This window comes from Chamaea fasciata, unplaced genomic scaffold (assembly GCF_029207755.1).
Source record: "Chamaea fasciata isolate MVZ Bird 193981 ecotype frontalis unplaced genomic scaffold, bChaFas1.0.hap1 SCAF_26, whole genome shotgun sequence".
In the NCBI taxonomy this organism is placed as follows: Eukaryota; Metazoa; Chordata; class Aves; order Passeriformes; family Sylviidae; genus Chamaea; species Chamaea fasciata.
In genome coordinates, this window is record NW_027094111.1 from 4615590 (window position 1) to 4756738 (window position 141149).

The following is a 141149-nucleotide window of genomic DNA, read 5'->3' on the forward strand; positions in this document are numbered from 1 at the left end:
AGGTTTCCTTGCCAGCTTAGCTTCACCTCTCTAGGAGTCCATCCAGGAACCCCCCAGGGCATTCCTCCTCTCTCAGGGCTTTGTGTCAACCTGCATTTCCTTCATCCTCTCTCTGGAGCCTTTGTGTCTTTCCTCCTCTCACCCAGCTTGCCAGGAAGAGACTCACAGGAGTGACACTGAGACACCTCATCTTTCTCAGCCAGCAATGCTGGCCTGGAAACTCTTCTGCCTGCAGATTTGCTCCATACTTCTCCAACCCTCTGCTCATGCTGCTTTCCTCACACCAGTTCCTCTGTTTGCTTAGCACTTTGTCAGTGGGGCTCCTTCTGCCTGTGCTGAGCTGTGCTTTGCTGCTCTCAGGCCAAGGCCAGGTCCCACGGCTCCCACACATCACTGTCCTGGTGGCACACCCTCTCCTGCTGGTGATCACATATGTTCTGCTCCTAAAATGGAAGGATCCCACCTTTTTTACAGCCCAAAATAAACCTGAGGGAAAGGGACACTTGGATGAGAGTCTGTGTCAGCTGCTCTGTGCATGAGAGCGATCTCATCAGATCTGTGTTGTGGAGTGAAACATGGAGATCTGTTCTCACCACTTGACTCTGTCAGAAATCCTATGGGACCTCCAGCAAAACACTGAGTGCCTTCATCCCTAGATCACAGAATTCTGTAATCTCTGGATTACAGAACCATGGAAGAGTTTGGATAGAAAGGGGCCTTAAAGCTCATCCTGCTCCTCCCTCCGCCATGGGCAGGGACACCTTCCACTGTCCCAGGTTGCTCCAAGCCCCATCCAGCCTGGCCTTGGACACTTCTAGAGATGGGGCAGTCACAGCTTCTCTAGGCAACCTGTGCCAGGGCCTCTCCACTCTCACAGGGAAGAATTTATTCCTGATCTCTCATCTAACCCTTCCGTCTGTCAATTTAAAACCATTTCCCCTTTTCCTGTCACTACCTGGCTGTATAAAAAGTCCTCCTCCCTCTTTTTTTCAAAGAGGCATCTGCAAACTTATGGGAGAACCCAACATTTCCCCAGAGCTTCCTGGCTGATCCTAGTCCCTAAAATGTACTTCTTGCACCCTGGTACCTGTTTGCAGCTCCAAACCTTCCTGTGTAGTATTGGGAAAAAAGCAGCTCCCTTATGCCTTGAGCAGAGCTGAGTCCCACACTGAGACTATTCCCAGAGGTATGGGGAGACTCAGATGTTCTCTGGAAATCAGAAAACATATGATATGCAGAAATCACCTTTGCTAGCAGGCAAATGTTGAGGTGAAAGCAGAGTTCAATCATTGCAATGCAAATATTGTCACTACAGGTTTAAAGACAGAGAAATGAAGCATTTGAGCAGAGCTTTAAATGAACTCCAGTTGTTTTGTGTGGTCAGTGAGCTGATGGGACACTCAGAGTCATGGCAGAGAAAGAGCATTTTTTAAAAATTCCAGTCTTTGACATGTCCATAAAAGCACCCTGGCTTAGGGACAGGTATAATTTCACATCCCCAAAGCTCCTCTGGGATTCTGGTGCTCCCTCATAGTGGTTTGCTGTGACACACAGATCTCCTCCCATGGGTGGTCCCACCTGATTTTTTTGCCGTGGTGGCCTCTGTGTGCGATAACCTGGACTTGACCAGTTAGTTCCAGTCCCTGTGTGGGGAGAGGGCTCAGCTCTGTCCTGGACTTTGTCATACAGTACCTGAAAATGTCCCTCTTGGATCAAGGCTGAGATGTGCTGAGAGCCAAAAAGGTGCTGGGGGAAACATTTACCCTGGTTTGTATTTTAATTCAAGAAAAAAAAATGTTGCAGAGAATCACATTTCTTCTTTTCCCTGACTTTTCTGTTGAGGATAAAAATGGTCTGGGAGAGATGAGACCATTCCCTGTGTGTCTGTGCAGTGCCTCACCTCCTGCCCTGGGCCTGGCACACCCGGCTGGCGTTAAAGTAAACCTTGGCCACCCTCTGTTTATGTATTGTACGTGGCATATAGTGAGGGCAAAACCTGTTTTGCCTCTTGGCACCTCAGTGCTTTGCTGAGTGTTCCTGCCCTGCAGAGCTCTTCAGGTTTGCTGACCTGACCCTCCCTGGGTGACTGCATTACTTTTCTAAGCCCTGAGACCCCGTTCTGTGCCTGGCAGTGACATTCTTGCCCTCATGCAGTTCCCACCACAGCAGTTCTGCCCATTTACCAAATGCCCAGACAGGCAGCCTGTCCTGCACTGCATCACAACAGCAAAACACTTACGACTGACAAGGTCACAAGTAGCAGGAATGGCTTGGGTCTGTAGAACCTACAGGCACACCCTGAGAGAAGTCATCTCAACAAATGTTCCTGCAGATCTCCCACCTTGTCCTTTCAGCTCTCTGGACCAAGCCTTTTCTTGAACACTTGGTTCATTACTACAACCATGACCGAAGAGCAGCTCTGTGAGATAATTTTAATGGCTCCTTGTTGCTGCTAGAAAGAAATGGAACAATTAGTCTCCTTGGCCAATAAGAACAGAAGGTGTTACTTGACAGCAGATAAAATTTTAAGACTTGAAAATACAAACACGACAGTCAGTGAATGAAGATTTGGGCACCAGAGAAATCCTGCCGACGGTCAAGAAGCTCACAGCATCAAAGAGGCAGGTGAAAAGGGACCTATGGAAATATGACAGGCTAAAAACATTAAAGGCAGATGATTGAATGGAAAACACAAACAGCATGCTTCCTGTGGGTAACAGGTCTCTTTTCCCTACACCTTTCTTATTCTTAGATGACTCACTACAAAGTCCTTGTCCCAGTTTCCCTTGGTCTCTACTAGAGGCACTTTAGAGGCTGGAGGGCTCACAGACCTGTCACAGCACTGCAAGTCATTAGAAAACCTAAATCTCATGGTTCATGTACAAGGGCCAGGCAGCTCTCCTGGGAGCAGAGGTAATTAAATTTTGCTCAGTCATGCAGGCAGAGAAGCAGCTCTTGAAAATCCTGCCTCTTGTCCTTGCATGTCTTCATAACACACTCTGTGGCAGCTGGCTTGGCCTCTCCAGAATGCACGAGTTGGAAATGCACTCCTACAGAGTACTGGAGCAGCTGAGGACACTCCTTAGGCTTCAGATGGTCTGTGTGGTTTCTCTCCTCAGAAAAAAAGTGTCACAGAATCACAGGATGGTTTGGGTTGGAAGGAACTTTAAAGGTCATCTTGTTCCAGCCCTTCTGGGCAGAGACACTTCCCCCTAGGCCAGGTTATCTCCTGGTAAAACCACCACCAGCACAGTCCCCTCAGAGAAGGAAACTTCATTTGTTAAAGAAAAACATCTCATTCTGTTTCTACAGCTTCTCCACTCATCAAATCTGCATGAGTCTTTCTGCAGACATGAAGGCCTGCAGCCTACCCCCTCACTAGGCTGGCCAAAGAGTGACAGCAGCACAAGGGGCACCCGTCGCCCCTTCAGCAGCAGCTGGCTGTGACAGATCTCCCTTGGCTGTGTGCAGGACATGCAGCTCTAACTGAAATGAGGGAACCAGGACAGTGCAAGCTCAGCCCCCTCCTCTGGACAGTGTCATGAGTGAAGCTAAAGCCTCACCTCCCTGTGACTCCAGGTACAGAGGACACAATCCCACAAGTCACCAGCAGAGTCAGTAATGAAAACAGAGAGCTCTGACACCCAGTTCATTGTAGATAACAAAAGACTGTCCCCCAGAGGTTGGACTCCTTGACTCCATCTTACACAGGAGAAACTGAGGCACAGAACTGTGACATGACCTCTCAGGGCTGAGGACCGAGAGCTGGTCTCAGTTCAGTAGTCTGTCCAAGGCCAGCACTGGCTCCATCACACAGACTTGAGAGCTTCAATCCCCATAACACACATCTTCTACACCTGCAGAACTTTTCCTTCCTCCCCCTCTGCCTTTGGTGACATGCTGTCCCTTTCTCATTCACAGTCCTCCAGCCAAAACGTTCCCTTCCTAGCATGGATGAGCTCACCAGTGGGTTCACTCCTTGCTTCCTAGGAAAAAGGCAGCTCTTTTCCATGGACAAAAGGAAGTAGAGAGGAAGAGGCCTGAGGGTGAAACCCCCCTGCCTGAAAGGATCGAGACCTGTGGAAGGATCACAATCCTTCAGTCCCAGTGGGTTTGGGATGGGAGCAGAGACTGATGCAGACGGGTACTGCCGAACATGCAGGGCACGTGTGGTGCTCCAGGATCTTGTCCTGAGAGCGGCTCTGAGATCCCCACGGGTGCCACCACAGCCTGCTCGCCTCCCTTTGTTACTGCACGAACTCTTTTACTGGTCCATTCCACCATCTAGTGGAGATCTCTGAGAGGACAAAGCGCAGCGAGGCGAGAAGGCAAGAGCTGCCGCAGGACACGAAACCACGGCACAACTAAAAACGGAAATGTCCTCCAAGATCATCAAGTGCAACCTCTGCCCGAATCCCACCATGTTCACAAACCTTTTCATGAAGTGGCACAGTTACTCATTTTTTGAACGCTTCCAGGGACGGCGTCTCCACCACTGCCCTGAGCATCCTGTGCCAGTGCCTGACCACTCTTTCAGTGAAGAAATTTTCTCTGATAGCCAACCTGAACCTCCTGTGGCACAAATTGAGGCCATTTCCCCTTGTGCTGTCACTCATCCCCTCAGCTGCTCCTCATCAGATTTGTGCTCCAGAGCAGGGTACATGTAGTAACTGCTCTCGTTCCTCTGTTATTTTGTATCTTATTCAGGATCTGCCCAGATCCTTTGTTTGCTCCGGGTAACAGATGTGTTTACTTTGCGCTTAGATGAAAACTTGATCACGTTCAGAGCTCAAGTGTAGGCTTGTAAAAGGGTTTGAACATTTTACACAAACGCTGATTAATCCTGCAAATGGAGACCTCAAGGAGCCATACAGAAGGCTCACAGGGAGCATCCTGCTGTGTGGAAGTGGGACTGGACAGTGCTTGACACTTTCCAGTGACTCCACATCACCCCTGTGAAGTTTATATTAACCACGAGGTGAAACCCAGTGATCAGCACACAGTGGAAACCAAACGTAGAACAGTTTCCCCCGTGTGCCTGGCTGGCACTGGATCCTGGCTTTGATCCACAAACTGATGTGAGTTAGTTAGGAAAACCAAAAAACGGGGATTTTTACAGTCACCTCTATAAAGGGAAGTCCAGCATCCTACATCAGATAGTGCACACCTGCATTACTAAGAAGGAACTTCCATCCCAACCACTGAAGAAGCCTTTCAGAAGAAATTTGCATCACAGCAGGAACTATTTCATCACTACTTCAGCAGTCACAGAGTAAGAATTGAAGGTGAATCTGGAGTAGGGCAGATGGCAATCACCCTCATGCCTCGATTTTTAGTTGTCTGCAAGTTGCGAATGTCCTGACTTGAATAACTGCATGTATATATCATACATATTATATAATTTATTATCAGTGTCATTAATAATGTATACATGTAACATCATAATAACCCTTTTCCTGTACAAACAGTTCCCCTAAACTTCAAGGAAGTTCAAGTGAGTGTTTGAGAATTCCAGTCTATTCATTCCTTGCATAATCCCAGTAACACATTAACATTCCCCAGAGCTATGCCAGTCCTCCCAACAATGTTTTCCAGTTAATTTGTTTTGTTGTGAATCAAATTGTGTTAAATAAACAGAGCAGATCCATTTCATCTCATTTCACATTTCTGAAAGGAAAATATTCAGTCTGTATTTTACTGAGAGCTGAGAACAAGGCACTGCGAGGGCAAAACTTACTGAGGGCAAAATTAAGGGTGAAACACACGGCACCCACGCACACCTTCACCCACTTCTGCAAAAAGCTGATGTAATTTTGCATAACTTGAGATATTTGTGATCTGACTTTTCTGGGTCACTGTTATTCCACACCATTTCATGTTCACAATAGCTCCCACTGAGTGCAGTTCTCTCCTGAGCACCACGGGATGTCCAACCTCTGAGGCCTTTAATGAGGCGCTGAGAAAAGGATTTGTGCGTCCTGAAGTTAATGCTCACATCGAGGTTACACACATCTCCACAAGAATGGGGTGACCTTCAGCTACAAGACACGTGTTTTGTGCCCCACTCATGAAATGGGAAAAGCTGGGATGTCTAAACAGTCCTGGGAGAGCTCAGCGTCCCTGTGCCTTATCAGGGTGTGCCCCAGGCAGGGATAGTGACAGCCCTAGCCTGCTGTCACCCATCTCACTGCCACCAGACCCACCACCACCATTCTGCAGAAAAGGTGCTGCAAATAGGGTTGGGGTTGTTTTTTTTCCCGCTTAGGAGCTACTCATAGGACAGCAAAAAACAAGAAAAGTCCTTCGTGTAGGAACAAATCAGCATGGCCAGGTGATTGTGAAAGCAGATGATTCCTGCAAGAGGGCAGCAGGCACTGCACTCCTGTGTGCTCCTGTGCAGGGTCACCGTGTGCCAGCAGCGAGGGGACAGCCCCAGCGCACGGCAAGGCAAAGACAAGTCTGCCCACAGAGCTGTCAACACCCAGGGGAACATGTCCATGGGGAAATGTGCTGGCAGGACACACGGACATCGGAAAAGGAGACCAGCAGTGACGGATTCCACCCCAGGCGCAGCTGAGGGAGCTCGGAAAGGGGCTGAGCCTGGAGAAAAGGAGCTCAGGGGGGACCTTATGGCTCTGCACAACTCCCTGCCAGGAGGGGACAGCCGGGGGGGTCGGGAACAGGGACAGGAGGAGAGGGAACGGCCTCAGGCTGGGCCAGGGGAGGCTCAGGTTCGATTTTGGGAAATTTCTTCACTGAAAGATTGTCCCTGCCTAGACTGCTCAGGGCAGTGGTGGAGCCCCCAACCCTGGAAGTGTTCAAGAACGGTGTGGATGTGGCACTTGGGACATGATGAGGAGGTGTTAGGTCACAGGTTGGACTAGATGATCTTAAAGGTCTCTTCCACCCCAGCTCATTCCGCGATTACACGACCGTTCCCGCTCTCCGTGAGGCACTGAGGGGGCCGGGGCGGCGCCGGGGGCGGGGCTACCCCAGCTCCGGCCACGCCCCCGCCCCGGCTCTCGCCCCGCCCCACCCCGCGCAGGCGCAGAGGCGGCGCTGGGCCTCATGCGGTTCCCCGCCGAGCCGGCCGCGAGCGGCGCCGCGCGCGCTCCGCACCTCCCGCCCGCTCCCCCCGCGCGCGCGCTGTCCGCGCGCCCGGCGGCCCCAGGTGAGAGCGGCGGGCGGGACCATCCGGGCGGCCCCGGGGGGGGGGCGGGGGCGGCCGAGCGGGACCCCGCGGGCCCGGTGGGGCCGCACGAGCGGCGCGCGGCGGAGGCTCCGCGCGGCCGTGGCGGGAATTTCTGGCGGGAGGAGGAGCGGGCGGGGCGCCGGCCCTCAGCGGCGGGCGGGGGAACGTCCCGGGGGTCGCTGTCAGGAATGTCAGCGCCGGGCAGCGTCCCCCTGGCAGAGCCCGCGGTGAGGCGGCGCCGGTGTCTGTCGCGTCCAGGCGCGGGACAGATGAAGTACATCCTGGTCACGGGCGGGGTCATCTCGGGCATCGGCAAGGGGATCATCGCCAGCAGCATCGGCACCATCCTCAAGTCCTGCGGGCTGCATGTCACCTCCATCAAGATCGACCCCTACATCAACATCGACGCCGGCACCTTCTCCCCGTACGAGCACGGTGAGTGCTCCCCGTGCCCGGTGTCGGGGTCCCGGGGCTGGCTTGGCTTGCCGGGGGTCATCTTCATACGAGCCTTTGTGCCTGGTCCTGCTGCTGGCTGAGCCTGCCAGCACTGCGGGCCGGCTGGTGAGGCTGCTCTGTGCCCAGCCCACAGCACAGATGTGCTCTGGCCTGTTCTGCCTGCCGCCTTAGGGGGCCAGTCCCCACAGTGCTGGTCCTCTCCGTTATAGAAGAGTTTTAGTTCTGTTCGCCACTCTTAAAGTTGCTGTGGCAATCGGGGAAGGGGTTTCCTTATATTGAATTCTTCCACGTGGCTGACGTGCGCTTGTGCGTGTTTCTGTGCCTGCAGGGGAGGTGTTTGTGCTGGATGATGGAGGGGAAGTGGACCTGGACCTTGGGAACTACGAGCGCTTCCTCGATATCCGGCTCACCAAAGACAACAACCTGACCACTGGGAAGATCTACCAGTATGTCATTAACAAGGAGAGGAAGGGAGATTATCTTGGCAAAACGGTCCAAGGTGATGCAAAACTTCTCTCATGTATTTCACTCCTGGCTGGATGCTTTTTGCCCTTCATCTTCCCTTGAGGCTCTGCACCATCCTGCTTGTGTTTGGACTGTGCTGGACTTGAGTCCAGCTGTCTAATGTACCCAATGATAAATGTGAACAGACTTCAGACCGATACATTTTGGGGTTGTTTGTTGGCTGGTTCAAATGGTTAATGCTATTGTTAACTCATGTCATTAGTAAACCCAGAGGGTTTGTGAGTATCAGATCAATCCCTTTCCTTTTTAACCACTCTCCACAGCTGGTTGACATCAGGACTTTTACAGACAGTTAGAAACAGAGTCACTTTCTCTGCTTAGGGCAAAGAACAGTTTGTGCTTGAATCTTTCAGCCTAAAGGAAACGTTGCTTACATGTGTTTAAATTAAGGCAGGGTTCCATTTCCTGCCAAGGCACTCAAAATCTCAGCCAAGAATAATCACTTCAAAAATGCATAGCTCTTTAAAGACACAAATTCCTGCTCAAGCCCTGTGGGAAGCACTGGCTAGTGATTGTCAGTAATTTGCTCTCTAATGAGTTAAGAGGGAGAAACGAGTGTGGGGTCTTTAACCCTTGCCTGGGTTTCTTTTCCAGTTGTTCCCCACATCACAGATGCCATACAGGAATGGGTAATGAGGCAGGCACGGATTCCTGTGGATGAAGATGGCATTGAGCCCCAAGTTTGTGTGATTGAGGTTTGTAACTTTTTAAAAAAGCAGGTAGTTTTGTTTCTTGTGTGCAGTAAACTGATCTATATGCGTACTTTGCATATTTCTTTGCAGAAATGTTCAACTTTTATTGTTATTGAATGGGTTAAAAATTCTCCTTGTTAACTTCACTTACTCTAACATCTTAAATTGCAACCTGCAGCTGCCTCATGAGGAGCAGCCCCACAGGACCCCAGGGAACAGCTGGAGCTGTGTCAGGAGGAGATTTAGGCTGGAGATCAGGGAAAGACACTTCCCCCAGAGGGGGCTGGGCACTGCCCAGGCTCCCCTGGGAATGGGCACGGCCCCGAGGCTGCCAGGGATGCCCAGGCCGGGATTGTTGGGGGGTCTGGGCAGGCCTGGGGGTGGAATCGGTGGCTGTCTTCCAGCTCAGGATATTCTATGAATTAACAAACAGAATGAATTTTTTAGCTCTTCTAACTTAATATGCCGGTGGAAACAGTTGTCTTTCCTCTTCAAAGTGACCAGTTCAAGCACAGACATGGGGCAGGGAATGGCACCAGTTAGTGGTGGCAGTTCCCAGTGTGTTTATGGAACATTCTGCTGCCAAAAGGAGATGGAGCAGGCGAAGGCTCTGACGCTGCTGAGCTGGCTGCTGGCATTTGCTAATGCTTGTCACAGAGCCCAGGTCATGGTGACTTGGACTCTGCCTGCAGCTTGGGTGCCAATTTCTGTGCCAGGATCACAAGCCCAGATCTGTAGTGCCAAGGAGGTGCTGTCTGACAGGGCCCGGGAGGCTCCAGGGATAGTCTTGTACCTGTTCCTGCGTGTGTCCACTCTGTATAGTTCCTAAAACTTAATAGAAAATTTGCTTCTCAGTGCCACCTAATGTTCGTGAATCATAATTCTCACATCCAAGTCTTTTCTCTGTACAGAAAATAGAGGTCAGGCTCATGTCTCTGGAGAGGTCCTGCCCATAGAGGAAGCTGATTTTCTTGTGGCTTTTTGATTTGTGGGGAAATTATGAAGGTAGAATAGTGCCTGGAGTAGATTGCAGACTCTGAAAGTACTGCATGTAGCTGTTAAATCCTGGTGCTTTGAGTGGAATAGAGTCACAGAAGATCCTGAATTGGAAGTGACCCACAGGGAACATCCAGCCCAGCCCCTGTCCCTGCCCAGAGCCCCCAACAATCCCAGCCTGGGCACCCCTGGAGCGCTGTCCAAAGGCTCCTGGAGCTCTGGCAGCCTCGGGGCCGTGCCCATTCCCTGGGGAGCCTGGGCAGTGCCCAGCCCCCTCTGGGGGAAGAACCTTTCCCTGCTCTGCAGCCTGAGCCTGCCCTGGCCCAGCTCCAGCCGTGCCCTGGGTGCTGCCCCTGGCCCAGAGCAGGGATTGGAGCTGCCTCTCGGGAGGAGCTCTGTTGGTGTTGATGCTCCTTTAGGCAATCAGAGGGATGTGCTGGGGAGGTGTTTGTGTGTTGTTGTGTGTATTTTCTTGTCTTTAGTGTACACCTTCACCAGGTGCTGCTTTGGCAGCAGCTTTAATTCTCTCTGTCTGTGTGTTCTCAGCTCGGGGGCACCGTGGGTGACATTGAGAGCATGCCCTTCATCGAGGCCTTCCGCCAGTTCCAGTTCAAAGCCAAGAGGGAGAATTTCTGTAACATTCACGTCAGTCTCGTTCCCCAGGTGAGGATATAGGTGGTCAGAGGCTTCATCAGTCCACAATTTCCTAAACAGGTGTTTCTGAAATGCTGCATCTCTAAGTGCTGTTACTTTTGTATTTCTGTGTATACATAAACTTCTGGCAGAAATGCAGAGATTACATGCTTGTGTGTTTAAAAAGTCTTACAGGAATTGAACAGGAGCTTTTCAAAGGGTGTAAGCGTGTAATAAAGGCTTGGGGGTTGCAGAAATGCAGCATGAGCATTTCTTGTGTCAGACTGAACTGGGCTTGACAGAGCAAATTGATAATTATGGAGTGCAGATCAGTCTTTGTTCTCATCTCCCTTCTTCCCCTTCTGTGCAGGCCAGGTGATATACAAAGAAAAATCAGAAATACAAAACATTAGGTATTTGGAGGGAGCAGTGCATAAGCCTTGGGCTCTCCGTTCATCTCCTTCCTGCACTGGGCAGATTGGAACTTGCTGTTGCTTTCAGTCCTCGGGATTAAAATGGGCTACATGAGGTTCATGTGGATTGTCCAAGAACTGAGTCAAAGTTTTTATGAAATGGCTCAGAGTTTAACCTGCTGAATTGTTGCTGCTTGTCACAATCTGACACCCCAACTGCTCTTCTCTGCCCAGCCAAGCTCGACAGGGGAGCAGAAGACCAAACCCACCCAGAACAGTGTTCGTGAGCTCAGGGGTCTCGGGCTCTCACCAGATCTGGTAAGGTTTGTGTTGCACGGCTTTGAATGTAAAAATCTGGCATGTTGCAGCAGGAGGCTTGTCTAAGTAATGCTTAAATTGAGAGCTTTGTATGGTGGTGATAAATAAGGAATAGAAATGGAGTTGTGGGGTTTTTTTTTCTCAAATCACAGAGACTGCACAAAGACAGCTCTTTTTAGAGGTTTGTTTTATGAATGCCTGAGTATTTCTGTTTTGCGTCACCACCCTGATGTTGCCCTGCTCTGTCAGATTGTTTGCAGGTGCTCCACTCCACTGGATACCTCAGTAAAAGAAAAGATTTCCATGTTCTGTCATGTTGAACCAGAACAGGTAAGCATTGCTGTCTGTGCCTCCCTGCAGTAAATACTGGAGCTGTTTGTCAGGCGCTGAGGGGAGTTTTGTCTGAGTGCAGCAGTTCTAGCTCTGTGCGTTGGTAGCTGCATAATTCATTTGCTGCTTTGTCTTACCTCCCTTCCTGACACATGGACCTGTTGCTAAACCACTTCTTTTTGTGCCAGCACCTAGGTTTTCTTGTAAGGTGATTGGTGTAAGGTTAGAGAATTTTATGGAATCCGAGGTGATTTCTGAATCGCTGTTTTGACCTTAATTATACTTCTACATTCCTTCTGTGAACATAAAACTCTGAGATTTTCCAGTATTTAGAGGTGAAAAGATTGCCCAAAATTAAAGGATAGATGGCTGTACTTCATACACTGCTCTTTTCACAATATTATTCTTCTGCCCAAGAATTCTTGAGGAGAGATTTCGCAGAGGTTGAAATGGTGTTCGGGGGAAGCATTGCTTCACTTGGATGTTGTGATATGCACAGATTCCATGTTTGCACCATTCTTTCTGTACTGAGACTCATAACACATTCTAAGGTGGACCTTGGAAAATAGTCAAAAGTATTTAGTTCTGAGTATTAGCACTTTTCAGTCCAGCAGGAGCTTCAAAATGTTGTCTTTTTGTGAAAGACTGAGTATAACTTCACAATCCCAGGTTCTGCCGGGTAATTTTTATTAATCTGCTCTACAGCAAGACCAAACTTGAGTCCTGCAATTTCAAGCATTTCACTGCTGTGCTTATATGCAATAATGGCAATAATGTTGACGTGTCATCAGTAAAATAGCTACCTCCTGTTTGCCAGGAATTCAGAATAAGTTGGCTCTTGTCCCTTTCCAGGCAGTTTAGTGCAGTTGTATGTAGTTGCTGCTCTGGCTGCTGTTGCACTTGGATTGAGAAAGAAACAGCACTGAGGGTAAAAGAGGAAAGTGTACAGCCAGGATGGTTTGAGTGGTGGAATGTAGAACTAGAGCTCTACTTTCATTTGAGTCAGTAGAAATAGGGATTTAAATAAGTTTTGCCAGTGTATTTTGGATCCTTAAAGTACAGGTTCGTTATTAATGGACAGGTGACAGTTGTCCTGAGCCATCATTTCCCATTTCAGTGAACTAGAACTGTTGATGCCGATTTTCCTCATTGACCTAAGAATTCTTTGGTCATAGCTGTGGAATCCTAAATTTGATGAGGGGCACCCTGTAAAGTGTATTGCAGCATTGGGGTCCCAGATTTCCCTGGGTTTCAGTCAGACTGGGAGCCCTGGTTAGGAGGGACGGTGGTGGGAAGGGGGAAGCTGTGCCTGGGGCAGTTTGGCTGCAGCTTCACTTGGGATTCTGTATCACAGGAGTCTCTCTGGAGTGTTCTTTGAACTTTGCTGTGTGCTGCTCACATAATGTGCTGGGCAGCTGACTCCTGCTGCTGGGTTACTGTGTCATAGCCCTTCCCAAGGGGCTCCAGGGAGCAGGAATGCCTTGCAAGTGCTGAAGAATGGCTTTTTCAAGCTGAAGGAAACCAGTATTAAGCTATTGCTGTGTTATTCAGCATGTTATTGGAAGTTTAGGTGGTTGTATGGTTTTCTGCTAGAGACAGGAACGCTGAATATCTGAGTGAAAATGAGTGTATGGCACCGGATGGCTGTGTTTTAATGTCACCCTTATTTTATTGAACAGGTCATTTGTGTTCATGATGTCTCCTCTATCTACCGGGTTCCTCTGTTGTTGGAGGAGCAGGGAGTTGTGGATTACTTCAGGCACAGGCTGGACCTTCCCATCGAGAGGCAGCCCAGGAGGATGCTCATGAAGTGGAAGGAGATGGCTGACAGGTGAGCTGGGCACACTGCAGCACACTTCAGGATTGGTTTCTGTTCTTGCCTGTTGGTTGTGTGAGGTGGTGAGTGTTACTTCCTGTTCCTCGAGGGTTCTTACATGCTCACATGGTTTTTTTCCTTTTGCTCAGAGCCCCAGAAAGTTTTCCCAAACCCATCCAAACTTTGAGTCTTTCCGAGGTGGGGAGCCCACAGCTGCTGTAGGCAGCCTGTGCCAGTGCCTCACCGCTCTCATTGTACAACATTTCATCCTTGTGTCTAAATCTCCCCTCTTTTAGATTAAAACCATCACCGCTTGTCCTGACACAACAGACCCTACTAAAAGTCTGTCCCCATGTTTCTCATCAATCCTCTAACTGGAAGGTTGCCATAAAGTCTCCCTGGAGCTTTTTCTTCTTGAGGCTGAGTCACCCCAATTCCCTCAGCCTTTTTCCATAAAATCCTGTGAGATAAACTTGGTGAGATCCTTATCTTATGTTAGAACTCTACTGTCTGAGTCAAACCCAGCTTGAAGTAATTAAAAGCTGCACAGCTCTGCCCTCCCTTTTCATAAAAAAACCTCTCAGTGACATTACAAAGTGTTGAAATCTTTTTGCAGCTATATGAAGATGTCAGGAGTGTCAATAAAGAATATTTCTGAGTGTGCTTTCAGGCAAGTGAGACAGGTGTTTGGTACCTGTTCTGAGACTCCTTGGACACTGGGGTTTTTTTCTTGTGAGGAATAGACTCAGTGTTCATGAGGAAATAGTGAATGGAGTCTTTTCAGAAAGGGCTTGAATGTCAACTGAAGCCTTAAATGTGTTTGTTTTTATAAGGAATTAATTTTCAAGATCCAGATGCTTTTCTTTATTTCTGTGCCAGCCCTGTCAATAACATTTCCTTTTGATGGGGAAAGCCCTTGGTCAGCAGCTGGGCTGAAGGTATTTAGCAATTCTGAGAGAAACTTCTAACAAACTCTTGGCTGTAGGCAGGAGTGCTGTGTGAATCCCATGCTGCCAGGTGCTGGGGATTGAAAGTGTGGGCAGCAGCAGCCTTAGGAGTCCAGAAATGCTTTCTGTGTTTGTAGCTGCTGATATGAATCCATCAGCAGCGTGGGAAGATGCTGTGCGGTACAAACATGTGCCAAGCTGTGCTTTGATCCTCTCCTAGGACTTCACTGCAGCCTTTGAATCTAACACAGCTTCCTGAAAAGGCAGTTTGGATCTGCTCAGAGTGGCTTTTCATCATCAGGGGAGATGAGTTAATTTATATGTGGCTTTCTGCAACTGTTTTCCTCAGTCAGTGTTTTGGTTTTGATCTCGCTTTGATGTTTCTGAATCGTAATTTTTATAAAAGGTCACTCTCCCAGACGTCAGCTCTGTTGGACAGACAGGAGAGCACACAGCTGGTTGTTCCTTGGAAAGCTGAAGAGAATGGGAGTGATTCCCATCCCTCTCCTGTTCCTGCTGGAATAATAACCTGCGTGTCGTGGTGTTCTGTAGGTACGACCGTCTACTTGAGACGTGCTCCATTGCACTGGTGGGCAAATACACCAAGTTTTCTGACTCCTACGCCTCTGTCATCAAAGCCCTGGAGCACTCTGCCCTGGCCATCAACCACAAACTTGACATTAAGGTAGGGATGGGTCTGTGTGTGGGGAAAAAACTCCCCCTGTCCTACTGCCACCTCCAGAGCTGCCCATCCCAATGCGGATTTTCACAAACCCACAGACAGAGAGGGAGAAGTGATTCAGCCAGTGAACATCCCAATTGTCCTGGCGTCAAAGCAGCTGTTTTGATGATAGCAGCATTAAAACAGCTGTTATCAGAGCCTAAAGCAGCTTGAGAGCAAACCAGCCTCTCCTGTGAGCTGTATGAGGTGTCTGGAGTGGGTGGAAACTCCTCAGTGCTGAGCTGTGGCAGTGGCAGATGGGTTGGAGGAAGGGCACTCTCTGCTTTAATTTCTCTGACACTTGTTGCAAGTGATCCTCTTTGGGGGTTGTTGCTGTTAACCTTGTGGCACTCAGGTTTTATGATGCTCCTGCCTCAGGCTTCATTAAGGTTTTCGTGCTGGTTTGGCTGCAATGATGCTTTTAGGGGTCTTGGTCATAGCTGGATGCTCTGAAGAGGTGAAATATGTACCCACTGCCAGAAATTTTGTTTTTATTTCAGTGGATTTCTAAATGTCCAGCAGTTTCATGATGTCAGTGAGTCATGGAAATAGGTGGTTGCTTTTTAACAGTACTGATCTAGGTCGGGGTTTCCTTTCAACTTCCAAAATCAGTTGAGGTGAAAATCAGCAAAACAAGTGAGACTGGTGAAGTGCAAACCCTGTGGGTATTGCCTGGTGTGTGAGGGGCTCAGGAGTGAAGTGAGCTCTGTGAGCCTTGTGCACTCAGTAGCTGTAGTTAAAGAACTGATTGCTAGTTCTGCAACTTCCAAAAAAAGAAACAAAAAAATAGAAGGACAAAACAGTTCTTTTAAAGGGTTAGCAGCCTGCCAGAATGTCCAAAGTTCAGAGGTACTGGAATACTGGAGATGAGAAAATGGAAGAATTGCAGGGTTTGTTTCCATTGTCATAACGCCCTTTAATTACAGCAGCCTGTGTTTCACCATATCCTGTTTGTCCTTCAGTGCCTCTTGAAGAAGATGTTTGTTTGATGAGAGAGGGATAGTTCTTTTCCCTCTCTGTGTGGCGGTTTGTGTCTGCACAGCCGCATATTCCCACCTTGCTGTGCTGCATTAACACCTCACATTTAACAGCTCAAGCTCAGGGGCTTGGTGTAAGTCACAGCAGAGCTGCAGGGAGGGGAGGACAGAGAAATCGTGGGTTCTGTTTGTGCACCAAGAGCAGGGTGGTGAGGGAAAGTAGTTTTGTTGGCTAACAGAGGGGAAATCAGCCCAGAAAAAACCTGAAATATCCGCTAGGAAACAAATCCAGAGCCGTCCAGGAGGAATGATGCTGTCTTCATTTAATGAGAATTCAGGAGGTCCTGTACACTCTTGAGGCAATATCTCATCATCCTTTTTTGGGGGGGATTTTTTTTTTCCCAGTACATTGACTCTGCTGACTTGGAGCCAGACACTCTGCAGGAGGAGCCTGTGAGGTACCACGAGGCCTGGCAGAAGCTCTGTGGTGCTGAGTAAGTTCTGCTGTGGCCTTTTCCTTGGAGAATGTGTGATAAACCTGCTGCTGCTGCTGACAGCTTTGGAGTCAGGGGCCTCACTGGAGACTTGTCAGCACACTCTGACAAGGCCCCAAACACCTCTAGGGATAAGATGTTAAAAGGAGAATTGTTAAATAATTGAGGGAGGTGGTGAAAGGCAGCAGGGGGGGAAATGATCGTGCTGGTGAGGAATGCACACCTGCATGATCAGGTGGAAAGGGTGAGAGAAAATCAGGAGGAAGGAGAGGGTCTGGTGAAGGCTGTTAAAGCCAGGGTGGGAATGGAAGGTGGAAATGGGGTGACAAGTTCTTCAGAAATAAAGTGTGGGAGGGGGGAAAAGCCTTAGTATCAAAGGAATGCCAAGAGTTAGCACAAAAACAAGAGCAAGTGGGGCCTGTTACCCCTCAGGGTGGCAGGATTTGAGTGAGATCAGAAGAAGGAACCTCCTGCAGAGTTTGGTGTTAGCACAAGCTGACATTGTAGCCAGAGGCTTCTTCAGCATGGGCCTGGCTGGGTGATGAGTTTGCAAACAGTTTGGTGCAGGGTGTGTGAGTCCCACAGCATGAAGTGTTTCAGCGTGGTAACCTGCAAAATATCTGGGATCTCTCTTTGGGGCGGTAAAATTGGCATTTATAAAACATTTATAAAATCTTCCCCTGTAAATTCTGCTTTATGTGAGAGCTCATGTGAAGTCATGTGGAAGCTGCTGCTGCCAGGCCTTGCCACGTGGCTGCTCCAGAGCCCTTTTCAGGGGGGAGGTCTTGTAAAAACATGATTTTAGGGGAGGGAGGTGATGCTTGTGGTTTGGGTGTGTGGTTTTGGGGCAGCCATGCTGAATGGAATCTTTTCACCCTCATGCAGTGGAGTTCTGGTTCCTGGTGGATTTGGTGTTCGAGGGACAGAAGGCAAAATTCAAGCTATTTCCTGGGCAAGAAAACAGAAAAAACCCTTCTTAGGTGAGAAACGTGTTTCATCCATAAGAAGAAATGAAGCAAAGGGGAAAGGAGGTTGAACAACAGGCTGACTGGTCTGCAGCAGGAGCTCCCCTGATTGTCTCTGGTGTGTGGGATGAGCAGTTTTTGCAGGCAGTGGTCTGAGGAAGGCAGTGATCTGTGCTCAGCTGAGCTGGGAGTGCAGCCTCATCCCTGCCTAGCTCTGAAGTGGTCAGAGTTGGCTGGGGTGTGCTGGCAGGGAGTCTGTAGTGAGGGGAGAGCAGTCTGGGGATGTTTCAGATCCGGCTGTGCTGATCTCGGCACCAAGAAATACGTGACTGCATTTCAGTGAAGGGTCTGTGGTGAGAGACTGAGCTGGTGTGTGAGCAGAGGGGATGGGAAAGGGAGGGAAGTAAAGCTTGGCAGGACTGCAGACCCCTAAATCCCCCAAGATCTGCCTCATCCAGGTTTTCCTGTGACTCAGGATACTCTGTGAAGGTGTGTGTGGGCTCAGAGCTCCTTGTCCTGACCTGATCCATGTCCTGCCTTTCCTTCCCCAGGAGTCTGTTTGGGAATGCAGTTGGCTGTGGTGGAGTTTGCTCGCAGTGTCCTTGGTTGGCAAGGTAATGGCACAAAACCCTTCCTGCCTTTGGTCGTTTCTTGGGTTGCTTGAATGATACCTGTCATTTTTTTTTAGATACCTGTGATTTTTAGATTTTTCATAGGTAGGTTTAATTTTTTACCTAAGCCTGTAAAAATCCCTCTCTTTTGCTAATTCAAAGTAAAAAGAGCATTTTCCTTACCCTATTTAAATAAAAATCAATGAAATAAGCCATGCTTATAATGACAGAAAGCTTCCTATTGCTTAACATGAGGTTCAGCTCCTGAATGAAACACCTTGGTGGCCTCTGTGTGCTGGGCATCCCAAATTCCCACTGCAGTCAGTGGGAACGAAGCCCACAAAGCAGTTCAGCCAAGCCAGCAGTTGCAGCTCCTTCAGTGAGTGGAGTTTCCTTGTGAGCCCCACTGCTGGAATTGAGCAGGTCCCTGTTAACAGAACCACCTAAATGGAGTTCTCAGCCTGGCTCTTGATTCTCTGCAGTAGTGAGGGTGGGGAAAAAGGAGTTTCTCAGACCACTCTGCTCCTTTCCCCCTCCCTGCCGTCATTTCTGTATTTGAGGCTGTTGAACATGTGTTTTTCCGGAATGAGGGTGGGTTATCCTAAGGCTGCAGCCTTTGAAATTGATACCACACAGTGCTGACAGCCCTGTTCCTGCTGCCTGGGGCGTTGTGTGCCTCAGGGGGAGCTCAGCACAGCTGAGGATGAGGAGCAGCTGTCCCTGGGGCAGGTCCTGTAGGTGATGTCGTGGTGTGAAGCCACTGGGTGTTTCTGATTGCTGAACCTTACGTTGCAGATGCCAACTCGACAGAGTTTGACCCCAAAACTTCTCATCCAGTGGTGAGTTTATGGTGATTTACTTGTGATATCCTTACTAGACTTGCCTGCACGTCCCTGGGCGTGATTCCCAGAGCAGCTGTGGCTGCCCCTGGATCCCTGGCAGTGTCCAAGGCCAGGTTGGATGAGGCCTGGAGCAGCCTGGGACAGTGGGAGGTGACCCTGCCCATGGCTGGGGTGGCACTGGGTGGGATTTAAGGTCCGTTTCAACTCAAACTGTTCTATGACAGCTACAAACAGTCCTGAATTCCTGGGAACATTTGAGGAAGGATCTGTGTTTCTGGTCCAGGGTCCACCATAATGATTGGTTTCTGCCATAAATTAAAATGCTACTCAAAGCTAGGAAGTTATCAAAAAACAGCTTATGGTATTAATTATCAAAGAGTAAGCAATTCTGACCTGGGGGTTTTGTTTCCATAAATTTGCCTGTTTGTTTAACGTGCAGTTCAGTAAACTGCACAGTATTGGTGTGTGCAATGTGTGTAAACTCTGACTGAGGCCATTCCCTATGTGAAAGTTTCCTGAATATCCACAGATCTCCCATGTGTACTGGACAACTTGGCCAGCCAACCTAGTTCTGCTGGCCTGCCTTGTCAGGACAGTGCTCCTTGAGCTGCTTTCCTTGGGTATTTTGCATTAATGTCGGTGGGATTTTTTTTTCCTTTAATGTGTCAGAGTCTGCCTGTTATTGTTATTCCTCCCTGATTCTCACCTCCCTCTGAATTCTTTCCACAGGTCATAGACATGCCAGAACATAATCCTGGGCAAATGGGTGGGACAATGAGGCTTGGCAAGAGAAGGACACTCTTCCAAACCAAGAATTCAATCATGAGTAAGGCCCTTTCTCCCATTTTTGGAAATGTTCCCTGGTGATGGCTTGCATGGATGGTGGGATGGGGAAGGGACACCTGGGGATGTTGAAGCATCCTTGAATAGCAGCTGTTCACAGACTGCTCTGATGGGGAATGGGGATCAGGGAATTTGGTCCCCTCTAGAAGTGGCAGGTCCTGAAGGATGCTGATCAGATGGATGTGTTAAAAGCCGTGATCACTGCTCTAAGGAACATCTTCCTTCTGCTGCAGGGAAGCTGTATGGAGACCACGATTTCTTGGAAGAGAGACACAGACACAGATTTGAGGTAAAAACGCTCATGTAGGTATTGAGCTTTCCTGTGTAATCCAGACACAAGAGATCATGGCTTGTTCTTGCTTCTGGTTTTCTAGGTCAATCCAGAACTGAAAAAGTGTTTTGAAGAGCAAGGTCTGAAGTTTGTGGGGCAGGATGAGGAGGGAGAGCGGATGGAAGTGGTTGAGCTGGAAGGTGAGTCCTTAAGCACTTGGTTTGTGGGTGTGGGATGGACAAGGGAAAATGTGTGGAGGGTAATGGAGCAGATTTCCATGTGGGACCCATTCAGACTCTGTTGGAATGATTCCATCCATAAAATGATGGTAAAAATAAAATCCCATGTCTCTCTCCATTTATGGACAAAAGTCATGGAAATAAATGATCAAGGCTTCCCCATCATCAGGGCTCCAGCATAGTCAGGGTTTCACCTGCAGCTCAGGCACCAGCTTGAGAGACTTGATGTGAATGTTCTGTTTGTTCCTCCCAGAGCATCCTTTCTTCGTTGGAGTTCAGTATCACCCCGAGTTCCTCTCCAGGCCCATCAAGCCGTCACCCCCATACTTCGGGCTCCTCCTGGCATCTGCAGGGAGACTCACCCACTACCTGCAGAAGGGCTGCAGGCTCTCCCCCAGGTGGGTTTCAGACAGACCCCAGTCAGAGCTGTCACAGGGCAGTGCTGCTTCCTGCAGGATAACCCTGAGCATCCTCTGGGCACAGAGCTCCTGGGGATCACCTGGTGTTGCACCACCCCTTCTTTCCACTCTTCTTTTGAAGGTTCATGTCTGGTGTGTTGGGGCTGGTTGTGGGGCCACGGAGCTGCCCTGCAGAGAGGCCCTGGCTTCAGGGAGAGGACATCTGCAGCCTTGTGCTGTCAGCCAGGGGCTTTGGGGAAGCTGAGGCTGGGCCTGCTCTTTTACATGACTGGAGACCTCAAGGGCTTTTCCCTCCATTCCTCAGACAAGTCCCACCTCGTGGCTGGTCCACAGGAAACTTGTTCCTGTTGCTGGTTTAAAGAACAGGCCCTGGTGGTTGCAGTCTCATATTTTTTTTCTGCTGCCTTCAGCTTTCTTTGGTTCAGTTTGGAAAGCAAGTGATGTTTTGGGTGGATTTAATGGTGCAGTTACTGGGTGCTGCTGTTCCCCAGTGCCTGAAATTCTGTTTGGCACTCAGGACTGTGCAACAGATTACAACCATTTGGTACTGACCTGTTCGCCTCACAGAGAACACCGAGGGGTTGCTGAGTGCTGACAGGCACTAAACAAAGACCAAATGCAGAGGAGAATGAGCAGTGCCTGTGTCAAACCCAGGGAAATGCAATGCCAGAAGGAAAGTGTTGGCTTTGTGGGCTGAGCTGCAGTGCAGCTGCACCACGGGATTCCTGTGTTGGGGTTGACATCATCAGAAGAGTTTCATGTGTGAGGGACTCTCATTTCAGCGCCTCCAAGGGTTGAGGGATATTTTAATTCTCTGCTTTTGCACATTTGAGTTTGCAATGGCTCATTGCAGCAGAGGAGCCAAACTTCTCCCTGTGCTGCAGCATCCCACATTAATTATCAGTCCTTAAAGCACTTTGTGCTCCCTAACCCCAAATCTTTGTACTCCTGCAGGGACACCTACAGCGACCGGAGTGGCAGCAGCTCTCCTGACCTGGAGATAACAGAGCTGAAGTTCCCTTCAGCAAATCATGACTGATTCTGGTAATGTCTCATGATCTCAACCTCTTCCTTTTGGAAGAGAATTCTTGCCCAGTGTTTGCTCCTGGCATCTGCCTTCCACATTATTTCTCACACCCTGAGATGTGCTGGTGCCCACACGTGTTCCAACCCTGCTGAGGGCTGGGTGGTGCCTCTGTCTGTGTAACAGCTGGGGATAAGTGTTCCTTAGCAAAGTGCCACACAATAAAATACAAATACACACAGAGGAATTCGGGGTTAGATTCAGATAAAAGCACCAGTGGAGCACACATTCCTGAAAATGGGGGCAGAGCTCTGCAGGGGGTTCCTGGTTTAGGAGATTGAGTATTTTGCAGTCCCTCACCATTGTGAAAGAACACCTTGGAAGTATCCGTTGTGTCCATCTCCTGGGACAGCAGTTCCTGTCAGACCTAGGGCTCAAGCTCTGGTCTGTAAGGGCTGCAGGTGTCACAGGGATGTGGAAACTGGATGTACACAATCCTGGGAAGGAGAGGACACTAAAACCTGGCTGCACTCAGACTGCACCACTAAAACAGGCAGACTGCAAATTTGCATTGTCCCTCTGTGCAGTGGGTAATGATGGGTGTGACACCTGCCCCTGCTCTGGCTGGTTTGTGTGGGGGCTTTGCAGGAGTTGAGCAGCATCTGCACACACCTCCGGGGCACTGAAGGGGTCCAGCCCTTCCCTCCTCCCCCTTCCCTGTGTGTGACACTCGCAGAGTGCCCTGCAGAGGGAAAGCCGGCTCAGCCCCAGTCTGTCACAGGACACTCCCCATCCCGGGGTGCAGGATTGGGGCCAGATGTGATTGCTGGGCATTGGGCTGTTCCTCAGCTGGGTCAACACCAAGAATTGAAGAATTCTTCTGAGTTTTTATCTAAAGATACTCTGACCCTTGGTCTCCCTGGCAGTATCCCTTGTGTTCCCTCATGTGGCAGGGCTGGTGGCCTGGAGGCTGTCCCCACGTGGGGAAGCTGTGGGGAGGGTGGCACTGTCCCTGGGACTTGTCTCAGCCCGCCTCCCTTGGGGCTGCAGCACGATGAAAACGTTGATTTGATGCTGGCCAAAGGGGTTCAGTCCTGGCTGAGCAGGGCTCACTCTGTGCTCTGTGGGGGTGTGGGAGGAGCCCGTGTCCAGGGGAGCAGGTGACAGCCTTTGGTGGTGCCACAGTGCCCCTGGAAAGGTGACAGACTCCCCGGAGCTGGGCACACGGCCCTCCTGTCAGATTCTGCCTCCAGTGCTGGGCAGTTCCGGCCTGCGGCTCTTCCCTGTCAGTAATTCCTGCTCCTTTTCTCTTTTCCTCTCCAGGTGTGTCCTTGCTGCAGAGAGGAGTCTCCATTAGGTTTTCCTGGTGTTCTTACAGCAGTAGCTTCCACACCCTCAGCTTTGGGCTTTCCTAACTTATGGGTTTTTAATTTTCATTCTGAGATCCTGTCCCTTATTTCCTCAGCTTTCCTGTCCTTCACTTATTTTCTAAATAGATCTTGGGTTATTTGTGAAGGAGAGTTCACACAGGCCCCTCCAGACTTCCTTCAGCTGCTCCAGCTTGGAGGTCAAAGCAAACTGGGGTGTGGGATTTGCTGTGTTGAGGGGAATCCCATGGCACACATCCCTCCCAGTGCAGGGAGTGTTTGGCATCAGGGTGCCCTGGACACTCACAGTGGAGTTGCTTTCTCCAGTCTTTCTGCTCCCTCCTCAGTCTTCACTTCCTGGTGAAATTATGGATGGCACAAGATTTTGGGGGCTTGGCTTAGTGTCTGAGCTGGGCTGTGTTAGAAGAGAGGACTCAGTTTCATGCAGCCTTTTTGGTTTGGGGTTTTTTTGTTTTGTTTTCAGGGAACGGGGGAAGGGGGTGATTTTTATTTTATTTTTTTTTTCAGTAGCATTTGCAAACGTTTGGCACTGGTGCTCTTGGTGCATTCATTGTCACTATGAATTTGTAACCAGGAAGATCTTCCTGGAATAGTGTTACTCTGGAACACGCTCAGCTCTGGCTGACGTGTCACTGCAGGGATGTGATTAACTGGGATCAGGTTGTGGGCAGCAGGAGAACAAAGCTGCCAGGGAAGCCCTGACCCCAGGGGTCCGTGTGAGCCCTCCCTGCAGCTGCTCCTGGGGCTGGGAAACTCCGACCCCTTGCATCAAGGGGGAGGTGAGAACAGAGCGAACCACTGAACCACTTCCACTGCTGCCTTGAACTGTGTCCCTGGCCTGGGGCACAGCAGCTCCTGGTGCTTTTTCATGGATTCGAAGCGGAGCCTTTTGTTGCCTTTTTGTCCACGTCGGAGTCGCGTGTCCTGTGCTCCCGCAGTTCCCAAGGGCTGTTCCTGAGGGAGGGGCTCACCCTGCCCTCGGTGTTGCCTGTGTTGGGTGTTGCTGTCCAGCTGTGCAGTGCTGACGGGGCTGAACTGCCTTGGTTCCCTGCCTGCTGCTGCCCCGGAACAGCCCGTGTGGCCTTGGGTGATGGAGGGGAAAGGAAGGAAGGAGAAGTGTCTCCGTTGTCTGGTGTGGCACAGTCAGACTCCAGCAGCTCTGGAGTTGGGGAAGAGCTGCACGGTCAGACCTGGCTGAGCCATGAAACCAAACCCTGTCCTGTCCCTCCTCAGTGATCTCCCCAGCCCCCCTTGCTTTAGTCCTCAGTTGTTTTAAAAATTCCCTGTGAAGCTGCTGTGAGCCTGGAGAGCTTCGAGCATTCCTCGTGTGCCGAGTGCAGCTGTTGTGCAGGAATTACCGAGCTGCAGTGCTCTGCTCCTGCCCAGTCCTGCCCTGCCCTGGCTGCTCCTGGGGCACGGTGAGATCCTCCCTCAGCTGCAGCACAACTGTGGGGTTGTTTTTTTTTTTCTCCTGAAATGTTTTAGCCAAAACCTTGCAACTGACTTGGTCATTAAATGCTCATTTGTAACAAACTGAGTAAGGAGCCCCGAGCTTGTTTTGTTCCTGCCTGCTCCGGAGGGAAGGACTGAAGCACAAAATGCCCAATCTTGAATCAATCCCCTTTAAGCTAGCAAGAACTTGTGAGCTGTATTCACAGTGGGTTTAGACATGGAGCTCCGACGTCTGAAGTTACAGAGCTTCCTTCCAGCAGTGGAGAAACCTGGGGAACCTGGGCTGAGCCTGCAGGCTTTGCAGGGCTGATGGTTTCCAATGGCTTTGAGCTGCCCCAGGAGGGTTTGTCTCGCCCCCCTCCACAGCTTGGGATAGTTTCAACAGCAGTGAGCAGTTAAAGAAGATGCAGTGAAAATTTACAAATAACCTGGGCGTCCCTGGGGCTTGTCACCGAGGTTTGGGAGCTGGGTGGCTTTAGGGCCTCACCCAAGCACTGCTGTGCCCCAACTGCAGTGTCCCAGCCCAAAACATGGATGGATCCAGGTGTCCCCAGGCTGTGCTGCCAGGGGAGGGCACAGACATTTGTGCTGCAGTCCCTGAGGGGCTGCTGCTGTGGGGGAGAGGTGCTGGCACAGGTGAGCCCCAGGACCTCATGAGCCTGGGTGGGGTCCCCGTGCTGTGACAGGTGGCCCAGGAGGAGTCACCTGGACAGGAGCCCTGGTGTCCTCAGCCCAGGGGCAGCGGCGCTGAGCCTGCAAGGAGAGACCTGGGGCCCTCTGCCCCCTCACCTGCTGCTGGACCTTGACCAGGCAGGACTCTCCAGCACCCACCTCACTGCCCTCCCTGAGGTGCCCCTCACCTGCCTTCTGCCACCAGGCTGTCACCAGGTGGGCGCTCCAGGTCAAGCTGGGACACAACCCCCGGCTCTGAGCACACGGTGAGACCCGTCCCCCCCGGCTCCATCACTCACCACGCTCGTCCTGGGCCAGCCCTGCTGAGCCCCGGGCGGGGCCCGGCCAGGCCCCCTCGGCCTCCGGCGCCTCCGCGCCGCCCTGGGGGAGGGAGCAGCCCTCGGGAGCTGGTGTGGCTCTGTGCTCATGGCAGTGGGCTGCTGGGGGGCAGCGTGAGGGACTCGGGCTCAGCCCTCACCCCTGTCCGGCTGCAGGGGCTCTGCCCACCTCCCTCACCGGCCCCAGGGCCCCAGGCAGGGCTCGGAGGGGTGTGGGCAGCGGTGGGTTCCGGGCTCAGCCGGGGGCTGCCCCTGCCCCGACATCCCGCCCGAACTCCGGCCTGGAAGAAGGAATTGCCAAAGCCTCTGTCAGCACCAGGCGGGACAGGCGGGGGTGTCGGCCTGGGGCTGCCTCAGGGGCTGGGGGACACAGCGAGGACACGATGTGCCGCCCCGGCACCACCAATGACCGCCGGGCCCTTCCGTCCTGTCACCCTTGGAGTGTCGCTTCCCTCAGCCCCACCCTGGCCCTGCTCTCCCTCGCCGCCCGCAGGAGCGGCCGGGGGCCAGTCCCGGGGTCAGTCCCGGGGTCAGTCCCGGGATCAGTCCCGGGGTCAGTCCCGGGGTCAGTCCCAGGGGTCAGTCCCGGGGTCAGTCCTGGGGTCAGTCCCGGGGTCAGTCCCGGGGTCAGTCCCGGGGCCAGTCCCGGGCTCAGTCCCGGGCTCAGTCCCGGGGTCAGTCCCGGGGTCAGTCCCAGGGGTCAGTCCCGGGGTCAGTCCTGGGGTCAGTCCCGGGGTCAGTCCCGGGGTCAGTCCCGGGGTCAGTCCTGGGGTCAGTCCCGGGGTCAGTCCCGGGGCCAGTCCCGGGGTCAGTCCCGGGGTCAGTCCCGGGGTCAGTCCCGGGGTCAGTCCCAGAGTCAGTCCCGGGGTCAGTCCCGGGGTCAGTCCCGGGGTCAGTCCCGGGGCCAGTCCCGGGGTCAGTCCCGGGCTCAGTCCCGGGCTCAGTCCCGGGGTCAGTCCCGGGGTCAGTCCCGGGGTCAGTCCTGGGTTCAGTCCCGGGGTCAGTCCTGGGGTCAGTCCCGGGGTCAGTCCTGGGGTCAGTCCCGGGGTCAGTCCCGGGGTCAGTCCCGGGATCAGTCCCGGGGTCAGTCCTGGGGTCAGTCCCGGGATCAGTCCTGGGTTCAGTCCCGGGGTCAGTCCCGGGGTCAGTCCCGGGGTCAGTCCCGGGATCAGTCCCGGGGTCAGTCCTGGGGTCAGTCCTGGGGTCAGTCCCGGGGTCAGTCCCGGGGTCAGTCCCGGGATCAGTCCCGGGGGTCAGTCCCGGGGTCAGTCCCGGGGTCAGTCCCGGGGTCAGTCCTGGGGTCAGTCCCGGGGTCAGTCCCGGGATCAGTCCTGGGGTCAGTCCCGGGGTCAGTCCCGGGGTCAGTCCCGGGATCAGTCCCGGGGTCAGTCCTGGGGTCAGTCCTGGGGTCAGTCCCGGGGTCAGTCCCGGGATCAGTCCCGGGGGTCAGTCCCGGGGTCAGTCCCGGGGTCAGTCCCGGGGTCAGTCCTGGGGTCAGTCCCGGGGTCAGTCCCGGGATCAGTCCTGGGGTCAGTCCTGGGGTCAGTCCCGGGGTCAGTCCCGGGGTCAGTCCCGGGGTCAGTCCCGGGATCAGTCCCGGGGGTCAGTCCCGGGGTCAGTCCCGGGGTCAGTCCCGGGGTCAGTCCTGGGGTCAGTCCCGGGGTCAGTCCCGGGATCAGTCCTGGGGTCAGTCCTGGGGTCAGTCCTGGGGTCAGTCCCGGGGTCAGTCCCGGGGTCAGTCCCAGGGTCAGTCCCGGGGTCAGTCCCGGGGTCAGTCCCGGGGTCAGTCCCGGGATCAGTCCCGGGGGTCAGTCCCGGGGTCAGTCCCGGGGTCAGTCCCGGGGTCAGTCCTGGGGTCAGTCCCGGGGTCAGTCCCGGGATCAGTCCTGGGGTCAGTCCTGGGGTCAGTCCTGGGGTCAGTCCCGGGGTCAGTCCCGGGGTCAGTCCCAGGGTCAGTCCCGGGGTCAGTCCCGGGGTCAGTCCCGGGGCAGCACTCACTGCCCGTCCGTCCCTGTGCTCCCGTCACGGCCGGGGCTCAGCCCAGCGCTGCTGTCAGTGCACAAACAGCGGGGAGGAACTTGGTATCCTTTTATTTATAAACAAATCAACGTAAAATAAGTGCAGAGGGAAGCCCTGGCTGCCCCCCCCGGGGCCTGGCACCGGTCACACCGAGGGGTCCCGGGCCGTGCTGTGAGCGAGGGGCTCCGTGAGCGGCCCCCAGCCCCGGGCCGGCAGCACGGGCTGCGCTATAGGACAAAAAGCCATTTTGCCTTTTTATTACTTTGGGGTTTGGGGTGGCTTTTGTTTTGTTTTTTTTTTTTGCAACTTTGCCCCTTAGGGGTAAACCTGACTCAGTGCAAGAGCCTGGAGGGTTGGTCACCACAGGGGCCCGTCCTGCTGCTGGCCAGGCCCTGGAGGCTGCAGGGGAGGGCGTGAGCTGTGGCTCTGGACGCAGAGGGTGAGCTGAGGACAGGAGAAGGAAGTGCTTGGAGTGGAGATTCCATCCCAGCCCTTTGGTCACTGCAGAGGAAGCGTGTGTTTGTGTGTGTGTGTGTGTGTGTGTGTGTGTGTGCTGAGGTGCGTGTGTGGGCACACACTGGCCCCACCAGCCCAGTCCTGTCAGCTGTGTCCTGTCGGCCCTGCCCCAGCTCAGGCCAGGCTGGTGCCGGTGATGCTCTGGGGGTCCAGGCAGCCCCTGCCCCACAGGCAGCCCCCAGCTGGCAGCTGCTGTCCAGGGGACACCGAGGTGGCACAGCTGGTGGCTCCACTCCAACAGTCCTTGTGCAGCTGCAGAAACATCTCTGGGACCACGGGAACCACTCAAGTGCCATCAAAAATAAATACATTAAACTGCCTGAGACCAACAGGTGCCTCGGGATGGGCAGAGCCCGCACAGGAAGAGCGATGCCGGGACAGGTCACCACCCCGGGATGCTCTGGCCAGACCCAAAACTCTCTTGCACACGTTGAGCTGGGACAGACCAAAACTCTAGAGGAGCAGGAGGGCCCCTGGGAAGACAAACCTCAACAGCTCTGGCATAAAATCACCAAGAGTTGCGAGTTCAACACAGGTAGAAAAATCATCTCATCATTTGAAACAGACAACTCCTTAGTAAAAAAAAAAATTCCAAAATGAAAAAAAAAAACAAAGGAAAAAAGGCGAGAAGGATCAGCCGAGTCCTGCAGCATCCAGGCAGCCTCCAACACCAGCCCAGGCCCAGCTGTGCCAGGGGCACGCCAGGCCAGCCCCGCTCCTCAGCTCTCCCAGCTGGCTCCATGCTCCCACACGGCCTCCCCAGTCTGGAAGAAATATGAAGCCCTCCACCCCTGGCTCGGTGTGCCCAGCTGGAGCCAGGGCAGGAGCTGGGGGCAGGCAGAGCCGGGTGGATGGGCTCTCCCGGTGGGGAAGATGGAGCTGGGTGGTCAACGCTCCGAGCTCGCTGCGGTGCCACAGGGCTGAGGGTGGACTGGGGCACCGAGCCCCGTGAGGCTGGGCAGGCTCGGTGCCCAGGGGCTGCCCCGGGAGCGCTGAGCCGCAGCGGGAGGAGCTGAGGCAAACACCCAGTCCCCTCCCCATGGGCACTGCCTGGAGCGCTGCTCCATGCCAGGGAAGCAGGAGCTCACGGAGAAGTGCTGGCTGGGCAGCAGGGAAGAGACCCTCCGCTTCCAACGCCCACAGCTCGAGTCTGGTGCAAAGCCCAGCTGTGCCGGGCTCCTCCTGAGCTCTGTCGGGGCCTGGGCGGGCCCGGCCGGGCGGCGGGAGGGGGAGTGTGCATGCGAACCTCTCGGCAGGTGAGCGCGGGCGGGGACGGCCGGGAGCGGAGCTTCCAGGGTCCATCCTGCCGGGAGTCCTCTCAGAACTTGCCTTGCTTTAGCTTGTCGATGTGGTAAGTGAGCTTCAGGGCTGGCCCCAGCTTCAGACCCATGTACTTCATCATCATGTCGCTCCGCAGCAAGAGCAGGGCTTTCCCGTCGATCTCCTGCAAGGATGAACGACAAAGCTTGTGATGGCACCCGGGAGCCCCAGCCCTGCCCCAGCCACGTCAGGCCCTAAATGCAACGGCAGGCCTGGTGTGAGAGCCCTGCTCAGCAGCACCCCAGTATGGACCCCAGTATGGACATCCCAGTATGGACATCCCAGTAGGGACACCCCAGTATGGACCCCAGTACGGACATCCCAGTATGGACCCCAGTGTGGACACCCCAGTACGGACACCCCAGTATGGACATCCCAGTAGGGACATCCCAGTAGGGACACCCCAGTATGGACATCCCAGTATGGACATCCCAATATGCAGACCCCAGCAGGGACATCCCAGTATGGAGACCCCAGTAGGGACATCCCAGTAGGGACATTCCAATATGGAGACCCCAGTATGGAGAGCACAGGCAGCCCTACACCCACCCTGGTGCAGCCCCAGCCCCATGTGTGTGACGGGAATTCTGCCGGGTGACCAACATCCAGGAACCATTTTCAGAGGGCCAGCACATCCTGAAGGGAGGTGGGCAGGAAGAAGGGAGGTTTCACTGACAGGAATCACAGAGGCAGTGGCAGTGCAAGGGAGCAATTGCTCACTCCAGGGCACTGCCATCCCAGGGCAGGAGGAATCTGGCAGGGGATGTGTCAATGGTGACAGCCCTGCTGTGACACACAGCTCTGAGTCACAGCTGAAATGGAGGTGAGGGAACAGATCCTAAAACCCAAAGAGCCTGAGCTCTGTGACTGCTTGTTATGAAAAATTTCTTCCCTGAAAGGGTGGTTAGGCACCGGCACGGGCTGAAATCACCATCCCTGAAGTGTTCAAAAAACGTGGATGTGGCACTTGGGAAATTGGTTTAGTGGTGGCCTTGGCAGTGCTGGGGGAATGTTTGACTGTATGACCTCAGAGGGCTTTTCCAGCCTGAATGATCCTGTGGTTCTGTTTCTGGAGCTTCGCAGCACAGTCCCAGCCACTGGCAGAGAGTGGTGGAGCTCCGCATCCCCACCGGGGCTGATTCCAACACAGCAGCTTTCAAAGCATCTGAGGCTTTACAGCAGAGCCAGATGTGTCCCTCCTGAGACTAAGGAGGGGATGGATCATGAAGCTTAGAATAACCAGAAAACAGCTTTGTACTTGGCATTTGTAAGGGGAAGTCTCCCAGTCCCTGGCAGCACTCGTGTCCTTGACCCAGTCCAGGCTGGATCCAGAGCTTTGCACTGGACAGTTTTCCACGAAAAAAATGTTAATTTGCTTGTAAGTGAGAAATAAAAGTCACAACGTTGGACAACAGAAGATCCTGTCCTATGTCAATGCTCAGCTGCTGTCAGGTTGGTGAGATCTCCAGGGATCTCCAGTACCAGGTTTGATCTGTTTTTCCTTTCCATAGACAAAAGCAAGGCTCTCCTTGGATTGACAACCCAGGGCACTTCCATCCCTTGGCAGCTTTTCATAATTAAAACAAACGTGTCTCAATTATTGGTGTTTCTAAAATAGAACCAATTAAAAAAAGAAGTGTTGGGTCAGCCTAGCCCAGGGCAGGACACAGTGCTGGGTGTTTGCTCCCACTGCTCCTCATGAGCAGCACCAGAACATGGACTTGAACACAAGGCAGAGGGAACACAGCTCTTGCAGGGCTCAGGACACGCAGCTGACTCCTGTAGCAGTCATGGTACAAACTCCATGCTGTGCCTGCAGCTGTTTTACACTTACAGATGTGCACAAGGACCAGAGCCTGAGGAGACTGCCTGTTACAGGAGCTGAGCAGCAATGCACTCTGTGAATCCCACTTGGAATGTGCTTCTTGCCAGGAGAAATTTGTCACGAGGTGAGTATTAGACTCCAAGAGGAGCAGAGTTCATGTTTTCAGCACTGGAATTCACTGCAGAGGCTCCGTATGCACCCGGGCTGCCCTCGAGGGGTTCTAATGGGGATCCAAGCCCAGACAGGGCACAAGCAGGATTTATGAAGACCTTTTTATTAAGCACAAAACTCCATCCGGTGTGAAGTGCTGCCGTGTTCTGACTCTCCTGGATCTTGTTTGTGTGATTTGCCCCCTCCCGGATGTAACACATCCCCACACCCACATCATACATGACCCATGGCACTCACGTGTTTTCTGAAGAGGTCAGCGTGGGGGCCCAGCTGTGGGTCTGACTCACGGATGAACTGCATCACCTCCTCCACCGTCCAGGACGAGGGGTCACGGCTGCTGAGCCGGGAGCCGTCCCGGGAGCCCAGGTACCTGTCTGACCCTGGGGATGCCAGACAGAGCTGTTATTGGGGGTCCCAGGCACCGCCCCACGGCCATTCCCCCTCAATCCACCACTCAGCTCCTCTCCCACAGCAGGGCAGAGACACAGCAAGGGGCACGTCCCGGGTGTGCCCCAGGCCTGGCACCGAAGCCTTATTCCCTCTCCTTAGGCCTGACTTTTCAGGGCAGCCTTCTACACTGAGCCCTTGTCTCCTCTCGCAAGCCCCACTGCCCTTGTTTGACTCCAGCTCCCACTGCTCCTTGTCCATGGCTGACACTTCCCACCTCAGCAGAACACCCCCCTGCCATTCCCACGTCTCTCCCTATGCACGGTTCCTCCTCCCCTCCCAACACCTTTAGCACACCTAACATGGCAAAACTGGTTTATGTTTTCACTGGCTGCATTTCTGACGGACTGAACCCAGAGGTGACCTCCCGTTGTCCAAAAGCACAGCTTGAGCTGGCACAGGTCCTGCTCCCAGTGTGCACAGCCCCTTGTCTCAGCTCTGCCTGAAAACCTGAGGGGGAGGCACCACCAGCCTGAGCTTTTCAGAGGCTTTTACTGATGCCATGCAGCTAAAATGATGCTATTTGCAACCCCACATGCTGCAATGAGCAGTTCAGCTCTCCTGCCCCTCTTCCTCTGTACAGACAAGTGCCACTCATGCATCTGCCCATCCTCCCAGCCCCACCAGGCAACTTTCGACTCCCCAGCCATTCCCAATCCATCCTTATGGACTCAGACACCTATTTATCACTTGGACACAGTTCAGCTCCTTCTTGTTCCTCTCTCCCCACTGACCTCCAGGTCCACCCAGTCACCAGCCAAAGGAGAAATATCACCTGTCCAAACTGCCACCTGCCAGGTGCATCACACCTAACAGACGTGGCTGGCTGTGCAGAGCCCAGCCTCTGGTACTTGCTGAAGTTAGAAAGGTGTAACTGGAGTTAGAATAGCCCTTTATTGCCCAATTTACAGCTGCAGGGCTGTTCTGAGCTCTTACCCCCAGAGCTAAGCCTGCGCAGGGCAGAGGTGCTGCCCTGGCTGAGGCTAGAGGGCTGGTGCAGGTGCCTGTATCCTGGCAGGCGATAGTCTCTGGAGCTCCTGCTGTGGCTGGATGAATTGACAGAGTTCAAGGCAGAGTCCATGGGGTCCAGGCGAGGCTCTAAGGGCCCTGGGAGGCCATCTCCCAGGACAAAGGTTTCACCTGGAACGCACCAAGCTGCAGTTAGTGCACCCGAACGCCACGGCCCCATGCTCTCGTGTGGGGCAGAGCCACAGCAACAGCAGGGCTCGCTGGGTCCCACCCCTGGCTGCTCTCTCCCCAGCACAGGGATCAAACCAGGCACTGCCAGAGCATTCACCAGCTGCCAATCTGCAAATGGTGTCACCATCTGCCAGTGCCAGTCCAGCCAGCGTAGTGACCACGGTCCCAGACAGGAGCAGCAGCTCCTTTGTTCAGCTACTCTGTTCATGCCACCAGGAGCTGTGGCCCAGCCCTGTGGCCTGACTGCCCTGGGCCCCTCTGTGTGGGGCAGGGCAGGGCTGTCCCATCTGGATGCCAATGGACACAGGACTCACAGCCAGTCCTGAACAGGAAGGGGAGGGGATGTTCCCCGAGGGGTCACACACTGAACGTCCTCAGCAGCAGCGTGCAAGGGAACTGCCCCGGTGTTTGGCACTGGGGTGTCAGGGATGGGCAGAGCAGGAGGGAGCTGTGCCATAAGGGCCAGGCAATGCTCCCATACTGCACTGGCCCTCCGGCCCCAAAAGCAACATGCTGGTGATGAGCTGCTCATCCCTCCTGGCCTCCTGCTGGGCCCTTTTCCAGCCTAACCACATCAGAGGCAAACTCCCTGTACTGGAACACGCACAGAGGGCCTGGGCTGAGGCTCTCCCCAGGCAGGGTGTTAGAGCAATACTGGCTTCCTCACCTTCTCCAGAAATGCACTGGATTTGCAGTTGTGGCACTATTGGGATGGAGGGGCTGAGGAGACTGTCCAGGGTGACAGGTTGCACTGGCTGAGCTAGCAAGATCTGCCTCTGCTGTTGCCCTGTGACAGCTCCATTGCAGGGCCACCTTTGCAGGTTTTACTGTGGCACAGCTGAGCCTCAGCCCAGGTGGTCCTTGTGCCTCATGAGTCACCCTCAAATACTTGTGTTCTTTATGATGGAACACCTGCCAAGGAGGGAAGCGGCTCCACAGTGAGGGGCATTGCCTGTGCACTGCAGACCTGCCAGCACACGTGGCTGGGAGCTGCAGCTCCTCCACCAGCATCTGCAGGGACCCTGAGGGCAGCTCACAGCCCTGAGCTGCTGCCATTCAAACACCAGGGCTGGTGACAAGGCTGAAGAAACCTGAGCACTGGCCAGGCCCTGGGTTTCTCCCCTTGCACTTTCCAGACTACAGGAGCAGCAGGTGAGAAGCCAGCACAGCACTGCTGTGCTGAACTGGGATCGTGGTGAGGGTGCAGGATCTGCCGCCTGTGAGACCCAGAAGCTGTTGAGATTTTCCCAAATCCTCTGCTGAGCTGATGCTGCCATGCTCCAGTGAAGGGAAGTGCAGCTTGCCAGAGCCTGAAGTGGTTCCCAAGTGCTGCAGATGTTGGGTACCATCGACTGGGGCAGCCTCTCCTGGCTACACCTTATTTGCTGTGATTTCTATGAACTGTGGCACTATTGTGACAGCTGGGATCTTCTGGTCTCACGTCCTGCTGCCTGAGCAGAGATCCAGAGGCCAGTTCAGCTGGTCCAGCCCTGACCTTCCAAGGCTTCACACTGTAAGGATATGAAATGGGAACACTTGTCTGGCTGTTGGCCAGCCTGCTGTGGGGTCATCACTGGGTAATTGCTGTTCCCACCTCAGGGCTTTGCCACTGCACTTGCTGCCTTTCTTTGCTTTTAGGTCTCTGGGATGTGCCCAGAAACAGCAGCACAGCCTTAAAATCTCAGGTACCAACTGCTGGTGCGCAGACTGCTACCCCTGGTGACCTGTCCTGTGCTGACACACTTGTCACTCGCTTCCTGCATGGACAAGTGTCATCTCACCTGCTCTGGATGCATAAAAAATGGTTTGCTGACTCATGGCTATCCCTGAAAAACTTCAAACCCCTCCTGCACTCCCACCATTGCATTTCCATCCCAGACTGGACACAAACCAGAGCCAGCTGCTCTGGAAACCTGCTGGAAATCCCTTGCCCAGCCAGACCAACCGGGGATGTCACTTACACGAATGGGTTTCCACTGTAGCTGCTTCCAAGCAACTAAATTTGGTCTCCTGTTAACAGGATAGTTCTGTTTGACCCCAAAACACTTCCCATTAAACATCTGGGGAAGGGTGCTGACTGCCAGGGAAGGACAGAGGCAGGAGAGGGGGCAGTGGGCACAGCCCTCTTTGAGCTGTCACAGGACTGTGGCTGTGGGCATGGGAACAGGTCCAAGCTGTGCATCTCAACCCTTCTGAGGTGACAGAGAGCTTCAGCTTGCCAGGAAGTCCTGGGACACTCACCCAGATGTGCTGGGTCACACAAACACACATGTCTGAGTGCTCCCAAAAACCCCAGAGCTCTCATAGCGGGGGTTGGCATCAGCAGAAGGAATTTCAGGGCCCACTCTGGGAGGTGGGAAGAGCACATGCACAGGTTCCTGTTGGTGCAAGGCTGAGGATCCAAAACTCACCCTCAGAATTGCCTTCACTCAACAATTAACAGGAATTAATTCGTGACAGGAATGTGCTGTGATGCATTCTGCAAATATGGGATCCTGTTCTCACATGCTGGTGATCACACACCCAAGGACCACGGATAAAGCCCTGGGAGCATGACGGTTTTTTTGCCCGGGAGGTAAAACTGAGGCCCACAGTGATCCTCAGGTTCCCTATCCCTGCACAGGTGAGTGCCTGGTTGGGCTGTAACACTACAGCAGAGCTGGGGGGGTTTGTTTTCTAGGAAAACCCTCAAAAAATTGAGGGTTTTCCTAGAAATACAAGCACACAGGGAACTGCTCAATGAATGGTATTTCCAGGGAAGGGAGAAGGAGATGAGGCAAGAGGGGAATGATTCCTGCCCCAGGGAATCATCTGTAGACAAGATGCTCCTGCAAGTGGCAAGGCACGACTGTACTCAGGCAAGCTCCAGAATCCTTCACCCTTGATAACCAGAGTCAAAGGAGGAGGTGGCTGATCCTTAGGCAGATTTCCTTACACAAACTGTTGGATTTAACTAAAAGCTGGCAGTTGGCACATTGTAGGGAAATACGCCACAATTAGTGGCTGAGAAGCAGGGAGCAGATAATTAAAGTTTAATTAAACAAATAGTGCTATAGACTCAACAGTGTCATTTTACTGCTAAAACACGGGAGTTTGGCCACAAGCACAAATGTGATTTGCACTACTCCTGAACACCCACTGCTTCCAGCAAGTGATGGGCTGTGAAGGCAGGTCCCCACTGTGCTGGGACTGCAGTGTTTCACTAAAAAGCCACACAAACACCACTGGATGCAAGAGGAAAAACAATGTAAGATGTGAGATCCTCTCTCCACGTCTCTGCTTCTTGCCAAATGCACAGTGAATGGAGATGTCCCACTGCTGCTCACAGCCTTCCATACGGCAAACTGGGGTGTGTTCAGGAGCTGCTGCCTGAGACAGAGTTCATTCCCATGCGAAGATGTACCTTGCTGAAGAAATACTCAATATCTGAGTATTTCAGGTGCATATTCTTAAAATACATCCTCTGAAATGCAATTATTCCTGCCTGAACCTCAATTTCATGGTGGAGGAGGATGTATTCATTACAGCTTTTAGCTGTGGGATAAGAAAGAATTTCTAGATGGAGTTTGAAACTGCACCTCATTGCTCCCTGCTCGGATGAGGGACAGAACCAGACCAAGGTGCTGCAGGAAGAATCATCCCCCTCACATGCAGACACACTTCCTGCCCACTTGTTTTTTCTGGAAGAGGCTGGAGAATTCTGGCATCCAGATGGCACAACCCATTTGAAGGTCAAGGGATAACTTCATAGACTTTGAAGCTGACTAAGAATCCATCTTGTAGAAACCTATGGAAGGCTCCTCCTTGGAATTACCCATTATGGAAACCTTCTCTCTTCACTGACAATACAGAGTGTGCAATATTCACCACCCAAACAAGGCATGTGAACCTTCGGTGCAATCCAGTGCTTCAAGAACAGGCTGAACACTGCACGTCCCACCTGCTGGAGGAGGAGGAGGAGGGGCTGGGCTGTCCCAAAGGTTACCCAAATGCAGTGGCTGATGCATCACAAAGGAATGAAGGAAACCAGCACCCATTTGGAGGCGAGAAACAGAAGGGGCCTCAGGGAACAGTTTTTGACTTGTCAGTATGCTGGAATAGATGAGGCACTGCCACACGCCACCTCTGGCTTCACTTCAGCTCTGTGACAGACCCGCAGTTTTAATCACTGCAGATAATGAGGCCACTAGAAGCTGTCCATCATAGAATGATGAAATGGTTTGGGTTGGGAGGGACCTTAAAGCCCATCCAGTCCCCCCCCTGCCATGGGCAGCAGCACCTTCCACTACCCCAGGTTGCTCCAAGCCCATCCACCTGGCCTTGGAGACTTCCAGAGATGAGCAGCCACAGCTGCTCTGGCCAAGTTCAGCCCAGCTGTGCTCAGAGACAGGGTCAGTGACTCTGCAGAGCACAGGACACAGGGATGGACACAGACCGAAATTACCCACAGTGGTGCCAGGCTGGGCACTCACACCTGGGATCAGCAAAACCAGGGAAATGGGGATTCTAAAGGGACAGCAACAGAGCATGAAGCCACTGAACTGTGAGCCCACCCAGGAGTCTCCAGCGATTTTTCAGGGATTTCAGTCACAAAGAATTGTGACTAACACCTTGGCAGATTTCACCATCCATTAATTAAAAGCCTTAGCAAGATTAAATCTTCAGTCTGCATTACGAAGGGTTTGCAGCTCAGAACAAAAGTGGGAGTGCATTTATTGAAGATGACTCAGTTCAGGGAGTCCTCCAGCTACCTGGACTTTCTGGAAATCTCCCACATGTGCATGCAAGGGACACCTGTGGATCCCACACCAAGGAGGACACTCCTGCAGCTGCTGTTGGGACCATGGCCCAGCACATCTGCACCAATGGTGTCCTGAGGGACTCTGGGAAGGAGCAGCAGTGGGACGGGAATGGTGTGGCTGAGCTGGTGGAGCCAGTGACACCCCTTGGCTGTTTTAGGGAGGCCTGTGAGGAACAAAATGAGATCCTGGGAAAGGGCAGCAAGGTCCTGGCTGTACAGCTGCACATCAGCATCTGTACAACAGGCTGCAGCAAACCCTCAGGGAAAAATCCGGGGGCAGATTGACTGAGGCAGCTGGGCAGGTCGAGCACTGTTAATCCCATGCACAGTGAGGGAAACTAAAGCAGATTATGTGGTGTGAGGTGATGACTGTCAGGGTGAGAAGGAATTCCCGCTGCATTCCACATGCCTGACACATCTGTGTGGGGAACCTGCCTCACCACAGAGCAGCTCATCCACTCCCCTCTGGAATACCAAGCACAACCCATGCCAGGGACACGCAAAGCAGCTCCCTGAAGCCACGGCTGGGTTTGGCAGGGCAGGTGTGACCCTGCTGCGGCCGGGACAGGGCGCTGGGAACAGCCAGCTTTGGGAAGAGACACGCTGTGCTCACCTTCCAAAGGGTGACGGTCATTCTTTGGTAACTTGGGGGAGAGAGGAGCACTGTATGGAGGGGAATCTTGGGAATAGCGCTTTGTACCCCGGCCTGGTCCCTGCAGAGAGCCGTCTAACGAACTGCTTCTGTCTAGGAAAAGAGAACAAGCCCTCTTTAGGAGTGGAGACCTCCTGGGAAATGCAGTCTTGACAGAGTCCCCTGAGCCTTGCGTGCATCGCCAGCCTGGGCACCCAGCACCTGTTCAAGCTGCAACCCAGCAGCTGGCAGGGCTCAACAGAGCAGAGTTTGCAGGTTTTCTCAGAGAAAAAGGGTGGTAAGAAAACTAACAAAGAGTCTTAGCCATGTTTTGCCGTATTTCACCCAAATATCACCTCTGATTGACTTAATTCCATTTCTCCTCATTCTACACCTTGGCTCATCCCACACAATTCCTGCTCATCCCACTGGCACCATTCAGAAACGCGTAACCCTTGGACAACTGGCAAACAAGCCTTGGATGATTTGCAACCCCTCTATGCCATACACAGTGCTGGATTAAACCCTACTGCAACTTTCAATCTCCCCCCTCCACGGACCCCTCAGGTGCTGTCACTGCTGCTCCTCTCCAGACACATCCCAAGGATGGGACTCTCCGTGTCCTGCACAGCAGACATTGGGATGGGCTGGGACGTCTCTGCACACACGGCGTCAGTGGGTGGATGGACAAGGGATGGAAGCACTGACACTGATGGGGACAGCAGCCAGGTAAGTGACACAGGGGTGGCAGACCCTGTCCCAGCTGAGGTGCCCCTCCAGCTGCCCCCTGCCCACACAGGCCAGCAGCTCCCAGCTGGGCCCTTGCAGCCACCCCGAGCACGGGTGACAAGTGAGAGCTCGCGGCGCTCCTGGGGGTGGGCACAGAGGGGTGAAATGCTCCTGCACAAATGCCAGGAGCCACCAGCAGCCTGGAGCAGCCCTGACAGCTGGCACAGGGCAGGCACAGGGGCAGGAGGGGAGCAACGGGACCGACACCAAGGGAGATGCAGAATGCTCAACAAACGGGGGTACAGGTGGGGGAAAGCACCAGATGGGCACAACTGAGTTGATTAAGGAAAAACACAAAGGTAGAGAAGGTACCTGTTCAATCAATACCCTTTGGGGAAATGAAAGAGCAGCTTGCACTGAGGCCCTGGGACTCCACAGGAGTATGACCAAAAATCACCGTGACACTGCCAGAAAAACAAATTCCATCCTCAGGATGAGCTCCTGTAAGAAGCACTCACGGCCTAGAGAGGGGAACACATGCTCTTGGTAATGTCGCTGGATAGCCCTGGGTCAAACTGCACCTTCTTCACCCAACAGCCACAGAAACAACACAAGGTGATGCTTTACAAAGGGTTCGTCAGGTTTTGGTTATTTCTTTTAAAGTGGTTGATGTTAAAAGTAATGCAAACACAGCAGGTCAGGTTGTAGAAGTAAACCGTAGGAATCAGAAGTGAGGTCGGTGTAAATTAATGAGAGGATAAACCAAACCCAGAATTCCGGTTTTAAAGGACAAGTTTTAAGAAAACACAGAAATGGAGTAACAGACAGAGCTGCACTCAGAACATCAGGAATAAAAAGAAAATGCCTTCAGTTCAGAAATGACATAAACCTCATGAATGTGTATCATCAAAGAGGAAATAATCTGAGAGGGAAAGATATCAGTGGATAAATGCTCACTTTGAAAAGGATGCTGAGAACAAGCAGATCATTTACTTGGATGAAAAAAGGCCCTGCTCAGCATGGAGCTGTGCACCGCAGAGGATGGGGAGTGCAGGGGTGAAGGGAGGTTTTTAACTCATTTTGTGTTTGAGACAGTGCAAAGCAAAGATGGGCCCGTGTTTCAGCCACAGAAGGAACAAGCACAGGGGAACAGAGCGAGGGGACACTGTGCAGAAAGGTAAGGATTGAGAGAAAAGGGAAAAGGGTTGTCCTTGCCCCCCAGTGACAGGACAGCTGGGAGGGACATTTCACCTCCCCTGCCTTGGGAGGCTGGTGGTGGGAAGAGCAGCTCACCTGCCGTGCCTGGATGGTGATGAGGGAATCCCAAAGCCATCAGCATGGACACCTTTACGAGCAGTGACAGCCACTCACCTCATCTTGTCAGGGTGAAGCCACTCAGGGCTTCTAATTCAGGACAATGCACCTTGCACTGAGTGCACTGGCACCTCCTCCCTGGCTGCAGAGCACACCTACACACCTGGCTCAGGTGTTGATGCATCTGTGACATCCGCTGCACTCAGTGCACTTGGAAGTCGAAAGATGGTAGATTTAGACTGGATATATGGAAGAAAGGCTTCCCTGAGGGTGGTGGGGCCCTGGCACAGGGTGCCCAGAGTAGCTGTGGCTGCCCCATCCCTGGCAGTCTCCAAGACCAGGCTGGATGGGGCTTGGAGCCACCTGGGACAGTGGAAGGTGTCCCTGCCCATGGCAGAGGGTGGAATGAGATGAGCTTTAATGCCCTTCCAATCCAAACCATTGTGGGATTCACTTCCAGCTGCAGCCATGCTGACCACTGGGGGCAAGGCTCTAAGGATAAAACAAACAGGACAGGAACAAAAACATCCACCATCCACTAAGTCAGACAACTGAACATCCTCAAACTGGAGACTTGAGGGTGCAGAGGAAACCAGGAATGACAGTGCACCTGAAACTCTGGGTCTGCTGCAGTAAATTCTAACAGAACTCAGCACCACGCTACTGAGTCACTTGGAATGTGGCACCAATATTTGAAAAAAAAGGTGGAAAAAAAAGATTTTTACAATAAAATGCCTATGTCCCACCTCAGCAGCACCACAAGGCTTGTGGCAGGCTCTGAAGAAAAGGGCAGGAAGTACACAAGGCACATTCCATGGCAGGTATTCATCAGAGGAGGCCAACCCAACGGCCTCCCTGTGATGGGGAAATCCTCATCTATCACATGAAGGAAGAGAAATCAACCTCAAACACCTGGAATTCAGCAAGATGTTACATATAGAGAGTCACCAGCTGAGATAGAACATGAATTACCAGGAGCCTTGCTCTATGCACAGAAATCTGATTTGAGAGGCAGCACACTGAGAAGGAAAAAGAGATTGGGGGCAACTGCCAGTGAATGTGCCTGAGGATCATCCTTGAGCCCAGTGTCATTTCACAACTGTAACAAATCTGGCAGAAGTTTTAGAGATGTACTGATGAAATCTCCCGATGTCTTCCCACGTCAGGCCAGACAAAGCAGCATTTAAAATCAGACAGGAAGGATACACAGAACCAAGAATCAGCAAGGTGGGAAATCCAGCAGCTAAATCCAGATGTGCACTTGAAGCACTGTCCCATGAGCTGGTGCCCTGCAGGCGACAACAGCGGATGAGAAGAACGACGTACGTGACCAGGACAGGCTGATCATCACCTGTTACAAGGTCACAGTGACTAAAAGTGACTGCAGAGACACTTCCTGTGACCATGGTGGTGCCAGCGCTGTGGCACCAGGTCCCCATGAGCTCCTCCCCAGAGTGCTGGGTGGCACTCTGGCCACCCCATGAAGTTTAAGCCAAACCAACACTGTCTGAGGAGAGCGAAAAGCAGCCAAAAGATGAACTCCTCTGAAGGCTGCAACTGCTTTGCAACTACTTCCAGAAGAAAGAGAACCAAGTTAAGCTAAAAGACAGTATTAAGACCAGGAGACACAGACACCAAGTTGCCCAAGAATAAATTAGGGCTGGAAATTACAACATAGTTTCTAAAATCTCAGCATAAAACCCTGGAGCAGTCTCCAGCGGAAAAGCAAAATCTGCAACTCCAGACTTAATCCAAGAAGTGGCACCATGTGCTGTGGTGCTGTAAGAGCAGGAGGCAGGGCTCAGCAGCCCAGAAGATCTCTCCAGCCCTGTGTTTTCAGAGGGCTCCAGGTCACATCATGTTCATATTGCTGTGAACAGCAATCAGCTGCCCAGCTCCCTGCAAACAGCTCATGATGTACAGCTCAGTCTGTTTCTCCTTATTTCCATTCACTCAATAAGGCAGAATGGCAGGACACTGCTGACCTAAGGGTAGCTGCAGACCTTCCCTCTGCCCCAAGCACACATACCAATCCTCCATGGCACCCCCAGGGGTGCTCCTGCAAAGCCAGTTTGTTCTGGGAACTCACACCAGCTCCCAGTCCTAACCAGTGGCCCTTTACTGGAAGAACCAGCCCCATACAACACATTCCTTTACTGGAGAGGAAACAAGGCAGGACATGCAGAGCTGAAGGTGAGACCACAGCAGCCTTGACATCTGGTGTGATTTAAGGATGTACAACTCCACCCTCATTGCTCCATGACCAGCCCAAACTTCCCCAAATCACCAGCATTGTTTTCCTGTCCTCACCAGAAGCCAGTGTAATGTGCAGACAATAAAGTTTACCATCTTCTTTCAGGTGCCATAGAAAGGTGTTACATGAGCAGATGCCCAGCAAGCTCAGGCATCGGGATGAACTGCAGGACTAGGTGCTGTCACACCTCTGACTGTGGTTAAATTTTCTTTAAGTGCTGCAAAGACTCTGAATCAGAGCTCAGGATTCAGAGGGCAGGTCTCAGCATCGTGTCAGATCCGGTGCTCTGCCTGAGTTTCCCTGAATTCTGATTTATACTTTCCCGCTCTGCCCAGCAGCCCAACTCTTGGCACAGCCACCACTGATCTCTCATGGAGGCTGGAAACTCTGAAATGTGAACTCATCCATGCCCAGAGCTGGGTGCTTTCCTTCCCACTCAGGTTTTGCTCTCTCTCATGACGACAGGGTACCTCCACACTGAAACATGGGGATTTCTTTTGTTTGAGGGCTCCTGAGGGAAAAGCCTCCAGTCCCAGTAACTAGTCATGCAGCTCCTGTCCTTGCATATCCTAAAGCTCCTCTGCTCCTGGCCCTGCTGGCTCCAGCCAGGAGGAAGCAGAGGATGGGAAGATCCTCTTGCTCTTTAGACTCTGCCTAAGGTGCTTTGTGAGGTGCAATGAATGGAAGCACCGTGGCATTTGGCTGTTGCCCCTACACCTCGTTCTCCTTAAACAGTTCTTCCTAAGTGCCCACCCTTTTACATTCATACAACTTCTGCTTTTCTTGCCAGAACCATAATTATGCAAAGCATTAACTTTGGAAAGACCTCAAACAACACAACAGCTATTTGCTGACTAGAGGGGGAAGAAAGCAAGACAGGAGAGGAGATCAGCACTTCTCAACCACCTAGGAGGGTGCAGCCAGCTTTGATCCTCTCCACGAATGACATTCCTGGAGCAGGAGCTCCCCCAGAACCCCAGAGAACCTGCAAGGCAGCCGTCACCCCAGGCCTGCTGCCACTGCCCAGCACTGTGGGGGAACTACTGGGCTTGATTTCCACTGCTTCTGCTTCAGAGCAGTTCTGCAGCCTGACAATCTGCATGTGGCACGAACTGTCTTGCTGGGGTGAGCTGCTTCAATGCCATACCAAGGAAAACAAAACCACCTCTGCCTTGGACTGCTGCATGAGCATCACCCCTAACCAGGCCACGTTGTCACTGAGGGCTGGATGCCCTGGCTGGCTACTGCCAGGAGATCCACAGCCAGCACAGAAAGCACTCTGCTTTAATTAATTCCTAATTACATGCTGCATGTTATCACTCTCCCTTCTCATGCAGTTTTTCACCTGAATTCCTAGCTATATGAAGTCACCATAATCAGATTACAGGAAGCGGGAAGGACCGGGGGACGAGGAAAGGAGGGAAGACAAGGAGACAGCACGGATGAGCGGAAACCTACAGCGGAGATGGAAACCAAACTGACAGGCAGAAAATGCAGCTGGAATCCTACACAACAAGAGCCCTGAGGGCATGTGCACGACACTGGGTGTGATGTAATGAACCCTGTGAGAGGGCTCTGGAACGGGAGCCTGCCTTCGGAGATAAAGTCTGGGTTAAGACACGGAGCACCTGGGTCCCTACAGTGCCGCCCCCGCCCCAGCTCCTACCTGGTAGATACCTGTCGTGGTCGTACTCGTGTGAGCGCTGCATGTGGCTGTTCTGAGTGAAAGGCTGGTTCCCAAAGAGGTTGTCACTGCGCAGATTGTGGCACAGCTTCTCCAGGAAGCGGAGGACGTAGGTGATACTGTTTACTGCTGGCAGGTTCAGAGTGTGCTGTTCCCGATCAAACACAGCTGGAGACAGAAACAAACAGAGCCCAACACGTGAACCCCCCGCCAAGGCGGGAGGCTACGCCCAGGGCCGCACAGCCAGCTCCTGGATCTCAGCATCGCCGGGGCTGTGGAGAGCCAACAAAGCCACTGCCTTCCGCTGCCGGGGCAGGCCAGGACCAGCCCGCTGCACCCAGCACGGGGCCGGGGCAGCGCCAGGGGAGCCGCGTCCGAGGGAACCCAAAGGATTCGAGGAGGGGCCTGAGCTCGCAGATCCAGCTATGCACGGACTTAAAGGAAAATGAAAACCCGGGGTGTTCCTTGTCTTTCCGTGAGGAGTTGTGGAATCCCCCCTGCCGTGGCTCTTCCCAGGGCTGGGGCAGCGCGGGGGGCCGGTCGGTGGGGCAGGATTGCTGCCCAGGCTGATGCCAGGACTGAGCACTGCCTGCTCCAGCAGCTGTGCCCGCAGGCCATGGGAACTGCTCCGCTCTGAGTCAGCTGCCAGCTGTTGCTTCACTGACACAGATGTGTGGCAAGAAAGAGAAGACAGAACTCTTCTGTCTGCCCCTGGCCTGTGGCTGCAGCGAGCTTCAGGACAGACATCTTCCAATGAGAGAATTCTTGCAACAACCTCTCTGGAGGCAAAGTGCTGCGGGCCCGTTCTCACCTGAGATGACCTCTCCCCCGTGGCCTTGTTTTAAGAAGGAGAAGACTGTTTTCTGATGATAAGCGCAATCAATGCAGGCCTGTACTGCTTGCTGCAGGACAACAGAAGCTCGAGCTGGTCCAAAATGGTCTGGCAGCTGCTGAACTTTCTTCTTGTCTAGGTGGGGCCCAGTGCTGCCGTTCTTGTTCAAGTAAATGCAAACTGCCAAGATGAGAAATGTGTTTGCCGTTAACCCACTCAGGAAAGCAAGAAACAGATGCCTAAAATCCAACCTGAAAGATGCTGAGATTTTAAGACTATCTAATCACAAAGTAGAATCCACCACGACTGCCTGAGTGGCACTCCTCACAGTGGAGCCACTTTTAGAGAGGAATCACCTCCAAAATCTTCCTGCCTCATGCTCACCTTCCAAACTGCTGCTGTTTCTCCCATGCTCTCCCCTGCAGTCAGGCTGTAAAATGGTTTCCATGCAAGCCAGGTAAGGTGGCTGTGATGTCCGAGGGGAAGAAGGAATGCAGCCTCCACTTTCTAGGGGTTCCCACAGTGTTTCCTTTTTAGGGAAACTGGCTTCTTTAGGTTCCTCTGAAAACTGGCCAATTACATTCTGGGGAAACGGAGGGCTCAGCCCATATCCAGCGCTTGACTCAACATGTCAAATGCAGCTTTGCATTAGACTTTCCTGGCCAGATTCATCCTCAGCTGTAGCAGTGCATACACTCTTCACTGCTGCTCCTCCTCCCCTGCTCCCTCCTGTCCCTGTGTGCCTTGATATCCTGGCTGGAGCCGGACAGATCACAGTCCTTCAGCACCTCCTCTGCCCCTTGAGCAGTTCCAGCAGCTGTGCCTTGCATGGTGTGGGAGAGCTCACAAGGGGTGCTGCACACCCGACTGCCCCCAGGCACAATGGGCCACAAGCGTCCCTGGAGAGCTGTGGAGTCAGCAGCATGCAGGGGAAAGGGGTCCTGGCACTCAACAGGTGGGCTTGAAATCTTCCTACTTCATTATTTCCAACAGAGAGATAAATGAACAGCTGCTCTGGACTCGCGTGCCTCTCTCAGGCCAGCCTTTCTGGAGTAGGAAGGACTGCTGGTTTACAGGCTTAGGAAGAAATGGGACTCTCTCAGGGTGTTGCTGCCTGCCTGTTGCAACCCCTAACTGTGCAATCCTGTCAAGAATGCGGTCCAAGACCCTCCTTACCTGTGGGAGCCTGCATGGCAGAGCTGGGGATTGTAGCAGCGTCCTGGGGCACAGTGCTTGTGTCTGGCTCTGGGGTACTGGTTGTTGGAGAGGTGGGTGCTGGGTTCAGCAATGTCCTAGGTTTCCTCTGCAGAAAAAGAGGAGATATTTCTCCTTTTACCCCTGCTCTCCTTTACCACCCATGATCACTACACTCTCTCCTCTGCATCCAACAGACAAGGCACTGTGGAACATGACACATTTCTGATGGTGATGACGGGGTGCCTCAAGAACCTAGTAATCAATACGTGTGTATTTTACAAACCACAACCCTGAAAAATAAACAAGCCTGGGATCTGCCACCTCTGTTTGACTCAGACTAGCCACACACAAAGGACGGGAGAGCTTATTCTACCCTCTGGCCATCCTGTCATGCTCCCAGCATCTGCCATGCTACTCCACAGCCAATGCACTTCCAAAGACACGGATTCTTGATGGAAATGATCTTTAGGACACAGACATTCTCTACAGCTCTGGGGCTGGGCTCTGAGGATACTCCCAGCCCACACAGCCCTCTGGTCTCCTACTTGCTGCAGTCACACAGCCAGAGGCTGAGACAAACGTGCACAAACACACGCATGCACCAACCCATGGCAGGACCTGCAGCACCTGCTGTTCACCCGCCTGCATCAGCATCAGCTTTTACCTTACTGCCAGGCTTGGGGCCTCTCTTTCTGGGGAATTTCAAAGGCTCCACTGACTTGGAGGGTGTAGGCATGGGGTGGTGGATTAGCGCTTTGGTCGTTCGACCACGCTTCTTCCCTGTTTTGCGACGCCTTTGCCCTTGTTGATGCCCCAAAACAGTCTTTGTGCTACTGTGCATGCTAGGTTTCTCCGAGTTTACTTCGGAGGCAGGTAAAGGGCTCTTTGGAATCACAACTGAAATAAAAAGAGAAAAAGCAAATGTAATTAAATCAGGTGAGAATCAAAACAAGAGCAGCCTCCATTTTTATACAGTGTCACGTGGAAAAAAACCTGGAGTACTCCCAGACCCCTGGGCAGGGGGGACTGCTCTCCAGGCCAGAATAAAAACCAAACACATGGAGCCCCGGCTCAGCACTCGAGCGGGGGGACACTGGGGCTTAACCTGGATGGGCTGAACTCCAGAAGGATCATGCTTGCAGCCATACCTTCCTTCCTGAAAATAACTGGTACCTACAGCTCTTCCTTCTGCGAGTGGTGACCTGCCAACGGCCACGGAAAAGGCTGAGAGCCTTCCTAGGGAGGGATCAGTCAAGACCTGTCTGACAGTTGCAGAGCCAGCGCTGCGAACTGGAAATACCCTCTCTCAAAGCTGACATCAAATCTGTTCTGTCCCTGAATTTCCAGCAAACTGCAGTGGAAGGGACCAGCTCCATCCTCACTGCCTGTAAGGATTACTGCTCCTAGCCCTGAGCAACAGCTCATCTCAGCTGGACCACCTGCCCTGCTCCTCCCACATACTACCACAGGCAGGTCTGTTCCTTCTTATCTTCTCACTCTTTCCATCACAAAATCAGGTTTCTGGTACACTTGCCCACAAACCCCCTAAATTTGGTTAGTCATCTTTCCCAAGCCTGCTAAAAGCCAGAGATATGCTGGCCCAGCCTAGCAGACCAGCCTTTCCTTCTGTTTTAAAATTCTGCTAAAAAGAAGCAAACCAAAATCCTGCTGCATTTTGAAAACTGCAGAGTGATCTTTAGGATGTCTTCTTTCTCACATCTGGAAACCTCAATGTGTGTGCTAGGAATTAGGAAAAAACACAAGCAAACACTTTTGAAATCAGGGGCTTTGTAGTTAAGGAAAAGAGTGTCAGCCAGGGAAACAGAGTGCAATAAAAGATTGACACCAGGATGGCACAACTGTGGGCATATGCAGAGATTTTTAAGGTTTCTGTAATGAGGATTTTAGGAGCAGTTACTGTGAACAAGGATCCATTCCCCTGGCACAGAGAAGGTGTGGCTGCCATTGGAACCCTGGGCAGTGCCCAAGGCCAGGTTGGATGGGGCTTGGAGCAGCCTGGGACAGTGGAAGGTGTCCCTGCCCATGGCAGGGGGTGGAATGGGATGGGATTTATGGCCCCTTCAGCCTACACCAATCCATGATTCTAAAGCTCTCCAAACTTCAAAGAAACTGGGTAGGGATCATTTCATTTGAGATGTGCACAATGCTCAGTGTCTAAACCAAGCTGTGCCACAATGAAGTTTCTCTAACGTGGAGGAAAAACTGAGAATTCTACAGACAAGCTGTGAGGCAAACCCGTGTTCTCAGTTTCACTAGTAACAAACCCAGAGAAATGGAGCATTTGGGAAGCTGGCATGCAGGAGGCAGAGCAGCTGGACTGCCCCCTTTGCTCCCAGGCTGGGACCACATCTCTGGGAACTCAAAGCCAGGAAAAAGGAGACTGCTGTCAGATGAAGTCCTGGGGTGCAAGCTTTCACTGTATAATTTTATGTTAAAAAGGGATTTCATCTTTTGGTGAAATAAATGCAAGAAAAATCTGTTGCCCACTTCAGCTCTAATGACAGTACACATAATAGTAATTTGGCAGGCTTGAAGAATTGGTTTTGGCATTTGGGCAATGAAAGCCCATAGCTGGGTGCATGCAGATCCCATGATGGCACACCTCATGTCATTCAGCCACCCAGAGGAGTTCCCACTGTGCCTGTGGCCCTGGCAGCACATCCCTGGTCCCTGCTACAGGCACAGCTCCTGCAGGGATGGAGGAGCTGCCACAGCAAGGGAAGCTGCTCACAGGCTAAATTACATCTAAATATGCAGCCAGCTCAGGCCAGAGAGACACAGACTGTGACCTAGATTGGAGCTGTGTGCCCAGCAGTACTGCTGAGCACAGCCCTGAGCACAGCCCTGGACAGGCACTGATGTTTTCCCTGGGGCTGATTCCATCAGACTGATGCAATGCACAGACATTTTTCTGACCCGGAGTGATTTAATGAAATGAGGTCTTATCCTCCCACAATCCAGCAGACTTGCCGGGCTTTTTGTTGGATTAGAACCAGAATCTGAGTAAACACCAGCCTGTGCTAATACATTTCTCTGGCCCTACCAGATGCACTGAGCTGGGGGAGGAGGAGACACCAAGAACTCCAGAGCAGAGTCCTCCCACCAGCTGTACCTGCACATCAACGGTGCAGCTCCCAAAACACAGGATTACAGCTCTGCCTCATCCCCAAGGCACCACTTCCAAAGACTGGATGCTTCCTAAAGGAGCCTGCAGTTTCTTTTCAGGTGCCTGTTATTTTCCTGCAGGATTTCAGCCCCTGCTGTCATGCAGATGTGGTCCAGAAACATGGGATTGCTGTGCAGGGATCAGTGCCCAGCACTCAGCCCTGCCTGCACCCACCACAGCACCCACAGACCTCCAGAGGTGGAAACAGCTGTGCCCAGCAAGCAGGATTATCTCACAGCTCCAACCACTGCCCAAGTCTCCTTTAACTGCCAAAAGTTTCAATTCACTGCATCTTATTCTTACTATTACTACATCTTAATTATTAAGGATCTAAAGCTATCAAAGAGTGTCCAAAGAGGGGCCACAAAGATGCTGAAGGGCCAAGAGGGGTAAAACAAGGAGCAGCTGAAGGCACTTGGTGTGTGCAGCTGGAGCAGAGCACCCTGAGGGCAGAGCTCAGGGATCTGCAGCTCCAGTCCCTGCTCTGGGCCAGGGGCAGCACCCAGGGCACGGCTGGAGCTGGGCCAGGGCAGGCTCAGGCTGCAGAGCAGGGAAAGGTTTTTCCCCCAGAGGGTGCTGGGCACTGCCCAGGCTCCCCAGGGAATGGGCACGGCCCCGAGGCTGCCAGAGCTCCAGGAGCCTTTGGACAGCGCTCCAGGGATGCCCGGGGGGGATTGTTGAGGGGTCTGGGCAGGGACAGGGGCTGCACTGGATGATTCTGGTGGGTCCCTTCCAGCTCAGGATATTCTGTGATTCTGTGATTCAGCTGGTGACAGTGCCAGCCCAACAGTGAGCAGCTGCCAGAGACATCCTCACCTTCTTCTTCCTTGTACAAGCCACTGAGAGGAGCCACATTTTCAGAAAATCAAGTGAGGCCTCTCTTACTTAAAAACTCAACAGTTTGCTGTTCCTGAGTAAAGCAGCACCTCTCTGTGCTACACCTTTGTTGCTCACCTGATCTCTGGGCAATCTAATCAACTCCAAAGCTGGCCTTGCTTTGGACGAGTTGAGCCACACAACCCTGAGATCCTTTCTGACCTGAATTATTCACTGTTCTGATCTCATGGTTATTTCGGTTCATTAAGGGGACAGAAAACTAATCATTGGAAATTTTCTGCTGCCTTGTTTTGGGTCACACAGGCATCCAGGACAATGGCAGACATGGAGAAGGAGGAGGCTGGCTGGCACTGGATCCATTTGGCACAGTGAGAAACATCACCCTGAAGATGCAGCTCAAAGACGGCTGAACTCAGGGGCAAAGAGAAGCTGGACACCACTGATGATGTTTTTCATCACTGAAGGATTAGTTTAAACAAGAGTTCTGAGTTTTCTGCAGAAACAAAGAGACTTGACAGAGAATTCCTGATTTCAGGCTCTACTTCCTAATGCTCAAATATCCCCTGTCATCTGATACATGGCACCTGCAGCTGCCCACCACACTGTGACTGAAACTTGCTTACAGGAGACTCTGCACAGTTGCCATCCACACTCTGAGGGTTAGCCAATGCTAGGAGGCAGCATTTGTCACCCATCAGCTTATCTGAGACTTGTCACAGCTTGAAGAAGACAAAAATTATGTCCTTGGGACAAGAATTACTGAGTCTCAAAACACGTAGAAAAATATGGAACAGAAAAGTTGAAGTTGCAGAAGGCTTTCCTGCCTTTCTCTCTTTTTTACGAGGTTCATTTACCAAGAGCTGCAGGAGCACAAATCCCAAATTCCCGTTTTCTGCGCCAAGGGCTCTGTACTCTCAGATGCAGCTGCAGTTCATGTGCTTGTGCTTGGAGATGTCCAGAATGGCCTCTGCAGTGTCCTGAAGTGCAGGGGGGAGATTTCTGAGCACACCACTTGTGCCCACTCCAAAGCCCCTCTGACAGATGTCCTGCAGGCCACCCCTCCAGTGGTCCTTTGGTGCACACTGCCCCATGTCCCATCTTCAGCACTCAAAGAGGAGGGTTAAAAAGACCCATTTAAGATAAGTAAATTTGTCAGAGAGCAGAAATCTTGTTGAGATCTGGCTGAATCCTTCCCTGCATGAGGCATTTCAATCCTGGAGGTTGGAGCTGGACAGGAACCGGAGCTCGTTGCCTGTCCCAGAGTAAAATGTGAACGCTTCAAAGCCCTGTGGTTCTTCCCAAAGCATCACCACTGGCCACCACAAGCATGACTGAGACAGAAATACAGGCACTGGAAAGGCTTCAGACTTGGACTGTCCTGAGCTCTCAGCAGACATGGAAGACACAACACAGGACAAAGGGTTGGAGCATGGGTGGGAGACATGGGCTCCTTGCAAAGACAGAGATTAAGAACAAGACTCCGAATCCTGGAATTTAAAGATGAGAAGACAATCATTCTGCTAATTCAGTATTTGCTGCAGGGATTAGTGCTCTTCAGCCTGAAACACCTGCTTGAGCTGAGATCAGAGGAGATATCCAACACGATGCTGGGATCCAAGTGCTGCAGGATTTGGCATCTTCTACCTGTTCTCGTGATGAGCTCTCTCTTCTCCCGAAGATACACTTTCTTTTCACCCAAGATTTGTCTATCTGCAAGTTTTGACTACCCGAATAAGATTCTTTTATTCACTAATCCCATGGCCAGTGGTTACACAGTAGCACACAAAGAAACCCAAACCCACAGTCCCCAAAACTCTCCATCCCACCCCTCCTTACCATTGGGGTGCATCATAATGTGTTTTTTGGGCAGGACATCCACAGGTACATGAAAAGCTGTAACTTCAAACTAAAGCAATGATTTCTGTGCATTTATTGAACCTGAGACAGGCTCTGAACATTCATCATCAGTGTCCCATTTCTAAAAGGCTTAGAAATCTGCCTGGTTTGGAGCAGCACTTTTCCTGACTGTTGGCACACACTCAGATGGGCTCTGTCGCTGCAGATGCCACTGTACATCACCCTGACAAGAGCTGCGCCATTTTATATGGTTGTTTTATTTGTTTTTCCAGTTGTTTTATTTATCAAAATAAAACAACTGGGGGAAAAAAAAAAGTCTCAAAAGTCACAGTGATATCAGCAACTGCTGTTTGCTGTTTGCAGAAGTGTCACATTTTCAGTCTCACAGCAGCATTTCTGTGTACCCTAAACCATACTGGGACTTACACCCAGTGCTCTCTGAAGCAGCTCAGCAGGGACCCTGCAAACCTTGGCAGGTGTTCCCAGCACCTTGTACCAAGTCTCAGAGGTGTGGGGCAGCACATGACAGAGCTTCAGGGACTTGCCTCAAGTGCCAGAGCAGTAACTGAACTGCAAAACAGCCCAAGTGTCCCACCTCTGACTGTAACCACACACAGAGACGTGGAAAAGAATTGGAGACTGCAGTGGGTGCAACTGGAGCTGAAGACAAAAACCCTATTCTGGACCTACAGGGTCTGCTTACACAGTTAAACACCAGAACTCGGGAGCCAAGAGATGTCTCCATCGCCAAGGCTGCCCTTGGTACATCTGCTAAAACATTTTCCAAAACAAAACAGAGGTTTTGCCCAATAGGACAGCCAACAAAAGCAATCTGAGCCACGTGGGCAGTGTCAGTCCACCTGCTGCAACAGAAACCTGGAGGGATCTGGACTGGCCACAGACCACGTGTAAGGATGTGACACAGCCTCATTTGCCTCCAAGATCCTCACCAAAGGCTTTTACAACACCTCCAGAGCCTTGGAATAAGGAGAAAGGTTTCTAAAGGGATAAATCAAGGATTACAAGAGGTAGCGGCAAAGAATCATCCTTGCAGAGGAGAGATATCTATGTGGGGAATAGAGGGATGTGCACTGGGATCCACACTGCTCATCCATGAGTGACCTGATGAGGGGATGAGAGGTGAGAAAGTCCAATGATTCACCCTTCCAGGGCAGGCAGGACTGTGGCAGCTTATGAGCAGAGACTGAGTTTCAGGGAGGTGACCATCCCAGCCATAAACAGAAAGCAGTGAATGTGGGGAAACCCACTCCTGCCTTCAGCTGCACAGTGCTGGGCTCTGAGCTGTGCTCCTTCAAGATGGAGAACTCGGGCTGCAACACTCACTGCACAAAGAACAGCAGCTCAACACACAGCAGTGGCCAGAAAGAGCCAGAGAGAAAGTTTCCACTTTGGAAAAATGAGAGCCCAGAACACTGGGTGTCACCAACTAATAAAAATCTTGAACTTACTGGTTCAAATCAAGCAAAAATCCTGCAGCTGATGCCTGGATGCTCATTTCCACAGACTTTCCGTGGACATTCCAGCCAGGGCTCAGCTCTGCCTTGCCTGCTGCCCACCAGGACCCCCCAGTCTGCCCTTCACTGGTCCTATCAAAACTCATGGGTCACACTGAGCATTTTGAGAGTTCCTTCACACTGCTTTGGCACTTCTGCACACAACACCCAACATCTTTTAATGGTTTTCATCAGTTTCAGAGGCAGCAACTCCTATTGTTACTTAGCAGCTTTTGAGCAGTTTTTGAGTTTTAGAGTATAAACATCAGTGAGGGGAAGTGTTCTGAGATGAAGCACAGCAAGGGTCAAGATGTGCCACACAACGGAATATCCCCCAAACTGCCTTGGGGTCAGCACCATCCCTGCTCTGCTGAGGACAAAAAAAACACAGAGAAGTGACTGGCTTGTGATCAGAGACACACAGTGACAGCCTGTGCAGAGCAAGGATACCCAAACTGTTGTCCTCAGCAAAAGTCACATTCAGTTTTGTGCTGAGCACACAGATTTCCTTAGTCCCAAACCCAGGTCTTTATTTCTTTTCCACATAGGAAAGAAATTAACTGCTCTGTACCCACTGAGTAGCATTAGGAAATGAATGGGGAAACTGAGTCACACATCTCTCCTACAAAACCCTGCAAAGTCTGGCACTTGGATAGCGAAAATGGCCTGTCCCACCACTGGAACTGCCAAGCAAGCTCTGCCTCAACAGCAGCTCAAAGCCCCTCATGTCTCAGCACATTTGCTATGGAACATCTGCACAACCAGCCACAAACAGGATGGCAATTACATGTCTGGAGCCTGCAAGAGCAGCAGCACGTTCCTGCTTCTTCAGCCCCTCTTTTCCCTACCAGCCCCCAGAAGGCAAAGCAAAGGAGCAGAAGGATCATGCTGGGAACAGACCTGGCCACAGGCATTTACCCTGGAGAAGAATGGCAGTTCTGGGCAGCAGGGCTGGCTCAGTGTGCACATGCAGATTACACAGGCAGTCCTCAGCAGAATTACTGCCCAGACTGCAGCAGGGCTGTTATTTATTCTCTGCAGAGTATCCTCATCACCCCCAGAGAAACACTCACCTGTAGGAGCCAGTACGCAGCAACCTTTCAGCCCAGTCATACAAAGCTGGTAGCCTTTTGTGCTCACACTCTCCTGTGCACTGTTTTTATTCCTCCAGTGCTCAGATACTTAACTCTGGGTCCAGTTCTCAAAGTCAGCCAGATGTTCCTTGGCACAGGAGCTGCCAGCTCCTGCCTGGAGCATGGCTCCTCCTCCCACACAGCTCCCAGGTCAGACAACAAGGAGCTGCAGTGAGCCTCCTGCAGCATATGGTTCAAATGCAGAGGGCAAGGAAATGCCAGGTCTATCTACAATCACCCTCTTCCCACTCCAAATCAGCAGTTCTTCTCCTGTGCCCATCCCACCACTTCTTATTCCAAATAAACTGGCTGCAACACAACCTGGGTTCTTGCTTGCTGTGATCGCCCTATCACAGCCTCATCTTCTGCACTCCGCTGCAAAAAGAAAGCTGTTGAAGCAACGTGTTGTTTTAATCAGCTGTGAAGCAGCTTTGGAATTAAAACAGAGATTCTGAACTACAGAGAGGAGATGAGAACTGAGCTGGGCAGTTCTCAGAACCACATTTGCAGAGTTGAAAGTCAAGCTTCTGACTGAGGGGATGCGCCAGTGGGTGAAAGGAGAGACAGAGGGGCAATCAGGAAGCTCCAAGAGAAATGGCAATGCTCAAGTCAGAAGAAAATCAAGTAGAAATCTGAACTTTGAGCCTGATTTGATCACCTCAAAGCCAGGCTTAGTCTCCTGCATGGCAGTGCCTGTGGGCACAGAGAGAGTACCCAGCAGTAAGAGAAGAACCTGAAACCTGTGGCCCCTGGAGCTGTTTGGCAGAGGGAACATGAGCAGGACTGGCACCTTTGGTCCTGACACAGTGACAACATAAATCAACTGATTTCACAGCTCAGGAAAGCCACCATTGCAGCTCTTCCAGGCTCAGCTCCAAGAGAGGCCACAGCAGAGCCTGTCCCTGCAGGACACTGCCAAAAGCACCAGTAGTGGCTTGTGACAGTGACATGTGTGGTCCTCAAGAAGACCCCAGAGCCAAACTTAGTGAGCAACCAGCCCACAGCCTGCTGAGTCTTCAGCTTGGGCACCATGCCCAAGCCCACCTGAGCCACACCTGCAGCAGGACAGAGCTTTGGTTTCTTCACAGAAATGCAGTCCCTGGGAAGTTTGCATGGCTCTGCTGCTATCTGTACTCAGCCGTCTCAAGGACAGTCATCAGTGAAAGCATGTGCCACGAGAGACTACAGCCACACTGACTGATCACATCTGCCCCTGGGAGAGAACTGCCAGGGGGTTTCCAAAACCCCACACTGAGAATGGCTCTGTACTCCCGCCCTATTCAGTTATTCAGGGCAGTTCCTGGGGTTTCTGCTTGTTCTGATCTTCTCTGAAGCTCTTTTTTTAGCTTTGGCTTCCAGGTTAAATATTAGCAGAACACCTTCAACTTATCAGGGCTCAAAGAATGAGGAGAGTGCTAGGTGGGTGTGGTTTGTTCCAACTTCTGTTATTTTTTTAAAGCTCAGAAGTTATAAAAATACCAAAGATCAAGAGAAGAACAATGACAAGGTGCAAAAGGTCTGATCTCTGTAACACATCCTATGTGCTCCTGGATTCCATAAAAAAGCACACTCTGGAAACTTACGTCTCTTCCCCAAAGCCAGAGCCAGGCTCAAAAGCATTTACTTCCCCTCTCCAAAAAATGAGGAGGAAACAAAAAAATGAAGAACCTCCCCAGCAGGTCGCGAAAAGATGATGTAATGTTCTTGCTTCCATAGAGTCACGGTAGAAATCCCACCAAAATTGGGCTGTTTCTCCCACATGCACCTACCTTGCTCTGATCACACCCTGCCCATCAACCATCACAACCACCAGGACTGCCCCACCCCTGGAAGTGTCCAAGGCCAGGTTGGGTGGGTCTTGGAGCACCCTGGGATAGTGGAAGGTGTCCCTGCCCATGGCAGGGGGTGGAACCAGATGGGCTTTAAGGTCCCTTCCAACCTGAAGGGATTAGGGGTTCACCACGTGCAGCCTTTACAGACCTGTGTGAGAGGAGAGTGGTCGATCATTCTGGCTCCTCCAGCACTTGCCCACATCAGAGCAGGACCCCTATAAGCACCTGTCACCAAGGTTGGAATATGGTGCCAAGCAGAAACAAGGTGTGGAGCGTGAAATCCTTGAAGTGAAGGTTTGTAAAACTGAGTGTTTAAACCCTTTCATCCCGACGGGAAATTCTGCTCTCCCTGTGGTTGGCCTACACAAAGTGTCACGCTGGGCATACTTTAAACTGACTTCACTCAGCTTCCAAACCTCATGGCAGAGGATGGTTGGGCAGAGCCACCAGCCCTGCCTGCAATCAGCAGCTCAGGACATCCTGAGTCAGGCACTTTCAGACCCCCATAATTAACAGCCCTGGAATACTCTTCTTCCTTGAGGTTGTCCAATTCCATCCTGAAAGCACTCTGACTTCCAGCCTGCACAGCACAGCCCTGCACCATGTCCCAGTGAACAGGAGTGTTGTTACTGATCAGGGATCCTGCAGAAACAAAGTGATGACCCCAGTGCTGTTCAGCCAAAGAGAGGGAGTTTCCAACAGGGAGTTTTCCTGCCAAGACTCAGTAACACCCCGAGATATTGAAACTCTGTTCTGGGCCAGGAAGCATGGTGCAAAAGGGAGAGAAATGTCCCGAGCAAAACGCAGATTCTGTGAGGTATGAAATATTTCAAAATAAAACATGAGGAAAAGTCAAGTTCAGAGGAAAGTCTAGACACTGAGAGTAAGGACAGACTGGAGACCAGAGGAAACTGCTTTTCCCAGGTCAGTTTCTCTTCTCAGAGGCTCCTGCCAGCCTCAAGACATCACTCAGTAACCTCAGGTCTCTGACATGCCATGGCTCCCACTGAGCCACAGATTTGGTGTTTACTGAGCCACAGGCACTGTCAGCACCCCAGTGCCTCCTGCAGTGCTGGGCTCCCTTATCCAAGCCCCGAACCTCCAAACCCCACCCGTGTTCCAGGACACACATCCAAGCCAAGCCCGGGTCACTGCTAAGAGCCTTGGCTCTGTGCTCCAAACAGCTCAGGAGATTTTTCTTGGGATCTTCCACCAGCAGCCTCAGAGGCAGCACCACTCAGGTTCCAGGGCTGCTTGTGTGATACACTCATGGATAAAAACCTGAACTCCTCTGTGTACCCTCCTTCCTCCTGCTGTTGGTGCATAAGCTCCACCTCTGTGGCCCCCAAACCTGTCATGCCAGTGCAAAGCAATGTCACCCAGCTTAATGTGTGAGCTGCACATCCCAGCTCAGTCCTGAAGAGACAGCAATTAATATTTTCCCATCTCCTCCAAGCAGGAATGCACAGGAGCTCACCTGAGTGTTACCCTGCCAACTACTCCTCATGAGGCTCCTCTTCCCACCGCTATGTTCTCACCCTGAAGAAGGAAGAGAAACCAGCCAATATCCAAAATAAAATAATGAAAGCCACATTACCTTTGCCCCTGGGCAGGAAACCTGGCAGCTCATCATCATATTCCTTTGAGGAGATTAAGCAGTTAAAAAACAAATCCATTACAGCAATGGTGGTGACAAACGAAGAACTTCATGAACTTTCTATCCAGGGTCAGCATCTTGTAACCCCCTGGAGTCACTGCAGCAGCCACCACAGGCAGCTCTGGTCCTGAGGTAACACAGAGCTGTGAGCCCAGGGTGGATGGAGCTCCCCTTCAGCCTACCCCCATGGTAACTATCCAAAACTATTCACATTTGCTTGCTCTGCAAGCAGAGGAAGCAGCAGGCGAGCCCAGGCAGAGGGAGCAGGGTCTGAGCCCACACAGAGCTGTGCAGGCACTGAGCAGTGTCCCCAGTGCCCTCAGCCAGCTCCCACCAGCCCTGGCACGGTGGCAGAGGATGAGCTCTGTGTTAGCTCTGCCCTGCCTGGCTGGGCTTGGGGCTCTCTGCCAGCTGGGCAGCTGCCAAGGCAGCAATTCCAGTCCTCCAAACTCCAGAGCTGGAGCAGCTTCCAGCTCGGCTTGTCCAACCTTAACGCTTTCAGTGCTGCCCCTCTCCCACAGCACAGAGTCACCCCTCCCAAATTACACTTCTACCAACCACTGCTACAGTGCAGACTCGTGCACTCCTTATGTGCATCACAAGACTTAAACCTTGAAGTTCTTGGCTTGAGGAACATCAGCCACCTCCTGCACTGTACCTGCTGTGCTGCCAGCTGGGTCACTATCCACCTGGAAAGCACACACACCTGGCAGGTGTGGGTAACTCCTTCCCCACTCAACACACCTTCAGGGTCTTCTGTTGACAAAACCCCACGTTGTTAGCAGTGTGCACACAGTGTATTCTGGCCTTGATTTTTGTGTGCTGCAATATCTACAGATGGGGACACACCATTCTTCTCTGCTTTGCTCTCATTCTGAAACTCTGACCCCAAGTTTGGGTTTCATGCCCCCTGCAACCTTAATTCAGCTGGTTTATGTCTGAGTGCTGTGACAGATAAATTTTTCTCAGTCAGTACCTCTCTGGGATGAGTGCTTGACTCAGTAAGAGCAATCATGCAAGCAGCACTTCCAGGAACAGTTAAACCCCCCTAATTTCTGAAACTGAAGTGACCCCACAAGTCCTGAGCAAGGGAAGCGCAGCAGCTGAGCCAGACTACCATTGTTCTGACTTCTGAGGGATGATCCAGGGAGAAAACATTTGAGAAAGAACAGTAGAGGCTGTTCAGCTTTGATTGTGGTTGTCCTGTGCTGGGCCAGGAGTTGGACTTGATGATCCCTGTGGATCCCTTCCACAAGTTCTCTGACTCTACACCCTCTGAGCAGAGCTCCAGGCTCCCAGCCAGCACTCACTTGAACAGAAAGTCTGCTTCACCTTACATTCCTAAAAGCCCAGGTATGTATTTAAGGGTAAAAAAGTACACGTATAAGAGGCACAAAAAGACACGTAAAGTGCTGTACACCACACATGAGAAGTGGAGCAGGGATTCCTGGTCAATGCACACCCCTGGGAGCACCCCACTGGTGTGCGTGGGACGCTGAGGGAAGTTTGAACAGAACTCCCCCTCCTTTGGGACAGCCACTGGGACCTGCCTCCCCCAGCAGCTGCCAGGCTGAGGTGGAGAAGCTGTGGATGCACAGGATGAACTCTTCCACATTTTACCTTGCTCTGTAGCCCAGCAGAGGTAACATCCATCCCTGGCCTGTGGCGGACATGGAGAGAGGACCAGGACACACCAAGGCACAGGCACTCCCAGAGCCACATTTCCCCCATGTGCTGTGTTGGTTTGGATCCCCCAGCTCCAAGGTGTGCAGCATCCAGACAGGAGCACCAGGAGATGCCCAGGAGCCCACAGCCATCTGGCCACAGAGGTCTCCCAGCAGGCTGCTGCACAGCCAGCAATGGAATTACCAAGCAGGCATGCAAGCTGCTTCTCCTTGCTGTTTGACCTCCCTTTCCTTCTTTAACACACACATGTTCCCTAATGAAAGCTCCCTGGAGTGGCTGGCTGGGCCCCAGCTCCACCAGTTCCCTGCCCAGCCACTCCAGCTAAGCAAACACTGCTGGGAGTGGGAGACCCTGGGGATGGAGAAGCACCATGCCTGGGAGAAGCCCTGCACTCCTCCACTTCTGCTGGCAGCCAGCAGCAGAGAGAGATCAGAGCTCAATGGAGTTACCAGCATTAAATAAACATGCCTGCCCTCTTTGAAGTTCTGCTTCCCTTGAACATGAGCTCATTGCAGGAGGCCTCTTTTTGCCCAGCCCCAGGAAGCCACGGGGTTACTCATTCTCCATGGAGTTAACTCTTCACAGGATTCCTCAGCTTCCACAGAGTTAACTCTCCACAGGATTTCCCAACTTCCACAAGGGCCTCACCCAGTCAGTCCAGTATATGAGCACAGACCAGTATTACCACAGCAGCACTTGACTGCCTGCATGTCTCTCCAGTTCTCTTTAGGAGGAATTCCCACCAGGAAAGGGAAACTGCCCAACCCCACCACACAGTCCTGCAGGCTCCAGGCTGGCACATGGAGAAGGTTTACTGGAGCTCAAGGAAAGGGCAATTCCTCTGTGGTGATGCATCCTCCAACCCTGCCAAGAGCAGCACTCTCAGGTCTGGGAGGACCATGCTCAACCCTCCACCACAGCAGGGCTGAGGAGTGAGGAAACACAGGAGGAATTTCACTAGAGAAATTTCGTTCCCAGTACTCTGTTCTTTTGGTTTAATCCCACAAAGTGTAAGTCAGAAACTCTTGGGCAGGAAAGGGAGCAGACAGTCACAAGAGGGAGAAGTAAAACCACAAAGACAAGGCTGATCTCAACTCCCTGGCATTTTTGCATGGTTCATGTAACCCCTGCCAAACTCTGCTCTTGTCCCAGGAGTTGAAAAAAAAAGGACAGAGAGCAGAAATCTGCCTGAGAGTGAGGGCTGCCTCTGCCTGTGAGTGGGGAGATGTGACTTCTAGGGGGTCGCTATTTTTGGACGTGAGCAGGAAGCGCACACGGAGCCGATGGGAAAGGGGGAAGCCATCACAGCCAAGGGGGAAGCACAAGCTTCCCAGGATGGCACAATGGGCTGTTGTTCCTGGATAATTAACTGGGCTCTGCTCACACACAGCTTCAGCCCCTGGCAAGAGGAGGCTGGGGAGGAACAGAGCTGCCTGTGCTGGGGCTGTGGGTCAGACAGAGGTTCCCACTTCTCCAGAGAAGGCAGATTTCACCGTGCTCCTGAAACCTTCCACCCCCAGGCTACTGCCAGGAATGCTCCCACCAAACACAAACATGTCTTGAGCCACTCGTGCAGCACCTGAGAGGCACCCTGGAGATGCCTGGTGAGAGCCCTGACTCCGGGGCACCACTGGCTGAGAGGGACCCAGTGCTCTGCAGAGCCTGCAAGGCAGCAGCAGGTAGACACAACCAACCAGCAAGGAGAGAGGGAGAGGCTGGGAACATCAAGGCAAAATGTAGAAATCCAAGATAAAGAGGAATCATCTTCAGCCAAGGGGAGCCCACAGCTCAGTTTGCACACAGATCATGTGAGATCACCTCAGGCAATCCACTGAGACCAGTCCTGCAGCCCTGAGCACAGACCTGGCCCACGTCAGGGCCAGCACCAGCCTGACAGGGCAGCATGAGCTGACCCAGGACTTCCAAGAGGAACAGTCTTGTCAGAGAAATGCCTTTCCTAAGCAATCCTTCAGCTCTGGCAGAGAGGTTGCTCTCCTGCCCCTCATTTCATTGACAAGCACATGCAGGGCTTAGCAGTCAGCAAATGCCAGAGGGATGTGTTTGGGGACAGTGACAGCCCCCCGGGCCCAAACACAACTGTGACGTGAGAAAGCTTGAGACATGTCTGAGAAACAAACCAGCCACTGCTCAGGCCTTTGCAAGGCAGCAAGCTCCCCAGCACTGCTCCTACCCTAGGAACAAGGCAGGTATGACCTGCTCCACACCTGCTTTGTCCACACTCACAGCAAAGGCAGACTAAGAAAACTGTCCAAAGTACAAAGAGGCGCAGTCCTGCAGCTTCATAGTACTCATAATTCCAGGCCCCCTGAGAAAAAACTGCACAGGAAAATGTGGTTCAATGGCGCAGGAAAAACTTCAAGGAAATTCCTGGAGAGGAGCAGACCTCAGAAATGTTGTACAGCACCATCCCTCCCCAGAGCCATCATCCAGGCCATCTTTATGGACAGCTGCCCCTCAGCACCTTGGTGCCAGGCTGTTTCAGTGCAATAGGACTGATCGCCTGCACCTTTACCACGTGTGAAGCGGCACAAAAACCAGACAGGGCACCCAGGTGTCCTTGCTGCCAGTCTCTGCCTGCTTTGCTGCTCTTTGAGAGCTGAGTGGAGGAGAAAGACAGCTAAGCAACAACGTGGGCCTTACCTTTTGTACCAGGGGGCTGCAGATTATCTCCAGTCAGCGAACACCAGCCTACGGGAAAGATGTCCCGGGAATCATATCGGCACCAGTAATCGAAGGCACCTCTCCAGCCATCAAATGTTATCAGGACCTCAGAACCTCTCACCTCCCCAATGGTGGCCGGGCAGATGAAGTGAGGGTTCTTCCTGTCCACTGCCTCCAGCTTCATACCTGTCTTGAAGAAGTTTTGGGAAGGAGATGGTGGTTCCTACAAGAAGAAGTGGAATATATGCTCAAAGGGGATACGGCAGTGCCTCCCCACACCGGGGCTGTGCCCTCTCCAGCAAACTCACCTCCACAAGCAGCTGAAGGGAGTCAGTGGGCTGGATTTGAACCCCAATAGGTGTGCACACACTGGCTGGGCTACATAGCCACTGCCCCTTAATCAAGAGGCAGCAAAAATCCACTACTCGCTGCTCTGCCCTTAGCTGGCTGCTGGGCCAAACCCAGGGAGTGCAACATTTCAGAGCAGTGCTGATGTCCCCACCTTGCATTCCCCACTTTGAGCAGCACCTGCAGCTCCAGCGAAAAACCAGCTCCTGCCTCAAGCCCTAGTGCTGAAGCCCAAGGCACTTCCTTGGCAGACCTCTGGCTAAATCTTGACATTGCTGTGACACAGCTGGAGAGGACACAGGTCTGTCCCCGAGGCAGAGCTGTGCAATGTCACCTCCTACGGGACCAGTACATCTCTTACGAGACACCAGCTCTGAGTTTGGTGCTCTGCAGTGAAGGGACCATTGCCAGAAGGATCTGCACAAACGGTGAAATACCTTGTGAAAAATCCGGACAGGAGCCATCTCTGCTCCATTCAGAGTCTTCAGAAGGAACATGGGCCAGGAGGAGGCGTTCAGCCGGAAGCCTGAGGGGAGGGAAGCAGAGATGGAGACTTTTAGACTGTGGGGGTTGATGGATCTGGCAGCACATGCCTGCTCTAATGGGAACTCACACAGTCGTGATCTCATACCACCCTCCTCCCAAGCTGGAGTCAGGTGGGACTTGATCCAGATATTCTGAATGCAAAGCATTTGTGTTATTGAAAAGAAACATCTGGAAACAGCTGTCTGATTGCAATATCCACTTATCCTAACAATCCCATTGACCCATTGACCATCCAGGCAGAGCACTTTGTGCAGCATGAGTGCTGCCAGCTCCAGTGATCCTGCTGCAGGGGAGACATGAATCAGCAAGTGCACACTCAGGCTATGGAATTCCTGCCTCAACAGGGAATCACAGCTTCTGGGTGGCCTCCTTCACCTCTAGTGAGAGCTGCAGGCAAGCTAATCTGAAGAAATAGAGGCTGTGACTTGGCTGGGAAACAGGTTTAACCATTATAGGGAAGGATGTCAGGTTTTGGCTCAACACCTGCTGTGAAAAAAGTGGAGAAATAACAGGAGGGGGCTTATGGGAAGAAAAAAAGCAGTTTCACATGCTCTGAAGCATGTGGCACTGACTGTGACTATACACCAACAGAAGGCTCTGGGTATCACAAAACATCTTTGCAAAACATGCATCTTCCTGCACAGGCAATTTATGCTGCTCAGTTGTGTTTGGCCTGTGTTTGATGGGTTTTGAAGGTAATCCTGGCACTGGACCTGGACCAAGAACATGGCAAAACTTTGCTAAGGTTGCAGTGCTCAGCACAGGTCACCCTGCCAGCCCTGAGCTCTGTCAGATCAGCTTGGAAACCAACCCAAGTCACCAAAACCACAGGGGATGGGAGAGCTCAGCGCTCAGAGTGGCAAAGAAAATGTTTTATGTGAATCATAAAATATCCTGGGCTGGAAGGGACCCACAGGGATCATCCAGTCCAGCCCCAGGCCCTGCCCAGAGCCCCCAACAATCCCCCCTGGACATCCCTGGAGCGCTGTCCAAAGGCTCCTGGAGCTCTGGCAGCCTCGGGGCCGTGCCCATTCCCTGGGGAGCCTGGGCAGTGCCCAGCCCCCTCTGGGGGAAGAACCTTTCCTGATCTGCAGCCTGAGCCTGCCCTGGCCCAGCTCCAGCCATTCCCTGGGTCCTGTCACTGGAATTATCTGTGTAAAAAAAGAGCAGCCACAGATGTGTGCACATGGAAAATACTACAGGAAACAGAAAATCCTTGCTGGGTTTTCTAGGCCCTAGAGCTCTGCAGGCAGGAAGGACAACTGCAGCACTAGCTTGGTTACCTGCCTTCATGCTGGGTACAAAATCATCCAGTTCCACAACCTGCCATGGGCAGGGACACCTTCCACTATCCCAGGTGGCTCCAAGCCCCATCCAACCTGGCCCTGAACACTGCCAGGAATGGGGCAGCCACAGCTTCTCTGGGCAACGTGCCAGGGCCTCACCACCCTCACAGGGAAAAGTTTCTTCCTGAAGTCTCACCTAACCGTGCCCTCTTCTCTGGCACAAGGTTAAGTAGGTGACACAGAGCAGAGCCGGGCACAGGGGGCAGCGCTCCCGGACCTGTCCCCCGGCACAGCCAGGGCTGTTCCACCTGCGCTTCGTGCCCTCTGCTGGCAACGCCTGGCCACGGCACAGGAGCCACCCACCGACACCGCAGCCGGGACAGGCCGCCGGAAAAGACGGGCAGCAGAAACACTGAATGGGTTGGGTTGGGTTGGATGGCACCTTCAAGCTCATCTCAACCCCTGCCATGGGCAGGGATATCTTCCACTAGACCAGGCTGTTCCAAGCCCTGTCCAGCCTGGCCTTGGAAATATTTGGGGATATGCTAATTGAGAGAGAGATCTGTGAAGAAGCTAGAATTGTTGGGCAGCAGAACGCAAAAGCAGGTTAATTTTGCAGGAAAGAATCAGCAAATCAGCTTGTCACTGGGCTAGCATCAAAGAAAAAGGAAAATGTGTGTTTAATGGAAGACTGGAAGAAATGTTAGACTGTCCAGGCTGTTTATAATGCTGTAGCCAAGTAAAATTAAATAAATAAGTATGAACTATTTCAAGTGTCCCTTCACATGAGATAGGACTTTAGTCACTGTGAACCTTTTCAGACACTATGTTTCCTGTCCAGGTAACCTGGTACGGAATCCTAGAATCACAGGGTAGGTTGGGTTGGAAGGGACCTGAAAGATCATCCAGTTTCACCCCTCTGCCATGGCCTGGGCACCTGCCACTATCCCAGGTTATTCCAAGCCCTGTCCAACCTGGTCTTGAACACTTCCAGGGATGGGGCAGCCACAGCTTCTCTGGGAAACAACCCAGAGCTTGAGCTGCATCCAGGGCAAGCAGCTCACCTTGGTGCAGAGACCACTTTGATCTACAGTCCAAAGGATCTCCCTGTCCATGTGCCTATGTGGAAACACAGACCTGGTGCGGTTCATATATCTGGTGTATATCCCGGAGCAGGTAGGGGCAGACCATGGGCCTCTGTGCCAAGCACAGATCTATAAAAACCCCCAAGCTTCCCCCACCATCAATTCGACCCTCGCTGGACAGCTGAACTCCAGCTCACCCAGTGGAGGCTGCAGCATGCCTCCATTCTTCTCACAGTTGCCAATGGGCTGGATCTCAGCAGAGTCCACCAGCCTCCAGAAGTCGTTCTTGTTGTCGCTGCCGTCGAGGCGCAGGCGCAGGCGGGCGCCCGTCAGCCCCACCACGGTGGCGATGCAGGTGGACGTGGTGTTCCGGGGGTCCTGGGCCTCCAGCTTCATACTGATCTTGAACTCGTTTGCAGGTGGAGTGTAGGACTGAGAAGAATCAAACAGGGGCCAGTCAGAGCCAGGATTGCCAATGCCTGCACCAGCTGAGGCACTAGGAGCACCCAAATGGAGTCTGCTGAAGGCTGACAGCCCCTCCAGGCACAGCACAGAACAGGCACCCCAGAGAACTCAGCAAGCCCTGGCAGGTCTGTAACAGACCCCCATCCTTCCATCCTGCATCATCTAGGCAGCTGAAGCCCGTTCTCTTGGAATCACAGAATCATTAAAGCTGGAAAACACCTCTAAGATCATTAACTCCAGCTGTTCCCACAGGACTGCCAAGCCCACCAGTAACCCATTACCCCTAAGCATGACAACCACGGGTTTTTTGAACACTTCCAGGGATGGGGATTCCATCAGTGCCCTGGACAGACATTTCCTTGGCCTGATCACCCTTTCAGTGAAGAAACTTTCCTGAAATACAACCTGACCCTCCTCAGGCCCAAAATGAAGCTGTTTTCTCTTATCCTGTCCCTAGTTCCTTAAGAGCAGAGCCCAATCCCACTCGGCTGTCCCCTCCTGTCAGGGACTCGTGCAGAGCCACAGGGTCCCCCCTGAGCCCCCTTTTCTCCAGGCTGAGCCCCTTCCCCAGCTCCCTCAGCCACTTCTGGACCTCCTGTCCCTTTCCCAGCTCTGTTCCCTGATCTGGACATGCTCCAACCCCCTCGTTGTGAGGGGCCTAAAATGATGCCAGGATCTGAGGCACAGCCTCACCAGTGCCCAGCATGGGGGATTAACCCTCTCCTGGGAAGACTGACCCAGCCAACCCCAGACCCACACAGACACTCATGCTCCCCTCTGCCTGGACCCAGGTGTCCCACACCGATTCACTCCTGCACCCCCTGTGCTCAGCACAAGCACCTCTGGGCTCAGTCCCCGCTGCCCAGGGGCTGCTATTCTGTCACAACAATTGGGTTAATTCTGCTGAAAATCTCCTGATTGAGCAGGATCCACCACAGGCTGGATCCCAGTCTTCTCAGGACACTTCCTCCAAAGGCCCATGCTTGACAGAATAACAGCATACTCGTGTTCCCAACATGCACATCTGAGAGGAAAATCTAGTGTGCTACTCTAAATGTATCATTTTAATCTTTGCTTCAGCACTTGGATTTCTGTCAAATCTCCAATATCCTTAAGTATCTTCCTTGCCAAACCAGTGGCCTACCCCAGGCACAGAACTCCGGGGTCCCCAGTGAACCACAGCCCTTGACTTTTCTTGTTTTCACCCTCTTACCTGCTTGAAACAATGGGCAGGAGCTGGGATGGCACATGTCTCTTTCAGGTACTTCTCCCAGGTGAAGTGACCTGAGAAGTAAAAACAGAGGGGTTCAAATAGGAACGGGTGAGCGAATTTCTCAGCAAAAGAACTGGCCAGACTCCTAAGCCAGCAGTTCTGCACTTCTCACAGAGGAGGTGCTCACAGGCAACATGTTTTCACCAAGAACCTCTGATGCTTGTGAGCACAGAAGATTTACAACTGTAACTGACAGGCAGAACAAAGCATGGCGCTGCCTTCGGCATCCTCCTGCCTCAGCGCTGCCGGGAAGGGGCTGCACAGAGTCAGGATAACAACCTACAACTTAATGGAAAACACCCAGCACAGATGGGAGTCTGTGGAGGCTTCCAGACAACTGTCCCTTAAAAACCATTCATTAAACACATCACTCAGTCTGGGAATTGCAAACAGTCACCGTGGGCTACGAGCAGCACAGCTTGGGGCTTGGAATGAGATTATCTTTAAGGTCATTTCCAATCCAAGCCGTTCTGTGATCCCATGATTCTAAATCATGGATTTAGAACAGGAACCTGCTTTGTGGTGACTGGATGGTCCCCTGGTCCAGCACACACACAGAGCCCATCCCATGGCTAGGGATCAGCCCAATCCCAGTAATAAGTGGACAGGTCAGCAATTAACTTCCTGAAGTGCCATGAAGTCCACAGAATGGGCAGGATGGGAGCAGGAATCCTCCAAACAGGGATTTACTGAGCTTACTACCTCACACCCGACACCAAGCCCCCTTCCACCAAGTGCTGCTGCCAGGGGAAGCTCATTTCATCCTTGCCTGCACCTTCCTCATGTACAGCAGGAAGGGTAAAAGCAGTATGCCACCCAGGGAAACCTGTTATTAAATGAGGAATTAAAAGCTCCCGTGATCCGAGCAAATCATGACTTCTGCCATTTAAACTGAGCAGCTGGGAGAGGAACCTTCCAGCATGACATTCACTTGTATTCATTCAAACAGCTCCCGGGAGACCACTGTTTTCAAGGCATTTCAAGAGCATTGGTGGCAGCACAATTAAAGTCAGCCACTGCCTCCCCGAGTCACGAGTCACGGCAAGTTCTTAATCAGTCTATTTTCAAAACAAAAGCTACATTAAGAGCCGTTTTAGCTACTGCAGCACACACCACACCTCTGAAAATTGAGGCAGCAAGGTCAGCACACATTGCTTCAGTGCTGCCTCGTGCACAGAGGAGCTTTCATAATCTACAAGCTTCAAATAAATGCAAGGAACGCTGTTTTCTCACCACCACCCATGCAGATGACTAGCACACTGTTAAAAATGGGGAAAATGAACAGAAAAAATACAGTTTCATTGCCACACTGGCTGAGAATGGCTGTTTGCAGACTGACAGCACTCTCCATGCCCCTGAGTACTCAGCTCCATCCACTGGCACATATTTTCCTTTCAGCCACAGTCTCACACTGGGTGAATGAAAAAATTCAGTGAGTTACTGCAGTGATGCTCTCATAAAACCAAAATCCTTTTGCTTTAATTGAAGATACGATTTTGTATTTGGTTCTGTCAATGAAACTCTTTGTATGAATAATGTGGAGTAAACATCCAGGCAAAGCAAAGCCAGGCACTCCTGGCCTGGAAATGCCTCGTGCATCCCACTCCTTAACTCTGGTAGCTGAACTGGGCTCATCTCAGACCAGGGTGGCCCTTCAGAGGTGCCCAGGTGACAGTACCGGGTCAGCAGTGCCAGTCTTAGCCCCAGGCCCTGAGACAGCAGCTTGAACAGGATCAGCTGTGCTTGACAATTTTATTAAAAAAACCCAAAGCCTCTCCTCAGCTGGTTTCAATCCATCACTCTTAAAAGTTGTCATGGTTTTAATCTTTCCACTTTTCGCTCCCTCCACAGCAAGCCAGGCTGTCCTGCTCCCTGCAGCAGCTCACCCCACAGCCGAGATCCATGCTGCACAACCCCAGCGGGAGCAGAGAATTTCTGAGACAGCTGCAAGCCCCTAAAAATAGTGTTTGGACATGGAACTTATTTGAGATTCATTCTAAAGCCTGCTGGGATTCAACCACTGTATGAAGAAACACACAGCACTAGGAACTGCAGCTTCTCTAGGACCTGAGAGAGCAGCATGAAGCCGGGCCAGGGCAGGGAAAGGTTCTTCCCCCAGAGGGTGCTGGGCACTGCCCAGGCTCCCCAGGGAATGGGCACGGCCCCGAGGCTGCCAGAGCTCCAGGAGCCTTTGGACAGTGCTCCAGGGATGCCCAGGGGGGATTGTTGGGGGGTCTGGGCAGGGCCAGGGGCTGGGCTGGATGATCCTGGTGGGTCCTCCCCAGCTCAGGATATTCTTTCTGATTTCTATGACTAATGATTCTGGTGACTTACCTTGCAAAGCAAAGCAGGAGCAGCAGAAAGAGTTTTAAGAAAAGACAGAGCTGATACAGCAGTGTTCAGCCCTCCCTCCCTCTCTCTCTGCTCACTACCAGCCATCCCCTTACACACAGATGGCACAGGTAGAATCTGCACTTCTGTTTCAAGGTTACCCTCAAATCAAGGTAGAAACTGCAGACTGCAGTTGGAAGCTGCCACCACACCCTTGGCATGAGAGGAAACTTCAGGCCCTCGTCCCAAGTCCCTCTCTGCCTCTCTCCAGCACACTGGATCTTATTCACAGGAAGAAATGAGAGAAAGACACTTAAATGAGAAACACCCTGGTTTTGCAATTACATCTGCGGGGCAAAGAAAAGCCAAGGATTGGGAACTCGTGTGACTCCCTGTGACCTGGCTGTGGAAATGCCACTGGGGTGACTGTCTGTCACTTGTGCTTGCTTTGGGAAAGCTCCTTGTCAAGTGCTCATGCCAAAGGCAGATATTACTTCCAGGCAGAGAGTCAGATTTGGGCTCTGATGTCTTAACCTTCAAAAATATTTACTCCAAACAAAACACTCCACACACCCAAGGGGTCAAACTGCAGTAGTTGTGAACAAGCAGCTCTGCACCCTCATGTTTTGATTCTCTTCATGTTGCATTTAACATTGATCCTTTGCCCAGAATTTAAATGAAGACGGAGTTTCTGTTTATATCTTTAACTGAAGTCTGGTTTGGGCTCCATTAGCATTTTGGCTCCCTAGGGGTCATCAATCCAACTGAAACAATACATGTGTGTTTCAGGTCACATCTGTGAAGGAGAACGTGCCCTGCCCAGATCAAGGCATCCCATTAAAGTCTGCAGCCCATATGTGTGGCTGCTAAGGAGCACCAAGGCAGCACATGAAAGCAGCGCAGTTTGAGCCAGCTCGGTATGAAAATGAGCAGAGCATTGTCTATCCAAGGTGACAGTGGCAGTCCCTGATGTCTGAGCATGGCCTCCCGAGGGGTCAGCTCTCCCACAGGCACAGCTCCTGCCTGTCCCACCCTGCCCCTTCGCAGGCGCTTTGCTCAGCCATCAATCCAGCTGCATGTGCTCTGTGGGTAACAGCCACAGTCGGTAACAGGAGCCCCACTGCTCAGCAAAATGTCACAATGTGCCAGTCAAAACTAACAGCTCTGAAACACCAGGGTGCTGTCTGGTCTGTCCTGCTCTCCTCAGAGGTGTGTCAATGCAGATTTGAGCCAAAATCCTTCCAGCCTGGATTACAGGGTGCTCTGTGCCAGAAAAATGCTGCACTTTTACCCCCTCACTGTGCAGAATCACAGAATGGTTTGGGGTGGAAGGGACCTTAAAGCCCATCCCTTTCCACCACCTGCCATGGGCAGGGACACCTTCCACTGTCCCAGGTTGCTCCAATCCCTGTCCAACCTGGTTTTGGACACTGCCAGGGGCAGCCACAGCTTCTCTGGGCACCCTGTGCCAGGGCCTCCCCACCCTAATGAGGAAGAATTTCTTCTCAATATCCCATCTAACCCTGCTGTCTGACTGTGTGATGCCATTCCCATGGTCCTGTCGCTTCAGACCCTTGTCCAAAGGCCCTCTTCAGCTCTCCTGGAGCCCCTTGAGGCACTGGAAGAGGCTCCATGGTCTCTCCTCAGACCTTTCTCTTCTCCAGGCCCAAACCCTACAAGGATGTGCCCAAGCTTTGAGCAGTGATGAGCTGCTCAGAGTTTCTTGCAGGTGATTGCCAATCCTCACTGCTCTGCCATGCACTTGTCAAAAGAAATCCTCAGAAATCATAAAAAGGAGAAGGGAGTGCGACAAAAAGCTGGGAGGAAAAAGGGAGCTCTCTTACCTTGGTACTGGGAGGGAGACTCTGACGGGCGGCTGTACTTGTGCTTTTTACCATCTTTCCAGTCTATGGCTGAGACAAGAAACAGAGCATTTGTGTCAGGGAAAGGAGCCAGATACACCCTTCTGCACTATCTGCTTCACAGGCACTTCAGAGGAGAGCAGTGACCTCCCTGTCATGACCCCAATAACGTGGATGATTTGCCTCCATCTCTGGGGTGTGCTCCCTTCCTCCCCACAGCTCATGCAGGTACCTGACAGGAGGTTTCTACATTTGCACCTCATTCTCTGTTTGGTTCTCACCAGCCACTGTTCTCCAACAGTGACAAGCAAATAACAAAGAACAGCAAACTGCTAGAGCTCCATCATTTTAGCTGCGGGAAGAAGGGCTTGAGAGGAACACATATAACAGCCACTAAAAATGGCTCGTGTGAATCTTGAGGTTTCCTTGTGTCCCTTGCAGCTCAGAAGAGGGCACAGCAAAGCAGCACCAGCTCTGCAGAGCAGCTCACCTGAGCTGTCTTTGCTCATGACAGCTGTGAGTCTCAGAGCTCTGAAAAAAATAAAGTTCTCAAGACAGCTCTGGAAAGTGATAGAGCAAGAAGTGGGGAACGCTCATCCCAGCCTCCAGCCCAAAGGAGGGATGAAAAATCCCTGTGCCAAGGCAGAGTTCACCCTGAGCCAGCTCCTCGACCTGCTGATGCCAGGCTGGGCACCCTGGGAGTGCTGCTGCACTCCAGCTCCTTTATTTTACAGACCATTTTTAGGGCTATTCTAGACAGCAGCTCGGTAGGGCCCTACAAAATGTGCCTTGCCCCCATGAAAAGCAGCTCCTTGTGAAAGGGGAAAGTTTTGAAATCTCCTGACATGTAGCTGGGGAAGAGGCAGGCTAAGAGCTGCTTCTAAAGTGGCCTGGGGTGTCTCAACGTGCCTGGAATTGCTTTGGGACAATTATTTTTGCAATCTTCTCTTCCTGACATGCTCTTTTCAGCACAATGGACAGGACAGCATGTAGGTTTTATTGCTCTGGAAAGTGATAGATCAAGAAGTGGGGGATGCCCACCCTTCCTCCAACAGCCTCCAGCCCAACAGAGGGATGCCAGATCAGCATCCTTTAAATGAACACAAGGGACATATGGAGTGTGGTCACAGAGTCACTAGACATGGGCCAGACAAAGAGCCTCCTTGGAGAGACATAAATGAATGAAAAGGATTGAAGGACACCCTTCCTAATAAATGCATTACCATGAGGCACAGTATTGTGCCATCTCCCCAAGAAAGCAAGAATAAAAGACATAAAGTATTTAAGTCAGAAGCAAAAGAGCCCCCTGGGTGGGTAAGGCTCCCCTCAGTGCTGCAGGACAACTCTTAACAGCATCCATGCACTCAAAGGAGCTTCTCACCATACTCTGTAGGTGAACGTACATTTTGTTCTTAACCTTTAACATGCAAAAATCCTCATTAAGCAGGATACAAAAGCAGCAGAGAGAGAAAGAGAGAGAGAGAGAGAGAAACAAGAATTTCTGCAGACAAATAAAGAAACAGAGAAAGTTCAATGCATTATTAAAAAAGCAGGTAAGTAGGACAGAAACCCACATGTGCACGGTGCAGGTGTTGCCTCTGCAACCTACAGCCTGGCATTCTGAGCACAGGTCACAGAGGCAGGCTGGCTGGGGGCTCCAGGAGCACAGAGACCAAGCTGTGAGTGAGGCTGAATCCAGCCAGCCCGGGCCTCAGCCACGCTGCTGACTAATCAACCAGCCTCCTTTATTGCCAAGCCCTCCAGCTGCCTCGCAGCAGGGTCTCCCCATTCCCTGCTTTCCTTCATTTATTTTCACTTCATTAAAGGACAAGCAGTGTTAGGAAGAGGATAATGCTGCTGTAAGATGAACCACGACAGAAGCAAAGGAGACATTTAAAAGAAATAAAGGGAGGAGAGAAATCGAGCATAGAAATCTCCTGCAATAAACCTTGGGAGCATGGAGCAGATGTGAACAAAGAGCTGTGGAGGATGCTCCATCCTCTCGCTTCTCCCTTCCCCCCTCCTCCGGAGCGCCTGTGATGAGATCACTCCAGTCAAACGCACATGCATGGCACAGCACTAAAGGAAATCAATATTTTTGTTAAGCACAAGAAGCCAGAGCAGCTCAGCTGCAGGCAGCCTGCTCGGCTTCACCCCTTTTGTTGGGGATGCGGGACCCAGGAAGCACGTGCTGCGTGAGGGGCCCAGGCACTCGGTGGCAGGGTAACCTCCTGACAGATTTCCTCTCCACAAGGTAGGCTGGTCCCTGGTTTCATGCCTCATTAGAGGGGGGAGGCCTGTGCCAGCACAGGCAGTTTGCCTCATGCCGGGAGCCCTGCCAGATGGTGCTGTGGGGTCTGCAGGGCACCCTCGCTGCTGTCACTGCGCCCCACGAGCTGCAGGGATGCCCCTTGAAGGACTCTCCTCCTCCTGTCACAGGGCTGGATGGATGAACTGTGATTGAGAAACACACAACTCTGTTTTGGGGCTTCCAAGCACATCCCCTCGGCTCCCACCCCACTGTCAGCCCCCCTGAGGCACTTGGCCCTCCAGGCCACAGCAGCTCACTGCAGGGCCCCTGGCTGTGGCCAGCATCACTGCTCACCTTTCTGAGGGCCTGGTTTCCGCATTCTACCACCTGCTGCTGTCCTGATCCTGGGACTGGGTTGCTCTTAGAGAACTGAAGATGTCTAGGACAAAAGAAATAACGATGAGAATTTTCCCCATTTTGGAGAACACAGTCATCTGCACCATGAACTCATCACGCAGTGGGGGGAAACACATGCTCTGTCACCCGGGGCTGCACAGAACACACACGATTCATTTCACCCCCTGAAACTACAAGACTTTCTCCAATTTGAGGACAACATCACATTCACGGCAGCAGGAGCAGCATAAATAAGCACAAGGAGCACATGCTTGTCTCTGTGCTAACCCTACAGCGGGTCCAGAGCATGTGTGCGGAAGGAGAAGCTGCTCCCACCCACTAACAAAGGAAAGCAGAGCTGGAATTTATGAAAGAAAACACATGGAAACATAACATTAACTCTGGCAAAGCAGCACAGCAATCCCTAGCCTGCCACTTACAGTTCAAATTGCTCGCAGCAGTTCTGGGGAATAAGGATGAGAAATTGGACAATGACCCCCAGGAAATACTTTTGCTGTGAGTACTGCCACCAGTGTCCAAGTTTTGCTGCATTTTTTTTCCCTCGTTGGAGGAAAACTGGCTGGACTGTGCCCAACAAGCAAAGGCATTTGCATTCTTGTTATAAAGAAATATTCCTGAAAAATCCGAGCTCTTGGGAGATGTGTGCTGGACATGTACAGAGACTCTCACAGGGCAGGGTGTGCTGCACCCACAAAGCCCCGGCATGCCCTGCCAGAAAACATCCAAATGAACGGCTGAGCCACAAACAAGCCCTTGGGAAAGCCAGGAATAGCATGTTTTGACACTCCACTAACTAATGAAAGATTAATTGTATCAATATAATTCCATTTTGTTCACAGTGGGGCAGTCAGGAGGAGGAGGAAGCTGCCTCAGGATGCAGCACCAAGTAGCTGCTTAAAGGGTTATTTACAGATCCAACTTGGCAAGAATTTGAGATTTTGAGAAACCAGGATTTTTCTAAATGTAAGAGAAATAGATTTGAATTTTCTGTAACAGCTCTACAAACTACAGCCTCTTCGCATGCAACACTGAGCAATACTCTGAGAAGAAAAATACTGAAGGAATATTAAATACTAAAGGAAAAAAAATCTGATTTTTTAAAATCCAAATCAAAAGGTGCACAGTAGTCACTTATTGCCTCTCTCCTAAATAGTGTGTGTGTCTGTACGCACTTGTGAAAGGAGTAAGGTTGGCTTCCCTTTCAATAGCAGAAAGTAACCTACATGTGAAAAGTTATTTACAACTTTTAAAGCTTCTTTTCATAATTTTCTTCAGTCATTTTTATTAAAGACTAGCAGTCCTGGCAGGAAAAGTCCCCTAGACATAAAAAGCCAGGCTGAAAGGTGTTTATACATGAAGGCACCAGACAAGCATTCACCACCTCTGGCTCTGCCCCTCTGCTGTCTGTGGGACTTTCTCAGGTATCCACACACATAAATCTCATGTGTTTGGCACAGGAGCTCCTGTGCTCCTCTGAGGGCTTCTGAAAAGCTGCTTCAGCCTGAACACCTCAGAGCCCAGCTGGCAGGGATGTGTGACCCCTTCCCTTCAGAAGTATTGGGAGAAAAAACCCCAAAATGTGTTTTTGACTGTGACTGTGTTTGAGCTGCTCAGACAGCGTTTGTGAAAGGTTATGGCCCAGGACAAGGGTGAACTACTGCACCCTCCATCCTCTCAATGGGAATAACCCTCATGAGGCTCAGGGGGACCTTCTCACCCTGCACAACTCCCTGGCAGGAGGGGGCAGACAGGCTGGATCAGTCTCTTCTCTGAAGGAAAAAGGGAGGACAGTTGATGAGGAAACAGCCTCAAGATGTGCCAGGGGAAGTTCAGGTTGGACATCAGGAAGAGTCTCTCATGGAAAGGGTTGTCAAGCATGGGAATCTGCTGTCCAGGGAGGTGGTGGTGTACTGAAGAAATGACTGGATGTGGCACTAGTGCTCTGGTGTAGTGGACATGGTGGTGTCCAGTCTTGATAGTCTTGGAGGTATTTTCCAACCTTAATGATTCTACAATTCTGTGATACTGATAAAGCACAGAGCTGACTGCTGGTATTCCTCAGCCAACACTGCAGCAGGCCCTCAGCAAGATCTCATGTCATGGAAGAGAATCAGATGTTGTAAATGTCCAATCTAAAGAAATAAATAAACAAACGGTGACTCTTCCCCAAAGGAGGAGACTTAAGCTGCATGAGGAATCCCACTTTGCTGAGAGCCACATGAGTGCCAGCTCAAGGACGTTCCATCTCCAAAATATGCTTCCAAGACACTGTTCAAATGTGCCAGCCCCAGCCTGACTCCTGCCAGCCTTCATGAGCCTCCACCACAGCTCTGCACCACCCAGATCCCCTGGACAGCTCACATCACAGGACAGCAACACATGGGTTAATCCTGCAAGATCATAACTCAAGAAAAGAAAGCAAAATAATTCGTGTGCTTGGTCATGTAATGCCTAGAGAAGAGGCAGAGCCAAATTCCGTGATACACAGCTTCAGCCTGCCTGCCCCAGGCGCAGCTGGACCTACACAGCCAGACGGGAGCCAGCAGCCTTACTGGGACCAGTTCCTGCCCTGGGATGCAGGGCTGCCCTTCTTCAGCCATGGAGACAGACACTGTGTACGCCAGCCCTCCTGAAACTGCTACAATCACAACTGGGAGGGACCCACAGGGATCACCAAATCTAACTCCTGGCCTGGCACAGACACCCCAACAGTCCCACCCCGGGGGTGTCTGAGAGCACGGTCCAAACTCCTGGAGTTCTGGCAGGTCTCCCAGGACCATTCCTGGGGAAAGAACCTTTTCCTTATATCCAGCCTGACCCTGCCCTGACACAGCTCCAGCCATTCCCTTGGGTCCTGCCCCTGGTCAGAGGGAGCACAGACAGGAGCTGCCCCTCTGCTGCCCCTGGGCTTTATTAACACAGGGCTTGGGAACTGATGGTTTCCACTGACTGTCATTTATAGCTGCCCAGAGGAGCTGTAAAATCTCCACCCTTGGAGACACTCCAAACATCACCAGCTCCCTCCCCTGCCAGCCTGATCTAACCTTGTAGCTGACTCTGACTTCAAAGTCAGCCCATCTCTGCCTGCAGCATTGGACCAGACAACCTCCAAAAGCTCCTTCCAACCTGAAACACCCAGGGACTTTATCTCACTGACAACAGAATGGATGGCAAGAGGAATCACTCTATAGGTTTTGACAAGGCTGAAATGCCCCAGTGAGGAGACTACAGTGTAGAGAGAAGAAAGCCAAAGGCAGAACAGACAAGCTCACAGGCACTGCAGGACAGGAGCACCGTGGTACCAGTGGACATGGCCTTTACTCCATTTGGGGACTGAAGAGTGAAAAAATGTGAAAGTAATAAATAGCAGAAGCTACAGTCTGGTATCCAAGGGGCAAAACCAGGCTATCCACAGAGACAGATCTTCCAGAATCACCTCAGGCACAAACATGCCCCTGATGAGGACCTGTTGGCCGGATCCATGGCACAAAGGACACAATCTCACTCTTGTATCACATAAAACCTTTGAGATTTCCACAGCCCAGCACACGCAGCAATGCTCCATCTCCTGAGCCTGACACTTGCACAGAGCTGCACGCCAGAGTTAAAACTCCCCTTGTTTCCAAAAGCTGTGTTTCTCCTGCTTATGGAGATCAAGATAATCTCCCAAGCATGAACTACAGCATTACGGAGTGTTGGTTTCCAGAATTTATAACCTGAAAGGACAGATCAATGTGCAAATTCATTTCAGCAGGATGCTACCTTAAAAATGTAAAAAGACCAACTGATTTGCTGCCTTTAGTAGCAGATGAAGTGCCTCTCCCAGAGTTTCAAACAACTTTCACTCACCGAGATATCAAAAGTGCCAAGGGCTCCACTGAACTGTCATGGGCTCTAGTTCCCCATCACTCCTACAAGACAGCAGAGTCAGTACAAACACTGCGGCATAGCAAAACCTGAAAGCACAGAGACAAAATGAAAAAGTTTGCATTTAATTGCAGAAAGGCTACGTTACCAGCTGCATTATTCATGTTCATATTTAATTCATTTAAAACATCCAAATTTAAATTTAAAGACAGCTGTAACAAACATTCCCACTTGCACTCGCAAAGCAGTGCAGAATTTGACACAATTTAAGTTCAGCTCGCAGTGAGTACACGGGACTGCGGCTGTTAAACACCTTTGATATGAGTAAGATCACATCAACTGAGCTGATAGAAACTAGTTCAGCTTTTGTAAAATGAAACTATCACACAAAGGAGGATTGGGAAGACTAGACCTGATTAGTAATGAAAAGGAGAGAGACCACAGGAGAGGCATATAAAATAATGAGTAGCATGAAGAGAGAGGACTGGGGACTCCAAATTATCCCTTCCCAGTGCAGCAGAGCAAACCTACAGAAGTAAAAAACTCCCAAGTATATACCAGGGAGAAGGAACAGCTCATTGGAAACGATCAGACGTGCAACTTCCTTATGGGGGAAGTTATCAAGAGAAGTAAACAAATAACCTTAGAAACGACACAGACATTGAAAAGCAAACCAGCATTTTTAAGAGTATCAAAGTATGAGACCCATGGGCCATGAGTTCCCAGGCCTCAAGCAAGAGCTGAATGAAGGTTGAGTGCCCAGCCAAACCCTGCCCAGCACATCACTGCCTCAGCTGCTGTGTTGTGGCAAGGGAAAGCTGAGCCCTCGCCCACCTGCCAGGCTGCTGACACTGGCTCACGGCCAGGGGCAGGACACCAGCTCAGGACATGGTTTGTTCACACCCTGGTGAGCCCTGCGCTGGGTTACACTGAGATTCACACTGACATTCTGATGCCTTTTCCTTTCTCTCAGGCAGCAGAGAGGCAGCCAGGGCTGGAGGAGCATCCCAGGGCATCCCCAGCTCGGAGTGCTGCTCTCTCCAGCACAGCCCACAGCACAAACACTGCAGAAATGCGTCTTAATCTAATTAAGTTCTCCCCCCACTGCTCTTGCCAACAGGCTCTTCCAAAAGCTCATCCCTAAGGGCAGATGGATTCAATTTACCTGTGCCAGACTGGAAGGGAACTGCAGGGTTAGAGGGGAGCCTGCTCTGCAATATTCTTCCACAAAATGTGGCAACTACAGTATCAGTAAAACAAAAGTGAGAAAATGTGGACGGGAAATGTTGTCCCATCTTTCCAGACCTCATGAGGCGCATGTAATCCCTTTATCTCCAAAGCCTCCACTCCTTTGGAGCGCATAATTATGAAAAGAGTTAGAGCTGAGGCTCTTAATGTCTCTTCTAGGCACTTCTTTATTCCACTCAAGGCACCAGTCACATCTGAATTATTTCCTGGGGTTGTTTGGACTTCCTATTATACAAGGATGATTATGGTGAACCTTGGGATAGAATCCAAGTCAGATCTCAGCACTACCATGTTTGATTGAAAGGGAACCTGAAGGTTTGTTGACAGTGTGCCAAGCTTCAAACCTCACTGGACAATGCCGTTGCCAGCAGGGCAGAGGCTTTCAGAGAGACAAGGAAAAAAACCACCAACAGCGAAGCTGGAAAATGGTTTTAGTACGTTGGATACATACTCCACAGATTAGGATTGGGGGTAAAAAAAAAAAGGAAACTCTGCATATTGACTGAGGACTGTGAGAATGACGCTTCTTGGAAATCCCATGGGGCTTCCACAAGAGAATCCTGACAGTTTCTCATGATGCAAGCTGCCTGCTTTCATTGATTTCTTCCCCACAAAAGCACAGCTCTGGAGCACCACGACCACTGCAGCCACTAAAAATCCCTTCCATGTAACCTCTGCTTCAGCTGAGGTTTCCTTCCCAGTTACCTGAGAAATCAGAGGACGGTCAGTGCACAATCTGCCTCCTCTAACTGCTTTTACACCAGACCTGGCTCCTCAGATTTCTGCCTGACCTGTGGACACCAGAACTTTTGCTGGTCTAAACCACAGTTGTTGCTCTCAATGCTCTGACGAGCCAGCTGACCGAACCCTTTCCTGGTCAGAAGCCAAAGGCCAGCTCCCAGGACGGAGCACCAGCCTCCTCAGAGCCAGACACACAGGCAAGGAGTCCTAAACGAAAATGCCAAATGAATGTTTATGTGGGACCCAAAGGGAACTCTCAGGAGTGAGCAGCTTGCCAGTTTGAAAAGGTGAGTCGGAATTTATCTCAAGCAATGATTTTAGTTCCTTCCACCTCTGTGCTACCATCCTCCTGGGCAAGACTGAAGTTTTATTTCTCCTTGTCCGCTCTCTCATCAGGTCTAGAGAGTCCTTACACTCATACCAGGGAATATTTCTAAGTAACACTCTATGATGAATGCTGGTATTTCCATCTGCAGTACTGATCCCCTTGTGTGATCTGAAATACCTGATGGCTGCAAACCATTACTCCTCTTTCTACCAGAAGGATTTTCTGTCATCTCCAACATCTCTCGTTCTCTGGAGTTAATTTTATCTTTCCCCCATGTAAGAAGTGGACTGATGAACTCCAGACTTCATGACAGGCTCCTCACAAACACATTCTTGTGTTAACACACTGAGGTGTCTCCAAGATGTGATCACAAGTAACACACTTCCTCAGCCCCTGAGCCAAGTCTCATGGGAGAACATATTTCAAAAGACAAAACCACACGAAAAACCTGGGTAGACCATGTTTCTACAATGAAAATATTGATTTTATGACTTCCTTTTGAACACCCTCAGGTTGGTGGGAGAGGAGATAGGTCAGCCTCCCAGGAAATGGCAGGTGGGCCACCAGACACTGCTGAGTCAAGATGAAGAGATCACCCTCAGGGTGAGTACAAAAACCAGGGACCAGTGAGAGGAACCACCACTGTGAGCAAAGCTACAACAGTTACCACTGCTCATGACCGTGGAAGAAATTAAATCAAACCTTGCAGGATTTCAATAAAGATTTCCTTCCCTATAAAACAAAAGCAACAAAACAAACCAAAAACCAACCAACCAACAACAACCAAAACAAAGCAAGCAAACAAAACCAACCAAAAAACCCCAACAAAACCAGCATGGGCCTTGGATCAAACCAAAAACATCCTGACATGTATCACTGCGAGCAGACCTTGCTCTCCACAAAGACTGAAGAGGCTGCAATAAAGACAACATATTTGGCACACTCCAGGAACAGGATACTCAGGCTGAGAGAAATGGAGAGATGAAAGGGCTTAAAACAAAAGGCAAATAAGATAATCTGACTTGAGTCTGCTAAAGGAAGCCCCTTAACAGGATGAGTTTTCTCAGTAGAGATATGTTTACTGATGAGTTGGGACTTACAGCTCTGTGGCTGCCATTTCTGCAGTGAGGGGGGTGAGCACTCCAGCCCTGCAAATCCTCCTTGGAAAGATGGGGCTTGACTGCTGCAAGAAGTTCACCCACTGTTGAGAAACCAGAGCTGCTTTTAAGACTGGTGTTGATTAGTCTCCCAAGCACTCAAATAGAAAGAAAACAGTGCAAAACTTAAAGCCTCCCCATGCAGGGTAACATGGAGCCATGGAATGGTTTGGGGCAGAAGGGACCTCAAAGATCCTCTTGTTCCAAACCCCTTGACATGGGCAGGGATTCAGAGCACGCAGAGGATCCTGTGCTGCTCCTCCCCAGACAGGACCATGTCCAAGGCTTGGAGCCAAGGCCTGGGCTGCCCCCCATTGCCATGGAGAACAAGTGGCCCACCATGAACTCGTGCTGATGTGGTGCAGACTTCAGCTGATCATACAAATCCCCTGTGGTAACAGCTGGGGTTTAGGAAGCTTCACTGGGCTCCAGAGTTATTCCAGCAAATCCTTCATGGCTGACCTTACTGTTGAAGCCACTCTGAGGTTCTGCCTCTCAGGTGAGCAATGCCCATGTCCCACATCCCAGTGTGAAAGATGCCACCAACACCATTGCTCTCCATAACTGTTCTGAAGGAGTTTTGGGAAAAGCTGCAGATCTTTATTTCTGGGTGTTAAGCAGAGACTTTTCTGACCTGTACCACCACTGTACCTCCATGGAGCTCTCCCAAATGCACTGTAACAAAACTCGACACACAGACTGGCTTTTGGGGCAGGTAAGGTGCCTGTTACATATGGGAAAGCAAAGGACTGACGGGCTTCAGTGCCATATGGGAAGAACAAGCCAAAGCAAGGAACTGAATCTGTGTGCCCAAGGCTGCTGTTTCTAACACTGAACCATCTGTGTTACAGCTATTTTGTGTCAGCAGGACTCCCAGCGCTGAAAGTTAAAGTCTCCTGACTTTAGAAGAGGAATGGCCTGGGTTACAGACTGGCACAGCAGTGTACCCAATCCACTGACAACACCTGGGAGTAGAGATGATTTATCACACACGGGGCTCTGTAGCCTGATCCTGGCATATTCTGACCATACCCTGACACCCTGGAGACTGGGAACCAGGCCACAGGCCAGGTTTGCACGTACCTGAGTTTTTTTTCATCCCAGAACACAGGGAGGTGCAGGATATGGTGCACCCCACACTCCTGTGCTGGGTCATGCCCCCTCCCTTGCCTGGGGACAAGCTGGAGGGTGAACCTTGAGGACAGGGTTGATGCAGAGCAGCCCGAGGGTGCACCAGCCTGTGCAGGCACAGTGGGAAGCCCAAACTGAAGCAGGCAGTAAAGAAAGTTTTTCAGCAATGTGGCTATTTCAGCCTCCACTGAGCCACATGCCAAAGCTAAGAGCTATTACTGAAAGCAGATGGCTTACAGGAGACCTTGAAATGGGATTCTGCCCAAGGCACCGACAAAGTCACCCCTCACAAAAGCGCACAATAGGATGCTTCAAAGTCTTTAACTAAGAATTTAAACAGGAGTACATTAAAAACCAGCGCATGGTTTCCATATCACCCCCAGACAGGCTAGAACAGCCCCCCTTGCACAGTCAGCCATGGCTGCTTTCCCAGACAGCAGTTACAGGGTGATGGATGTGGCCCCAGAATGGGCTCCAGTGTGTAAACTCTTCACAGGGCTCTGGTTGACACCCAGTAGATATATGTATATATAAAATGTTTAATCAACTTAACACTTAATTCTCTACTGGACTCCATTAAAAAATAACCTCTTTATGGGATGGAAGATATGGGACAACAATGCATTCCTATGTCCCTATGGAAGGGGAAACAGGAGGCAATCCAGAAGGAAAGGACTGACTTCCAGTTGTGTCTCTATTGGAAATGTCATGACAGACTGTGCAGTGATGCTGCAAGCAGGATGTGAGAATTCCTCAAAGAAAATGTTGCATTAACTATTTCTAGTAATGTAAGTTTGATGAAGTTTCAGCAGAACATCCTCAGGAGACCATAAGCAGGGAAAGGCAGCTTGAGGGGGAATGAAAAACCAAAGGGATGGTAATTAGGGGACACAACAGAAATGTAAATGAGGAAAACCTTGCAAAGAGAGGGGAAGGAGATGACCCAATCCCTTAAAGTATCCTGTATCTCACAAGCACGAGGGAGGAGGGTGATCCCCAGGGAGAGACACAGGGGGCAAGGGTTTACACCGAAATGGCAGCGAGGGAGATGAGAGCTCAGGGAGCAGAGGAGAACAAACCAGCCCTGAAGAAAAGGTGTGGGACAAAATCACCACTCTCTAACGAGCTAAATACTGAGACATGGGGGACGATGATAGTTACACACACCTACAACTGCATTTGCCTTCTGCTTTCCTTCTATAACCAACCCTGACAATTAAGTGGAATGCTCAGCAATATCCCTTGGGAAAATACACCGGATGAAAACTCCTCAAGCCTCACATGGCATCACAGCAACCAGCTGAGAATACTACTGGAGTGCCTAAGGTGCTCTCTTTCCTCATCCAGCACAAAGGAATGACCTTCCATGGGGTTTAGTATTTCTCACCTTCCTGAGGACCAGCACCAACACAGACGCGTCCCTGCTGACAAAGGGGAGGAGGCAGGGAGCGGGGCACGACTCCAGTCACACTCAAGGCTGAATCCTTCAGAGATCCACATACAAAGATCCTGAATCCTTCACAGATCCATATACATCCCTGTCCCTGACTCAACTTCCATACAGCCAACCTTCCCAAACCTTCCTCTCTGCCCTCCTGAACCTGCTCTCTCAGAGAAGGCAAGGTAAAACGATCGTTATAACTCTCTGTGTGTGTGTGTGTGTGTAAATATATATAAATAAAAATCTACCCTTAGACTGATAAAACTCAGGGTCTCCCTGGCAGGAAGCAGAGCCAGACTCCCCTCCAACACTTCCAGCAGCTGATTCTTCTTATGCAAACAAAGGACAGATGAGAAACAGTTCCTAGTGATCTGCCCCATCTGCTAAAGAAATGAGAAAGATAAAATCTCCAAACCCTCAGGGTATGGAGCAGAGCCACAAAACCTGGATTTACCCTTGTTAGAGCGGAAGAGGAGTCAGTCTCCGCTGCTTGGAGCACTGAGACAGAGATAATCCAGCCCTGATAGAGGGAAAGAAGATGTCTGGGAGAGTGAAGAAGTGGCTGTGCCATTCCTCCTGGTGCCTGGTCTGCTCCAGCCCAATCAAGGCAAAGGGCTGCCCAGGAGAGGAGCTCCCACAAACTCATGGTACCCCAAGGGAATGGTGTGCCAAGGCAGGAAACAAGCATCTCTGTTTTATTTTCTCACTCATGTAGAGAGATATTAATTCATCTGTTTCTTAGGAAAAAGAGAGGAAATTGCTGCAGTTCAACATGTCAAGAAAAACCAGAAGAGCCAGGCTCACTGAGGATGGGTATTAATTACTGCTTGCTATTTTTAACCTGTGTGTAACTCCGGTCTCATCTGTGACTTAAGAAGATGAAATCCCAGTATTCAAAACCACGTATCTACTCAAATAGAAGAAATATCTTCTACTGGGTACAAAGTAAGGATACAGAAAAAGTATAACATGCCCATCAAAATTACACTCCATTTTAATAACAAAAGAAAGAACAATCTAGACGAAGACAGAAATATTAACTCAGGAGAATTACTCCCAGAGAGGAAAAATCACTAGCCAGCTCCTGTAGGAAACCTTGAAGAGATTGCTGTTAATTATGTAAAGAAAAAGTAGTTAGGCTGCTTTACATTCCTGAAGGGCCAAGAGTTTGGACAACTAAAAAATACACTGTGAGGCCCTTCACTGTTTTCTGTACAACACACGGTAGACGCCAATTAAAAAAAAAAAAAACAAAAAACAAACCCCAAACCATGACCACAAGCAACCAAAAGTCCATCCTGCAGCTCTGCAAGTATGTTCAGTGTCTGCCAAGGAGCTAATGAAAACAAGGCACTCTTACAGACTGTATCTGCTTGACATTTAAGTACCTGCTGGACATTTTGTACAGCTTATAAAGCCATAAAATATCACAGGGCATTTACAGATTTTGCAGCTGACAACAATATGAAATAACTGAGCAGTCCCAGAACACACCGAGTCCTGTGGTCAGGCACAAGATAACGCTGAACAGACACTACCACACACACACACACACATATAACTGGAGACTCTGCCAGCAGTGTGCAAGACGAGACCAAAGCTCACTGTGATGGAAAAGGAGCCAAGGTTCAAAAGTCATCCCTCAACCCCACCATAATGCTGGAACAACAGTGGGACTGCCCAGACCTACAGTGCAAGGCTTGGATAGTGCCCAAGGGAAACAAGTTCCTCCTGCCTGGAAAGGGCACAGCAATTCACCCTGGAGGAGACGTGGCATTGCACAGCCATGCAAAACCCTCCAGCCTGGGGCTCTGGAAATGACAACAGGGACTTCACCTCTGGAGTCGTGTGACAAGCCAGGTCAGCCAGCTGCCAGGGTTTACTCCACCTGAGGTAAGAGTTAAGGGCTCCAGGTGAGCAGTAAGGTGGTGGAACTGATACCTGCTGCCCATCAGTGGCCAATATCCTCTGGATAATGTTAACTGTACAGAACAAGCAGTACAGCAGGTATTCAGGTACGGAAAAATAATTGACATTTGACTGAGTAATCTGCACATGAGAAATAGCACCAGCACCAAAACCTGAAAGATCTAAATTTCTATCACCTAGGGCAGTACATGGGAACCTCTGATTAGACACTGTTACTGAACTAGGAACCACTGCTGATACAGATGTAAACTAACAACAATCACAGCATTGGGGGCTGATGGCCTGTCACCACATCAGCAGGTTACAGTCCCCACCTGCAGCTGATACTCCAGCGAGACCATACCTGAAAATATTGTTCAATGATTCTGTACCACATCAAAAGTTACTTTGTGTAAGAGTCTGACTAATAACTGAGGACACCAGCTGATGGTGAGAATGTCTCCCTGGTCTTTTTGAAGGCAGACACAAAAGCTTTGAGCTGAAATCATAAAACTGCAATCAGCCCTGCTCAGCCCAAAGGCAGCATCACACAGCACCATGAGTCCTGGGTCAGGGCTGCCTCACACTGACCTGCTACCAGCAAAAAACAGGGAGTTTGGCACCTGCCAATCTCACCAATCTCACGGGTCTGGAGAGCTGGTGGATGCACACATAGAATCACTAAATGGCCTGGGTTGGGATGGACCTTAAACCTCATCCAGCTCCACCCTGCACCATGGGCAGGGACACCTTCCACCATCCCAGGTTGCTCCAAGCCCTGTCCAACCCGGCCCTGAACGCTGTCAGGGATGGGGCAGACACAGCTGCTCTGGGCAACAAAACATGTTTTGAAATAATGTAACTTTTAACGTCACCTTGTTGATTTTTATAACATGTATCCCTAACCAAAAACTCTTTAAATGTTCAAGATACACATTTTGCTGCTGAAGCATAAGACAACTGGGAAATTCATGATATACAATTTTAATAAAACCGGGGTCACCTCAAGCACCCTCTTTTCAGTGACATCAGTGCAGATGAAGAACTGTTAGTCACGGCCAACACAACAGGGGGAAGTGGGACTGGGGCTGCCCAGCTGCCACATGTGTCATTAAATCCACAGCACTGCCCAAGAGTCAGCAGATGCTCTCTGAGCACAGAAGGGAAAGGCAGAAAAGAAGATCAAACTGCACACAATGATTATTTTACATTTACAGAACTTTTCTTCTCCTTGGTATCTTGCCAGAAGAGAAGGTGAAATGTCAAAATGATGGGGTTAAAGCACAGCAATACCAGCCTGAGATCAAGTAAAGCTCCTTAATCTCAGAACAGTCAGGCACTGGAATGAATTGCTGAGGAAAACAGGAATCACCATCACTGGAAATCTTAGAACACCTTAGAGAAACCTCTAGGAAACATTATGTATGGGCGATCCTTCAAGGTCACTTCTAGAAACACTGAAACCACAAGACTTTCTCCACAGATACCTCTCTGATGACACAGCCACTGCACATTTTTAATGGACTGCAGCATCTAAGCTTTGCTGTAACAAGACAAAAAAAAAAAATAAAAGCAACCACAGTCAGTGTACAGAGAGCAGCAGTCTCTGGGCTGCATGAACAGCCACTCAACTTATTTTTAGAAAGTGGAATTGGTACAACTTCCTCCTCGGTCCACATCAGAGTCCATCAGCTCTTCTGCCTGCCTTCACTTAACTAAGGAGTATAGCGCAGGAATTTCTCCTGCCTTGTGTGTTGCAGCTGGGCAGGAAAGGCAGAAGTGGGGAGCGAGGGGCCCTGCAGCAGCGACCGCAGGGAGAGAGCTCTGGTGGGGGATGCCCAGCACCCTGCAGAGATCCCCCAGTGCATTAGGCCTGAGCTCAGGTAGCCCCCGTCACCCTGAGCTGTCACCTCGGCAGACCAGCCGGTTTCAGGGACATTCCACTGCACTGTGGGGACGTTTTGTGCCACCTGGAGCCAGAGCCATGTCGGGGTTCCTGCCCCAAAGCACTGCTGCTCTGTGTCCCCCACGGTGTGTGTGACCCAGCCCTGTCTCCTGCCCAGGCCCAGCCTTCCCGCAGCTGCAGGGACACGGGGAGGGCAGGCAGGCCCTGGCAGCAGCCCAGGGAGGCTCCCACAGCCAGGAGGGAGTGAGGGGAGCAGGGAACACAGGCTGCCCTACTGCTCCCCGCAGACACAGCTGGACGCGCATCCCACTGCTCAGGGCGCAGCAGGGGGGGAGGAGGAGGCAGGGGCTGCTCCAAACGGGAAGGGAGGGAGGCCCAGGAGCAGGGACACCCTGCAGCAGTGGCAGAGTCGATGAAAGCCGCTCATGCACTGGTGGCAGGTGTTCCAGCGCTGCCTTGCCCAGGCGGGCAACAGGGAGGTGACTGCAAGCAGCAGGTGATGGGACCGTGGCTCGCTGGGTGGAGCACAGATGGGCTTCACCCCGTGCAGCCTCTGTGAACTCCAACATTGTAAGTGTCCCCCAACTCCCTCCAGGCACAAATCCCAAAGTTCCTGACAGGACCTTTTCCTGGAGTCAAACATCAGCAGCACCCTGAGGAATCAGAAGGGTGCACCTACCTCCCTCCAACCCCAAGCAAACCACAGCAGATGTCACTCCAGAAATGGGTGAACCAAACTTGTTCCCTTGCCACGATACCTGGGAGAAAGGACCCAGACCAGCATCCAGTGAAATCAGGAGAGGGGAGGAATTGCATGAAACTCAATGGGCAAAGACTGAGCTTCACAAATTTCCACTGGCATCTACTCCTACAGTTTCCGTTGCTGAAAACAATCCCGAGGCATGGGAAGGTTTCTGGGCCGTTCCCACTGTGGCAGTCTGGAAAACGTACAAGCTAATTGGAGCTGGGTAACTCTGAGCACATTGGCTGGGAGGAGTTTAGTTTCTGACTGGTGATAACACCATTCAATTCATAATACAAGCAGAAAAACTTCTCAGCGAGAAATGGAAAGCGGCAGGAGCACAAGCTTGTCCCAGGGAAAAACAGCCCTGCCCTCATCTCCCACGTCAGCTCCCTTGTGCTGGCAATGACCACACTGACTGCCCTGTTTCCTTATCTCCAGTGACATGTTACCAGCCAGGCTATGGAGCTGCAGGGGTCACTTCCCCCCCACAGGAAGCCAAGTGCTTTAGACTCCTCTGCAGGGGCTCAGACATCACCTGTCCATCCGGCCCCTTGGACGAGGCTGCCACGCAAACAGCAGAGGCAGCAAAAAGGACGCTCATCTTTTCCTACAGTTCTCAGCCAAACTCCTGATTTTTTTGCTCAGGATGAGTCTGCATAAAAGTGTGAGATTCAGCCCAGTAAGAGCAGAGGCACAGACAGAAAGTCTGCTAAAATCTCTGCCAGAGAGGTAGAAACATTTGGTAGGTGCCTGAGTGAACCCTGCAGACTGCCAACTGTATATCACAGTGTCGAAATCTGCTAGAGGTGGTGTGTGTAAGTAACCTCAGTGAAAGAGCCAAGTGCTTCTCTGTTTTTTTAAGGAATTGAATGAACATAGAGATCTCTGGGAATTAAGTGTTTTCAGCACCAGCCAGGCTGCAGTGATGTCCTTGTACTGATCTCTCCTTCTGCTCACAATTGGAAACACCTCGGAAATGTCCTGCTAAGGGAGACTGCCACCCAGGACAGAGCGCAGCTTTGCAAAGAGGACGAGGTGCTGATCTCCAGTGCTCAGGTGCCCCACCAGACACCATTCTGACACTACTAGCTCTTCAGGTCACTGGATTTGTTCACTCCAAGCCCAGTGAGATCTGGTGATACACAGGGAAGTTTTCTTGTGCTTCCTGCTGCTCTCAGACTTACACTATCAGGTTAAACACAGTGCAAATGTTCTATAACAGCTTCCACTGGTAGGTATTTAAGCTGGGTAAGAAAGCAGCTTTTTACAACTGTATTAAACCCAGAAAAAGCATTTCCTTTAGAATTAGGCTGTGCTATCCTGCAAACAAAGTGGGATGAAACATTCCTGTTCCAGCTTGGAGTGCAGGTGCTACACCAGGATGTGGTGCTGGGGTGAAGGAGGGGTCAGAGTTCCAGTTCTGCTACACTGAGAGTTCAGTTGTGGAGATGATTTTTACCTTGGCATGTCTCTGAATTACATATATGCAGGAGATTAACCACCTCACAAGAGAAGTTAGCAGCCAGAGTTGCTGCTCTGTCCTCAATGCATATTCCCTCACTTCTCAGGGACCTCTCCTACTCAGGAAACTTCTCAAACACAAATGGATGCATAAACGACGCAAAATTGTTTTGTCTCATTGCAAAAACTGAATTTCAGTAGCAGGCAAGGAAAAGAAAAGGAGAAAAGACAGGGTGCTAGATGTAAACATTACAACTCAAACATGCCAAGGTTTAACTCAGCACAGCTCCAAGCTCACGTTGCTAGCACACTACTCCAGATTTGCAAACAGGAGCTCACCGAGCACGCCAAGTCCTCTGTCACAAACACACAGTTAAAAGCACAAATACTCAAAACACGTGATCTGCATTCCTTGTCACATAACAGGGCTGAGACATAAACAGGGTCATTTGGGCCCAACTTACTGCAGAAACCTCACTGATACAGTCCTGCCCTGACTGACCACAGCACTTCAGGTGAAGTGTGAATGGAAGCAGAAGCCAAGTCAGAGACAGAGGTCAGCTAGGCTGACAGGCCCACGTGAGAAGAACGGAGAAACTGATCTTGCTCGGCTTAGGGAGAGGGGAAAAAAGTCTTCCAATGCTTCTAACTGAGCTGCAGACATGTAGGACGTGGGGAGTAAGGTGCTCTCCATGAGCTCTGGACATCAGAAAAAGAACAGGTTTAAAGTGCAAGACAAAGATTTAAATTAAACACCCCGAAAAATGTCTCTAATGATGAGGAGGCCTAAGTGTTGGCATACATCACCTGCACAGGATGTGGAATTGCCATCACGAAGAGCCTTGGAAGAACTACTACTCAGGAAGGGTATAGAAGTCTACCTGACCTTATCCAGGGTAGGGAAACAACCAGGACATCTCTGGAAGTCTCTGATGTCTGAGACTATAAAACAAAGTTTCAGACATTCCTTTAAATTAGACACAGGGCAGGGGCACAGCTCCCAGAGCACTCCTGTCTAGACTGAAGCACAGCAATTTGATGAATAAGATCATCATTTAATACCCTAACAGCATCTTTTACTTATAGACACCATATTGTCCTGCAAAATTCATCAGGTTTCTACAGCAGTGCCTCAAGAAAAGCAGATTATCAACATGAAGAATTGTTGCTTGCTAAGATGTAAATATCAAACCAGGAGGACCAAGGCTCAGCATATCTCTCACAAACAGAACACTCTCAAACTTTTAATTAAATAAATCCTTTAAATAGCACAGAAATACCTGTATTTCCCTTGTGCTCATTGTAAGGGACTCCCTGATTTCCATCTGCATTTTCATACCATCTACTGGGCAGATCCTGAACTACCCACCAGCACATGCAGGGCAGTACACCACGGCAGCTTGTCCCAAGCTGAGACCCCCACGAGCCAAGTTTTGTTCCCCATATTAACACCAAGCCACACGCCAGTGCCTGAGATGAAGCACAAGGAATGAAACCACCATCCCGAACTCCAAACATTCCCAGCAAACACAGATGGACAGCACAGTCTGGCCAGCAGAAGCTGAGAGTAAGAGAGGAAGGCGAGAGGAGGAGGCCCAGCCTGCAGCCGGCGCTCAGGCGCTGAACCGAGGTGGGAGAACATTTTCCCCCAATATTACTGGCTGCGAACTGCAGCGACCACATGGCTGTTCCCAGCCACTCACTGCACGCTGTTTACTATAAACAACAACAGTAAACAGAAACTCAGCCAAAAAATCAAAGCCGGGGACCCCAGAGCTGGGTCTCCACATCCCGACGTTCCCCATGGAAATAGTTTTATGTTTAGCTGCTGAACCTAAACCATCCGAGGCCCGAGGGAGCCAAGCTGCTCAGTGCATCCCAAACTCAGGCCGCCTGTTCGGATTTGCCAGCTCTACTTTCAGTCATCCACACTCCAAAGTGCTGCCACAGTTTTTACAGGGAGCTTCAAAGAGCTTGCGGATTAAACCTGCGCGGCAGGAGCCAGCCGTCACCGGGGTTATTTTTAAACATCTCACTGTGCACGAAACGCTCAAATCTTGTCTCGCTCCCAGCTCCATCCCAGCCCTCGACTCGGGGCGGCTGCGAAGGAGGCGCAGCTTTCCCCCAGGCATGGTGGCTATGGGATTTCTCCGGCTGCTCCCCGGGGTCACCCCTGCTACCTCCAGCAGCAGGATCTCGGGGGGACCTACTCGGGGCACCGGGGATCAAGCAACAACACCGCAAAGCTCCACACGCACACTGGGGTGACAGGAGGGTGTCACCGAGCCCCGAAGGGTTCGTGGGGGAGGAAGGGCACAAACCCCCCCCCCCCCGGGCACAGCCCGCGGCCGGGGCCACCTCCTGCAGACCGCCGGCAGCTCGGTCCCGCTTCCCCTTTCCTGCCAGGAGCGTCCGGCTGACACCGAACGGGGACGGGGGCGGCTCCGGCCGGCCCAAGAACCGCTCCGAGGCCTCGGGGCGAGGCGGTACCGCGGCTGCCCGAGGCCCTGCCCGGGGACACCCGGCAGAACAACAAAGCCCGGCGAGAGTCTTCCCCGGGAGGCACAGCCCGGCCGGGCAGCCGCGGGGCCGGGGAGCCCCCGGGGCGCTGCCCGGCCGCCGGGAGGGCCGGTCCCGGACGAGGCACCGGCAGGTGCGGGCGGTGACAGCCGCCCCCGGCCCGGGCACCGCGCTGAGGCGGCGGCCGGGCCGCGCTGACAGGAGGGATGAGATCCGGGCCGGGCCGCGGGCCCGAGCCCGGCCCGACCCCCGCCGCGCCTCCCCGCGCCGGGCCGGAGCGAGCCCGGCCGCGCCGCCCGCCCCGGGCTGCCCCCTCACCTGCGCGGCCGCCCGGCGCTGGCGCTGCTCAGTCCCTCGCCGCCGCCGCCGCCGCCATGTTCGCGCTGCGCAGGGAGGCGGGGAGGGAACGGGAGGGAACGGGAGGGAGCGAAGGGGGAGCGGCGGGGGATCGGGGAGGAGGGACCGGCGGCCCGGCCCGGCCCAGCCCGGCCCCGCGCCGCCCCCGCCGCCGAGACGGCTCCGGCCAGCGCCGGGGCTCTGGCAGCTGATCGGCCGAGGCTCGCCTGGGTCGCTGCGGCTCCACTCGGCTCGGGACGGTTCTGTTCGGCTCCGCTCGGCTCGGCTCGGCACAGCTCCTCTCCGGTTCGGCACGGCTCGGGCAAGGCTCGGCTCAGCTGGGTTTCGGCTGGGTTCAGCCTGGCGCGGCTCGGCTCCGCTCGGTACCGTGCGGCTTGGTTCGGCTCCGTTCGGCTTGGCTCGGCCCGGCTCGGCTCCCCTCGGCTCGGCCCTCACAAACCCCCCACCGCCGCCGCGCCCCCGGGCCGCCCCCGGCCGTGCTCGCTCGGGACCGTCCTCGGGCAGGGCCGGACCCCCGTCCCCAGCCCGCACTCTGTGGGGACCCCGCCGTGTCCCCGCCGTGCCCGCGGGGGAACCCCTGTGCCCTCAAGGGGCCCCCCCAGGTACAGGGCAGCCCCCACCCGTGATGTCCGGCCTGGGGCCAGACCCCCCCTGTGGGCCCCAGCCTGGGGACAGACTCCCCTGTGCCGTCCCAGGACCCCTGAGACAGGACAGACTTGCTCCACCCGTGAACCCCAGCCGTGGGATGGACTCCCATGGGCACGGGGCAGACCCCTGCCATGATCCCCACACCTGGGAGTGGGTGCCGCAGTGCCCAGCCAAGACCCTCTGGGCATAGGGCAGAACCCCGCTGTGACCTGCTGCACCCCCTGTTCCCACCAGGGACCCCCCGGGTGCTGCAGAGTGATGTCCATCCTTGTCTGGCTCCCCACTGCGGACAGCCTGGCCTTGGACACTCCCAGGGATGTGGTAGTGCCTTTCTGGGCAACCTGTGTCACCACCCTGACAGGGAAGAGTTTTTCCCTAATGTATTTTCCTGTATGTTTTCCTACATACCTTTGGAGTGACACAAAGGTGTGACAAGTCTTCTCAGGGAGGAAGCACCTGAACAATTTCCGAAGTACGTGTAGTGACATGGCTAATGTAGGAGTCTCCCCCTGCATGATTTCTTGCTCTGGGAGATTACACGGAGGCTTGAGTGGTTTAGGTCCAAAGAAGACCAGAAGGAAACACCCCTGGTGCAGACAGAGCTTGGTGGAGTCTGGAAAGGTTGTTCCTGGAAAGCTCTGCAGTATGTGTGGCTTCCTGCAGTGAGTGGCTTTGTTATCTGTGACAGAGAGAGGGCTCTGCTCACTGCCCGCTGCCAAACCTGATGCCAGCCAGGGAGGCACAGGGTGGGCAAGGGCTCCAGGGTGGGACCTTCCCACCACCACCCAGCCTTTCAGGAAGGGCTGGAACCACCTCAGCCCATTCCTGTGTTCCTCCCTTTTCCTCTGGGGAAGTGAATGGCATCACTCTGATGGGCTGAAGGCTGCAGTGTTCCCAAGGGACTGGAGCTGATGGTGGACTGAAGGCAACAGACACCCTGTAGGTGCTCACGCTGCCCTAGTTCAGATGCTGGGCTTGGTTCAGCAGGTGCAAGGCTGAAAGTCCTGCCCAAGGCCAAAGGAGCTCCTGCCTGATCAGCAGCTAACTTCTGCAGTCCAGCAATTTGTCCACAGCTCTTTGACCCCCTTCTCAAGGGGAGAAAAAAGCGATCAGTACTCTCAGAGCAACATAAACCTGTATTTGCCTGTCTCTCACCACAAAAAAAAAAAAAAAAAAAAAGAAAGAAAAAAAAAAGACATATAGTTCATCAAACAGAGTGGGATTTCTAATATGGGGGAGAAAACTCTTTGAAACTGTTCCAGAGCTGCTGTTTGGAGTTTCTCATGTCCTCTTCTGAATAGTGACACTAGCCACTGCTGTGGGCCAGCATGGCCTGGAAAACCTCTTGTTCTGAAATACTCACACTGAGGGATGGACAGTTTGAAATGCTGGTGAGGGCTTGTGTTTTAAGATGTGGAGTACTTGGTAGAGGTAGGACATGGAAGTATGTTTGCTTCAGCCTTGTACCTGAGCACCTTCTCTATAAATTTACAAATATTACCAACGCTTCTCATGGGTGTCATCAACTCTGGTATTCCCTCATGTCCACAGTAATCAAGATTTCATTAATGGAATAAATTCACAAGAGCTCAGAGCTGCAAGACGGAGACAGGAGCGAAATTTCTCCGTTGGCTTTAATTTGGAGTGAGCGGTGGGATTTACATATGACATCCATATGAGCACCACAGGAATTCAGTTTGATTAATACTACAATGGAAACGAGCCGCAGAAATGGTTTGCCATTTATTGTGAAGCGTTGCCAGAAAAGCTCAGCACATTTGCAGCCTGGTTTGGGCCAGCTCCCGGAGATGAACGGCGGGGAGGGAACCCCTCAAAGGGACACTGGTGCCCTGATGCACGGGGTGTTGGACACACTGGAGCAGGACCTGCAGGAGGAGAGGATGGAGTGGGACATAAGGCAATGTGACTGGGAGGAAAACTTCCTGCTGTCTTCCCTTCTCCCCTCCCTTTTCCTCCCTTGTTAGTGCCTTGCAGCGATCTGGCATCAAATGTCCTCCTAGACCGTTTCCCACTATTTGTAGTGTTGCCATTGATGGACTTTATTTTCTGCCACGAATTGATCCACAGTCTGGCATGGATGAAAATATAGAGCATGCTCTGCTTGAAAGAAAAAGCCTCATGTCCCCTGGTCCATGACCTTTTTATCTTGAATCTGATGCTTCATAGAAAGGTGAACAAGAGGGCGCAGGGATGGATGTAGAGGAGGAAGATCTAAAAGAACATGTGCACCCAGTGTTCCTGCTTCTCTCATAGATATGTTCTTTGACATCTTTCTTGGAGAGGGGAGATGGGAATCTTCTCCCCATGCCTCAAAAAGGCAGAGGAAAAGGTTATTTACAGAGATTAAAGCCTCAACAATCAGCAGACCAGGGCCTGCCATAAGTTTCCTTTCCCAAAGCAATCTCATATTGAGACCAGCTGTTGAATTTACCAGGGTCTGTCTGCTCAAAAGAGTCAATTTTTGTTCTGAAGACTTCATGGCCTGGAAAATCACCTTTGTGAATGCCAGAATGCTCTCTTGGTGGCGGGAAATCTCCTGGCCTCATATCCCAGACATTTGCAGGCAGCTCTGCCTTTCCCTGTCCAACTGCACTGTGATCCTCTTACAAAGGCTGCCTGCTGCAAACCCCTGTGAGCCCTCAATATCCTCGTGAGGCCAAAGAACACATTTTCTCATCATAACACACTTATTTCTCCTGCTTCTCATGGCTCTTTGCAACTATTTCTATCTTTTCCACATCCCAGGTGGATGCCAAGCCTGGGTCTGAAGTGCCAGGGTGTCACTGTGCCGTGTCCAGGGCTTGCATCCCCTGTCCTGGATAAATGTACCTGTTCCTGTCAGTGTATACACCCAAATTTAAGCCAAACCCCCTCTGTTACAGTTCAGGTCTGCTTTGCTCACCCTGAATTTCTTCCCAGAGTTGCTGCTTTCTTGATGCCACCCCACCTTTGCTGCTTAGCACCTCACCAAGCTTGGGTATATATTTATAATCCTTCTGTTATTCTAATATGAAATTATTATCTAATTATTACTTAATATCTATATACAACCCATAATTATCTGATTTCAGGCTGTCACAATAGCTCAGTCCTAACTCAGCAGTTGTTTGGTATTTCTGAAGCCTGCTATATACCTCTGTCAACACTTTAGGGATAATTGTGTTTGGGTTATCCGGGTGTAGGTGTAAAATATCAGTGTATTTTTAGGTATGTTGTTTAAATTTCTTGGCTAATAGCAGTCCTTCAAGTCTTGCAAGTCCTTCATCAGCTTTATGAAAAGAGATCTGGTTTCTCTGCAAACGCAGAATTTAGGAAGTTATTGAACACTTGATCTGTTGCCTCTGTTAATAAATTTCCTGTGTCTATTAATAGACTCATATGGGTTTGAATTCCCTTTGTTCCCAGCGCCTCCTAAACATTTCCTACTGCTGCTCTTTGATCCCGCCAGCCACGAATCCTTCCCCTAATAGCTCGTTTCTTCTGTTCGTACCCTTCACAAATTACTGCACGTCTTAATCCGAGCCGACCTCTCATCCTCCCGCAGGGATTCACGGCTCCGGAGCGCTCTTTGATCCACGGATCGGAGAGAGACGCCGTTCCCCGGGACACGACGAGCTGCTGTGATGGGTCATTAGCACGGGGGCTGCTGCTGGGCTCCCAGCCAGCTGCGCTGGGGTGCGGGGAAGGGGCACAGGGGACAGAGCAGCAGGGACAGGGCAGAGCTGGGCACTCACTGCTCTCTGTCCGGTGTCCGTGCCTTGTTCGTGCCAAGAGAGCAGAGGGAACCTTCCCAAGGGATGTGGGAGAGTGTAAATCACCTCCCTAAGTCCTGTCCCCTGACACCCGGCAAAGGCTGAGCTGGGTGTAAATTTTCATCAGTTTTTGACCTTTTCACTGCCACCCAAACTTCGAAACCATTTGAGGAATTTAATTTAATTTATTTTAATTTAATTTAGTGTAATTTAGGAGTTCTTGTGTTCAATCCCCTTCGTGCACTTTCTCCCTTCTTTCCTTTTTGCCCTTTTCCCCAACACAGCACCTGCTCAGCTTCTCGAATTACTGTAAAAAATTTCAAGCAAGAGATTTTTCGGAAGCATAATAAACTATTGGACAGAGGAAACAGCTCAAGGTATTGATTCGATTTGAGTCATCTTTTCTCAAACCTCCCATTGAATTTCTGGCATTGCTTAGGTTCAGGGTCATCTTGGACTCACTGATCAATATCAAATGTTATTATTTATGTGTCTTGCTATTTGTTTGCCCTTACTGCTCTTTGACACATACATATCAATTTGGGATCATCAATTTACTATTTCTCCCTCTCCTTTTCCACTGAAATAGGGTGGATTCCAACTGTTGCTCTCCTTGCAATGATGTGACCATTTTGAGTATCTGAAAACAAAGTTTCAGTCTCCATCTCCATTCAACTTCTCTGACTAAATTTTTCTCCCTAAAAAAAATACAGCTAATAGTTTGCAGCTCCTTCATTGGCTGCTGGCTGAGATCACCCTCCAGCAGGTGTGGCACCTTTCCATTCCCTTCAGAGCAGAATATCCCTTTAGAATGCAAAATAATATTAATTATTTTAGCTTATTGAAGGAATAAAGAATCAACAAACCAAGATGTAGAGTTCACCTGTGACTGAAGGTTGTCTGTGTCTTTCTGGGTAGATTTTCTTTGTGACAGGACAAGGGAGAATGGGTTCCCAGTGCCAGAGGGCAGGTTTAGGTGGGATATTGGGAAGGAATTGTTCCCTGTGAGGGTGGGGAGACCCTGGCACAGGGTGCCCAAAGAACCTGTGGCTGCCCCTGGATCCCTGGCAGTGTCCAAGGCCAGGCTGGACAGGGTTTGGAGCAGCCTGGGACAGTGGGAGGTGTCCCTGCCCATGGCAGAGGGTGGAATGAGATGGTGTTAAAGTCTCTTCTAACCCAGTTGATCTGTGGTTCTGTGATTCTATGAAATACTGCTACAGCTCAGCTGGTTTTCCTTGGAAAACCTGTCATGTTGCCCTAAGGAGGGTGCAAGCTCCATGACATCCAATATTTTCAGCTTGATGCTGTGGAAAGTCTAAACCTGGGATTTAGAAGCTGGGAAGCTGTTTGAGTTGTGAACCAAGAGATTTAGCAAGCCTTGAGAACTTGGAAAATCCCAAGGGTCTGGGGATTTACAAAATTGTCATGATAGCTTGAGAAGGGAGCCACGAACCCAGATCAGATGGTAGGAGGGATAATTGACTTCCTGCAGCTACACACTGGCAGAATTAATGGCTTTTGGTATGGAAAGTAGCTCTGGCTGGACAGACTCCTGAGCTTTGCTGTGAGAGGCTGGGGCTGGTGAAAACATCCACACTGGTCCAGGCCAGCAGTTCTAAGTAGCACCCCTGGCAGCACTGTTGGGGCAGGGAGGCTGGATACAAACCCCTAAGGAACCAGCACCAGCAGGGACATCATTAATGCTGTAAACTGGGCATGATAAATGTCAGCTGTGCCTGGCTTTGTGACAGAGCCTCTGACCAATGCCAATGTGCTGAGATGAAGGAGAGGTGCTGCTCCTACTGGGACTGGAAATTAGAAAGACAGAGCTGTGAAGTAATTTCAGTAAAGACAGTAACAATCCTAAAATCTACAGTAAGGCTTGCAGGTGACAAAAATCCTGAGCAGGGCAGGTTATGGCTGCCAAACCCTCGGGACCATCAAATAGCCCCAGTCCAGCTGTTGTATTTGAAGAGCCATCCACAAATCCACCCCTGAGAGCCTGGAAAATGCATACTCCAACATGAGAGACTCAGTCTCACAAAGGATCATTCAGGGCAGCTTCAGAGTCATTCTGTGTATCTGCCTGACACTGGGTTTATAAAAAGGGGAATAGCAAAGAGTCAGGAGTGACCTAGATCCTTCACACGGCATTGGAAAAGCTATTCCAGGAACAACACAGCAGCTCTGCTGTCAGCCTCTGACAGGGCCTGTAGAAGCACAAAGAGGGCTGGAAGAAAAGCTACAAAAGTCTTCTGGGGGGTGGAAAACCTCCTTGACTTGAGGTCAAGGAGCTCTTCATGCTTGGCACAGGACGCTGAAGGATTTTTGCCATAGTGTGTGCCCTGCTCTTGTGGAAGTAGCTGAAAGATGCAATGAGATGGAGGGGCTGGGAATGAAAATGGGGGTGAGACACAGAGGCCAGAGATGTCAGTGCCTGGAGTGGCCTGGCCAGGGCCAGGGAAGCTAAGCATCTCACTCTGGGGCTCTACTCCTTCACACTGATCCTGCCTGAAAAGAGGAATTCCTTTCCCAGAGCAGGGATTGCATTTAAACAGCACACACTGAGCTTCTGTTTGGATCTGCAGAAACACTTGTCCTGCCTTTCTGGGTTTTCCTTTCTCCAAATTATTTAAGGCCTGTTGTACTTGGAGGTGGAGTATGGTGGACCATGCTTTCACCAGTCTCCACTGGCCCTGAATTGTCTATTCTGTCTTTTAATGGAGCATAAACCTCGGGAGAAACCTGCTCCTCAGGCTGACAGAGACCTGAGGGTTTCCATCTCACCCAAAGCATGTGGTTCACCATGTTCTTCTGGGGGGGATCATGGTGGATCCCACCCCTTCCAGTGGGCCTGCTGGTCCCTTTCTTCTGGCAGATGAGTTTTACAGGATTGAAATACTTTGCTTCACTACTGAGTCTTTGGGCTCTGCAGAGAGGGTTTGGGTGAGACTTGTGACACATAAAAGTAGCAGTAAGTGGTCTCTAATGGTTACTTTTGGCTTTAATTTTTGCAGTCCTTCTGTAGTTTTTTTGTGGTTTGTTTTTTTTTTTTTTTTTCCAGAAATTGCCATACAGCCCATTCATGCCTTCCAAATTAAATAGAATTATTTCCTGTTTGCATGAGATGACCCTCTCCCAGGCTAAGCGACATCAGCCATTTTCCTTTTCCCTGGGGAGGTAAATCCTGTACCCAGTGATGGTAAGGAATGGTGAGGAAGCAGGGCCAGCCCTTGGTCATTCCTGTAGGTCTGGAAGGGCTTTAATTCCACTGCAGGCTCCTTGCTCCAGCGGCAGCACCCTGGTGCCACAGGGATGCTCCCACCAAGCTTGCCCACTCCCTGGATCAGCAGCTGGCAACCATTTCTACCTTGCCTTTGCCTTTTCCTCGTCACCACTTGCAGCAGATCCTTGACTGCATGCTCAGCTCGAAGCCAGTTGGAAAATCATTTTGGTGAATTAATTTGTGAGTTGTTCATTAGGATTATTCACGGGTGGCCGGGCTCTGCGGGACGCAGCTCCCACACACGCAGGCACCGGGGGCCATGGGCACATCCTGGCCTTGCAGCATTTTCCAGGGCATCCTGTGTTTTTCTGCAGATGTGTCGTTGGGTTATTCATTGCCCATCAATACAGATTAAAACACAGAGGCTGTGCTGGAGAAAGGGGGAGCTTCCCGTGCAGTCCTGCTGGGAACTGGCTCCCGGGGCTATTTCAGGACATGAACTCGGAGATGGGGCTGTTCAGTATGGAAATGGAGCTGTTTGCTTTCAAAAGCACTTTCCCTAAGCAACGTCTTCGCTCTCCTCGGGATGCTGCCAGCATGCTGAGGGGACTTACATGAGGAGTTTTTTTCATTTCCAGGGCTCTGCCTCTGCCCAAACCATGGAGCAGAGGGTCCCACCCTGCCCGCCATGGGTTGTGCTGTGCCGGGGTTTTGAAGGGAGGTGGGGTTGTCCTGTTCCCTACACTTTGGCCTGTGGCACTGCCGAGGCTGCTACTAAACCACACCCCCAGGGGCCACATCCACACATTTTTTTAACACTTCCAGGGATGGTGACTCCATCAGTGCCCTGGGCAGCCTGTTCTAATGCCCAACCACCCTTTCACCCTTTTTCCTATTATCCAATTTTCCCTATTCTCCAATTAAAACCTCCCCTAGCACATTGAGGCAGTGTCCTCAGAAGGCTGGGAACGGGCCCTGATTATTTTGTAAGACCAGCTCCTTTGTTGCACTTAAATTAAAATTGCAGCATCCTGCTGCTTCTGTGAGCATAAAATCCATCGGATGCATGCACAGCTGAGTGACATCACCTGATCTGATTCATATTTTAAAATCCATCGAGTTCAAGCATGATGCACTTATTAGCAGGCAGATTCACAGGTGCACCCCACTACCAATTTCAGGAGGGGTTTAAGTGCTGCTTTATGACACAAAAGGTATTTCAGGGCACATCTGAAGCTACACCCTGGTCATTTAGGGGATCTCTGTGTGTTTGGGGTCTTGCACTGATCGACTCTGAGCCCCTGAGAGAGGCTGTGCCTGACTTTCTCTCTCCATGGGAACTCGCTTTTCTGAAACAGGAGGGACCTGGGGATGCTAATTTGCCTCTCCCAGAACATTAATTGAATTGCAGATATAAATTGATATTAGGGTAGTCTGGAAATAAGATATAAAAAGATTTCCTGGCACGGTGCTGCAGATTTTTCTCTATTAACATTTTGCAGGGAACAAAACATGGCTCAGAAATACCTGCTATTAGTTTCAGTGTTTATTACAGTGTCACCAACTGTGCCAGAGACAGGAGATCTGCAGGATGCTGAACACGGAGCTTTGGAGCCTGTGGTGGCCTATGGGAGGCAGGAGAATGGGCACTCCTGCTTTCCAAAAATTAGGGAAATAAGATAGATGAGCGGGAGGTGAGGGGTGCTCCTGATGTGAAGGAAGCAAAAACTCCCCTGGCCCTCAGCAGGTCATGGAAGGGCACATTCTTCTTTGACCTGAATTTTGTGGTGGAGAAGACACTGGAGTAGTGTTCATGCAGTGACCAAAAATCAAGAAATTTCTCTTTTTTAGAGTTTTCTCTCCTCCTTAGGAAGCACCTCTTATTCTAGGGGCAAAATAGTGCTGAGCTGAGCTTGTGGCTGCTCGTGGCATCGTGGCGTGTGTCCAGCAGTGATTTCCCACTGATAATCCAGAAGAATGTGGGAAGGGCAGAATGAGATGAGCTCCAGGAGGGGCTCAGAGATCAGACACTTTTCCAAGGGATTGTGTCTGGCAGCAGCTGTGGCAACTTAAGCACGGGAAGAGAAGCACTGTGAGCAGCGTGGAGCTACAAACCTGGGGGAATTTTGGCAAGGGAGTAGCAACAAACCCATAAAAAAAAATCATATACAAAATGATCTGCTGATGTATAAGTTCAAGTGAGGATATGGAAAAAATGGAAGAGCCAAAGTAAGGCAAAACCATGGGGCAACTCCAGTGGGACTTGTGAGTCTGAAAGGGGGAATAAACACATGATGCTCGTGAAAAAGAGAGAGAACAACAGACAGGAGATGAACGCCTCACAGGTGCCATGGGCCTCCATCTGCTTCCATAGGTAGGAGACACTCTGAGCAGCCTGGAAGCACAGCTGCTCAGAGGGATGTTCCCCTGCCACGGTGCCTTCAGTTAAATGAGGGGGAAAAATGCCTGGAGGAGCTTATCTTTTACATTTTCAATTTGACAAAATTGGCAGTGAAGAAAAGGCAGTTGTGGGGTCCCGCTTTCATCCTTTCCAGGGTACGGTGTTTTGGTAGCAAGGAACAGGATGGTGAAAAGGGGAGAAAAGGGAAAAAAAAAAGTCCAACATAGGGTAGGAAAAACCTCATTTTTTGAAACTGATGGAATTGTGATATCAGGATGTTAAAATGAAGTGCTGTTTTCCCTTCTGGGCTGGCCAGGAGGGGTGGGTGAAGCTGAGGCTGGTTCTTGATGAGCCTTGGACCTGACCATATTAGGGAAAAGGAAAGGAAAATGTGTTGGAGAGCATGGTCTGAGATGGGGTGCAGATGCTTATTAGTGAGTCTTTGGTGCTGGACTACTTTTAGTGTCCGGGGGGGAAACTGAGGCAGCAACCAGGCTCTCCATATGCACTCCAGACTCTGCCTGGCCCTGTCATTTTCTTCCTGATGTACCTTTTATTGCAGAAAAACCTGTTGGGGACATCCTGAACAGACACTCCCAAGGCAAAGCCTTCAGTTTCTACTCTTCGACTGAGTAGACTGTTTTGGCCCTACAATACCCACAGCTGTGGGGTGGGTGGTGTCACTTTTAACACCAGTGGTTCATTTATTGCAATCCCTCACGTGGAAGGCAGAGGAGGTGGTTCAGGATTCGGTTGTGCTACTGCAGCTCTTCCCAGCCTTGAGCTCTTGGTCCCCTGTGCCTTCCAGGTGGATGGGCAGGCTGGAAGAGAAGGGCTCAGGTGCCCCAGGGGGCTTTGGTCCCACCTGGTCAGCTCATGTCCCCTGTGGGGCCTGCAGCACCACAGTGCTGTGCACTCCCCGAGGGGAGGAGATGAGGTTGTGTGAGCCCAAACCCAGCTCTTCCCATCCCATGAGGCTCCAGCAAGCAATGGCGGCAGCAACTTCCCGCTGGGGGTAAGAGCTGCAGGTTGCTGAGGGAGAGAAATACAGCCCATAATAACAGCAAACATCCCACTCCTGCCCCTTTATAGAGGCCATAAATCCTGACAGACCTTCTCCAGGTGGCTCCTGCTTGGTGTAAGGGGAGAGCTGAGCTCTGGCTGCCCAATCTTGTCCCCCTGCCAGCGCATTCATGAGGCAAAACGTCTCTAAATTGCACAGCTGATCGTGGCACGAATTATCAGCAACTGCTGTTGGGAAGCGTGGCTCAGAGGGTCTTCCCTCTCCTTGTTACAGGCATCTTTACAGCAGCTGAAGCCACCAGAAGCACAGGCAGAGATTCAGGCTGTTGGAGGTGGACAGCGACACAGTTCCCAAGAGTTGATAAAAAAAATCCCCTCAAAAAAATAGTTTACAGCGTGTGTTGTTTCAGAACGCAGTTGGAAGCAAAGGGATGACTACACACCACGCCAGTTTTGTCCTTCACTGCTCAGTGTGACCTTCCTGCTGGAAGACCTTAAATCTGGTCACCTGGCCCCAAGGTCTGGGGAGGTTTCACCTCCCAGAGAGCAGTGAGGTGTTCAGGCCAAGCAGCACTGGCCTCTGGAGCAGAGGGACAGGGCTGGAGAAAGGCTGACATCCCTCTGAGGATGGGCTCAGCTCTCCTCAGTGCACACAGGTCTCCTGCCCTGTGCCCTGGGATGCTCTGCTCGCTGAAGGGTGGCTTTATGAACAGACTGGGGACAGGGGCTGTGCAGGGCAGCTGAGTTATGGTGGCTGGGAAGGCCTGAGCCACAAGTTCCCAGCCCCAGTCCTGCCAGTCTCCTGTGGTGTTTCTGAAAGGCTCCTCTGAACGAGAGCAGCAGAACCAGGGCTGGTTTGAACCAAGGAGAGGAAGTGACCTGCCAGGCAGGGAGGTCACTGGTGACACCAGCAGTGCCAGACCTGCTGGCTCAGGCTCCATCTTCCCCTGCAAGAACTGCCCAGAGGTGCCTCTGCACCCTGCCAGAGCCTCTGCTCCCAAAGGAGCACACCACAACCTCAGGTTAGTCGTGTGTGCAACCTCTGCAGGATCTGGGCTGTGACTGGTACCGTCCTGGTGAAGATTTGTGAGCCATCAGCAGTTTAAGACACGGCTGCATCTAATGCAGAGACCACTTACAGCCTTTTTTGTAGGTGTTCACAGCTGTCTGAAACACCCCACATGCGGTCTGGGCCAGAGGATGAGCTGTGTTGGAAAAACCAAAGGAAAACGACTATGATACTCCTGAGGATATGTGGAGACAGATATTATTTCCCCATTGTTTATTAACAACTTCTTGTGCCTTCAGAAAGTTCAGCTCTGCAACTGTCAGAGCCCACAGGAGATGCTGAGTCCCCTGTCACTATAGGACACGAAAAGAATGACATGCACACAGTCAGGTCGTCAGGGCAAAATGAGGGAAGTTTATTTTTCTACTTGGGTTTGTATAGATTTTGGACAATGACTATGGATTGGACAATTCCTACTACACTGGTTAAACTAGAAGTCTATTAATTGTCCCTCCTCCATAGAGGAATGGAAATATCACTTTGTTTACCTGAAAATCTGTGAGAAACTCCACGACAAAAATGCCAACATCAGAAGGCCGAACAAGATCAGAGTAACAGTCCCCATCAAAGGTGTGCTGACAGGGGCATTGGAGTGGTGGCCTTGAGCCTCGGGTCAGCCAGGGGCAGGGGGTGACCAGTGCCCAGGGGGTGTGGAAGGTGTGGGCAGTGCCAGCAGTGCCTGGAGTCTCAGGAGATGCTGTGCAGCAGAGCTGAGGTGAGCTGGCTGGAGAGCTGCTTCATGGATAACTTTGGAATTACAGCCTGGAGAATTGTGACTTCCTGATGGCCAAGGGAGGTTCCTCCCTACATTGATTTCCTGAAATATGAGAGAGACTGAGAGTGGTGAGGGCTCTCCAGCCCCTGCCAAGCTTGCTGAGACTCCTGGCAGTGGCCTGCAGGATGCTCTCCTGCCTCGCAGCTCCACCCTGCTGGTGCTGGGAGCCGGGGCTCCTCCGCTGCCCGGCACTTGCCAGGCTGGCAGATGGGCTCCCGTGGCTTCCAGGCTCGCTGAGCCCCCAGCAGCTTGCCACGCAGGTTGCTGCAGAGTGGGGATTGCCAACCCTCTCCACAGCGTGCCAGATGGACCACCGGGCTGGCAGGGATCCCCTACTCCGTGCTGCCTGCCTGGCAGGCTCTCAGCATCCCCGGGCTGGTCTGCTCCCCGGGGCTCCTGGCCCAGCACTGTGGCAACCTGGGAGCGTGCTCAGCACCTGCAATCATCAGGATTTCCAGGTGCTGCCTGGCCAGGTGCTGTGCAGCAGGAAAGCTGTGAGCTCGAGGAACCCTGAAACTAAATCCCATCTCTGGCACCACAGCACTTTAGGGTCTGCTGCTGCACCTACCAGCGTGCCAGTGGGGCAGGGACACTGGTGTCCCCACTCAATGGCACCCCTCATCCACTGTCAGAGCCCTCCAGGCTGGGAGGCAGCTCAGGTCTCCTGGAGAGTTGCTGGAAGGATCTGGGAGTTATGGATATGTGTGAGGGAGCTGCACGGTGCTGAGCAGGGAGACCTGGTTCCTCCAGAGCTCATGGACGATCCCCTCAGTGCTGTGCTGAGGAGTCACCCCTGCCTGTGCTCACTCTCTGCCCGTCCCTCATCTGGCTCTGACGGTACAGCCAACATGGCCCGGGGGCTGCTGGGGGAGATTCATGGGTCTTTTTCCACACCCCCCTCGCCCCGAGCACAGTCTGCCAGGCAATTCCATCCAGGAACATAAGCGAGTTATTGAAAGCCTTGCTGGCAGAAACATCGGGATCTAATTTCAGCGTGTGAGTGAAAATATTATTCTCCAGTGTGAGGGGAGAAGTGATGAAAGAACAAGAGGCTTTTTGAGATGAGTTGGGAACACCAAGTTATACCAGGACAAAAACCGAGCAGCGATTTCCCAAACCCCAAACTTCCTGCAGAAAGGATTTGGTTGTGATTAAACCATTGTTAGGAGCTTCCCTTTGGTCCAGGGTGTGATTGCTGGTCCTGGGGAAATGCAGAGGAGTCTGGCCAAGGTTGTAGCAGGAGCTGCAGGGTAATTGTTGGCTCAGAGTCATGCGTGGCCTCGGGCAGTCACTGGGATCGTGGCCTTGGCTGCTGTGGGTCCAGGCAGGAGAGCTGTGCTCAGGCACTGCCTGGGGAGCAGCAGGAGGAGGTTGCCCCATGCCTTGGTCAGTGCAGCCAATGCAGGCTGGGAAAGCACAGGTTGGGTTAGTGGCTGCATCAGAGCCTCAGGGGTGGGACCTGCACAGCCCCCTGCCAGGGGACAGCCCTCATCTGCTCTGACATGGCAGCGGGAGTCCTGGGTTTGTCTAGGATAGAGTTAATTTCCTTCCCAGTAACTGGTACAGTTCTGGAGTTTGGAATGAAAATAATGGTGATGAAGTGATGTTTTAGCTGCTGCTGAGTTGTGCTTCCTCTAAATCAAGGACTTTTCAGCACCCCGTTCTCTGCCAGTGATGGCCAGGGGAGGTGGCCCAAACTGGCCGGAGGATATTCCACACCACAGCCTGGCATGCCCAGGGGAGGAACTGGGGGGAATCACCTGGGGGCTGCTGGGGGCCAGGCTGGGCAGTGGGTGGTGAGCAATAGTATTGAGCATCACTTGTTTCTCTTGGGTTTTATTCCTCTCTCTCCTCTTGTTATTTCTCTTTTCATTTTCATTACTACTATTATTATTACTATTATCGTAATGTTTTACTTCATTTCAGTTATTAACCTGTTCTTACCACAACCCATGGGTTGATCCTCCATTGCAGGGTGGGCTTGAATCCCATCAGAGGGACAGGATCAGCCGTCCTGCCCCAGGCAGGGAGCACAGGAGGAGCTGGCATTTCCAGCTGCCGGTCCCTGCCAAAGGCCAGGACAATGGTGGAGGTGTTGGGACAATGCTGGAGGATCTGCTCCATGGGCAGGGGACAGCTGTGGCTGGGCATGGAGGTGTCACTGCCTGGTACCCTGGTGCAGGGAAGCACCAGCCCAGCCTGGGAGCGTGACACGGGATATCCAGGGAATGTCTACAGTGTGGGAAGAACAAGGCTTGGCTCAATGTCCTTTGCCACTGGAGGAAGGTGATTTTTGGCAGCAGGAAAAACACAGCACTGCTTTGGCAGTGGCCAATGCAGGGACGTAGCAACTGGAGGAACCCTGGGGCTGGTGCCTGGCTGCCACCAGGACCATCCAAAGGCTGTGCATGCATGGATGGTCCCAAAACAAGCAGGAACAGATGAGAAGGATTGATGTCCTGAAGATCAGGGCCTTTCTCCCAAGATAAAGAGGCAAGAGTGCCCAGAGTTTGCCCAGAGAAGCTGTGGCTGGCCCTGGATTCCTGAAAGTGTCCAAGGCCAGGTTGGACGGAGCTTGGAGCAGCCTGGGATACCGGAAGGTGTCCCTGCCCATGGCAGCGGGTGGAATTGGAAGAGCTTTAAGGTCCCTTCCAAGCCAAGCCGATTTCTGCTCCTGTGCCTGCACGGCCATGGCGGTTCCTGGTGGGATGAGCAGCCGTGCCCTCGCCCAGCCTCGGCAACAGCCTCGCCCCGGCCCCTGCGCGTTCACCGAGCCGTGAGGAGCCGGGTGTGCCCCCCGGGCCCCTCCAGCCCCTCGCTGTCCCCGCGGGGCTCGCGGTGGCGGTGACGGAGCGAACGTCCCGTTTCCGTGGCAACCGCGTGTCCCCGCCGCGGGTCCCCACCAGGGGGCAGTGGCCGCGCGCGGATCGGCGCTGCCCGGGAGGGGCCGGGACAGGGACAGGGGGACAGGGGGACAGGGGGACAGGGACAGGGGGACAGGGGGGACAGGGACAGGGACAGGGACGGGGACAGGGACAGGGACGGGGACAGGGACACGGGGACAGGGACAGGGGAACAGGGGCAGGGGGGACAGGGGGACAGGGACAGGGACAGGGGGAGAGGGGCACAGGGGGACAGGAACAGGGGAACAGGGGCAGGGGGAACAGGGGGACAGGGACAGGGGGACAGGGACAGGGGGAGAGGGGGAGAGGGACAGGGGGACAGGGACAAAGATGGGGACAGGGGACAGGGACAGAGGGACAGGGACAGGGGGACAGGGACAGGAGGAGAGGGGGACAGGGACAGGGGGAGAGGGGGACAGGGACAGGGGGAGAGGGGGACAGGGACAGGGACAGGGGGACAGGGACAGGGGGACAGGGAGACAGGGATGGGGACAGGGGGACAGGGGCAGGGGGAGAGGGGGAGAGGGACAGGGACAGGGGGACAGGGGGACAGGGACAAAGACGGGGACGGGGGACAGGGGGACAGGGACAGGGGGACAGGGGGTGAGGGACAGGGACAGGGGGACAGGGGGATAGGGGGACAGGGACAGGGGGACAGGGAGTGTCACTGAGGCCAGACCAGGACAGGGGGACCGGGACAGGGGGTGTCACTGCGGCCAGCCTGGGACAGAGGGACCGGCCCCGCAGCCATCTCGGACAGGGTGACCGGCCCTCCAGCCAGCCCGGCACGGAGGCAGACCCTGAGGCCGGCCCAGCACCGGGCAGCCCGGCCCTGTGCCCTCGGCAGCCCGCAATGGGGACGGGGATCCTGGCCCGGGGCCCTGCGTGGATGGGGAACTGCCCCTGCTCATCCTCGGGGCACCCGGAGCCGTCCCCCGCGGAGACCCCACCGGGGACACGGACCTGCCGGGGTGACCGACCTCCGGCTGAGCCGGCGGCAGGCGCTGCGGTGTCACCTCCGGGGCTGAGCCGTTGGATCTCCCTTGGGTTCCTCCTGGAGTGAGCCCCGCGGCCTCCCATGGACCTTCCCTAGAGCCTCCCTATGTCCAAGGTTGTCAAAGTGTTCTTTCAAGTGAAACCAAAGCAGGTCAGAGTATCCACAGAGCTATAGAATTTTTCAGGTTGGGAGAGACCTTTAGGATCGAGATCAGCTGTGCTCCAGCACTGCCATGTGCCATCACTAACCCGTGTCCCCAGCTGCCACATCTGTACATCTTAAATTCCTCCAGGGATGGTGACTCCGCCACTGCCCTGGGCAGCTGTGCCAGGGATTGATCATCCTTACAGTGAGACATTTTTTTTAATATTCACTCGAACCCTCACCCGGTAGAACTTGAGGCCGTTCCCTCTCCTCCTGTCCCTGTTCCCTGGGAGCAGAGCCCGACCCCCCCGGCTGTCCCCTCCTGGCAGGGACTTGTGCAGAGCCACCAGGTCCCCCCTGAGCCTCCTTTTCTCCAGGCTCAGCCCCTTTCCCAGCTCCCTCAGCCTCTCCTGGGGCTCCAGACCCTTCCCCAGCTCCGTTCCTTCTTGTCCTGAGGGGCCCAAAACTGACCCCAGGACTGGAGAGGCTGCGTCAATGCCAGCACAGGGGATGGTCCCTGGTCCTGCTGACACACCATGGCTGGTACAGGCCAGGTGTCACTGCCCTTCTTGGCCACCTGGACACTCCCTGGGGCTCATGTTCAGCCACTGTCAGCACCAGCACTCCCAGATCCTTTTCTGCCTTTGCAGATCCTTTGCAGCCCCTCTGCCCCGAGCCGGGGGCGCTGCCTGGGGCTCTTGTTGGTCACAAACAGGATGCTGCCTCCAAGGGCTGCCCAGGGCGGAGCTCAGGCCATCCCAAGGGAGCCAGGCCATGCTGGAGGGGGGGATGATTCCTCCCATGGTGGGACAAGCCCCCTGCTCTGTTCCCTGAATGCATCTCTGGCTCCATCCTGCCTCGGCACTGGAGCCAGCTGAACCGGTGCCAGGAGCACATCACCACCATCAGTAACATCGCTAAGACAAGCCTCTATTTGCATATTTTATAGCATTAAACATGCACTGCAGCCCACAGAACACACCACAGGGGCTTTGTGTCCCCTCAACAGCCTCTCCTCAGCCTGGTGAGGACACCAGCTGGCTCTCCCCGTGGGTGACCATCCTTTCTCAAGGAAAACATCAGCATGATCCCCCATCCCAGATCCTGCAGGGGAGGATGGTGACTGGTAGAGTCTCTTGTTCTCAGAGAAAGGCTGTTTTGCTCTGGCAGCAGGGTGACCAGGAGCTTTCCCTGACTTCACTCCTGTGCCTCTGCTCAAAATTTCAACTCCCCACCTGCTTTGCCTGGCCTGGCTGTGCTCCTCCAGCCCCATCATCTCCTAGAGCCTGGGCCTGGGATGGCTGCACTACTGGGCTGTGGAGAGGAGCTGGGGGGTCTCTGCAGCACCTGGTGGCCTTTGGCCAGAGGGGACCTGTATGGACATCACCTGCCTGCATGGGGGGAGTGAACCAGATCCTGGGGGGATTTGGAAGAGTCAGAGGGAAAGTGTGTGTGAGTTTCAGCCCTCATTTGAATGCGGTTCAGTGCCACAGCATTCCCAGGCTGAGAAGGAGTTTTCCCCGGTCTCTTGCATGGCTCCATAGCCTCAGGCACACAAGCACAACTAGAAACATCTGTCCTTCTTTCATGCAATCAGTTTCAATCACTAATAATTATCTCTCCTCTTCCCTTTTCCTCCTCTGCTGGCTGCTGTCCTAGTGCAGCGTGGCACTACTGGAGACCAGGTACCAGGTACCTGCTCCGTGCCAGGGCTCATGTGGCATGGCCACACCAAGCTCTGCTGCCTTTGCTGGCCAGATTTGGCCAGGGCTTAGCCTTGCTGGCCAGACCCTGCATCCCTGGGGATTTTGTTGAGAACTCCAGCTCTTGGGCACAGGTGGTGGAAGGATCTCAGCTCCCCTTGCTGGATAAAAGCGGTTTCCTTCTTTGGTGGGTAAAAATGCTGAGTACAAGACTGACAAGGCAAAGGCACTGAGGTTCCTTACCCTTTTACAAAGAGATTTCTGGGTTTTGGGTGCCTACACCCCTTGGAGCCCTCATTTGTCTTCTTCCTCTGAAGCACGCAGGAAAGTGAGGATGGTTTCTTGACACTGCAAGGAAACACAACCCCTGTAATACGTTGTTCTTGTGGCAGGAGGGTTTGGGATGAGCACTCAGCTGGGACTCTCACCCTTTTTCTTGTGGGCACATTTTGGTGTCAGCTGTACAGGAAGCTCTGCAGCCTCAGCCTGGGAGCTGGGGCTCAGGTTAGAGCTGGATTTACAGTCAGTTTATCAAGTCAGCTCTGGGCTTGTTTTAAACATTGGCAAACGGTGAGCTCCTGGCTCCGAGTACCTGTGAAGATGAGACATATATGTATTTACACATCTGTTATTAACCTAAAAATAAAACCAAGTGGCAGATCACCTGTCTTGGTTTTCTTGCACAGAAATAGAAAAGGAGTCCTTGTAAAGAACAGAAAAGGGCTGATCCACCCTGCAGATCTGCCTCATGCCCAGCTTGCTGGTGCCAGTGCACCATGGAATGACCCTGTGGAATGGGCAGGGAGGAGAAACACCCTGAGGGTGCCCAGTCCTGGTGTGGACACACAGCACTGATCACAGCTCAGCTCCTGCCCCCAGAGCAGGACATACAGGGTGGGTGTCGTGTGGGGCTCCTACAACAGCTGCCAGAGCAGGTTCCCCTGCCGTGGACAGGGATTTTCCCAATATCCACCCTGAGCCTGCCCTGGCCCAGCCTGAGGCCGTTCCCTCTCCTCCTGTCCCTGTTCCCTGGGAGCAGAGCCCGACCCCCCCGGCTGTCCCCTCCTGGCAGGGACTTGTGCAGAGCCACCAGGTCCCCCCTGAGCTCCTTTTCTCCAGGCTCAGCCCCTTTCCCAGCTCCCTCAGGATTCTCCAGACCCTTCCTCAGCTCCATTCCCTGCCCTGGACATGCTCCAGCCCCTCAATGTTCTTCTTGTCATGAGGGGCCCAGAACTGACCCCAGGACTGGAACTGCCTCATCAGTGCCAGCACAGGGGACAGTCACTGCCCTGGTCCTGCTGTCACACCATGATTGGTTGCAGGACAGGTGCCACTGGCCTCCCTAGTCTTGGGAGGAGTTTTATTGAGACCAACGAGACTTGAAGAGGAGCAAGTGTTTGGCTTAGTGACTCTGCACTGCATTTGGTCACTAAACCAGCACATCTTGTCCCTGCCAGCCTTGGCCTGGGGAGGAGAAGCTCCCCGCGTGCTGTGAGCTCTGTGGGGGCAGTGGGTACCTGGGCACTGAGCTCAGGGGCTGCTGCTCTTCCAGAACTGCTGCGTGTGTGGCACCCCTCTGCTCCCATCAGCTCAAGCAGATCACCAGGATCGTTGCAGTTGTGGCACCAACAGGGGAGCTTGCTCTGTCAGCTGGAAACTCAGCAGACCTTGAACTGCAGAGGGGGCTGAGCATGAAAGCTGGGCGGGGCCCTCGGGGTTGTTCATACGCTGTAGGTTTTTATATCTGGGATTTTGCACTCACATCTGAGGGAAGGCCCCGACTCACACAGCATCCCTGCCCACCCCACCAGGATGAGCTGCTGCCATGGGGGCAGTGAGCATTGACGCATTGGGTGTCCCTCACCTCTTCACAAATCTTCAGGGCACAGCAGTGTTCAGGAGAAGAATGGAGGGAACTACTGAACCCTCAGAGCAAGACCTCCTCCAAACCTGTTCATCGGATGTGTAAATATTCAGCCCTCGTGCAATGCAGCCTCTCCTGCTCAGAGCCAAGCTGTGCCAAACTGGGGTTCATTCCCACCAAGGGCAGCCCAACGTGGTGCATGCAGTGGGAGCCAACCTCGTGGAGAGCAAAAGGCATCTGTGAAGTTCCAGTGGCCTCTTTCATCTTAGACACTGTCCTGGCCCTGTCAGAGCCCCTGCCTTGCCCTGGGTGGTGGTGCCCCTCCACTGGGCTGAAATATCTCAGATTTTAGGGGACCACGACGAGATGAATCCCATCCCAGCTCACACGCTGAGAACGTCCAGATGGAGAATTAGCGTAGAATATCAGATGCTCCTCACGTCTTTCCAGAGAAACCTTTGAGTCATTTGCTCTGAGGCTGTGTGGGTGGGTGGGTATTTGTGCTCGTGCACGTGGGCTTGCACCTGGCTACTTGTGCAGACAGATCCCTCCTGCGCCCACGGGAGCAGCCCGGGCAGACCCTGAGCTGTGCCCTGCACACCCTGTGTCTGCAGGGAGGGGTTTCTGGAGCCCCCCGTGCTGAGGGATCTCCTGCAGGCAGCAGCAGGCGAGGGGAGGCTCCGGCGTGGCCACCACGGCTCGGTGCTCTGCGAGCAGCGCTGGCTGAGCGGAGCAGGCTGGCAGAGACAAGATAACATGCCATGGGGAGCAAAGCTGCTTGGATCACCTCTAAAATGCCTTATGCGATCAGACACTTATCACCTCCAATCCCCGGCTTGTCCCAGGTCACGTACCACAACCGCTCTATTACTAATATCATTAAGATCCCTTTGCTGGCTTCTAAATAATAAGCATAGGCGGGGACGCTGTGATTAATGGAGGGCTGATGGATGAAACCCCCTGTCACCATTTAATACCTGTAACAATAGATTCATTAACTAGGATTAGTTTCAGACATAAGCTTTCTATACCCATGGCTATTACTCACTCAGTTCATTAACAGGACAGCATTAGTTCTGGTACCTTTGAGCTGCAACACATCCTGCATACAAATGATGCCCGGTGCCGTAACTTTCAGGAAATCCGAGGACTGTTTATAAAAAACTGGAATCTCTTAATTCCAACCTGTCAGCGAAGGCATTTCTGCTCTCATTTTCTGCACGCTTCATTTCTGAAGGTGAAGGATGGAGGTGATGTGCCAGAACACAGCTCCCCACTGCCCCAGATCCCCCCCTCAGCAGAGGCCGGGGGCTGTCCAGGGCCACTTATGGCGTGAGCTCTGTGCCACCGTCGTGGCACAGCACTCTCATTTCCCAGGAATTAACTCCAGAGAGTTTGACACCGTGGTTATTTCCCCGTGCCACCAAATGTGCTTCAAGGGACAGGCTGGCCAGCTGGCAGTGGGCTGCTGCGTCCTCAGCGTTCATCCCCACGCAGCATCCTCCCAGGTTTGGCCAATCTGTGTGAAGAGGAAAACACTTTTTTTCCCTGTCTGGTGTGTTTGTAAGCTTATTTCTATCCATGGCCCCTGAACACGGGTGGTTGGACACTGCTGGGTGGGGACGTGATGGATGCAGGTGGTGGTGGTGGATCTCTGGTGTCGGGAGAAATGTGTAACCAGGTGTCTGCAAAGGTAAGGGGGGGAGGTCAAAAGGGGAGTGTTTGCTGTCCCCATGGATTGTCACACAGGGAAATGCTCCAGCTGTAGTTGCCAGATGTTTGCTTAGCTCAGGGTTTTGCCTTGGTGGCTTAGCTGTGGTGGAGCAGTGGGTGAATGGGACTTCTTGTCTCATCTTACTTAGCAAGAGAGCAAAACCACAGGGATACAAGCCTGGTTTCATCTTCCAGAGGCTCTCCCTGCCTCCTGCTGTCAGCAAACAGTGCTCAAGAGGGGGATGACTTCTGCACTGCTCTTCAGTGGGTGGGTTGGGTGGGACATCCTAAAAGTCCCTGTGCCTTGGGTGGTCACAGTGTTGGGACAGACTTAATCTGGAGTGGCAAAATAAATATTTTCCAGTATGTCCAGATGAGTCCAAGGCAGGGAAAGTAATGCCCTGGCACTTCCCAGGAGCAAGGACACAGCACCAGCTGCTCCCTCCCGGTGCACAGAAGAGCAGCAGGAGATCCCATTGCCTGGAGATCAGCTGTGCTCACACGAGGACTGGCTGCAGTCACGATAGTCCCCTTGTTGGAAAACCCATGGAAAAATGTCTGTGTATCCAAAAATAAATGAGAGTTGAAGTCAATCAATCTGCAGGAATTTTGTCTGCTGTGGGAGGTGCCTTCTCAGTTTATCGTAATAAGTGTGATAAGTTCATTGTTACAGAAAATGCACAATATGTTTGGCCCAAAAAGCAAAATAAGGCTTTGGAGGATGCAAAAGCAAAGCTGAGTTCTTGCATTTTGATACGTTTCAATCTCAGCCTCCTCCCCATTAATATGCGGTGACGAGCCGGGGGGTAGGAGCTGCGATTCTGCACAGATGGAAAAATAGGAAAGACAATTCATTTCCTCCAGGAGCAGAAACAAGGGCTGGAAGAAGCCACCTTGGGGCTGAGAGAGAGGAACTGGGGCAGGAGAGGGAAGGAGAAGAGGTAGTTACAAAATGGACAAAATATTGAACCTTGGCAGGAGGGTGCAGCGACGTCCCCTGGAGCAGCTGGCTGTGGGAAGTGCTCCTGTGAATGATGGGGAGTGTTCAGATCCTGGAAAATCCCGTGATTTTAATGCCATGTGCTGATATCCCAGCTTGGGCACAACAGCCAGGCAAGCACCACGTCCCTGGTCTGAAGCTGCTGTGAGCCTTCAGCATGGCTCAGTGATGATCCTGCTCTCTCTGGCTCGGGGTAAATGAGCCCCTGCTCCATCCCATGTGAGGCAACTCCTCAGATCAGCAAAGGATTTTTCTGTGTAGAAGATTTCAATAAAAATGGAGAGGAAGGATGGGAAAGGATGGAGGGAAATACATTTTTTTTTTCACTGCAGATTTCAGCTTTTAATCAAAACCCAGGAACAGCCTTCGACAATTTTGGCTCCTTCTGATGAAAGACTTTTAATGAAAACTGAAACTGTCCATAGGGAATAGGAGCTTAAAAAAGTAAACAATGAAGTCAATCAACCGTCCAACCAAATATGAGCCACAAACAAGTTTAATAAAACAGAGGGAAGAAGTGGTGTGAGAGCCACGGGCAGGGTGTTGGGATGCACAGCCACAATGGAGATAAATGTGGATGAGTCGTGGTGGGAAGGTTTGGGACACATGGAATTGCACCGTGGGATGTGGATTCGCCCCTGGGGCTGAAGGATTTACTCAGATGCCATCACCATCTGCTGCCCCGTGTGGCACTGGGGGACACTGTGGGGCCACAGCTCCAGGGACAGGGGCTGTGCTGGGCAGCAGTGTGGGACGCCTGCACACCCTGCCCACTGCATCCCTGCTGGAATGCACAGGCAGTTTTCCATCACCCACGTGTTCCTGCTGCACACACAGCCCTGCACGTCCACATGCACTGGAGAAGGGGTGCAGCTCAGCTCCTTTCACCACCAAAGGGGTGGATGGCACAGCCAGTAAAAGTGGAGGTCACCATCCCCTTGGAGAACAGGGATAGAATCATGGAATCACAGAGTTGTTAGGGTTGGAAAAACCTCCAAATCTTTGAGTCCAACAGTTGCCCCAGCGCTTCCCAGGCCACCCATGTCCCCAAGTGCCACATTCATATGGCTTTTGAACACTTGCAGGTGATTCCACCACATCCATGGGCATCCTGTTCCAAGCCTGATCATCCTTTCAGTGAAGAAATTTTCCCAATATCCAACCTGAGCCCAGCCTGAGGCCGTTCCCTCTCCTCCTGTCCCTGTTCCCTGGGAGCAGAGCCCGACCCCCCCGGCTGACCCCTCCTGTCAGGGACTTGTGCAGAGCCACAAGGCCCCCCCTGAGCCTCCTCTTCTCCAGGCTCAGCCCCTTTCCCAGCTCCCTCAGCCCCTCCTGGGGCTCCAGACCCTTCCCCAGCTCCATTCCCTGCCCTGGACACACTCCAGCCCCTCAATGTGTTTCTTGTCATGAGGGACCCAAAACCGACCTCAAGATTGGAGGTGCCCCAGCAGTGCCAGCACAGGGGGATGGTCACTGCCCTGGTCCTGCTGTGACCCCGTGACTGGCACAGGCCAAATGCCACTGGCCTTCCTGGCCACCTGGGCACACCAGGGCTCATGTTCACCCACTGCCAACCAGCACCTGCAGGTCTTTTCCCACTGAGCAGCTTTCTGGCCACTCTGCCCCCAGTCCAGAGCACTCCCTGGGGTTCTTGTGACACAGGTTTGGGACCTGGCACATCATGGACCTGTTGAACATCATAGACTTGGCCTTGGCCCACCATGGCACGGAGATGACAAAGGAGCCTCTCCCATCCTACCCCAGCAGTGCCCAACATGCACACTCCCATGGAACGAACCGAACCCTCATTTTTGAGTCTTTGCCTGAAAAATTCTCAGTCCCAAGTCCTGCCTGGCTCAAACACAGATTCAGTTGGAAAAGACAGAGGAAGCAAAGCCCACACCTGACCCTGGTCCCAGTCCAAGAAGAGCTTAGGCAAGTCAGAAAGCAGGTCCCACCCCGGTAAGTGGCAGGTACCCTGTATTTATGGTAATAACAATAATTTACCCTTCACTATCACCTTCCAGCTGAAGAGCATAAAGCCCTTTGCAGGCATTAATTATCATTAGCCTAATGACATGGTTGATGAAACGGAGGCTGTGAAAGCTGGAGTGATCCACCCAAGGTCCCCAGGCCCCTGCAGTGGCAGAGCCAGGAGTTACAGCAGGCAGGAGTGCAGGGCAGGCTCTGGGCTCAGGGTGGCCACGGGGAGCTTTGCCTTGTCTTGGGGCAGCTGGAGGTTGGCTGGATGGTTGTGTGTGTTCCACATTCCCAGGACATCCCTGCAGGCTGGGATTGCTGCAGGGTGGTGCAGTGGGTGGCTGCAGGCAGTGCAGGCAGTGCAGGCAGTGCAGGCAGTGCAGGCAGTGCAGGCAGTGCAGTGTGCGCTGCTCCGTGGGCTGGAGGAGCCCCACAGTGTTGGGGTCACAGTGCTGGGACCCTGCTGGCTGTGCCCAGGGCTGGCCATGATGACAGCACAGACAGCTGAAGAGCTGGGGAGCTTTTCCTGGGCACTGCAGGGGTGTGGGCAGAGCTGCTGGAGCCCCCTTGGCTGCAGAGGCGGCAGGGCTGGGGCAGAGCATCCACCCCGGGATGCAGAGCCCAGCTGGGCACAGGGCTGGCAGCCAGGGCTGGGCCACGGGAGCCTGTTAGCACCACGCAGAAATTTTCTTTGAAGGTGTGGAATGATTTATGGGTTATTACTGGCTGTGACAGGGTCAGCTGCCAGGCCTGGTTGATTTGGGGTTGGGGGATCCGGGAGGATAATGGGGACAAATTGGGGCCCGAAGGAATGTGTGCTGGCGGAGCGGGAGGAGGCGGGGGGCAGGGGAGGTGCCGCCTTCTCCTCCATTCCCAGACACAACCTGCTCTCATTATCCGGAGCCACCACAGGCGCTAACGCACACAAATATATTCTAATTTATTAGAGCTGGCAAAGATCTCTTTGCAGAGAGCGAACGTTTTATTTTTGAGGCTCAGTGGTTCAAGTGTTTGAAAGGGCAGCATTCTCTGTGCCTCCAATGTGGGGCTAATGATAATCTAAATTAGTTATTGGAAATAATTACCAAGGCTTTATTGTGCCAAACATAGCAGAGCCCTGGAGAGCAGTCGCGCTCAGACACGGCCATGCAGCTAAAAGCTTTGATGCTTCATTAATATTCAAGGGGAGTCTTTGGCTGTTTTCCCTCCTCCCCTCGCGCTGCCGCAGCTCTCTGAATGAACCCAAGGCCTCCGGTGACACCAGCGAGGGGCCTGCCGATTGAAATTAGCGCTGGTACCATATCAAAGTTCAGTGCACTCCTAATCTCCAATGGAAAAGGTGGGTTTGGGAAGACGCTATCGCTCGGCGCGGCGGCGAGCGCTCGGTGCCGAGACAGTTTCTCCTGGCTCCAGGCGCCTGGTTCCAGGCTGAGATAATGCTGGAGAGGAGCATCTCCAAGGTTGTCCTACACAGCTGGGTTTTATGATATAATGGACCAAACCGGCTGCATAATTAATCAGCCTATATTTTTTTTCCCCCTTAGTAAATCTTCCTGTGATGGGCAAACAGAAGCCCTGGAGCTGTGTTTGCCTGCCAGATCCGTGGCGGTGCATGTGTGTCTTTTTCTTTCCCTTCTCCCCATCTCTCTTTTGGAATAAGTGCAGTGATTTGAAAGTGACTCCAGCCCTGCTCACGAGGACCGGGGGCTCACAGGGCTGCTGTTATTTTTTGCCTGCGAAGCAGCTGCGCTTTCCCTTCCAAAAACCTTTGGGCTCCGAGCAGGACAGCAGGATGTATTTTTGGATGCGGGCTTGGCCTGGCAGGGCTCCAGGGAGAATTTCCTCTCCTTGCTCGGGATTCTGCACTAATCAACCATTCAGTTCCGGCGCCTGCGGGCAGGGCTTGGAGCAGAGGTACCGTCCATCTCGGAGATGATCTCCATGCTCAGCACATCCCCGCAGAGCCCTGCGGGCTCGACCTGCCGCCGGCAGGAGCAGTGGCAGGATTCCTCTGCTTCAGCCAGGCTTGGGTGGAAAGAGCAAATCCTTCTGGCTGGCAAGACTGGGGGACAGCTGCCGCGCCTGTTTTCCAGGCAAGCAGCGCAGCAAATTGGGACAATCCAGGAATTTCACCCCCCTCTTGTTATCCAGATTGTGCAACGGCCAAAACCACCACGAGCCCCATACATTTTTTGAGGCAAATCTGCCACCCTCCAAGGTTTTTGTGCCACCCCGGGGTGCGGGGTGGGGATGGACCCTGTCCCGGGTCTGTGGGGGCGGTGGGCACGAGAGGAGCTCCAGTGGCACGGCAGGATGCGGGGTGTGGTGAGTCATTCCTGCTTCCATCCCACGCCGTCTCGGTGGGTGAGTTATGGGACTTCTCCTCTGCTGAGCAGGCACAAATCATCGGGGCCTGTCAGGAGTCAGGATGAAGTGGGCTGGCTGGAGAGTCCACACTAGTCCTTTAACAAGATTGATGCTTTGCCGCTTCCCAGGTCTGAGTTCAAGAATCTATATTTTATTCCTTCCCTCCTCTCCCTTCTCCCTGCCCCATTCGCCGCGGCAGAAACGCACTCTTATAATTCCTGGTCAGGTTTGTGTGTGTGAGGTGGTAATGTGTCTCCCTGGGAAGAAAAAAAAAAATGTTTCTAGGAAAGATTTATGTGGAATGAATTATTTAACCTCAAAATCCTGGCTATCCCCGTGCCTGCCCAGACTCCAGGACCAGGGAACCTTGTCTAGAGAAGCTGAGGTTAGGATGGGTCAGTGTGTGACTGGTGGTGCTCAGGGATCAGAGGGGACCCAGCTGGGCAGAGAGCAAAGCCCACGCAGGCTCTGAGAGCTGCAGGTGCCCCCTCTCCTCCCATGTGCTCCTGCCCAGCTGTGGCCATCGCTGCCTGCCGGTCCTCCAAAGCTCAGAGAGCAGGGAGAAAACCAGATGTGAACAGCTGGTAAAACATCTGGAGTGGCCTCCTGCCAAGGCAGGACGTCACTGCCCCACCGGGACAGGACACACTGATGGAGCTCAACCAGCATGACCCCTGTCTTGGCAGAACCCCAAATGTCCACCCCACCACTTGGAGCTGCCTTCCAGGACTTCGACAAATCCACGGGAGCAATGGAGCAGCCCAGGAAGATGCTCTGCTGGGCTGGAAAAAGGAATGGGAGAGGCAGGGCTGGTGTGGGAGCACAGTGCTGGCTGTTAGTGGTGGCTGGTGCCTGACAGGGTCAGCAACACAAAGCCCAGCCCAGGGCTTTGCAGACCCGGAGCAAACCAAAAGGGAAAAAACATGTTTGTTAGATATTTTTCCCTTGCAAATTATGATTTCTGCAGGAAGTGCCTGTCTGCAGAGAATTTCCAGAAAGAGAAAAAACACACACACAGAATGGGTTTGTGCAAATTGAAAACAAAAAGCTGCCAGACGTTCCCTGCTCCTCGCTGCCCGCCCCCTCGAAGAAATATTGGCAGAAGATGGGGAAGGGAAGCCAGAAAACTTTTGAAGAAAAATATTAATGAAAACCAAACCCTTTCTGCTTCTTGTTTAATTTCCAAAGGGAAGATGAAGGGCTCCCTGCCCTGCCCTGCCCTCTGGACTCATTGCTGACCCCAGAGTGAGGACAGGAGTGGTGCTGGTCCAGCCCTGCTGCTGCTTGTTGAGAGCCAGCCCAGAGCCCTGCACCTGGGCACATCTCACTCCACAGACCCCTCTCCCTTGGGACTGGGGTCTTGGAGAAGTTTCTGATCCCCAAAAGCTTTTGGGAATGGGTCCTGTCTGGGGAACTGGGTGATGTCTCAGGCTGGAAAGGAGCCCCAGTGTGGTCTGCTCCAGTGAAACCCCCAAAAGGAGTCCCAGGTGTTGGCCTGTCTGGGGACATGTTGACCAGCCTGGGACAGAGCCACTGCCGGGGCATCCCACAGCTCCAGCCCTGCTGCACAGCAACAACAGCAGAGGTGGGAAGGGTTTTCTTTCCAGCCACCAGCTGAGAGGACAGGGAGGAGGTCAGACGTGAACATAGCAGGAGGATTTGATGGGGACAGTGGAGTTCACAATGTTGTGCTTCCACAGTGTGCTGAAGGACTCAACAGCTGCTCTCTGAGGGCTCCTCCTCACTCTCCAGGGTTCTCATCTCAACCCAGCACCGTGGCAGAGGGGAGGCCACCATGACTGCCAGCATCAGCTCCCAAAACCCCTGACTTTGGGGCTGATGTCACCTCCAGGACTGCCAGCCTGGTGTGAGGGATGTGGACAGGGTGGAATGGCAGAGGGAACTGCTGGCACTGATGCCTGTGGTGTTAGAGCAGGATCCTGCTCAGGTCACAGGGCACTGGGGTCCCACAGGGCAGCAGGGTCCTACAGGGCAGCAGGGTGTGGGGGCATCCCGGCATCCCACCTTGGCGCTGGTGGGGCGGAGTGGGAGGCTGGAATGCACAGGGGGCTGTACCTGGGTTCTGCTGGGTTCTCTGGGGTGTCCTGGGAGGATGAGCTGTGTGGGAGTCCCTGCTTGTGATGAACACAGCGGCGGTGCTTGGATATAAGGATGTCAAAGGTCTTTTCCAACCTATAGAATTCTGTGGTCCTATGATTCTGTGAGCTCACCAGCTGTCTCTTCCCCTCACTGTCCCTGCAATCCAGGCTTTTCCTGGGAGCCCACCCGAGGCACTAACACTGCGCTGGGGTGGGACCTGCCTCTGACCCGCACACACCAACCACCCCAGAGCCTGAGGAACACCCAAAAACCTCTGCCAGGCTGGTTTGTGGTACCAACCCCCCATGGCCTCAGCCCCTAGAGCTCCCTGAGCCGCACAAACAGCATTACAAGGTGCTCCAGGAGGATTACACCCCACAACACATGCGCCGTGTGCAGTCCTGCCTGTGTCTTGTGCATCCACAACAATGCTCAAAGACTCCCACAATAATGCCTCCAGCTTTCAGTTAAAACTAATTTTAACCGGTGAACACCTGCCAAATTGATTTTACGGGTTTGACACCAGTAAATCACTTGAAATTTCAAGCCTCCACAAAATTTGCATTCTGCTATTTTCACATCTCTTGGAAATTCTCAACTTTGGCTGGTTTCGCTGTGGAACTTCTTCAGGAAGCAGCCCAGGGGCCAGGAGGCAAGAGGCAGGAAAATGGCAGCATGAGAGACGGCTGGGACACACGGAAAGGTTTGTGGTGCACTTTTTGGGATTGATGTCTGGGTCTCGCTGATGCTGACTTTGAGATATTGCTTTGCCTATAGGTGAACAAATCCTGCATCTGATGGAATCTGGTTTGTGGATGGGGCTCCTCGTGGTTATCTCCCAGAATAAATGAGTCTCTTGTGTGACTGGGTGGCTCAGGAGGGCAGCTCTGCTGAACCCTGTCTGTAATGAGATTGGAGCCTGTACTTCACGTGTTCTGTTTTGTTCCAGAGACAAATGAAATCAGATGAAACCCACAAGTGAGTGTGATTGTCCTGACTGACCAAACCACCTCACGATGGTGGCTTCTGTGGAGATAGAATCAGAGAATCCCAGATTGGTTTAAGTTGGAGGAGACCCTAAACACCATCCAGTGCTACCCCTGCCATGGGCAGGGACAACTTCCACTGTCCCAGGGTGCTCCAAGCCTCATCCTGCCTGGCCTTGGACAATTCCAGGGATCCAGGGGCAGCCACAGCTGCTCTGGGCACCCTGTGCCAGGGGCCTCACCACCCTTAAAGGGAATAATTCATTCCCAATATCCCTCCTAACCCTGGCCTTGGCAGTGGAAAACCATTCCTTGTTGTCCTGTCAGTTACATGCCCTTGTAAAAACTCTCCTCCCATCTTTCTTATTGTCCTCTTCAGGTGCTAGAAGGTCACAACTGGGTCACCCCAAAGCCTTTTGGTGACAGGGCTGGAATATCACTGGGGTTTTGGTGTATCCCTGAACAGCTCAGTGGGCTGGGCCCAAAGAACAGCCACAAACCCAGGTTTTATTCCTTCTGACTGGTGCGTTAAGTAGCTAATGGTGCTGGTGAGCAGAGCTGCTCTTGCTGCTGTTGTATAACAAGGACATAAGAAAAGGAAAATCAAAGCATCTTTAAGGTGTTCCTGGAAATAACAATGCCACTAGAGGAGGATTTTATCTCTGAGCTTTTTAATGGAATGGATATCTCACAGTCCAGCATCCCAGCTGTTGTGTGGCTGAACACGTCCTGCAGTTTTCTTTTTTAAGTGGGATGCTCATGGCGAAGGGTCAGAGTGGTGCAGCCTTTTGCCATGTTGCCACACGGGCTGATTCCCCTCTCACTGGCAGCCACGCAGGGAAGGACAATCAAAGATGAGGCTGAGAGAAGCTTGGAAAGCATTCTCTATTCTGATCCCAGAGCTGCCCCACCTCGTCCTCCCGGTGCTGCAGGTGAAGTGGGGCTGTGTCAGAGAGCACGAGAAGAGACTCAGAAGCAGAGAAACAGCTGGACAGTGTGGCGGAGTGAAATGGGAAATATAGAACAGGACTGGAAAGGAGAAAGGAGGGACCATAAAGAAGCCAAAGGAGTGCTCTGCAGAAACATCTGAACAAGGATTGACACCCTCAGAAATCCCCATAGAAACCCGGGGGCAAAGTAGGAGGAAGGCAGGAGGGCAGAAAATGGAGCTGGGACCATGGTTTGGTGTCCCAAAGCCCAGGGAGGAGAATCAGAGGGTCAGCCATAAAAGAGAAGATAACAGCTGGTCCTAAAGGAAGAAAGACAGAGACAGCAATGTTAACCAGGAACCAGAGGTGCAGGTAAAAGGGGACAGGCAGAGCGGGCTGAGAGGACAGAGCAGGCGAAGAGGGACAGAGACAAGTGCTGGGCAGGTTCCTGCTGCCGCACACCAAGAGTGTCCAGGCCAGGGTGGGGGACATGAGCAGTGAGAAGAGACTTGCGTGGCCTTCAGAAGAATTCTGTAGTTTTTGCCGAAAGGCAAGGAGTGAGCCCCGTGGAGGTGGGGAGATGATCTGAGTGTAGGAAAAGGATTAGTATACAAAGGGTTGTTCTTAAATGTGTAATTTCCCTTGTGAACTTTGGGAACAAACCTGGGGCTGAAGGTGGCACAGCTGGCAAGAGTCTTTAGAAGAATTGGTTCATGAATCACAGAATGCTGGAATGGTTTTGGTTAGAAGGGACCTTAAATCTAATCTTGTTTCATCCCAGCCCTGGCAGGGACACCTCCCACTGTGCCAATGTCCAGCCTGGCCTTGGGCACTGCCAGGGATCCAGGGGCAGCCACAGCTGCTCTGGCAATTCCAGCCCAGCCCCTGTCCACCCTCGCAGGGAACAATTCCCAGTTCCCAATCTCCCATCCAGCCCTGCCCTCTGGCACTGGGAAGCCATTCCCTGTGTCCTGTCCCTGCAGGCCTTGTCCCCAGTCCCTCTGCAGCTCTCCTGGAGCCCCTTTAGGCCCTGCCAGGGGCTCGGAGCTCTCCCTGGAGCTTCTCCCCTCCAGGGGAGCCCCCCCAGCTCTCCCAGCCTGGCTCCAGAGCAGAGGGGCTCCAGCCCTGTGATTAGGGTAGCTGTTTCCTCTGGACTTACAGAAGTAGGACAGCCACGAGGTTGGAGGCAGTTCTTGTGAAGGAGCAGAACTGGAGCAAGAAGTCAGTCCAAGGCACGGCAGCACCACCCTATAAATGCAGGGTAAATAGTCTGGCCTGCGTCATACCAAAGTTTTTTGAGCTTATTTTGTATTGGACAACAGCTGAAGCCAGCGAGATGTATGGAAAAATAAAATGCAGCATGGGTTCTCCACAGGCAGCTTGTCAGGGACTGAGCAATCCATGGGGTTTGTGCACGGCGTTGTGTCTGTCTGGATTTAAGCAACTATCGGATAAAGCACCCATGGGAAATTATTAGCTAACCCAGAGAAGATGGGATCACAGAATTAAAGTGGATAAAGAACTTGTGAAGGGTGAGTCTGCAGTGGATAATATTAAAAGGAGGTTATCAGGAGGAAGGCAGATAAGCAGTGATGTTCCCTGTGGATGGGTCTCAGGGCTGTCTCCGAGCGTTTCCTTTCTTGGCCTGGGTTGCTCCTTGCCTGGAATCCACATCCATCGGGAGGGTGACCATGTCAGCAGGAGCAGGGCGACCAAGAAAGGAAGAGCAGAGAGCAGCGAGGAATGGGAGAGCTCCCACCTTGCCAAAAACCGACGTCAGGCAGCCCTTCCAGCCAGCAAGGGGACGGCACCTCCTCGGCTGAGAGCGCAGATAAGACCAGGCAGAAACAGTTCAAGTATTTCTGTCCTGATGCCAGGAACATGAGCAATTAAATGGAAGAATTAGAAGGCCTCATCCAGGAGGAATGAGTAATCCTGGGAACTGTGGATAGGGGAGAACTTATCTTCCAGAGCATAGATGGGAGAACAAGTGTTACAGATATTCTTGATCACAGTCAGATCGTTCTACCAGACAGAGACAGGGGAGGTGAGTTCAGAGTTTGTGTTGCTGAAGAGCTGGAGAAGAGAATTTGGTGCTGATGACAACCTGAGCCTGAAGGGCCGTGGCCTGGTTTGGTTTGTGTGAAATGGGCTGGGGTGGACGCGAATTGGTCTCTACCCAAGGCTTGGGTGTTGGCCTGCGGGCTTTGAGAGCCAAGGCAAAGCAGATAATGGTGGTGCCTGGCCAGGGGAGCTCAGAGAGTGAGTACAGACACGTGGCCAGTGCTGCCTGGAGCCACCTCCCCGCGGGAGGAAAGGGCTGCAGGGAAGGGCTGCAGGTCCCCACCACGGACAGGCACAGCGGGCAGGAAAGGGCAAGGCTGGGAGGGCAGGAAAGGTGGGACACAAGCAGGATGGGCTGATGAAAGGCAAACCTAGATGCAGGAGATCTCTGGGCAAGAGAGGCTCAGGCTGGGGCTGCTGGGTGGCACCAGGAATATTCAGTCCTGCTGCACAGGGAGATTGCCAAGGCTGGAAGTGGCCACTGCCTGCTCAGTGCTCGTGCCCAGGTGCTGCTTGGCTGCTGAGAGTTACTTGCAGGTTCAAGGTTAAGATGTGACGGACACTTGGGCCTTGCTTCCCTCCTCCTGGTCCCTCTGTCCTGCTGCAGCCCCCAGACCTTCTGTACATATTAGAGATGAGCACTAGGAGATGGAGGAAAGAGCTAACCTGGCCCTCAGCTCTGCTCTCCAATCACCTGCCCAATTTGTGAACTGGAAAGGATGGGAAGAAATGGCCTCAAGTTGCACCAGGGAAGGTTTAGATTAGATATTAGGATTTTTTTTTTTCCGTTGAAAGGGTGGTCAGGTATTGGGATAGGCTGCCCAAGAAAGTGATGGAATCATCATCCCTGGAAATATTCAAAAGCCGCATGGATGTGGCACTTGGGGACATGGGTTAGAGGTGAATACGGTGGTGCTGGGTGATTAGTTAGACTCAACAATATTAGAGGTTTTTTCCAACCTTAACGATGCCACCAATCTGCGGTTCTCTGACTCAGCAGCCCCCCTGCTCCCTCAGGCTGTGCAACAAGGCCAGCCCTGCTGCACCTCCAGGACAGCACCACTCTGCTGAGGCCACGGCTGCCGGAGCTGGCACTTTTCCTGGCACGTTTCCTGGCACATTTCCTGGGAGCTGTGCCCCAGCCCCTGTGCCCTGAGCCGGGCCAGCTCGGCAGCACCTGCAGCAGCCCCCAGAAGGGCTGGAGAGCAGAGCAGAGCACAGGCTGCATGTCCAAAGCCATTAGTGCTTGGCTCCCCGCTCCCAGGCAAATGAGCCACTTAACCTGAGCAGCTGAACATGTGGGCACAGCCACGGGCAGCCAGCAGAGCGTTACCTGCCTTGTCCTACACATGAGGCTGCTGCTAATCCAGCCCTCCGCTGATGGTGCTGCGGGGCTGGAGCAGCCCCCGCAGCCCGGCTGGGCAGGGCAGGGATGCTCTCAGCAGGCTCCACGCCTCGCCTTCCCTCCCAGCACGACTTGGGGTTACTTCAGTCCCTTCCCCAGAGCACCTGGGGGATGCCCAGGTTTGTGCTGCGCCTGCAGAAGCGTTTCATCATTTGCTTCTTCCTCTCCACCTCCTCGTCCCGCTGCTGCCGGGCAGCCACCTCTGCATGTAGGTCAGGTGGAGGGTTTTGGTTCGCCCCCCGACTTCCACCACACCTTAGGTGTGTGGGCAATTACCAAGTAACTCCGCACACACCCTGTCAACTCTAATTACCCGGCAGAGGCAGCGCCGGAGCGGAGTGGCAAACTGTGTCATGCAGCCTGCAGCTGCTCCGTGCCGAGGTGTGGGTGACGCGGTGGGCGCTGCTGGCTCAGCCTCCACCTGCCCTCAGAGCTTTGGGATCCCCACACTGGGAAATATCCCCCCGCAACCCCCCGGGCTAGCTCAGCTTCTTGAGAGGCTTTGGAGGGATATCTCAGAGGGACAGGGGAAAAGATTCCAAAAGAGGCTCTTACCCCAGGATTATTCCAAGGCGTTTATTCTCGAAGGGTTCCGGGGGGCAAGAGAGAGAACAAGGAAATACAGGGTCTTTATCTCGTCTCCCACTCAGGGAAGGATGGCTGGCACTCAGCCACTTAGGTGAAGAAAGGAAGGAAAGGTCAAACCATATGGTTACAGGCATTCAGGGTCTTGGGGGGAAAAACCATTCCCCAGAGAAATACAACGCACACTCCCGTGGGAGGGCTGGTGGAGCTCAGGAACAAAAGGCCCACAGTGCCAAATGTCCCCTGCAGCAATGGCAGCGTGGCCCCAGAGCCTCTGTGTCCCTTCTCCCGTGGGGACTGAGTATGTTCTGCAGGTCACAGGCTCCTCGTCCTGCCCGAGCTGCACCCTCCTGCCACCCTGAGGGCAGGGCAGCTCCAGAGCTGGTGGCACTGTGCATGTCCCCACATCCACATGAAAATGCTCTGAGGGCTGGAGCACCTCCAGGCTGACAGAGCTGGCTGAGCTTTAGGGCTCCCTCCAGCCCAAACCAGCCTGGGATTCTGTAAGGCAAAGCTGCACCATGAGCAAACACGTTCCCCCCAAACCCACACAAATCTTCTCTCCAAACCAGTCTCCTTTGCAGCCACTCCCAGGACACGAGGAGCCTGGGGGTTTGCCCAGCTTGCTGCACCCCAGCACCTCCACAGGCCCTGGGAGGGAGCTGCCTCATCCCCTCCGTGGGTCTTGTCCTGATGCCAGACCCTCATGTCACTGCCCAGTGATACTGAGAAAGGTTTGGAGGCAAGATTATAATCTGGGAGAATTCCAGGCAAAGAGTGCAGTTGTTTTGTTGCTGGTGGCTGGTAAATGAGCCCCCGATGCCATTTTGATCGGGCTGAAGCTGGGTGTGAGGGCTGTGTACAGCCGCGGGGGAAAAGGACAGCTCAAGTATTTCCTTTGTGCGTTTTATAAATAAAGCTTCTTTTTTTCTTTAATTGTTCTAAGTTCCCCAAAAGAGGGGGAAAGAAGGGAAAATAAAGGGAGAAAAGGAAAGGCTTGTAAAACATTTCATTTCCTGTAGAACGAATGCCTTGGCATGACCCAAATTCGCTCCTCTCATTTCCATTTCTTGCAAGTGAAAATGCTTCTCTTTTGATTTGCCTCAGCCTGTACCTCCCCCCTTCATGTTCTCTGTTGGCAGCTGGACTGAGAAATCCCCATACCCCTGCCCCAAAACCATCCCTCTGCTCCATCCCCTCGGCTCTCAGTGCCTGATTCCCCCTGTGGCTGCCCAGAGCTGGGTGCAGAGGCAGCTGCCCCATGGTGAGCCCAGAAAACCCTTCCCTGGGGGGGTCCCAGGAAAGCCAGTGGGGAATCTCTGTGCCCAGGGGTGGGGAATGACGGGAAGCAGTTTCCAGCGTGGCACACACCAAGCCCCATCAGCAAGGGGGAGCTTTCCTTCGTGGGAGGGGCACCATGGTGGGTGATGGGGCAAGGGTCCAGCAGGCTCCATTTCCTGTGATTTGGGCAGCACTGAGCCCAGATCCTTGGGTTGGGAGCATTTCTATAAATGCAAATAAATAAAGGAAGTAAATGACAGTCGTTTTGGACGTTTTCCTGTATGTAAATGCGTTTCCTTGGTAATCACATCTCTAGTATTTCTGTTTATTTTTATACATCTGTTTTCGGTTAGCCCACAGAGCTCTGTGCTGAAGCACAGTGATATCCTCAGATGTCCCTCACCTTGACATGGGAGAGGGGACACGCCAGCACAGACACCCACGTGGGACCCTGGTCACCACCAGTGATCCCACTGCACTGGGCAGGGAGGTGTAACGCCACGGGGATGCTGAACTGGGTTTTTGTGACCCTGCCCAGCTGTTTGTGGTGCTCTGTGGCTCTCAGTGACACATTTTTAATTGTGCCTGTTCAGTTCCCTGGAGGCTTTTCAACCCCTGGGGCTGGAACAATCCCTCTGGACCTGGAGATGACCAGGACACCGGGGTGTTCCTGCCCTGCTGATCCCTGGTATGCCTTGGGCTGAGCAGGGTGAGGGCAGGACACCGTGCCCTGGCCTCAAGCCCAGCTGTGTCAGGGTTTCTGAGCACCCAGCTCCTGGCTGTCCCTGCCCCACGGCCAGCACTCTGCCCTACTTCTGGTGCTCCACTTCTCCCGGCCCCTGGGCACCACCCTGGGCTGTGCAGGGAGGGTGGGAGGGTGCAGGGTGGGATGGTGCAGGGAGGATGGGATGGTGCAGGGTGGGATGGTGCAGGCAGGGTGGGATGGTGCAGGCAGGCAGGGAGGGTGGGATGGAGCCTTTCTGTGCCCAGCCCCTCATTCCAAGCCTGCTTTTCAATGGTCCAAAGAGCCTCAGAAACCTGGAAGCCACTGTGATTCTTCATCCCCTTACCTAGACCCGCACGTGGCTTTGTGGGGACCTGGACCAGCAGGGCAAGGGGTGAGGGCCTTTCCCACAGCAGCAGGCTGACCTGGAGCACAGATAGCAGGATGTCCCTCCTGAGACACCACCTGGGACAGCCAGTGGGACCAACGTGTCTGTGCTGTCACAATAGGGTCCAGGGGGTTGGTGTGGCCTTCGTGTGACAGCCCCCACACCACGATCCCCAAACCCTCCAGACATTGGCCATCTCAGGGTCCCACCAATCTGTAACACACCAGCTGACCATGAACCCTTCATGGTCCTTGTGGGGTCCCCTCAGTGTCACCCCTGTGACAATGCTGGGACCCTGGGTGCACTGAGCTTTCCCTGGTGGCCTCGCTTTGTGACTGTGTTTGTTGGTGCTTGGATCTCAGTCTGTGAAGGAAAACTCTGGATGAGCATGGCAGATACAGCCTGGGAGCACCGCTGTTCCACTGGTACCGATTTTTTCTTTCCCTCCACGTGTTCTTGGAGCCCTCCTGACTCCAGCAACTCAGGTTTCCCAGCCCTTTCCCTCCCAAATGCCCCACAAGATGAGGTGTGCCTTGAGGAGAGCCCTCAGGGGTGAGAAACCTGTGCTGGCCTTCCTTGCTGGCCTCCCAGCACTGACCCCCTGGGACAATCTGTGCTGCACTGGGGCACAGTGATGGCCATAAAACACCACGACAGGGTCTCACAGAGGGTCAGGGCTCTGCTGCCTTCAGGCTGGGTGGAGGAGCCCGCAGCAGAGCAGGTCCTGGCTGATGGGCTGAGCAGTGAATGTGGTCCCTGCTCTCTCCCCAGCCCACCCACCCTGCCCTAAGGGCTGCATTTTTATGGGGGGATGAAGAAAAGTGTGAGGGACCACGTTGGGTCAGTGTCCAGAACACAAGTTCATCTCTCTGCCACTCCCCTGGGGACACCCCAATCGTTGTTCAGACATTTGTGGTGCCTCAAGACAAACTGAGAGCTGAAAGGCAGCTCAGAGGCTGGCTGGCATCTCAGAGAATGACTGCCAAATAAACCTTTACGGCTCTGTTAAGGATTTTGCACAGGATTCTCCCCTAAATGAAGCTAAAAAAGAGCATCCTTAGAACCATCAGGAGCTCATGTGCGCGCTGTCACTCCGTGCTCTGTCTCCTGACAGTCACAGCGTCGCAGAGAGGAACTCGGCGTTCGCTTTGTGCACAGCGCGCCTCCCGCCCCGCAGCCCCGCGCAGGATCCGCACCCAGACAAACGAGGCAGCACCTCTGCGTGATCAATAACCCGGGGAACACGTGCCGGGGGATGCGGCTGTGCCCCCGCCACGCAGCACCCCAGAGAAGTCACCGCCGTGAGCATCATCCCACCCAGCACATGGCTTGAACCCAAAGGAAAAAAAAAAAAGCAGCGTTTTCTCCTTCCCCTAAAATTATCCACCCACTGGAACAGGTACTATATCCTGGTGACAAACAGGAGCTGCTGCTCTGAGCACACGTTCTCCTACAAGCCCAGCCTGCAGCTCAGCGTCATCTGCACGCCTCTGGTGTCCTCTGAATCTCTGTGTGGTAAATCAGCTGGGAATTCCAGGTCCCTGAGGGGTGTGAGCTCTGACCCTGCCCTCACACACACTCACGGGGCTTCCATCGTGTCCTGCTTTTTTTTTTTTTTTTTTTTTTTTCATGAACCCTCCAAGCCAGGGTTTGTTGTTTGTGCCCTTTTCTGCATCCCAGCCCTCGGCCCCGGTGTGTCAGACACGGCACAAGCCCTCAGTGCTGCCTCTGAGAGCTGGCAGACTCATAACCATTTTTGGATAGAAAAATATAACACTGCAAGGAAAGAAAAAAAAATAAAAACCTTGGATTGCATGTAAAGAAATACAGCAAAATGCTATTCCCCCACTCCTGCTGTCTGTGCTTGAGCCTTCCAAGAAGTTCCTGTCCTCATCTGTTCGGGTATCATTTTACAGCTCGATGACAAACACAGAACTTGCCAGTTTAAACATATAGGGCTTGGTTTTGCTCTCTGGTACTCACACACGCTTACCTTTCCCTCTCAGGGCGGGTGGGAGAGCCCTGTTAGTCCCTGCCCCCTCGCAGACCCTGGGGAGAGGCCCAGTGTCATGTTGGGGTGCTGTCCCTGAGTCTGTGCTGTCCCCATGCTCTGGTGTCCTTCCCTCCTCTGTCCCAGAGCTGGGGGATCCACACGTGCTCACACTCTGCTCTCTCATCCACGCTGCTCCTGTTCATGGGGCTGTGGTGGGGGGGTTTAGGGGACCCCCAGGGAGGCAGGACCCCAGCACTGCCCGGTGCCCTTTCAGCCTCACCGACAGAGAAACCAGCCCAAACCCTTGCGGTGAATAAATCACATTAAATGACGCATTACCCGTGAAAAGGCGCTGGGTGCACACACGGCCAGCCGGGCTGATGCCAACCACGCCGCATTGGGCAGCACCCAGCACTGCCCCAGCCCCGGGGCGCTCTGTCCAGGGGATAGGGGCGCTGCAACACCCACATTTCCCCCCTCAGCCGCCCCCCACAGCTGCTGTCTGCTGCCCCACAGGCTCTGCCTCTGTCACTCGGCACCTGCTGGCCCAGGGGAGGACGCAGCAGGCAGGACCTGCCCCCTGCGGCACCAGGAGCTGTGCCTGGACCCCTGGTGCCGCCCCACAGCCCCATCTCTGGGGTCCAGAGAGGAGCAGGAGCAGCCAGGGCACAGCAAAGCCCATCGAATTCCAGTGATCCCGCAGCAGGATCCGTGCCCGTGGATGGATCAGCCCTCACGGACTGCAGGGCGTCATTCCAAGATAAGAGGCCTTAAGCTGTGGCTGATTTACGCTCCCTTCCCTCCTTTTCCTGCCTCTTTTTTTCCAGAAGCTGAAATGTTGAGCTGCCTAAACTTTCCCCCTGTGTGTCAGATGTGCAGGGAGCTGAGCAGGACGGGCCCAGCTGTGTTTGCTGCAGGGTCACTCCATGTCCAGCCACGCTAGAGGTGCAGTGCCCTGCTCCTGGTGTCCCCGTGGGACCCAGCACAGCCTCGGGGCACTGGACAACACCGACAGCCCAGATCTTCTGCCAAAAACCCAGCGAGCTCATTTTTTCCCATTAATTTAAATTTCAGTGCCCAGTACAAGCCTGCTGTGTCACATTTGCATCACCACAGTCATAGCACTGACAAGTGGATGATTTCGGTACGTTCGTAGTTTAAAAAGAAAAAGAATAATTAATAATCCCAGCTCTAATGACAGGGCAGAGACAGCTGTGGGTGGCAGTGAGGTCCTGGCTGTTTTGGAGGGGCTGTGCCTATTTTTCTGCTCTGACTGCAGAATCAGGAGCTGTGCTGGCAGGATCTGTGTGATCCACGAGCATGGGGCCATGGATCCCAGCCCCACAGGCTGCGCAGGGATGCTCCTGGACAGCAAGGGCAGCAGTAGTTAGAGGAGGGAGCATGTCCCTGTTCTCATCCATCTTGCTCCTCAGTGCCAGCAGAAAGTCAGACTTTCTCGGATCCTCCCGTGAGTCACTTTACAGGGAAGGGATGAGCTGGCCCTCACGGGGTTCAGGGTGAGGGTTTTGCTGAGAACTGGGGGCTCAGAGAGCATTTTTGGGACACATTTCACTGCCATGTTTAAAGCTGAGCTACACAATGGCGTTCCTATTTCCCCTCTTTCCCCTGGCTGGCTATCCTGAGTATTCCTGGCTCTCTGCAGCAGGAACAGCCGTGGTTCTGGAGCCATCCTTGCAGCACAACTGCTCCAGGCTCATCCTGAAGCCCACAGCTCTCCTTGGGGCAGCTGGGCAGGGCACGGGGTGTGCCCAGCAGCAGAGCCAGCACCGCCAGCATGGCCCTGTGCCCCAGGCCGTGTCCCCAGCGCTGGTGGCCAGCAGGGACCCGTGAGCACCGTCCAGGCAGGTTGTGCTGGGAGCCGGAGGAATCCAGCCCTGCGACAGGCAGCACTCCAGGTTCCCAGCCTGCTGCAGCAGCCAAGCACTCGGATCGCTGGCACCACGCTCCCTCCTCGGATTACTCATCTTTTCCATTACGAGGCCTCCCATACTCCAGCAATCCATCTGTTTGGTGGTGCAATTTCGGGATCATGCCTTTTGTCAGTGATGTTAATTTTGGCAGGCAGCAGCAGACGCGGCGCTGGAGCTCCCTGCTGAGGCCTCGCCGCCTTTTCCTGGGCATCTGGCAGCGAGCTCGGAGGTGCCAGTGGCCATGGCAGCCTCCTCCCTGCTGTGGCCGGGGTTTTGCGCTGCTGGTGGCTCCCGGGGCCGCCGAGGGGCCTGGCAGTGTCACTGCTCGTTGCTGGTAGCACACACGTGTGAGGGGGAGCCTCGGTGCCCTGCACACATCGAGGAGCTGCTGTCAAACTGCTCACCTGGGGCTCTCCAGCTGCAGCCCTTTGATGACCTGCCAGCTCCTCTCCCATCTCCCCAGGATTTACGTGCCCGGTGTCCAGCTTGGTGCTGGCTGATGCTGGGAGCTCATGGAGCAGCTGCAGGCACGGGGCTCCTGCGGGGCTGAGGAAGCTCTGCCACTGCAGCTGCTCAGCACCCCGGGGGGACCGGACACAGCCAGAGCCCACAGACGTGTGGGTGCACCTGAACCATCTTCAGGAGCTTCGTGAACACCACATCAGCTGCTTCCTCCCCCTGGTCTTCCTCATCCACTCTGGGGTTCTCCCTTCTCTGTCCCTTCAGCTCTTGGCAGCTCCCAAGCTGCATTTTATTTCTCCCAGCGCAGCCACAGGAGCCACAGGCAGAGTGTGCCCAGGGCAGAGGGAAATGGCCTGGGACACCCAGGGAGTGAGGTCAGGGAGCAGCAGTGAGGTCACGTCACACCCTGAGACCAGGGCACAAAGACAATGGCTCAGCAGGGAGCACGGAGCAACTGAGCACAGCAAGCTTGGCTTTGGTGCAGGAGTTGGCACCTGCAGTGGAGATGTCCACTCCTGTCTCCTTGGTGTCCCTCACCAGGACACACGTGCTTTTCCCCTGGCAATGCCCTCAGCTTTAAACCTGACCTCTCTCAATCAAGAGCTTTGCTAGGCTTGCACCCAAAATTACGCTCCTGTGAGGCAAAAGTGAACTCACAAAACTGAACTCAGCAGGGAAAGTGCTCCTGGAGCATCCATCCCCCTGTGGGGCTTGGCCACGGGCCCCAGGGTGTCCCCAGGGTGCTGCTCTGTAGCACCAGTTCAGTGATTTACGAGGTGTCTGGGGGAGCCTGGCCTGCTGAGTGCACCATCCCCATCCCTGTCCCCCTGTCCCTGCCCCCACCACTGCCCCCTTCCCTGAGGACGGTCTCCGTGCTTGTGTCACCACAAGGAAATGCCTGTCCTGGGCATCACAGCTGACAAATGGGGAAAAACCCTTTTCATGCCATCTGAAACCCCCTGGCAAGGCAAGGAGGAGAAAACTCAGATGTCCTGCCCCAGCTGTGCCCCACAGAGGGCTCAGCTCAAGCCCTTCCCATGTCCCCACCTCCCTCCCTGCTCCCCCCACGCCGGGACCAGCCCGGCTCTGCTGCTGCCTGTGGAGCCTCGCAGGGCTGGGTGCTCCCGTGCTGCCTGCTCTGCCGGCCCAGCGTGGGTTCCTGCCTGCCCTGCCTGCCCCCAGCCCAGAGCAGGCAGGCAGAGCCAGTGTGGACACAGACCCAGAGCCACAGAACCATTAAAGCTGGGAAAGCCTTCCAAAAGATCATCAATTCCAACCTTTGTCCAAATCCCCCTTGTGCCCACCAAACCATACCACAAAGTGCCACCTCCAGTTGTTTTTTGAACACTTCCAGGGCCCTGGTGATGTGACAGTGCGGTGCTGAGCCTGGGCTGAGCCTGTCGGCAGCTTTCCCTTTGCCCTGTGCCAACACAGAGCAGTGGTTCTTCTATTCCTCAGCTGGCTCTGGCATTGCTCTGGGGTTTCCCATCAGGGCAGCTCTCCTTGGTGGCCTCCTCTCTCCTTGTTGTACGAGTCTTGTGGAGGCCCAGCAGCAGCTGCCCCGGCACCGGGGGCAGCAGGGGAGCAGTGGGTGCCGGGTGCAGGGCCTCGATGTGGCACTGTTCTCTCCCAGCCCTTGCCAGGGGGCTTTTCACTCCCTGGACCTATTCCCTGCTGCAGCCAGAGGCACTTTTGTCATCACCAGCGCCCATCTGCTCTTCCTGGCTGCTGCTTCCAAAACCTGAGGAAGAAATGTGGGTGAGCAGGGGGGAGGGAGAGGCCAGCGATGCATCCACAGTGTCAGGGACGAATGGGGAAATCCTGTGATGAACCAAGCCTTGATCCCCAGCTCCTGCAGCACCAGGCCTCCCCAGGTGCCAGTGAGGAAGGTGTAAAAGCCCACAGTGGCCAGGGCAGAACGATTTACCCTTGAGTGTGTCTTTGGTAAACAGAACTGAGACTAAGCTGGCCGCAGGTGGAATATCCCAGCTGGTTGTGGCTGTTAGCCGCTGTCAGGCTGCACGTTCCTGGTGTTTGTCTCCTCTCCTGGACCAGGCTCTGAGCAGGGGTGTTGCTGCTGTGCATCTGGAGAGGCTCATCCACGCTGTGCTGTGCCCCGGGGAAGCAGTGAGATGGGGACAGGCCTGGTGAGTGAAAGATATCCCAGGAAGACCCTCAGCATCAGCAGCTCGCAGCCCCCAGCCTCTGAGCCATGGGTGTGGAGGAGCACAGGGCTAGTTGGGGCCCAGCAGGGTGTGCCCCCAGCCCCTCAGCATGGCCAGAGCCCTCTCTGGTCCTGCCTGCCCGTGTTCCTGCTCTGCAGCCTGCAGGACTCATGGCAGAGGCTGGGCTGGCCCTGCCAGGGTGGCTGTGAACTGCACCAGCACCTCGGTGCGGGTTTGTTCCCACTGGGATGCCAGAGCAGAGCCTGGCACCCGGCTGGTGTCCTGGAGTCAGGCTCCAGGTGGTGTCTCCAGCTTTAACAAAGGCATCCACCACTTGCTGGTGATAACACAGCCATGGGTCCATCAGCAGAGCCCTCACAGGCACTGCGGCAGGGCATTTCCCTCCTCTGTGCATTCAGTACCCCCAGCACGGCCCCACCAGGGGTCTCTGGCAATCCAACACCTCCAGCCCCCTGTCCACGGCTTGCTCTGATCTCCCAGTGAGGTTGTCCTGCAGCCCAGATTCCTGACCCTCATCTCCTCCTGTACCCCCAGCCTTGGCTCCCCTTCCTCTCTGCACGTCAGGGCATGGCTGTCACTGCTGGGAGAGGGTCTCTACAGCCCAGACCCCCACGGTGGCTGCACACAACCCTGGAGGGGCTGGCCTGCGAGCAGAGGACCTGTGGGAAATAGATCTGTTGCGAATTTTTAGGGTTAGGGTTAAGGGTTTAGGGTTTCTAAATCAGCATTTTCTATCTCAACGTTCACATGCAAACACGTACCATGTAAGCCTTTAGTCAAACTTTCGAAATTCTCAACAGATCTATTTCCCACAATGACCCGTGGTGGGGATGGGGGCCAGAACCCCGGGGGTGCCCCGTGTGTGCCCCCACAAATTGGGGTGCGTGGGGTGCGTGGGGTGCGTGGGGCTGTTCCCACGTGCACTGGGAATCCCTGCAGGAGCCCCCTGCACAGTCCCCACGCCGTGCCTGTGTCACCGCGCGTGTGACAATGTGCTCGCGTCGCTCGTGTCCTCGCGTGTGTCCTGGCCCCTGTGCGTGCCCGGGGCGCGGCCACCGGCACTGCCCCGCCGTGGGCACGGCGTGGGCGGCGGCAGCCTGCGGGGAAGGTAGCGCAGGAAAGGGGGAAATGGCTGGAAAAGCTCTCCCCACTCCCATTTTAATCAGAGAAATGAAGCAGCTGTTGGAGTGAATAGACCCTGCACTAAAGCAGACGTCTTAATATCTTTTGCAGAGGAGGTGCATTGTGATTCATTCTGTGCATCTCTATTACTCAGCTTTTGATAGGGGCTTACTTGTCTCAAGTGCTTTTCATTATTGCCCTAATGCTATCTATTAACATACTGGATGGAGGCTCTTTTCTCATCTGGAGCATGCATCACTGTGCTTTTAAAGATTATGGGGCTTGCAAATACATAACACTTTACTGCCTCCCTGACATAATTCACTGGGAAAAGAAATACATGTAAATAGATAGGTAAATAGATAACCGAGTCAGAGGGCTGGGGGAGACAGGGAGGCAGACAGACAGACAGACAGAGCCCAGCACAGGGCTCGGCACACCACCGGTTCCTTCGTAATAAACGAGAAAAGACCTGATCTCGGGGTTTATTTAAAAATTCCTGGCCGGTGTTTTGATGTCACTTGGAAAATCCTTGTTTCCTCGTTCCCTTCTGGCTGCAGGGTTGGGGGGCTGTGCCTGGGAACAGGGGCATCCTGGGGAGATGGGGAAAGGAGAGAGGGCTGTGATGGAGAGTGGGGCACTCTGTGACCTGCGGGTGGAGACCCCAGAGAGCCACCACAGGCGGGGCAGAGCCACGGGGAGCTCTGACCCAGACCTCCTCCCCCCCAGCAACCTCAACAGCACCACCTCATCTCAGCTGGGTCAATCGACTGCTTTAAAGACCAGCGAGGCATTTAACCACTCGGATGGGCCTGATGCAGGCAGAGCTCATCAGGGGAAGATTACAGGTGTGGTTTTCTGGGTCAGGGTTATTACACACTTATCAATCACGGCTCTATTGCACGGCAGCTGATGCTGCATTTCCTGACGTGCACCATACCCACACAGAGCCGGGGAGATGCAGAGCAGGGACCAGGCATTGGGGTTTCCCCCGCCTCTTTTTTTTCATTCTACAAATGGCCATACCTCAAAAAGAAAACTTTCTGCATTAAAGGAATAAATGGGAATTATAATTTAACAGCAGCGCAAGTGCTTCGTTCCTCAGCTCAGGATGACTTTTTCCCTTCAGATTCTGTTGAACTGTGGTAAGCAAGGCAATGGCACAAAAGTGAAATTAAACAGCCAGAGCTTGGCAGGACTGCAGGGTTCAGCTCAGACTGTGCATTTGCTTTCCTTCTTGATTCCAGATTTTTTGGAAACCCATTTCTCTGCCCTGTGCCCGTGTTACAGGCACCTCCAGGCCTGCAGAGAGCACAGATCCCACACTGCCTGGCAGAGAGCACAGATCCCACACTGCCTGGACTATTCCCCAAAAACCTGGGGGGTTGACTGGCAGCTGATGGTCACACTGACCTTCCCCAGCAATCAGCCAGGACGGGGCACACTGCTCTGCATCCCAGCACTACCGGCATATTTAGGGCAGGATACTTTGGGGCGCAGTTTTCTTGTGCCATGGACGGGGCATCCTGGGGACAGCTCAGCATCCCCTCACAGCTGGCTTGCCCAGCAGCATCAGGGCTACCAGTTTAAACAGTGGCTGAGCCACTGGGGTGCTGAGCAGCACGGGGCCAAAGGCAGCTCTTCATCTGGCCAGGGGGATCCATGGCAGCCTCCAGTCCAGGGTCTGTGGTGGCCCCACAGAGCCAGGGGGATGAGCAGGAGCCCATGGAGGTGCTGGTAGGAGGTGACAGGAGGACACGAGACACCCCCAGAGCAGGGCTGCAGCTTTGGGAAGTGCTTATCCCTGCTCAGGATCGGGGCTTGGGCTGTCCGC

General features: G+C 52.7%; 2 protein-coding genes across 8 annotated transcripts; one reads left to right on the top strand and one right to left on the bottom strand.

Moving 5' to 3' along the window:
- Window positions 1-7075: 7075 nt before the first annotated feature.
- Window positions 7076-24649, top strand: CTPS1 (CTP synthase 1). The gene is made up of 19 exons (XM_066204408.1): window positions 7076-7171; window positions 7451-7627; window positions 7977-8147; window positions 8768-8868; window positions 10408-10524; window positions 11142-11225; window positions 11475-11555; window positions 13235-13386; window positions 14871-15003; window positions 16422-16510; window positions 17396-17490; window positions 18027-18089; window positions 18882-18925; window positions 19658-19754; window positions 20005-20060; window positions 20146-20242; window positions 20535-20679; window positions 21655-21744; window positions 23048-24649. Exons 2-18 carry the CDS (start codon window positions 7462-7464, stop codon window positions 21737-21739), a joined length of 1776 nt encoding a protein of 591 aa, XP_066060505.1. The 5' UTR covers window positions 7076-7171; window positions 7451-7461; the 3' UTR covers window positions 21740-21744; window positions 23048-24649.
- Window positions 24650-27648: 2999 nt separating this feature from the next.
- Window positions 27649-93619, bottom strand: SCMH1 (Scm polycomb group protein homolog 1). 7 transcript variants are annotated; one of them, XM_066204315.1, is made up of 16 exons: window positions 93535-93619; window positions 78613-78719; window positions 74701-74785; window positions 72078-72146; window positions 67843-67913; window positions 66362-66596; window positions 63685-63773; window positions 62879-63089; window positions 47179-47411; window positions 46494-46620; window positions 45297-45497; window positions 44468-44653; window positions 38487-38618; window positions 32809-33012; window positions 31663-31805; window positions 27649-29553 (listed from the first exon to the last, which is right to left on the bottom strand). In XM_066204315.1, the coding sequence occupies exons 3-16, from the start codon at window positions 74723-74725 to the stop codon at window positions 29428-29430; spliced, it is 2052 nt and encodes a 683-aa protein (XP_066060412.1). In that variant the 5' UTR covers window positions 74726-74785; window positions 78613-78719; window positions 93535-93619; the 3' UTR covers window positions 27649-29427. The 7 variants fall into 7 exon arrangements, with proteins under 7 accessions (XP_066060412.1, XP_066060409.1, XP_066060410.1 ...); XM_066204312.1 differs by having other exon boundaries at window positions 62879-63122; XM_066204313.1 differs by having other exon boundaries at window positions 62879-63122; window positions 78613-78674; window positions 93535-93586.
- Window positions 93620-141149: the final 47530 nt, after the last annotated feature.

Excerpts from the sequence above, each read along its gene's own strand:
- SCMH1 (XM_066204312.1), bottom strand. The coding sequence starts at position 74,725 with ATGCGGAAACCAGGCCCTCAGAAAG. Across the intron at positions 66,597-67,842 it reads CTGCCCATTGTTTCAAGCAG|TCCTACACTCCACCTGCAAA; the intron begins GTAAGAGGGTGA and ends GATTCTTCTCAG. Across the intron at positions 38,619-44,467 it reads CCACGACAGGTATCTACCAG|ACAGAAGCAGTTCGTTAGAC; the intron begins GTAGGAGCTGGG and ends CTCTTTTCCTAG.
- CTPS1 (XM_066204408.1), top strand. The coding sequence starts at position 7,462 with ATGAAGTACATCCTGGTCACGGGCGGGGTCATCTCGGGCATCGGCAAG. Across the intron at positions 7,628-7,976 it reads CTTCTCCCCGTACGAGCACG|GGGAGGTGTTTGTGCTGGAT; the intron begins GTGAGTGCTCCC and ends CTGTGCCTGCAG. Across the intron at positions 11,226-11,474 it reads TCGGGCTCTCACCAGATCTG|ATTGTTTGCAGGTGCTCCAC; the intron begins GTAAGGTTTGTG and ends CTGCTCTGTCAG.